General features: G+C 42.5%; 5 protein-coding genes and 1 long non-coding RNA gene across 28 annotated transcripts in view; 4 read left to right on the top strand and 2 right to left on the bottom strand.

Moving 5' to 3' along the window:
* Nucleotides 1-3,263, top strand: part of LOC122179551 — a 24,492-nt gene extending 21,229 nt beyond the window's left edge. The window contains exons 3-4 of one of the 2 annotated variants that reach the window (XR_006178737.1): nucleotides 2,068-2,223; nucleotides 2,320-3,263. This is a non-coding gene — a long non-coding RNA (uncharacterized LOC122179551). Of the gene's footprint in view, nucleotides 1-2,067 lie in introns of both variants that reach the window. The other variant, XR_006178736.1, reaches the window with a different exon arrangement.
* Nucleotides 1-9,625, bottom strand: part of PACSIN3 (protein kinase C and casein kinase substrate in neurons 3) — a 20,216-nt gene extending 10,591 nt beyond the window's left edge. The window contains exon 1 of one of the 3 annotated variants that reach the window (XM_042870399.1): nucleotides 9,516-9,625. The gene's annotated coding sequence lies outside the window, so the exon portion shown is untranslated. Of the gene's footprint in view, nucleotides 1-8,333; nucleotides 8,353-9,515 lie in introns of those variants that run through there. The other 2 variants (XM_042870414.1, XM_042870409.1) reach the window with 2 other exon arrangements.
* Nucleotides 9,408-34,064, top strand: DDB2 (damage specific DNA binding protein 2). Of its 5 annotated transcripts, none has more exons than XM_042870382.1 (12): nucleotides 9,408-9,530; nucleotides 11,808-11,941; nucleotides 13,060-13,237; nucleotides 15,167-15,297; nucleotides 17,123-17,314; nucleotides 20,447-20,613; nucleotides 21,687-21,786; nucleotides 23,157-23,334; nucleotides 24,352-24,497; nucleotides 24,771-24,935; nucleotides 25,245-25,290; nucleotides 25,933-34,064. In XM_042870382.1, the coding sequence occupies exons 3-12, from the start codon at nucleotides 13,072-13,074 to the stop codon at nucleotides 26,157-26,159; spliced, it is 1,518 nt and encodes a 505-aa protein (XP_042726316.1). In that variant the 5' UTR covers nucleotides 9,408-9,530; nucleotides 11,808-11,941; nucleotides 13,060-13,071; the 3' UTR covers nucleotides 26,160-34,064. The 5 variants fall into 5 exon arrangements, with proteins under 5 accessions (XP_042726316.1, XP_042726322.1, XP_042726309.1 ...); XM_042870388.1 differs by lacking the exon at nucleotides 9,408-9,530 and adding an exon at nucleotides 9,657-9,747; XM_042870375.1 differs by lacking the exon at nucleotides 9,408-9,530 and adding an exon at nucleotides 10,203-10,384.
* ACP2 (acid phosphatase 2, lysosomal) lies at nucleotides 27,449-35,680 on the bottom strand. The gene is made up of 11 exons (XM_042870426.1): nucleotides 35,582-35,680; nucleotides 35,403-35,498; nucleotides 35,242-35,328; nucleotides 32,808-32,960; nucleotides 32,342-32,440; nucleotides 32,094-32,183; nucleotides 30,492-30,624; nucleotides 30,328-30,416; nucleotides 29,599-29,705; nucleotides 29,195-29,370; nucleotides 27,449-29,116 (listed from the first exon to the last, which is right to left on the bottom strand). Exons 1-11 carry the CDS (start codon nucleotides 35,678-35,680, stop codon nucleotides 28,980-28,982), a joined length of 1,266 nt encoding a protein of 421 aa, XP_042726360.1. The 3' UTR covers nucleotides 27,449-28,979.
* Nucleotides 35,681-35,830: 150 nt separating this feature from the next.
* Nucleotides 35,831-63,844, top strand: NR1H3 (nuclear receptor subfamily 1 group H member 3). Of its 4 annotated transcripts, none has more exons than XM_042870363.1 (10): nucleotides 35,831-35,911; nucleotides 52,640-52,888; nucleotides 54,696-54,962; nucleotides 57,729-57,937; nucleotides 58,225-58,404; nucleotides 58,794-58,893; nucleotides 60,095-60,208; nucleotides 61,031-61,125; nucleotides 61,532-61,606; nucleotides 62,596-63,844. In XM_042870363.1, the coding sequence occupies exons 2-10, from the start codon at nucleotides 52,771-52,773 to the stop codon at nucleotides 62,995-62,997; spliced, it is 1,560 nt and encodes a 519-aa protein (XP_042726297.1). In that variant the 5' UTR covers nucleotides 35,831-35,911; nucleotides 52,640-52,770; the 3' UTR covers nucleotides 62,998-63,844. The 4 variants fall into 4 exon arrangements, with proteins under 4 accessions (XP_042726297.1, XP_042726289.1, XP_042726307.1 ...); XM_042870355.1 differs by lacking the exon at nucleotides 35,831-35,911 and adding an exon at nucleotides 36,774-36,808; XM_042870371.1 differs by lacking the exon at nucleotides 35,831-35,911 and adding an exon at nucleotides 37,240-37,268.
* Nucleotides 63,845-65,094: 1,250 nt separating this feature from the next.
* MADD (MAP kinase activating death domain) lies at nucleotides 65,095-135,545 on the top strand. 13 transcript variants are annotated; one of them, XM_042871950.1, is made up of 37 exons: nucleotides 65,095-65,135; nucleotides 76,586-76,774; nucleotides 79,795-80,412; nucleotides 82,990-83,293; nucleotides 83,618-83,749; nucleotides 84,944-85,057; nucleotides 85,756-85,836; nucleotides 87,841-87,897; nucleotides 88,633-88,811; nucleotides 89,096-89,331; nucleotides 89,860-90,016; nucleotides 90,993-91,096; nucleotides 91,937-92,130; nucleotides 92,738-93,018; nucleotides 93,552-93,691; nucleotides 95,395-95,496; nucleotides 96,305-96,343; nucleotides 97,371-97,430; nucleotides 97,891-97,993; nucleotides 99,010-99,196; nucleotides 99,371-99,521; nucleotides 101,347-101,553; nucleotides 109,413-109,510; nucleotides 109,857-109,940; nucleotides 112,218-112,376; nucleotides 114,054-114,162; nucleotides 114,706-114,768; nucleotides 115,138-115,258; nucleotides 116,348-116,453; nucleotides 117,790-117,900; nucleotides 118,587-118,694; nucleotides 118,792-118,956; nucleotides 120,341-120,413; nucleotides 122,269-122,375; nucleotides 127,167-127,236; nucleotides 131,952-131,998; nucleotides 134,041-135,545. In XM_042871950.1, exons 2-37 carry the CDS (start codon nucleotides 76,713-76,715, stop codon nucleotides 134,146-134,148), a joined length of 5,037 nt encoding a protein of 1,678 aa, XP_042727884.1. In that variant the 5' UTR covers nucleotides 65,095-65,135; nucleotides 76,586-76,712; the 3' UTR covers nucleotides 134,149-135,545. The 13 variants fall into 13 exon arrangements, with proteins under 13 accessions (XP_042727884.1, XP_042727878.1, XP_042727900.1 ...); XM_042871944.1 differs by having other exon boundaries at nucleotides 90,990-91,096; XM_042871966.1 differs by lacking the exon at nucleotides 87,841-87,897.
* The last annotated feature ends 5,419 nt before the right edge of the window (nucleotides 135,546-140,964 follow it).

Genomic DNA, 140,964 nt, shown 5'->3' with positions numbered 1-140,964 from the left:
TGGCACAATTAAAAAAAAAAAAAAAAAAAGCAGGATAATATTTCTGCAGGTCAGTCTCCATGTGTCAAGTAGCACTCAGTAGAATACACATTTAAAAAACGTTTATGTAGACTTTATAGAAGCCAGGGAAAAAAAAAAAAAAAAAAAAATGATACAGTCCTGAAAGATGGAAAAAGGTCAAAAAAAATAAGGAGGACCCTTTTCTGCCAGGCTTTTTCTGGACTTTACATAGCCCATGAGCCCATGTCAGTCAGCAGATCAAATTGGATCTGCGTGCAGACACAGGGAAGGTACTTAGTAGTGCACACAGAAGCTGAAGAACAGCTGCTGCTGTCACCCTCAGCCCAAGAAGAGCAAATAGATTGCCACTCCACCCCCTCATGCCTCGTTATTCCTGAAACATAGGTGTTGTGTGCTGCCAAGAACCCAAAACCAGGGAAAAATTGAGTTTGCCAGGAAAAACAAATAGAGAAGCATTACACATGCCAAAGCCTGAGGCTTGTTTTATAGCAAGGTATAGAGATGACAGTACTACCCTATGCACAGCCCAATGTAGCAGAAGCCACCATGTAATTCAGAAACGCTAAGAGAGCCTGCACAGGACAAGCAGTATAGCTGGAGTTACATGTGGATCGGCACTGACACATTCTGATGCCACTGCCACCTTTGCTGAGAAGAGGCCAACAACAGATTTGCACACCTAGAGGAATGTTTATCCTTCCCCTTCTGCTTTCCTTGTTCACATCTCACAGATAAAAGGTTGGAGACCTCACTGCAGCTCCTGCAAGACAAGCTCTCTGAAGGAGAGTGACTTCTTCAGTCACTTCGCACCTCTGCAGAGTTACAAATGAGGGCATCACTGGCACTGCTACAAACAGCAGTGTCAAGTAGACAAAATAGATGACATAAATGATGCTTACGCAGAGCTACAGCCTTTGCTGCTGACAGTGTTAAAAAAAAATAAAAGATACTCTCCTACTTCCCTAAAGATCTACTTTCATTTATGAACAGCATAGTAAGTTACCCAAAAGTGGCTCTTAATCTTCAGCTGCAGGAAGGCAGAATGGCTCATGACTGATTCACTGGTGCTGAGCTTCACTCAGAGAAATGCCACTTGTCATGGCAGGGCTGTTTCCACATTTAACCATGCTGATCTCACCCTGCTACAGTCAGTCACACATCCCAGACCATAATTCTCCACCCTCAGACCAAGGTGTCACTAAAACTCTCTGCTTTCAAATGCATGCATCTGGGAAGGCACTACTTGTTTTTGTTTCAAGTTTACACAACACTAATACAACAGGGTCTTGTTCCACAATTATAGTGCCTAGACTGGATAGTAATTACTCTTTTCAACTTCAGAAACTTTTCCCTAAGGCAGGTAAACCACAAAAATCTTCTTCCCTCTAAACCACACTCCAGTATTTCCAGGCTCCAACGCCCAAGGAATCACTTCTGTGCACTGCTTGACTGCCTTCTGAGACTGACTCCCTGTAAGCAATTGTTCTCTCAAGCTTGCCAAGAAGCAGCCTCTGGGCCCTACAAATGCTCACAGGGCTGGTGCGTGCAGCCCTGCAGGAATTTGTCCACAGAAACAGAGTTTGTTCACTTGCCAAGCAAGGCCTTCTGCGCGACTCTTCCCCTTTTCCTGAGTACAAGCTTAAGCACTGGATTCAGGCAGACAGAAATAAGTTTGAATTCTATTTATCCAGTAACCAGGGCTTTGGCAGAAGGAGATTTTTATTATGGACCAATTTCTATGTGTTGCTTAGCTTAGTTTTAACACCTAGTTTTAATTAGGAACAGGCTGTTAATAACTAATTTCTCCCTTGAGAAAACAGTAACACCACAAAGCAGCAGCAACTCATGTATTTGATTCCCAAAGAGTCACCTTTCCTGTATGCAGGCAGTGGTAAAGGTTTCATTCTCTCCAGGGCACTTCCAGTATAGGTTGCCAATAAGCACTTCAATCTCAACAATCCAAATACACAGAAGTACTGACACCACCACTTCCTTCATAGAGCAGCAGGCACAAAAACCCTTCATTTTCTGTTAACTGTTTTTCAGAAAGGAACTAAAAAGCTGAAGCCAGAAGGAACTACATGAAACCATCAGCACAATGAACTGCATTGCTGTTGGTACAGCAGTGCTAGGAAGGTCCTGATGGAAACAATGAAACAAGGCACGGGACAGCATTTCTTTCCAGCTTCCCCATCCCCACAGGTAGGCACCCAATAGTTACAGTCACTGATTCAGAGCTGTGTCCAACAAGGTAAACCACTGGAGAGTGGTATAACACAGGAACACTGATATTTACAGGTGTGCTCACCTCTCTGAAGAGGGGCCAGTTCACCTTTACAGCTAGAGACTGCCAACTAACACAGATCCTCCAAGAAGCCTGTGTACCTGAGATGACTTCTACCCAGCAAAACACCCCTTAGAGATACTTACCCTACTGCTGTGATCACACCCTTGGTAGGGTCACCTGACTGGTAAACAAACAGCAAACCAGCATTTCCCAGCCGCTCCCTAAGGACTGACGCCTACCAGGACTGCCTAATGCAGTTTTGAGAAAGACTCCAGATGATCTCTCCAGGCAGGGAGAGGTCAGAGGGCCATCAGGCAGAACAGTGACTGCACACAAAGGTCACTTCAGCTATGTGCAAGCCTTTAACAGAAGCTTGTCTCCAAAACAGTAATTCTCTAGAGATTGCGTAGCTGACCGTTAGCAAAGTTCTCCTTGACTATATGGAAGTATTAAAATGCAGACAAGATCCTCATCCTCTTAAAGGAGGATGATTCCTTTAAGTCTGCACGATGTTTCACTGCACTGTCTGGTTTCACCTTCTTTATATTGGTCTCCTCCAAATTCAGGCCAAGCTAATATCCTGTAAATAGATACCCTGCTATACCCTTCCTCCCTTTTTTTTTTTTAAAACTCTATTTTTCACATGTTCAGACAGAACAAAGTACCTTCCATATCCATTAGCTACTCCCTGTTCAGTTCTCAGAGGCCAATGCTACAGGACAAGCTTCTGCCAACACATCATTGCTGATCTAAAGGATAAGATTCCTAACCAACATGCTGTACCAGGCAGAAACCACTCCACCAAGAAAAATTTCCTTTTCTACTCCCATAGGATGTAGGAAATCTCTAATATTAAAGGAAACACAGATCTGTCCTGGTTAACATAATAGTATGAGATAATATTAATAAAAGAGTGCGTTGGGCTATCAAGGTCCATGCTATTTTTTTCCTCAAAGTTGTTCTTCCTATGAGAAAGTTTGCTTATAATTGCTGTATGTTTACAACAGTTGCTAGAATAATCGTGACATGCACGCTGCAGCTATATTTAACAGGCAGCTTCTAATAAGAGCAGAGGGAAGTTTGATAAAGAGCTACTAGGAATTGCGCTACAGCAGCCTCATTTCTTAGCTCAGTGAACAGCATAGGACCTGTTTCACACAATCAGCTTGCCTGCTTCCCAGTTCTCCCAGAGCCAGAGAAAGCACTGTCAGAGCAAGGTGTTAACCCATGCAGACAGAGTGCCTCCAAGCTCACTGTCCCACTCTCCAAGCCTCTTCAGCTGCTTGCTTTCACACTGCCTACTTCCTATCCTGTTGCATCAGTCTCTGCAAATAGATGCCAAGCTTGCCAGCAAATTTGTGCATCAGCAACTCACTTTTGTTGCTGTTCTCTTCTGCTTAACTGTTGCAAATAAGCTATTTCTTCCTAAATTGCTTAGACCCCAATAAAAGCTGTTATCTCTTCTCAAGTCTCAATTTGCACTAAATTCAGTTTTTCCCAGTACTTAATCTACTTTCACCTGATCACATTTTTTCTGCACTCTAGACAAGATCAATAGTCCATCCTGTAGAATAGTTGCCTGTAACTTAAGATATCTCTGATCACAACAGCAGGCTGAGGCAGTTCTCCCATTTAGGCTTTAAGTACAGTTGTTTTCTGTTTAGAACTTTATGTGAAAAAACAATGATCCAAACCCCAACCTCATCCAACAGAAATCATCTGTTCTTTACTGCAGAGTAAAGAACAGGGGAAATACTAGGGTAATAGTGTCTTTTCCCAACTAAACAAAACTGTGGCTACTCCATGTCAATAGAGCATTCTCCTCCTGTGATTGAGTCACCTTGTAACCCCAGAGCAAGGATCAAGTTTACTTTGAATGTATTAAGAAATCTTAAGGTAGCAGTCATTTGCAATCAAGCAGCCTTCAGAAGAGGCCAGTTAGCTCTGTTCTAGCACTGAGCTTTCAGTGGTTCCTTGCTTCAGGACTACATAGTAGACCTTAATCTCCAAACAGCTGTGCCTCCTCCTTCCTTCCATTTGAAAGTAGCACTTTTTTTTTTAAGCCCAGCTGCAGTTCCACATACCTCTGTATATAAAGTAAATTCTTGGCTTCACTTTACCAACACTTAGAGTTCTGCATGTCTCTTAGAAGGGGGAAAGGGAGATGAAGTTGGCAAGTATCTTGCCATCTTGATGAAGTATACAGCAATCACGCGCCCAATGATTTCAAAATACATTTCTTCATCTCTGGTTGTATCAAGAAGGCATCTGGGTTTCCTCAGTAAAAGCTAGTTTACTGAAACTGTTTATTAGAAAGAATCTTAAAATCATTTAGGTTGGAAGAAAGTGATCTTGAGATCACTAAGTGCAACCATCAACCTGACACTTCCACGTCCACCACTAAAACATGTCCCCAAGGACCACATCTTTTAAATATCTCCAGGGACATCATTTTCACCCCTTCCCTGAGCAGGCCATTCCAATAGCTGATCACCTGATATTCACAAAGAAGTCTTCCCCAGTATCCAACCTAAATCTTGCCAGCTCAACTTGAGGCTGTCTCCTCACATCATATCACGTCACCTGAGAAGTGTGACTGATACCCTCCTCACTGCAGCCTCCTCTCAAGTAGTTGTAGAGTGATGAGGTTAAACAACCCCAGTTCCACATATCTTCTCTAGTCCCTTAACCAGCTTTATTGCTTTGATGAATATTTCTGTTCCAAATATTCATACAATGCAGGCAAGAACCTAAATGATCATCAAGATATTTCTAAGTTCATTCAGTTCCCTGCTCAGTCCCAAACAGGCTGTGCAGAAAAGAATACTAGCAGCTTCATGAACAGCAAGTGGGAATAAGGTAAGATTCAGTACTACTATATCTCTTACGTTAGAGGAAGAGGTAAAGCATCATATTCAATTTTTTCTAGTTTATGTTCTGGGCAGTTCCTCCACTTTACTGATAGCAAGGCTCTTTGCTCACCTTTTGCCAATAGAGCTAGGTTTACTTAATTTCTTCCTCACGGGAAAGCTTAAGCAACATAAAGATGTAACTGTAAGGCAAGACTCTTATATACAACATAAGGGTAAAGCAGGCTGCAGCACCATATGAAGTGGCAAGAGTATTGGTATGCAGTTACATAAGGTTACTTTGCAGAGTGTTTTGGGGGGGAAAAAAGCATGTTGGGGGAAAAAGAAAATGTTGTTTGCATTGGGGGAGTAGAGAGAATATTCATTACCTTAGATTCCCTTCCGAGCAACTTCAGGTCCTAGAAGCTTATAGCAGATTCAATCACTTCATAGTCCACTCCCAAAAATAACTATATCTCATATATATGAGATATATGACATATTCTCTAGAGATATGCATTGAAAACAAAGCTGAAAAAGGGCAGCCATTAAGAATTGGCCTGCAATGTGAATATTTGTACTTTGCCCATTCTCCCCAGAGATCCTTGCTGCAACTTTTGTCGACTTTCATGTTAACTGCACAGAATCTGGTGTTTGGTTTCAGTCTCTTCAGCCCTTTTCAAATAAATTTTTAGATATCAAGCTGAAGAACAAGTCTATAAATATATTTCATATTTCAGGTGTTATCAACGAAATCCCACGAGAATACAACAGCCAGTGCAAAATGCATATATTACAGAACAGATTTCAATTACTGAGCATCACTGGAATGTCATTTGCTTCCACAGCACAGATAGAATCATATAGATTTCAGCTTCTGATCCTCAGAACCTAAACTGACATGTGAGGAAAGCACACGAGGAATGTTAAAAAAAATAAAAATCAGAGCACAAACAGAGCAATCTCCCCCTCGTGGCTTCCAGAAGCAGCTCCTGTCCCACAGCTCAAAAAACTAGGTTTGTTTTGGTTGCTGTTTGTGCTGGGGTAAAAGCCTGCTGGAATCAACATCCATATTTCACAGATGTTACCAGGCAGTGGTGGAGGCAGCACTGGTACAAGAAAGGGCTGACTGAAAAACATCAAGAAACAAAAAAGTATTTATAATCATTCAAGAAGTGAAATATACTGATCTTCTCCCAGTCCTCAATGAAAGTTTCTTGTCCTTGTCAGAGCCAGGCATCAAGCCTATTTGCTCTGCTCAGCAAATGCAAGAGAGGCTTGTCTCAGCAGCAAGGATGAGGGAGAGGAGGAAGTTAATGCCCACAGATAATCATTTATGGGTGACTGAAAAAGTTGATCATGTTCCCAATAGCCAAGTAGGCAAGTACCACACCTTCCTGAACACAGACGAGACACAGCTTGGGCACACTCATAGCATGGACAGAGCTGAAGAGTTGCTGACAGTTTTGTTGCCTGCAGCAATTCTAAATCTCTTAGCCTAGAAAAATTGTCTGGCAGGTCACAATAAACAACTGTAGTACAGGAGAACATGAAATTCTCACGAGCTTAATGCCTCTGGATACAGGCCCCTGCTACTAGAGAGATCTCCCACATACCCCTTCTGTACTCTGTACAATGCAATGTTGGTGACAACCACTAGATTTAACAAATTCCAACTATCACAAGTCTGAAAGGCTCTTTCTCATTGTGCCATTCTGACAGAAGCAACCACTGACATTGAAATATGATTAGGATGCCAGTCACACGTATTGCCTCACAGCAGTACCCAGCCTCAACCCACATTTCAGCTTGGAGGAACATGAAGCTATTGTACCAGTCATCAAAACAAAGCAGGATGATTACAGCAGGGGACACACCAGACTCTCTGCACTGACTTTACACTGTCTGCTGGAAAAGTTTCTGCAACCATGGCCAGAAAGTATTTGGATGTTAATTAAACTTAATGATCACTATGCCACAAGGTAGCAGGCAAAAAATTGCCACCTAAACAGCTTCTGAACTGCTCTAAAGGATGCAGAGCTCTTCTGCTACTTTTCAAAGAGCTAAAGCCCAAATTCTCTGTGAAAAACTCCAGGTATACTAGTCACATTTTCTCTCATCCACTAAGGCTTTTTCTATTTAATCTCTCTAGCTCCCTGTTATACAGCACCATCTACACCCATCATGCTAAATAAGTGGTGATAAAATAGCTTGCCTGATCAAAAAGTCTGTTCTAGGGTGATAAGAGTCCCTCAAAGGGCTTGAACAGCTCTGCTATTGTTTAGGCATTTCCCCATGAACTCTCATGAGCAGCCTAAATTCCCATATTACTGATCAGCTGATGGAAAAAATAGAGGCAGTTTATTATTGCTCTCTAATCAAGAGCATAGTTTTTTCCACTCAGGCTGTAGGCAGATACTTTTAACTTTTGAGGTCCCCAGTTCAATCCCTGGATGGCAGCCATCACATGAACCAAACAGTTCAAGCCCTCAAAATGACCAGAATAATGCAAATACAGTATATGCCATCCTGAAATACAATAAGAGCTCCTAACAGAAGTTCATCATGCCCACATGTTGTGCCCAATCTGTTCAATTGGGTTTTGTAGTTATCTCCAAGGAACAGTAGTCACATTACAAATATACCTGATGGTACCTTTGAATTTGTTTCTATAGTTTTTTTTGTTTGTTTGGTTGGTTTTTTTTGGAAGCTTGTGCTCATCCATGATCAGAAGTTTCAAGCTAGCTCTCATATAATCCACAACAACCCAGAATGACTAAAATGCATCAGTCACTGTCCTGGGGAGAACTCAGTCTGGGCCCTCAAGATTTTCAGGCTCTTACGACCTGGATGTGCACACAGTTTGCCAAAGACCTGCAGCATATCAGCCCAGCCCAGATACATGGGCATAGATAGGGAAGGCAGGAAACAAGTAGTCCAGCTCATAGCCATTCTGTTCAGAGCTGCAACTGGAAGTACCATCTAGTAAATATGTTAGGTGACTTCTCACAAGGCACTATAATTAACACAAAACTCTGTCAAAGAACAACAAACCACCTTGCGGAGTACAGCGTACACCTCATGGAAAGGTGAATCCTGCCCAAAAAAGGAATGTGCTCAGTTAGGTAATGCACAGGGAGAAGCTCCATTTTGACTCCACCCAGAAAGAAGCTCACCTGCAGCGAGGAGCAGCTGGACCCTGTCATTTTAGCCCACACGCTGCAGAGGTGCATTCTGCTCCCATTACGCACCGAGAAACATTTCAGTTGTCGTAGGGCTCAATGACTTCTCAGTGACATCTGAATTCCAGGGTGGAGCGGGAGGCTCTGCTAGTATTGTGCATCACAATCAATTACCACAGTATCAGAAACTCCTTCGTGCAAATTAGATTAGCAGTGAAGCTGAAAGGAAGAGGTTCACATCTCATTGCTGAAAATTGGGAGCACCCACTGGGAACGGAGCTTACGATGTGAATGAAGAGTCCACAGCACATGTCCAGAGGTGGCCAGCTAACCTCCTCCTCACCCCCCGCCCGGGGACGACGCAGAGCTTTTAGAACTGAGGCAAGCAAAGAACACATAGTTGGCACAGAAAGTTGTGAAACTGGTTAATGCATTTGGGCCACGCTAACTTCATTTATTGATGGTCTTGTGGAGATGGCAGATCCCTCCTCCTGCGAGCAGCAACAAATCACAGACCGAGTGCTGGCTATTCAGGCCCACTAATACCTCCGAGTTTATCAGCTTTCTCCCGCCCAGGGCGGGCAGGACACGGTAACCCCAGCGGCGTGCCATAGCCCGGCACCGCCCGGCTCTGCCCACCGTGACACCGAGACCGCAGCCTCCCGCCGGGCAGGGAGGGAGAGGGCAGCAGGAGCGGGGCTGCCCCATTCCTCACGGCAGGGGCACGGCGAGAACCCCCGCGCCCGGGCCCCAGCGAGGCCCCTTCCCCCGGGGAAGCCGTTCTGCTCCTCAGCCGCGGCGCCGCCGGAGCCCGCGGCTCCAGTTTCAGAGTGGGAAGCAGCCCGCGGCGGAGCCGACACAAAGGGGCCCCTGTCCCCGCTGCGGAGCGGAGGCGTCGGCTGCGGAGAGCGCGGGCGGGGAGCGGGGCGGCCCGCCGAGCCCCCAGTGGTGCGAGCCGCCGGGCACCCGATAAAGGTCAGATCGGTGGCCGGACCGCGCGGGGCTCCTCCGGGAGCCTTCCCCAGCCGCACGGCAGCCCGCAGCCTCGCCCTCAGGCAGCGCCTCGCGCAGCCGTCTCCCCTCCACGAGGAAACTTCTCCCTTGCGACCGCCGCTAAGCAGCCGGGAGCCCCGGCACTCCGCAGAGAGCCGGCCCGACGGAGGACACCTCGCTTACCTCACCGGCAGCACGGTACGGCACAGCCCGGCAGTCAGCAGGCACCTGGGCCGAGCGGGACGGGCCCTCCCCTATTTCAGCCGCGGGACGCGGGGGCTCCCGCCCCGCCCCCAGCAGCTGCCGGCAGGGCGGGCCCGGCGCTGGGGGCAGCCCGCTGGCGGCGGGGCAGCGCCGAAGAGGCTCCGTCCGCTCCGCCCTCTCCCGATCCAATTAACGGGCCCTGCACGGGCAGGTGGGGTCGGGCGGGGGGCAGCGCCTCGGTGCCGGGAGCTGGGTGACCGGGAGCCGTGTGGGACAGCCGGGAGGGGACGGAGCCTCGCTCGTAGGAGGCGGGAGGTGCCGGGCCGAGCGCCCCGTCATGGCGGGCGCCTGAGGGGGTGGAAGGCGGCTCGGTGTGGAGGTCGCAGGTTCCCTGAGCCCCGTTGTCCTCGGAGCCTGTCCCTGTGTTCTGGATGAGGCACTGGTCGCTCTCCTGGAGGTGGGCAGCAGCTTCAGCACGGCGGCCCGCTCCCGCAGAGCTCACTTTCTCATCTGGAAACCTTTCCCTAAGTAATCCAGCCTCATCTTTCAGTGTCCCGGTCGAAGCCAGCTTTTTAGCAGTACCAGGGGCTGCGGGCCAGAGTTTCCATCCCCAGCGCCAGGCCTGGGTGGGGTTTGCCATGACGCCGGGGCAGAGCTCGTAGCGGAGCTGCAGGGCCATGCTGGCCCTTCTCACCACTTCCAAAAGTCCTCAGACCTGGCTCCAGGGACCAGCTGTGCGTTCGTGGTGATGTTTATTCAATCAGCAGAGAAAGGAAAGAGTGAGAGAGGAAAAAGCGCGCTATAAATCTGCACTGCCTCTGGAGTCCCTTCCCAGTGGGACTGGAAAGGTTTGTCTGGTCCTTGGAGTTAATCAGTGTTATGGTTTAAGCATCAACTCTGCATTTTACTTAAAAATAATGTTAAAAAAATAATTTATTTGGCATAGATATTCCCTAATTCAAGTATGAGATATGAACACCACTATCAAATTTATGCAGATTAATGTGGTATAGAAAGAGCAAAAATCTGCTACTCCTTAATACTTTATGCCAGCATTTACCCAGCTTTCTGTTATACCAGTTGTGGTACAGATACCTCATTCACTGAGCATCTGAGATAATGCTTTCCACATGGGGTCTGCTTGCCCCCAGCACTAAGTGGCAACGATACTGTGTAACATTGCTGCTTCGCTCCTTTCCCTCCTTCCCTCTAAGGCTGGAATATTGTAATATGGCTAATACAATAGCAATACTTTTTGTTTTTCTGGTCCAGGACAGCTTAGTAAAGATCATAGGCTAGAAAGAGGCCAGATAGCATGATACTTATTCTCTTTGCTCTCTTTGGGGTTGTATCTTTTTCTTTCTTTTTTTTTTTTTTTTTTCCTTTTCTTTTTAGCAGAATGTAGGCTTGCTTTCTTATGCAGGCCAAACTCAAGTTGTTGTAATGGTGCTCTTTACATCACAGTCAGACTAAAGTAGCCAAAAATGTTCGTGCTTTGGAAAAAGGTCCTGGCAACAAGGAGGCAAAATACTGTCCAGTATTACAAATACCACAGAGATGACAGTCTTAGTCATAATATAGCTTTACCAAAGCTGGCAACAGGATGTCTTAATTCTGTGATAGAGAATTGAGGTCTGTAACTGACTGTATGTTGGACAGAAGGCATTGTGAAAACAAGGCTTGTACTCTGCCCGTGGGTAATCACACTCCTCTACCTTGGCTGCATACAGGAGTTTGAAGAGCGTGAGCCTATGCACACATGTGAGAATATTCTTTTAGAATTACTCTTTCCCTGGCTATCTCAGAGTGCCACACCTGCTCAGTGCTGGCACGCCGATACCAATTGGTGGCACCCTGGGCTGGTGGCGTGTCTTCTGCGCATGGTTTGCGATCTACTGTTCTTGTCCTTAGTGAATAATGATTATGGAAATAATCTGATGACTCTCCAGAGAAAGCAAGCTCAGTGTTAGTAATTGATAGAAAATGCTAACCATGACAGCTCAGTGAGGAAACACAAGGGCTGCTGTGCACATTCGCTGTGTGGGGAAGCAGACGAACACTAGAGGATGAAGGAGCAGGATGGGAAATGCACATCTCTGCTCAGATGAGCTGGGTCACAGCATCACAGCTTGCTTTGGGATTAATGAGTAGATCACTGAAAGCAATGTGAGGATTTCAGTGTTTCTGGCATGGAAATTACCCCTTGTAAAGTACGTAAAAACTAAAGATGTTCATGTTTATGCCATTGGTGATTTCTGGTCAACTCCTCAGATCCCAGCCCTGATGTCGAGACCCTGTGCACACCTGTGGCAGCACTGCTGACTGCCATCAAGACAAGGAGGATATTTTTCTGCAACAGTTTCCTTTCCTGTAAACCAGGCCTTTGTGGTACCCGAGGAAAGCAGGTGAGGACTACTTTCAATTACTGCCATTGCTACTCTTTGGTGGTGGGCATAGCTCTCAGGAGAGCGCTGTGCTGCAGAAGTGCTGTGTAAGAGCTGGCAATGCCGGTCAGGTTGGCGTATGCCTTCAAAACCCGGTTGTGGTGTCTGTCGGTGGGTTTTTGTAGGTCGTTCTGACAGCTGCAGGATGCCAGCAGCTAACACAGCGTTGTTGCGGTTCAGCAGAAAAGCCCGGAGATTGGCTCTTCGTCGTAGTGGCGGCGAGCCCTGCCGAGCGGGGCCGAGGGGCGCAATGACCGCCGCCTCCGGGCTCCGTTCCGCTTGCCGGGGCCGCCGGCCGCTGCTCCCCCCACTTCGCTCCCCGCCCCGGTTATGAAACCTCCGGGGAGGGGCCGGCTGCCGCCCGCCGTCCTCGGCGGCACTGGGGAGCGGAGGTCGGGGGAGCGCAGGTGAGAGCGGGGTGGCCCTGGGGAAGCCCAGCCGTGCGGGGATGGGAATTTGCGTTGCGGTTACCGCGGCCACGTTCGCGGCAGTCGCTCGCGACTCTTTAACCATCGGCATCGAGGAGGAGAGCCTGGCAGGGCCCTCCGCAGTCAGTGGGCCCACGGCGAGGAGCTGCCGGCTGCGAGCGTGTCTGGCGCTCAGAGCAGGAGCCCGAGCCGCGTATCGGGCTGTGAGCGGCCGCTGGGTAGGAAGTGTCGTCTGAACACGTGGTGGAAAAGCAGTCAGCCTTGACCGGCTTGGTAACGGCTCTGATCTCTTCCCTAGCGAAATCTGAAGAGCTTGCTGTGAGCCACCAGAGAAACAGTAGGGCATTATGTGGTTGCACAGATGTACTTTATGCAGATCTGTGGGTTTTAGGCTAAAACGTTCTGTAGAAGCACATCTGTCAAAACATACTCTAGTGTTTTAGGATGCATTCGTTTTCATGTGGGAACAAAGAAGAGCTTATTGAACCTGTTCCTTTCCCCAGCAGTGCACAACAAAAAGCTACTGTCATCCCGATGAAAGGGGCACAAGGTACAGTTGCTACTTCCAGGCCACTGGGGTGTGCTTCACTCCCGTTTTCCTCTGTCTTCTGTGTATGGCAGTCTTACCTTCCGTGCTTTGTTTGCTTTTAGTGGTCAGACAGAATGGCTCCAGTGAACCAGCCCAAGGACAAGAAGCATGAGAAGACATATTGGTCAGAAGAGGCAAAATCAGCTGAGAAAAGGAAACTGGACTACGAAGGACTGGAGAATGTACCACTAGCAAAGAAATTGTTTTTGAGGAAAACATCCAAAGCCCAAGAGAAAATTGGTAACATTTCCTAAGGTTCTTGGTCCCAGCCAGATTTACCTTAAATCCCGGGCATTAACTAGTTGAAGAGAGAGGATGCCAAGAAACATGGTCAGATGCGAGATTTCAGATAGGGCTGTATATTGGAGGTATAACACAGACAGCACTGGGGTAGTACATCCTCCAATTATCTGTCTAGTTGCACTGTGTCTTTGTACACAAGTCTCGTTTTTGAGACTCTGTCCCTTGATAGAAGCCTGCTTACTGATATTACTGTCACAGCCCACTGCAGAGTGGTTAAGTTCCACGGAATTCCCAAGTTAGCAGACATCTGCTTTAGTGCAGGACAGACTGACCTTGGCCACATATCATTCTTTCTTCCATACAGTTCTTAATGCAGTTTCATGGTCGTAAGTTTGGTGTTCTACAGCATGCAGCCTAAACTGGCCTTTCCACCTAATCCTTTGTATTCTAACTTTCTAAAGTGAGAAGGTATACTAAATACTTCCTACCTCTATGTTCAGATTAGACTGGACAGAATTTCCACTAATCACTTTTCATGTTCTTTTTCTTTCCCTCTGATTTGTAACTTAAAGATGTCTTACATTTTTTATTGAAAGAGAGAGAAGTGATTTAAAGATGGTGGGAAAATCTGCAGTAACAAAAAAGTTGTTTAGACTTCAGTTATTGTAAGGATCGATTTTTACATATGTTGAAAAAAAATTCTCCTTGTATTTTTAGGACAGGTCCAGTTTCTTGCAATTGAAATCTGTTTTGAAAGGATTTCTTACAGCAGATGCTAAACAGGCCTAGAATTCGTTCTTAATAACTTATCCTTTGAAATAAAACTGAATCTGAAAAAACTCCCCATCACCTTTGAAGAAGGAACTGTGAATGTTAATTCTTCTGTGGGGAAAAAGAAAGGAATTAAAATATCAATCCTTCTGTTCCCATTTCAGCAGGTGTGGCGTGTTGGCTCTGTGTTGGCATGTGAATGTAGAGGCTTAGTCTTGCATTTCTGCATTTCTTAGCTCCAGGGTTGCATTAAAGGAAGATTTTGTTCAGGTTCTAATTGCACGGAATGATACGTATGATGTTGCTCTTCTGTTTCTTCATTAATGCCTTTACATTAAAGTAGCTTTTTTGTTCTTTAAGAAAGGCATCTTTCCCATTTGACACCTAGATCTGTTGGAGTGTTACAGACAATTGCCATGGGGATGATTAGATCACAGACGTGGGACTGAGCAGATCTTGTTTTTATGTAAAGGTCCCTGAAGATAAAACTTGGAACATGGACAGAACGTAGAAGCATGCTGTGCTTTCAGCAAAAACCACCCTGAACAGAAAGGTTTTCACGCAATGAGGCGTCAGCAAGTCTATTATCAAAAACAAAACTCACAGTGCTCTGGACAGACTGTATGAGCTACAGCACAAGCAGATAGAAAATTCTAATTCACATACAGGCATTTCAGGAACTGCATGGGAAGTCATGTTGCTACGCTTTGGGAGTTTTCAGATGTAACATTTCTGACTGATCTTCCACCGTACACACGAGCTCATCCCCTCCCATCATGTATTTCCAGGTTGTTGGAGCTTTAGATAGATTCCAAGTATGAATCACTCAGGTTCTATACTGTCCCAGAGATGCACCACCAGAAGCTTTGCTTTCATCCTCTCTTTGTCTTTCTGGCAAATCTTTGATGAGGAAAAGGGAGATTTAATGTGCAGAGGCGCACACAAAGCTCTGGCAGCCTATGGGAAGCACTGGACTCCATAGGCTGCAGAGGCTGCTTGCAACTTAGACATGTTTTGAGTCTTTTTTCTTGTGGCTGAAGCTTGTCATGAATTTAACAGAAAATGCAGATGTTTTCCCACGCTGTTTAGTGAATGAATACAATGGGCATTGGGCACTGGCTCTCAGTAACTTTCACTCATTTTCCTCTCTGGCAGGTTGGAATAGAGGTGGGACTGTGATGAAAAATACCAGAGCCTTTTTCCATCAGCCAAAATGGCAGTGCAGCATTGTTCATTATGTCTACCAGAACATGCTGGGAGGCTCCATCCGGGCACAGCTCAGGCAGGTGAGGAGTTCCTCCTTATGACACATTAAACATCTCATCTCTGTACAAAAAAAAAATAAAAATATTTTGAACACAAGTGAGGAGACTTTAAAGAGGTTTAATGCTCACATACACAGTTTGTGGCTCCAGATCTGGCATACTCTTGTGTTTCTTAGTCCTGTAAAATGCCAGTACTGGGATGACTGTCCCTTTCAGTTGAGGTAGCCTTGTTGCAACATTTTACCCTGTGTTCATTCTGTGCTTCTTTTAATTATATTTAAACTGTGCTCACTACCATTTAGGTTATTGCACAGTGCTGCCTTTGCACACTGATGTAACTGTTTTGTCATATTATTTTTGCATCTGCTCTGCTTCGCTAATCATGTATAATTTAATGTTGATTTCTCTTTTTCACAGACAAATTCCCTCAAGTCCATAATCTTTTTCCTGATTTTCAGAGTCACACTCCTTTCATTTGAAAGTTAACTTTTTCTGTGATATCCATAGGTGGGAAGCACCTAGACTAGCTTTATCTTTCAGATGATTTGTCTATTTTAAGTATCAAAATGCTAAAGAAATTGCCATCATCACCCAAGCAGTACCTGTTCCTCAGCTGAATAACAACAGAGTTGTGTTATGGTTCTTCATTCTCTGTTTTGCTCTTGTTCACTCTTATGCTGTATTGTTGTGCTTCAAGCAGTTTGGATGGAAGGCTGTATTATTGTATCTCTAGGTGATGAATAATATTTCAGGATGCTCAGTGCAGGCATAGTCATCAGTTTCTTTTTCTGGTGGGAGATGTGTTCTCCTCCATTGTGTCAGCTGTCACTATCAATACAAGCTGGGGAACAAAAGGAAACAGCATAGCCCTGCTGAAAAGGATTTGGGGTAGTGGTGGATGGCAAGCTGGACACGAGCCTGCAGCGTGCCCTTGCAGCCCAGAAAGCCAGTTGTATTCTGCACTGCATCAACAGAAGCAAGGTCAGCAGGTTGAGGGAGGTGATCTTGCCCCTTTACTCTGTGTTGATGAGACGTCACCTGGAGTACTGCATCCAGATGTGGAGTCCTCAGCACAGGAAAGATGCACATCATGACCAGAAGAGGGCCACAAAAATGGCCCAAGGGATGGACCACCTCCCCTACATGGACAGGCTGAGAGAGCTGGGACTGTTCAGCCTGGAGAACAGAAGGCTCCAGGGGGACATGGGAGTGGCCTTCTTGTGTCTAAAGGAGGGGCTACAAGAACGAAGGGGATAGACTCTTTAGCAGGGTTATTGTGATAGGAAAAGGGAAAATGGTTTCAAACTCAAAGAGAGGAGATCTAGATTGGATATAAAGATGTTGTTTTTTACAGTAATGGTGAGGCACTGGAGCACGTTGCCCAAGGGGGTGGTGGATGCCCCGTCGCTCGAGACGTGCAAGGTCAGGCTGGATGGGGCTCTGAGCAGTGTGATCTACCTCTAGGTGTCCCTGTTCATAGCAGGGGAGTTGATCTAGATGACCTTTTGGGGTCTCTTCCAGCTCAAATGATTCTATGATTCCCCCTTGTTTAATATTAGTTATCATGCTATTTTAACTCAACCTAAAATACTTAGCCCCCTGCACGTCATTTGAAGTATGTATCTCTCATGTCTCTGTTATTTTTGAGAACTATAGCTGATGTGGTTTTATGTGGTCACAGGCTGCTTGCCTGGGGAACAGTGTGTTCTCTTCATTGCACGGAGGGACTTAGCATTTTGTGTGAGTGTGCTAAGGCTGGTGGTGATTAGGAATTGTTAGCACTCTGCATTCAGAGATATTCAGGGATCCCTACAGAAGTTATTATTCTCTTTTATCTTTGTAACAGTGTCTACAGCTGCCCTTTCTGCGTTCTCTGACCTCATACCGCCTTTTTCGAACAGCGAGTCCCTTTGACAGGAGAGTGACTTGCCTGGAGTGGCATCCAACACACCCCAGTACTGTAGCTGTTGGTTCCAAAGGTGGAGACATCATTCTTTGGGACTATGAAGTACTTACTAAAACCTGTTTCATAAAAGGGGTAAGTCTCTGCGTGTGTGGAATGGGAAGGAATGGAAAACTGAAGCACGACCAAATATTTGCAAAAATGACATCTGTTGTGAGATGTGCATAAAGGCCCAAAACTGAAATGGAGATTGAGGAGTAGCGTAACAATTGAAAAACAGATGTATTGATTAAAGTCAAAATGAAACAATACTTGGTGTGTGTTCAGTGAGAAAATAAGTCAGCAATTGGCAAAATAGTAATTTTAAAGGGATGCCAGAAACAAGTACTCAAAGGAAGTCTGTCGTAGGTCTTGATCTTTTTCACCTTTTATTGTGTCAGATGAAGGAAAAAACATCTTTGAGTGGAGAAGTCTCTTGATCTGAAGTGAAAAGTTGAGCTACAATGGGTGGCTTACATAGCTGGCATGCCCATATTACTATATTCAGCCACTGTCATTCCTACCCAGACTTGAAGAGACTCTTAACTTTTGTCCTTTTGTAAATTAACATAGCTGTATGCTGGGGGGGGATATATCTTCCCAGAATTTCAGAGTCATCTTTCTCTTTTTAATACTGTGGTGCCAGCCAGCCAAGGAATACATTACCTGGGGACTGGAGGAGTTACAGTTTTATTCTGTGGAGGGGCGGCTGCCCAGACAGCTGCCATGTGGGAAGACATGGTGGTTGGTATGGTTGTTTTTGCCTCCCGGAGGGCTGTACTGTGTTTCTCTGTTGCTGTTAAGAAATAGCAGTGAATGCAGATTTAGAGAATGCACTTCCCTCCTTCCCCATCACTCAGTGGATTTTTCTCTTGTTCATCCCCTTCCTTGTAGATGGGAGCTGGAGGGGCCATCACAGGAATGAAGTTTAACCCTTTTAACCCTAGTCAGCTGTACACTTCATCAGTTGCCGGCAGTACCATCCTGCAGGATTTTAATGGCAATACTTCCCGGGTCTTCACCATCACCGAGAACTGGGAGTAAGAATTACAGCAATGTTTTGGGCTTCCAGGAGCACTATAAAAAAAAAGAGAGAGAAAGGGAGATGCTTGACTCTATATATGGGAGCGGGGTTTCTTCTCCATATTCATCTCCTTTGTCCTCTGAACTTCAGTGCTGCTCTCTGTAGTCCAGGAAGACTCGCTCTCTTTATTTTTCTCTGAAATGGGGTGGTGGGTAGGAGAGAACTTTTCTTCATTAAGGGGAGGGCTGTAGATGCTTGCTTGCTTACTACTTGTTACACAAGGGAGTGTGGGTTGTGCCAGTGGGTTTCTTCAGCTGTAAGTTCCGTAACTCTGCCCTGGGGACCTTCTAACCTCTTGACCTGGTGCAGTGCTGCTCACTGCCAGATGATTTTTTGCTGAGCAATTTCTTGTGCCCCCAGTACTTCTCCACTAACACCACTGCCTTCAAGTGGTGTCATAAGGATTCTTCTGATTCATTCCACCTAACTTTCAATGCTTATATAAAATGCCAAAACTAAGAGTCAGTGGAATGAGGAGATGAATCTCTAGAGGCAATTCTATCTGCCCGTGCTTAGAATCACCCTCTCAGTCTATTCTGTGGACCCACGAGGAAGCCTGAGCTCTTCAATTAGTTAATTCTGCTCAGTGTTGAAAGCTAAGTGAGGAGAAATTGGGTTAGCCTGCTCTTTACATTTCTCCACCTGCCTATTTCTGGTAGCACCTTTTGTGGTTGGTTTCCAATCTGGCTGTTCCAGCTGCACTCTTGTCTTAAGACAGAAGGTGATCCTTAGTGGTGCTGAGATGACTAGCTAGGTGAACAAGGCAGGATAGACCTTGTTCTGGACGCACCCTGGGACAAGATCTTGTATCCCAATGGAATGCCTATCAGAGTTATGCCTAGATACACCATCCTTCTTCCACTACTGTGAGGGCAGACAGACTCTGTAACTGGGCCTTTTTTTGTCTCCCCTGGCCTCTTAACAGCTAATATTTACAGTGCATCTTTGTTAAATAGCTGCTGTGTGAGCATCAGAGTGACACTTGAGTACCAGAGTTTGGGGACTCCCAGTCAGCATCCTTGTTTTCCGTCTTTGTTTCTGTAGGGTTTCCACATTTCCTCAGAGGACAGGCTGGGAGAAAACAGCTCTGGCATGAGGTTCTTGTGCCTTGTAGTTAGCAGTAGGATTTCTCTTGGCACTACTCTTGTTTTTCCTGGGGAGACCTTGAGTAAGACCAGATAAAGCAATGGAAGTAGCCTGTGGTGAACTGGTAAATGAAGACAGTGTAAGAAAGCTTAATGCAGGGTTGTCATAAGATTTTATGTGGTTTCTGCATGGAATAGCGTTGTATTTTTCTTGTAATCTCCTAAGCTGGTCTGAGTGAGGTGGTTCACTGCACATTTGTCACAGAATCACAGAATCACAGAATTGTAGGGGTTGGAAGGGACCTCCAGAGATCATCGAGTCCAACCCCCCTGCCAAAGCAGGTTCCCTACACCAGGTCGCACAGGTAGGCATCCAGGCAGGTCTTGAACACCTCCAGAGAAGGAGACTCCACCACCTCCCTGGGCAGCCTGTTCCAGTGCTCCGTCACCTCACTGTAAAGAAGTTCTTGCGCACATTTGTGCAGAACTTCCTATGCTGCAGTTTCCAGCCGTTTCCCCTTGTCCTGTCTCCACTCACCACTGAAAAGAGTCTGGCCTCGCCATTCTGCCCCCCACACCTTAGATATTTATAGACCTGGATCAGGTCCCCTCTCAGTCTTCTTTTCTCCAGGCTGAACAGACCCAGTTCACTCAGCCTTTCCTCATAGGAGAGATGCTCCAGGCCCTTCACCATCTTCATGGCCCTCCGCTGGACTCTTTCCAAGAGATCCCTGTCTGTTTTGTAATGGGAGGCCAGAATTTTGTACTGGGGAGCCCAGAACTGGATGCAGTACTCCAGATGAGGGCTTACCAGGGCACCCAGTGCAGAGGAAGAAGTGCTGCTAATGAGGTTTGTAGCCCAAAGCAATGGGGCTGAACCTACAGATACAGTATGTATGTGCTTAGGTGGAAACAGATCAGAAAGTTCTTGTGAGTGTCCCCTGCCAGAAAGCTGTGCATTGCACCTGGAGAATCCTGCAGCGTGTTCCAGAAAGATGGGTTGTATTAAGATTTTTTCCACTCTAACCTTGATACCGTTTGGCTTTGTATGTATTCCAGAAAGGGCCAGGAGATTCTCTTGGAGACATCAAGTTCAGTCCTTATGAGGCAGTGAAGCTTTATGTGGCATCAGGGGATGGCACCCTAAGTCTGCAGGATCTTGAGGGCAGAGCGGTGCAGGTGATCTCCCGTGCCCCGGACTGTGGCCATGAGAACCATAACGTTTGGTGAGGAAGGAGCAGAGTGAGGTTGAATCTCTGCTCTGTAATGCTGTGTTAATGCTGTGGCTCTGGTCATGTGAATGTACGCTTCTTTGAAGGTTTTAGGAGATTCTTGATATGAACTGATCTTGTGAGGGAGCTCACAGGTAGGCTCCTGGGCCCCACTCCAGCACTACAGGGTGGGTGATAAGCCAGACAGCCACAAGGCTTTTAGCTTTTGCGGTAGCTGAGTACGCTGATCCACCTTCTGGTGCTGCTTTCTGGTGACACCATCTCCCATCTTGTAATACTGACAGTGCTTCACTGTATAATGTACAGAAAGTCTTCTTTGTGATCAGTGTTTTGTGTTTTCTGTGTGCAACTCAGGCAGCATAGGAATTCCAAAAAAGCCTTCCTTCAGAATCTGAATTTCATCTTACTGGGTTTACCCTACTGTCCTGTGAAGAGTTCAGGCTCACCATGCTAATTTCTTCCATCTTGAATTCAAGAATAATTTAGCTCTGCAAGTGAAGCTTTTCCAAGTTCCGAAAGGAACACAGCTTTACTCTCGTTGGGCCTACCCCCCAAGCAGAGCTGTGGCTAAGAAGAATGTCTTTATCAGATAAGCCTCTATTCATGTTTTTTTCTAGGAGCATAAAGTTCATATAGTTTAGAAATGCAGTTTTCTAGTCCAGAGCTCTTGTTTTTTTCTTTTCCGTTGCTTCCTGTTTTGTGGAAAACCTTTTTAAAAGCCATTTCTATATATTTGCCAGTGTCACTTGGGTGTGTCCATGTGAAGTTTCTGAATGACTTTTCAGCTTCTATTATATTCCACTGTCCCAACATGCCACACTCCCATCTATTGAGCACTTCATAGATGCCTTAGGAATTATTTCATATTCAGTCACCAGAAGTTAGCATTGCTGATAAGCCACCCTCTTTCCTGCTGTTCAGAGCCATACCATCAGATCAGAGAGAGGATGACAGATGCAATCTGTTGCATTCTCCTTTGTCAGAGACAGGGATAAGGTGTGAACTAGAGCTCTGCTGCCTTCACCTGCCTGTGGGAGGTAGCACTGATTTTGTCTCTTTCCTTCTAGTTGCTGGTACTGCAGTGTTGATGTTTCTGCAAGCTGCCGTACTGTGGTGACAGGTGATAACTTGGGCAATGTGGTCCTGCTCAGCACTTCTGGTGAAGAGGTTAGTATGGCTTCACTAAGTGGTTTTTTGGGGGGGAATCTTCATGGCTTGTGTTCTTTTTTCCAGGCCTCTTAGTGTAGGAAAGTACAAGTGCCTTGCAGTTGAGAAGATGAGTCTGCCACTGTTTAGGTGGTGAGATTGTTTGTGCTTCTGCCAACTGGCACTGTAATAACAATTTTCAGACAGGAGCTGTGTGATGTGCTGCCCCTTCCTTCAGGGTATTTGATGCTGGGCAGAGTAATTACAGGGCAACCTGTAATACATACATAAATGCCCTCTGCCAGCAACCTTCATGCTTCCAAAAACAGTGCACTGGTGGAGGCCGTTTGGTGGATACTGCTGTGACAGATACCCTTCTGCAAGTGCACAACAGCAGTTCAGTGAATGTTGGGATAGAAATTGCACTACTGCTGTTAGGCAGGAGAGGGCAGGCACAGCTAGACTGGAGTTGTGCAGAAACCTATTAGAGAACAGACTTGGAGTTGGTCCTGCTTATAAGAACCTGCTGAACTGTCAGACTGGAATTACCATTTCTCCTGCCTACAGGGGTAGCATCAAGGGTAAGAATTTACTGCCCAGTGTGCTGTGGCCAGAGGCAGTTGTATAAATTAGTGAGCAGAATTATAAATACTCTGTATGAGTTGTGCTCATTCTAAGCTAGTTGTTTCATTTTATTTCTTCTGAAAGAATGTGACAAAAGTCTTTTCTTCACTTGGGAGGTACCCATTAGATAGATGATCTCCCAATAGAGATGATGGACCAACTTCACTCAGTTGATTAGAAATAATCTTTTGGTGTCCAGTATAAATGTATCCATAGCAAGTTTGTGTCTACTTGATAATTGAAATATTTTGCTTCCTTTATGTTTAATTTTCTGATATATTTCTAGAAGCCAATTACATCCTCTGTCATCTTTCATTTTTATTAAAATAAAGAACGCAATTTTTTCGTATCTTCACCAAAGCAGTTCTCTTCCTTCTTGTTGTTGTGTTGGCAGCTCATCTGTGTATCAGTTCCAGTTGTTTTAGTCTTTCTGTCAGTGGAAAACTGGTACTGCATGAAGTGTTCCAGATGAGGTCTTGCTTTGTACCGTGGTACTAATACTTTCCTCAGTGAACCAGGGATTGCATTTTTCTTTCCTGTAGCTGTAATAAATTGATGGATTAGAGATTCTTCCAGAACTGAATAGTTTCAAGGTCACTTTTCTCCATTCTTGCTCCCACAAGGTAAACTCCTACTGTATTGTAGTCGGTTTTATTTTATTCTCTAAATGTCTGGCCTCTTTACTCTGCACTAGTAGATTTTTCTTCAATTTCTCTACTCTAGCTCATGATTTTTTTTTTTCCTGTGTGATTTTCTATTTGCTGCAGATTTGGAGGCTGAAACTGCACAAGAAGAAAGTGACTCATGTGGAGTTTAACTCTCGATGTGAGTGGTTATTGGCCACAGCATCTGTGGATCAGACAGTTAAAATCTGGGACCTCAGAAACATTAAAGACAAAGCAAATTTTCTTCACGTACTTCCTCATGACAAACCTGTCAATGCAGGTGAGTTCCTGAGATAAGGATTTTGTTGCATGTATGTCTGCTGAGTGTCCCATCTGTGTATTTTTATTGCTTTCTTTTTCATCTGAGTCTGTATCCAAATTATTTTGGATTCTGTCTTGCTTTTATTCCACAAAACCATGAGATGCTGTTCTTGTTTTGGAGCAAACCTCAATACAATCAGATGCAAATTGTTCAAGTTCCATGTAATTTTTAAATGCAAACATTGAACATTAACATATCTAAGAGTGCTTTGGGAGAAGGTTAATGTAACTATAAAAAAAGGCTAACCTGTGTTGTTTGTTTGTTTTTTTTTCCACCTTCTGAGTAAATTATTTTTAATTGCTGTTAGTGGTATTAGTGGTAGAAGCATACTTAAATGTTTTGTTCTGTTTATGACAGGCAGCTTACAGCTTAGTACTTCCTAAGGTATTGCCCTTCAGGTTTAGTAGACAGTGTGGTTTCATGGCAGCTTAAACGGATCTGAAGAGGGCTGCCTCGGAGGTTTCCCCCTACACTCAGCCATATGCTGCAATCTGTTCTTGTGCTGGCTTTTGTGTTCAGAGGCTGTGTGTGGCAAGACAGGGTAGAGATCGAACCTGAGAAAAGCAGATCTGAATATACTGGGACAGTCCCTTTGATAAAAGCAGGATATGGGAGTTAGGGAACTGTTCCTTGACTGCAGTTCTACCAGTTTGTATCCATCTGTGCCATGTCTCTTTTGTCATCTTCATATCTCATGTACTTGTGACTTTCTATCTGAGTGAGCAGGTTCCTTGGTTTGCAGTGTTTGTTTACGTGACTCTAAAATGAAAATAGCGATTCTCCCTGTGTAACCCAGTGTGGTAGGTTTCAACTTACTGTAAGAGCTTTGAGTTTGCTTGAGATGGGTGAAGCCTTGTCTCTTGAGATGCACAGCCACATTCATATCATAGTTTATGGTTTTCCAGACAAATATGACTTCTGTGTTTCATGTCAATCACAGCACTGTGATCTTTGGCTTACTGTCCCCCTCTCTAGCTTACTTCAGCCCAACAGATGGTGCCAAGCTGCTGAGCACAGACCAGCGCAATGAAATCAGGGTTTACTCATGTTCAGACTGGACCAAGCCTCAGCATCTGATCCCACACCCACATCGGCAATTCCAGCACCTCACACCTATTAAGGCAAGTTAAGTCGCTATTGTTTGAGAAGAGTATTGCTGCTGGTGCTAGCAGCAGGCTTTAAAATAAATGATCTGGTTTCTGGTCAGGATATAACACTGGTGGGTGGATGTTCATACTTCTGCAACTCTTGCAGAGCACCTTCTGAGGACTCTCCTGTTGCTCAGGCCGTGGGTGGGATGCCCAGGCTGCTGCTCGCACTGCTGGCTGTCTGCTGTGCATCAGCATCAGCTCTGCCCTGCTCTCTAACTCTCCATTGCTCTGTTCTATGACTAGGCAACATGGCATCCTCGCTATGATCTCATTGTAGTGGGTCGCTATCCAGACCCGAAGTTCCCAGGCTACACAGTGAATGAGCTGAGAACTGTTGATATATTTGATGGAAACACCGGGGAGATGGTTTGTCAGCTCTATGATCCGAATGCATCTGGTATAATCTCGGTGAGTTGGGCACTGCAGCTAAAAGTATTTCTGAGTATTGATATGCAGCCAAGAGAGAGGTTTCAGGGATTAGAACAACAGGAATGTCTGCTTTACTTGTGACAGACTCATGCTCTCATGGGGTTATGAGTGCTGGCTAAAGCTGCTGACTCGAACAGGGTTGTTCTGTGGTCATCTGTAGGTTTCCTGTGATGCTCTTTAGGGAACATTCTGCTTTCCAGATTGTTGCCATTATATAAACAGTGGTGCTTTTATGCCTCTGTTATATAACCAATGGTGCTCTTACAGTCTCGTTTTGTCTATTTTCAGCTGAATAAATTTAACCCTATGGGAGACACACTAGCCTCTGGCATGGGTAAGTAAAAAGAATCCGGAACATTAAGCTCCTGGAAAAGGGCAGGCTTGTTTCTCAGAGACTAAACAAGTTGCAAGTATGGGTTTCCTAAATCCCATTCACTAGTAGTCCTTTACAGTTTCCTACATGTGTAAAAGGAAATCAAGAGCTTCTTAGTATTCTTCCACTTCGGCGGTTATGAAACAGGATGTTTCCGGGAGAGTCAGAAGCCATCCCTGGGCCAGAAGCTGCTGCCATCTGCTGGCCATGAAATTGTTCCAGAAAACAGGAAGGGAGAAAAAAGGCTTTTTCCGACTAGGCTGTAGCACTTTCCCTTTATTTGACTCATTTTCCAGGCTTCGGAGCAGAGTGTTTTTTCCTAGGCTGTGTGAGATTATGGGAGCTGACTTTAGGTTTGTGGTTTATAGCTGTGACAGATAAGATTAGAAATTACTCGATTACAGTTCTCAATTAGAGCAGAATTCTGTGGGCCACCTAGAGATTGTCTGCAATACAAATATTTGCATCATCTATACTGTGTAAATGTCTTAGAACAGACAAAATACTTTGAATTTCTGGCATCAAAGTGACATGGCCTTTGGTGCTATATTTTTATAAAAAATTTCTGATATACAAAACACAATGTTTTTGTTTTCCTCTCAGGCTTTAATATTCTGATCTGGAGCCGGGAGGAGATGGTGATGAAGAAGCAAGAACATCTTTTGAAAGCCATGACTGAGCAGGGGATCGGGAGCCGGAGTTTGTCCAGACGTGGAGGGCAGAGACAGGCAAACCCTGGGACAAGCAAACTCAAAGCTAAGTTATTGTCTTGGGAAGTGGAAGAGATGGGAACAAAACCCAAAGATTCTAAATCACGGGGAAGGAAGTGAAAAGGATCTATATAAGTGATAGAGTATTTTGATCCTTTTTTGATCATAGAAGACAAATTCAGTGATGGCAGTGGGCACAATAGGCACTGCAGGGCATTAGCCTTCTACTTTGTCCTTCCTCCCTAGATCTGATCTTGCTTCTGTGATTCTCTGCTTCTCCTTCTAGAGAGTTGCCAGTGGAGTTGCCACTTAATTTCTGAGGCACTTCAGAGTTTCTAAGGAAAATTCAGAGATGTTTTCAGATCCTGCTGAAGTTACTGCTTCCAGCCTGCTTGTTATCATTAACAGTGTGATAACAGGATATTATCTCCTGTAGTCTGCTGTGGAGCAGCTTGTGATGAGGTCTCCAGACTGTTCTAGTCAAATTGAGCTGAGGAAACCTTTGTTAGTAAGATTCATGTCTTGAAAGGTAGAATGTTCACAAGGGTGAGGTGATGGATAGCTTGAGTGAGTTAAGGAAACACCAGCCTTTCCCATCTGCAAGCTTCTTGCAGCATGTGCTATCAAAAACCTCAGGCTAAGTCTATTCTGCACCTGCAGCTATTTAGACCATGAAGAACATTATGATGCCATACCTCTTTATTTGCCTTGTGGGACGCATAGGCAATATAGAGCTAAGAACCTACTGATTCTTTGTCTTCAGAACTCTAGGCATTTTTTTTTGCTATCAGTTAAGTATTTTTTTTTCCACCCATGCCAGCGTGCCTCAGAATGTTGGGTGTGTTGTTAAGCAGAAACGAGGGATTTCTTTCAGATGCCCCTTTTCAGAGTCAGACCTCACAACTGCTGTTAAACTGAAAAACTCTGCTTTTTCTGGTTTGTTTATAAAGCTTTCTGGGAGCCTTGCTCCAGAGGTTGATGAGCAGGCTTTAGACCTGCTGAGATTCCCTGTGTTCACTTAATAGTTTTACAGCTTTGATATAAATAAAAGTTTTGTACTAAACTGAAGTACTTCTCTGATATAAAATGGGTGCTCTGAGTATTCTGCTGAACTGTTTTTATCTGGGAGGTTAGAAGGTATTAATCTTTCTGCTGGAGAACTATGAGAACTAGAACTGATTTTCTGTCTGTCATAATGCCATATCTGCAAATGACCCTTCCCAGTTGGACAGGCTGCATTATAAGCTGTACATATGCATGGTTGCTACCAGCCAAACAACTTTGTTTCAATTCTCACTTTGCTCTAGTAAACAAGGAATTTACCTTGGAAGGGGATATAGTAAGTTATCCCTGTTTTCCAACGGTGAGCTGGGTTTAACCCTGTGAAATCTTAAAGAGGAAGAATAAAGTTCAGTGTGAATTTGATTTTAATGATGAAAAGGAAATGTACTGAAACAATTACAGAAAGTCATTCACAGTCAGAATGTCATTATCATCATGGAAACCTTTTTTCTGCATGTGCAAAATTTGCTGTCTTTAAAAATAACAGGTCTGGTCCCTTAAATGCACTTTCTATTACCTCTTTTTTTTTGTGCCTGTTCACGCAGGCTTTTGCTTTATGACTGCCTCACTGTGCAGCAAACCTAGATTACATCTTCAGAGGACAAAAAGGTGAGGAAGATGCTGAGAACAGCAAGCTGCTACTGCTGATTCAGAGTTCCCATGCTGGCAGATGTCAATTATGGTGTGGGGAAAAGTCCCAAGGAAATGTCGTTAGCCTAAGCACTCGCTTCTGCCGCCAAGAAGGAAAGGGAACTGCAGCAGAAAAGGAACTAAAACTGGGAAGTGAATGTGCAGCATCACCATGTGAAGAGCCTGTGCTGGTGCCTGCCACAGTCTCTCATCTTCTGCCAGAAGCTGTGAGGCAGGTGGTGAGCACTTGGCAGTTGCAGTGTGCAGAGAGGCCCACAGCTTCCATCCAGCTTGCCTGGAGAAATGATCACACTTCAGACAGAAAGCCAAAGCATGGCAGATGAAGGGATCCACAGTTACCTGCAAAGTCTGATCCTTACGATTTGATTTCATTTTTTTTCCTCTGAATGAGGTGGTCCAGTAGGGAATACAGGAAACAAAAACAACAACAAAAAACCAACCAAACAAAAAAAGAACAACAACAAAAAACAATACAGGAGTTGGCATTTATTCTAATCTTGAAGCTCTTTGCTCAAGATCATATGGATGTGGATCATATGTAACTGAACCAAATACCAAAAAAACTACTGCCAGGTTTGCAGTTCTGTCCTGATCCCAGGCCAGTTCTTTTCTCTTGAGCTGCAATGCGAGGAGGGGAAGAACTGACTAGCAACAACCACTTAGCAGCCTCAGGAACCACTTGTCACTATCTGCCATCATCTGCAGCAGCTTCCTCTGTGTGACCAGCTGCCGCCACTGCACATGGTGATCTGGGCCTTCTACTCCAAGCCCAGCTTTCCCACCAGCATCAGTCCAAAGGCTTGAGAGAAAAGCACACAAAGCAGGTTGTGTGGAAAGAGAAGCAATTTTTGATTGTCCTAGATGTGGCACCTTCTGGAGAAACAAGCGCCTCTGCCACAGTCATGATGAGTGGTTACATTTACAATCACTGAAAGGAGGAAAATTCTTCATGAGCTTCAACTGGCCATGGTGGGAATCCCAGACAAGTTGTATGAGGACTGGGGCACCACACAGTAGAGTGGCTTCTCAGAATTAAAATGTCCGCTTCCATTAGATTAGGTTAATCCTCTCTCTGGGCATCTCATTAGAAAGTATCCAAAAATCACAGTCCAGCTTCATTCTGGGAAGCAATGGCCAAAGCAGAATACTCAGTAACTGAAGATGCCCAATCATCCTTAGGGGCAACACTGCTCCCTCCTATTGCCTGGGAAGGAGTTGAAGCAACTGTCAGGCCTGCTCTTCTCCCTCATTGGAAACGTGCCGGTAGCCAGGGGGCTGAGACTGAATGCGAAGGAGTACAGTCAAGAGGAGGATTATAAGGAGAAGGAGAATGGATCCACACACAGCCAGACCCACAAACAGTCCTGCAATGAAGAAAATAAGCAGTCAGTATAATACCAAGCTTTCCCTCTCTGCCACTATCTGGTCCAGCTTAGGCTCACCTGTGTCACGCATACTGCTTGCTACCTGACATTCTTGCTCCCAGTCCTGAGGAACAACAGGATCTGTGAGTTCCAAGAATCTTTGCAATGGACATATTTGCTGACAGCCAGGAATTGTCAACGGGAAAGGTTCCTTTCCGCTCTCATTCCGGAAAAACATTTCCACAGAGAAATTACTGAAAAAAAACCCACAGAAAATAGGTGTTTTCTTTTTTTCCATCCAGCTGAAGTCATCCCTTCCCAAAAAGCTCTTAGTGTGCACACCGTTTCCTTTAGTCTGGTCGTTGTTTTCTTCCTAAGAGTTTGCCACTAGGACCAAGATTGCATCCCCCTAGGTTACACCTAGCCTACGTATCTAACCCTTCAGGTGAAATCACAGCAGACATCTTTACTGCAGCCCTCACCCATCATCCTCTTGGTACAGCTCAAATAAATGACATGAGGCGTATGGTGCTTGAATCTTGTTGTAGACATCTAGAGCCATCTGCAGTGCCACAAGTGTGGTGTCATGCTGAGAAAGAGGGAAAAAAACCAAATCAGTCACCCTCATGAATGTGGCAGGGCAGCTCAGACCATACCAGCAGCGTGCAGGACAGTGCTGAAGGGAAGTCCCCATTGTAACTTCCACAGGGAAGAAGGGAAAGGAGCAGTACTGTTTGAAAAGTGATCTGTGATGGTACCAGAGAAGGAGAGGAAGTGAAACAAAGCCATATGTCCTGCATCATTCTGTTACGAATTATTTTCTACAGGGCAGTTTTGGGAGAGATGCCTGACTTTCCAGTCAGTAGGCTGCTGAAAAGTTAGGGGCATGACTTTAGCTACACTGTGTAACATCACATTTGAGTACCACCAACCCATCCACTAGTGAAGCCTAGCACTATCCCCCAAAGACTACCAGTCTCATCCACAAGTCTAAGCCAAAAGGAGCGAAGTGCCAGTTAAGAATTTTCCTCAAAGGCCCTAGAGGAATGATGCCAGACGTGGCACATCCCACCCAGCCAAAGGCAAAGATAAATCTCCTGCTCACTGCATAGGCTGTGGAGAAGCCAGAAAGGATTAAAGCCATCAGCAAGCCCCAGTTCCCGGTGAGGAAGGGTAAGTGGACCAAAGCTAGTACCCAACCTCTGACTTACCGCTGAATAGACAAGTAGTTTCAGTTGCTGGTGGGCAGAGACGTTTGCTGCTTTGGTTAGGTTTTTCCTAATGTGATCCAGCAGGACCCCTGGCAAACACAAATAACTAGTAAGATTCAAAATCCAGACAAAGCAGCACAAAGCTCCTTCCTTTGTGCACTCACCGCCTTGCAAACGAGCTTTTTCTACCCGACGATGAATTCCGAACAGAAATTCAAAACCAAAGTCTTTTAGCTGCTTCATTTGAGTCATGACATCTGGTGTCACCCATGATGGCAAATCCATTTTGTGTGCTTGCTAGGAAGAGAAAGAGAGTACTCATGTGCAGGTAGCACGGACCACAGATTAATCAGAGCAGGAGTCAAGGTGTCTGGAGTCCTGCCCAAACTGTTGTTGTGTTCCTGCTTTACTTTAAGTATTACCCTCTTCTATTTATGCTTCTATAATCACTGTGAACACTGCATACAGAAAATAGAGGTAGTTTGTGTCCTTCCTTTTTAATGTTGCTTTAGAAACTAATCATGAGAAGCATAAAGATTAGAGTCGAGGAGCTACTTTTCTGTAAATGCACAACTGGAGTGTGGGCTTTTATTCTTACAACAGTACAGTAATCTCAGGGCTTTTGCTTTACATGTGTATGCAGATGGCACACAGTCAAAAACAAAAAAACAAGCTGGAGAGCACAAGAACCCAAGTTTTCTGCTGTGTCTGCAGCACAATTCCCCAGGAGGTTTTGAGAGCCAATGAAGGATACTGGAGAATGTTAGCAAGCACTCTGCAACAGTACTGGGATGCACCTGGGATGAGGCCCAGCAATCAAACCTCAAATACATGTAACTGGGAATCTAGAAAAGAATTTGTTTTGTAGCTAACCATTTACAAGAAATAATTAGTTATGCTGGCAGACAAACAGTTGTGGTTCCCTGGCATTACTCAGATTATTTTCTATGCCACATCCCACTAAAATGCCAGAAGATGAGACTGAATATCCTTAAGGGCTCATTCTGTCTAAGCAGTTCCCATTAGCAACTTATATATTTAGCTAGTTTTTCATTACTATACAGAAATAATAGCTGCTAAGTTCAGGCATTTCTTGGGCTTTTATTTTCATCCAGGTGTTACAGTGAATCTCCTGGTTCCGGTGTGAAAAACAGTACTTCTCTTCAGGGCACTGTTTGTAAAAGTGAGAAAAAAGGAGGAAATTCAAAGTATCTAAAGAGATTAATCAGTATAAGGGTATAGTTTCGAGAGAGGATCTCCTCTTCTTTACAGTGTTCTCTTTCACTTTGGGACAGTGAGCTGTTGCCTGAGATCTTAGGGCTACAGTGGTTCAGTTGGGTTTCTTGACTCAATTTGCAAGCTCTTTAAGTCAGTCTTGAAAGTGAAAGTGAAGTTCTTGATCCCTCTGACCAGATCTAAACCCAGATGTTGGTGAAACCCACTTAACCTAGCAGAGAGAAATAAACATGAACAGAACACAGAAAGAAGTGATTGACCCAAATTAACAGAGGCAGAGGTAGAATCAGGAATGGTCTCAACTTAAAGCCTCTAACTTAAATCTTAAAGTGAACGTGTTTCCAGAAATCTCATTTCTACCTAACTCAGCTGTCTCTGGAGAGCTGAAGATTTCAGACTGCAGTCATTTTCTAGTGACTTTCAAATGAATAATTTACTGCACCTGTGGCATGGTATTTAAGCTACAAAGCAAGAGGTAACAGAGCCCTGAGACCAAAGTCTCATGGCTGTAAGAGGATGACCAAACTTACTTCACAGAACAGTGTGTCATACACACTCCAAACAGACTCGAGAGAGAGATCCCGGATTCCAGTCTCATTTGCCACCATCTGCAGGAATTGCTGTAGGTACGAGCAGAGAGAGACCTTCAATTTTTCAACCTCATACAGCATTACACACACAGAATGAGTCTTCCTACCCTTCTCTCTGATAATGTAGAGGTAACAATATTTCAACTAAAATCCTAAGACCATTTTATTTCATGCAAACGACCACTCACCAAATTGTCTCTGGTCTTATTTATGTATTCTGCTGAGTTCCGTGTTTCATTCTGTAGCTGTTCATATCGTGGACAGGGGGTTAATGGAAATTTCAATAGCTGGAAAGAGACAAGAGCAGCAAGATCACCGAGAATACAAATGTACAGAATTTGTACGTACAGGACTTTCGACATACAGAATTGTACCAAAACTCTGACTGGTGGGATGCATCTATGAACAGCTTCAGGTATTGCCTTCTCACACATTCCAGTTTGTGTGTGGTCTGGTGAGTGGCTGTGGCTAATATTGGCTGTACAAACACAGACCTTCAGTTTTCATCTTGTTCAAAGAACAGAAGAATCTTTGCAAGACAGGTTCCCAGGAGAAGCTCAAGACAGTCTGAACTGAGACTGAAGGAAAAAGCTTATGGAGAAGTCAGCGTAATGTTACTCGTGTAGTCAGTACACATCCTTGGGACTAACTTACCATTTCTCCAGACTCCGGCACTGTGTGCACAGGAATTGGCTGCCAGGAAATGTTAGGGTTGAACATCTGTTGTTTCTCTGGGGGATACAGGCCGGCCAGATTGGCCTCCGCACTCATCAGCGTCCGATCGTAATCCGTGCTGCGGATGAAGATCTGCCAGGATATGGACAATGCACCATTAGCATTGCTACTGTAAGTGATAGTGCTTAGACAAAGGACAACGTGTGTGCTGAAGAACATTGCCAAGTGCCCTGCAGCTGCTCACAGACAACAGAGTAACAGGAACCGAAGTGATTGAGCCTGCTGCTGTCAACCTGGATGGAATAATAAGGATGGGTATGAGAGATGATGTGTCGTGTAGCACTAGAGCACTCTGTTCTGGGAGAGCGGGACAGTAAGATGCGCTGTGTGGGGATTACAGACAGAAGGAAAGGAGTCTGAATATTCTAGTCAGAGAAGGGCAAGACAGGTGCAGATAATGACGGACACAGATAGGAAGTGCACTGTATTTACAAGGCAGAACTGGGGCAAACTGCAGTATTCAGTTCTCCATTTCAGGAGCAGGCTACTGCTCATGCAAAAACCTGGCTTCTCCACACCTCAGCTTTACCACCTGAGGAATGGAAACAAGAGTGGTCTAAGAGAGAAAGAGAAGTGAGGAAGATGAGATTTTATTTGATGAATGTGTACTTTTGGGATTAATGGGTCAAGACTTACCATTCCAGAGCTCAGAGAGAAATCTGAGCCAGAAAAAAGAAAGAAAAATACAAAAGAGTTCAGAAGGTCAAAGTGGTAAAATCTTTGGTATTCTGATATCCATGTACTGAAAACGCTTTGGGGAAACTGAAGGGAAACCAGTGCTAAGACAGGATAAACACATAGAAAAGAACATACTAAAAACCAACACTGGACCTGAAATAAGAAGAAAAGAATGCCAGAAGAGTCAAATATAATGTCAAGAGTGGGGTTTTGTTTTAAATGCTAAATGAAAAGTGAGAAATGTAAAAAACAAACAAACAAATAGGCTCATCATGTATATCTCCCATGTAAACTGTGTATCAAAACTGAAGTCATGGCAAAAAAGTCTTGACTGTTTCTACCTACATTTACTTTCTAACTGTGGCTTAAAAAAACCTGATCCTGTACTTAGACAGGATTGCATTGTCCTAAGTATGCTCTGAAGAAGCAGAAAGGAAATATTTTAAAATATAAGGACCTACTTCTCTAAGTGTCATTAAAAAAACCCCGAACAATTAAGCCCTGAGCATATTTGCTTTCTTCAGCACCTTTTGCCAAGGCTCCAGCCTGTCGCTGAGTCAGGTGACAGATGGTCACACGGTATCATCCAGAGGCAACACTTCTTATAAGAGAACTTGCTTAACTCAAGCCTGCTCAATTCAGGCTTGGTTAGCAGAACAGTTTTTGTTTGCATGTGCTGTGGTTAGTTTTTCTTTCTCAAGCAAGAGGAGAACAGTTTCAGCTGGCAAAAGCTGTATAAGAATGGAATATATTTAGAAAGGAACTACTGAAGAAGGTTAAAAGACCTTTGTTTGAATTGAGACTGGAAGTTTTGTTGGTAAGACAGAGGTCAAAGAGATGTAATCTGAACCACACCAAGCTGTGTACTTACTGGAGAGTCCAAAATGGGTGGGAGTAACAACAGAAAATTTTATGGGGACTGTTCCTTTGCCTCCAAGTAAGCTCAGATAAAACAACTGAATCAATGCAAGGCCAGCAGTAGGACAAGCTTTCCTTTCCATCCACATGATAGTGTACCTCTCAGCATGACGCTTGCTCATGTTCCCATTGACTCACACCCCTGTGGTCAACCACAATGGACGTTTGTGGGGAATTTCAGATGTGCCTCTGTGCACAGCACACAGCTGCACACAGACTCCAGAATATTTTTAATGAAGTTCACTGATGACCGTCAGTTTCTCAGGAACTGGAATGAAGGAGGATGACACCGCAGAGGAAGAGAGCAAAGTCAGCAGATGGGAGAACAAAACCTTTACACTAGAAGGGAACAGAGGGTCACTTTTGGTTGGGGACCGCTGTTTGTACGGGCCGTGAGACAGTGCCTGCAGCATAGCACAGACAGCACGGCAAGCACAGGCGGGGTTCTTCTTTTTGACCGGGATCTGCTGTTGTGACAGAACGATCTCAAGTAAGAAACAACACCAGATACGGCACTGCGTTTGTTGAGCAGATGTTACGGCCGCCGGCACGCCGCTCCCCCGGCCCGCAGGTGCCGCTGCGCCGCGCTCGGTGGCGGAAGCGCAGAACGAGGCGGCGCCGCGTGCCGCTCCCACAGCCACGGCGCGGAGCGAAGATCGACGAGCTTTTCCTCCATCTCGTCGTCATTTTAGTTGTGGTTTCGTTTTTTTCTCCTTTCTCCCGTACCCCCCCTCCCCCCCGCCCCTCGGGCACTCACCTCCTGCCGCCGGTACGAGGCGCTGAGGAAGTCGCGGTACCGCCGCCGCAAGGCCCGGCCCAGCTCCCACTGCTGCCGCATCCCCACCTGCAACAGCACCCACCGTTACCGCCGGCCTCGCCGCTCCCGGCCCGCTGCCCCGGCCCGCCTCCCGCACGCACCTGCGTGAGCTGCCCGAAGCCCTGCGGCCAGGCGCCCTCCTGGAAGGGATCCCGCGGGTAGGCCTTGATGGGCGAGCGGTCTCCGTGCCGGTACACCTGCGGGCGGCACCGCGTCACCTCGGCCCGGCGGGGACCGACCCGGCCCGACCCGCTCCCACCGCCCCCCATCCTTCCCTCACCAGCGTCACGAAACGGAGGCTGCGGGGCCGGACGGGCGGCGGCTGCAGCCACGCCGCCAGGAGGAGCAGCACGGCACCCACCCGTTGCCCCGCCGCCATCGCGCTCCCCGCGGAACCCGACCGCCGGCTGCACGCGCCGCACGGACGCAGTTCTCCGCGCGCTGCCGGCGGGCGCGCGCCTTCTTCCCGTACGGCGCGTGCGCAGCCTGGCCCGGGCCCAGCTGAGGCGGGCGGCGGGGCCGGCGCTGAGGCGGGCAGGGCCCGGCCGGGCCGGGGCGGCCCGAGGCTTTCGCGGGACGCGAGGCGAACGACGGGCGGCTCTTTCCGCTGGTAAACGGGCCCGGGGCGCGCCGGTTGTCTCGCCGAACTCCGCGGGACGGCTCGCGGCGCTGTGCGGTGCTGTGCGCCGCGTCGCGTCCCCGCCTGCCTTCCGGCTCCGGAGTGTCTCAGCCCCGCGGCTCCCCTGCCGCGCCCGGTGACGGCGCTGCTCGGGCAGTCCCCGGGCCGGGCTGCTAAACGCGAGGCGCTGCCCGAGTTACGGCGTGCGGTGGTCGCTGCGTTTCTCGTGAAGCGTTCCCTCGCTCCGCATGCAGGCGGGTCGACCGTCAGCCTTCTCCGCGTCGCCTTCTCGTGAAAACAGAGAAAGTTATCCAGTGTTCTTGCACCCCTCGGGTGTGTTTTACGGGACAGGAGGAGTGCAGACGTGCTCTGGCTCCGTGCCGCCCATCCCCTGGGCCTGCCTTTGCAGGTTGTGCCCGGCTGCGTTCTTCCTTGCGGTCCTCAGGGGATCGCGGACACGGAGGAGGCCCGGTCTTTGCTGCCCGTGGGCCGGCGGGGCCGCTTAAAGAAAGGAGGAGGAAATGATGGGTGGTTGGGGTGTCTGGCGGTGTGTGCTGCCTGTCTCTACCTACCCATGATTGGAGACGCGAGGGTCTCGGCTTTTGCTTTTGTCTGCGTTCCTTAGAAAGCGTGCTTTGCGGCACTGGGAGTCACGCGTCGCTTCTTAAGAAACAAAAGGCTTACGTCTGTGTAACTCAGCCGCGGCTGGACGGAGCCGTTTGTTTGACGTGCTTGAATGTTTAATGAATTAAAGCGACTGTGATTCCGTATCTCTTGGAAAGCACCAGGTCACGTTGATCTTTCCTGTTATCGCTGCTGACGCCGTGCCATAGGGGGCGCGGGGAGAAAAAGTATCAGCAGGCCGGGACTGCGTGCGCTTAACCGGAGGTACCAGTTTGTTTGTGCTATTCTTTATTGGGTTCGGCTCTCTGCTGATTCGACAGAACTGATACCTAGGGGCAATGCACGGCGGCCCCGAGCACGGGCAGGAGCGTGAGCGGAACCGCTGCTAGTAGCGCTAAGGCGGCGCTTGCGTTTGTTTGCTTGCGCTTCGGTGATCGTCGCGTCGGGACAGCGAGCCGAGCCGAGACCGATGCGTAAGGGCCGGCACGGCACGGCGCACCGCTTTGCTTTCGTTCTCCCGAGGGCCCGGCTCTCCGGGGGCGGTCGCTGCCGCCGGGCCGGAATGGGGCGGGCCGGGCCGGGCGTGCGGTGGGCGGCCGGGCCGCGCGTTACATCACGGCAGCTCCGCGGCACGCAGCCGGGTCGCGCCGCCGCCGGGCGCTCGGGCACCTGCCGGGAGCGGTGGCCGCCCGTCGCCGGGGCCGCCGAGGAGCCGCGCCGCCCGGTAACTTTCCTCTGGGGCTGGAGCGGGCCGAGGGGGGAAGGGGGAACGCTCGGCTCCGCCGCCGCCCGACCCGAGGCCTGCGCCGGGCTCCTGCGGCGCGTTGGAAGGTGCCGGAACGGGCCCTGAGGCGGCCGTCGCGGCCTCGCCTTTCCGCGCTCGGGCTCGGGGCGGAGCGGAGAGCGAGGGGACCTGCCCTGGGGACGGCGGGGCTCCGGGGTCGCGGCGCTGGAAGGGGCTCTCTGGGAGGAGTGGACGGGCGGGTGGAGGAGCTGAAGAAGGGTCGAGGCTCGGGGCGTCGCACATCTCCTGTGTCCAGAGAGCCCGGGTCTCTGCTGGAGAGGCTGCCAGGTGCGGTGATGTTTATTCTGTTAGCTTTGTCACGTTTCCTTGTCTGTGCGGCTCAGCTCTGTATTGCTGTTGGTTCACCTGTTACATGCTATCAGCTCTGATCACCTGCCTTCTGGAACACAGACCGGTGACAGGTGTGTGTAGGGCTGTAAGAGGGTAACTGCGAACGTCGGCTTCTTGTTGTGCCGCTTCATTGCAAGTTGTGTTAAGGTCCGCAGACTCTTAACAGCAAGTGTTCCGTTGCAGGATGGCAGCATCCCTCAGATCACTGCTTGAAGAGGAATGCTTTCTCTCATGGATCCCCCCTTTCTTGCCCCTAAAGGCACAGCTGGGCCTTTCACTGTAAGGCTTTTCTAAGGGAGTTTCTGCCACTGACTCACACGCCTGACTAATGCTTTGGATCGCTGCGGCAGCTCCCGGCTGTGGCTGCAGGTCATGTTTGCAGGGAGGGCAGACTGTCCTCTGAGCTCTGCTGCTCATCCCAAGGTACATGGAGTGTGCTGCTTCCCAGGCACCAGGCTCTACTGGGGACAAACAGAAAAAGAAAAATGTTTGCTACTTCTTTCAGTGAGTAGCGGTCTTCTCTTCCAGTTAAAGGAGCAAATCTGGTGTGAAAATTACAGCTGAGTGTTAATAAGCTCGGCCTTACTTTCTTTTGGGTTGTGGAGAGAGGGCATTGGACGTAGTACAGGTTATGCCATGACCAGATGGAGTTTGGCCTTGCTGCATTTCTCCACAACCACACCCATGACACATTCACCAGAGGGTTCTTCCTGCTGCAAGGCCTGCGATGCAGGCTGGATGCTGCCCGCTGTAGTCACTCACTGGAATCTAGCACTTGAGTTCAGTAGGTTTTCTTTCTTATGTGTGCTTACAGAGGTTCATCTATCGCAGAGGGCGGCAAACTTTTGGTAGAGAAAAATGGAGGCTAAAATGATCAGTTCCCCTCCTGTCTCCACCATTCCATAGCTGTCCAAGGAATCCTGCAGCTGCTTGTACTGTAACGGGGTGCAAGGAGAAGCACTGCAGCAGGGACTGTGTATGAATCACCTAACCAAAAAAACGTCAAACAACAGGAAACTTTATCACCGACCTGCTGTGTTCTGGCAGTGTGCCTTTGGTTACCGCTGCTGGCAGTTAGCAGCTGCTGCAACTGCAGCTCTGTACCTTGTCACGGCGTTCCCTTTGCTGGCCGCGGTGCAGCAAGGAGCTGGCGGTGTGCAGGACAGCAGGTGTGCGCTGCAGAGGTATGGGCAGGAGCTCACTGCTTGGTGCTGAGCTCACACCTGTAGGCAGAGCTGTGTTTCCAGCGTGTTAATGCGTGTTGGATTGCTGTTATCTCTGTTCAGACAACTTTTTCAGTTAAGGTACTTTCTCTAGGAATTGCTGTTACAATTCGGGAAGCGCTCGATGTTGGATTAAGGGAAGGATGAAATCTGCTGCTGATTGTTTGATCCAGTCTTTAGAAACGGTGATGGGTGCAGACTACTCATGTTCCATCTTTTGTATCTAGATCTGCTTTGTGACTGTTGGCTATCAAGATGGACTTTTTTTTCTTCAAAAAGAAGTTTTGAATTTAGAGTCTTAAGCTGTTGCTGTTTCTCAGAAGTCCCATCTGCCCAGGGAAGGATACAAAATATAATGTGCTTTGTCTTTGAATGCACTGAAGGATGATCCTATGTTCTGCTCTGGAAGCAGCTGCTGTGGAAGGCTCGTTGTCACTGATCTGTGTATCTTTGCAAGTTGAATAGGAAAGTTTATCAGATTTTGTCATTTTCCTTCCTCCTTCCCCACCAAGCAGTAGGATTTGCACATCTGACAGTCTCAGAGAAAAATGACAATTTCAGCATTAAAGTCAAACCTTACAAAAACGCTGTTTTGTTTGGCTGGGGGAAATTGTTCTGCTGCTCTGCACTGCAGTGTGTTGCCTTGTTTTTCTCACAGCATAATAATTTAGGAGGGCAGGAACACATTCTCTGCTGTGGAAACTGAGTGGGAAGGAGCCTTGGAAAGGAGTTTGGGGGAGTGCTTTCTGTACGGGTACGGTTCTGCATCCAGTCTGCAAACAGGTTGAACTTGGTCTTAGATCATACTTCTGCTAATATGTAAGTGCAGTGTTTGACCTTGCATTTTCATTGTGGTTACTGCAGCTAGAAGCTGTGTTTTAATAATCCTTGGTATGACAAATGCACAGAATGTTGTTAAAGTAAGAGAGGCTTTCTGTGTCGTGGCAGATCTTAAAAATATCTCAGTTAAAAGTGGTGTGATGTGTTACTTTAGCGCTCCGTGTTGCTTTGTTCTGTGACTTCCTGCTTAGGACAAAATACTTTTTTTTTTCCATTTTTGGAACACGGACAAATTCATTTCTTGTGTCCTCGATAAGAAGGAGATAGATATCCCTGGAGCCTATGGGGTTGTTAGTTGAGATCTGGAGATCTCAAAAGCAGATTTCCCGTAATGCAAAATTGCTTGCCTTATTGAGAATCCGAAAGAAAATGTTAGGGTGATATCATTATCATTTAGTAAAGTGAGTTGGAATATGCACTGTCAAGCTTTTAAGCCTCTTGTTTGGGGAGGGCAAAGGCTACTTTGGGTAGCACATGTGGGGAAGAGCAAAATCCTGCTTTTATCTGTTAAGGGGGGAGGGGAAGATTTGTTTTAGTTGATGGTGGGATGAAAAGAACTGCGTTAGAAATTAGGAATGTAATTCTCTGAATTTGGAAGCTACCATAATTGTTCTCTCTAGGGTTAAGTAGGAGGACTCTCATGGGATGGGAGGACTGAAAGGCCATCAAATCCATGCTGCAGAGCCAAGCTGCATTATTTACACGTAGAAACATCTTTGGGATGTAAATAAACAGTATTAGGTGGGTGTCACACCGGTTGCTGCAGCAAGTGACTGACAAGAGTAGGTGTTCCCTGGTGTGTTAGGTTTTCTAGTGTTTTGTAAGATGTTTTTTTTAAAATACTGGTAAATACACTTGTAAAATTCCTTGAAACGAGAGCTGTGCACAGAAGTGAGATCTTCTGCCCTTCTTAGGAAAGGGGAGTCTTGGCTGACTGTGGTCCAGCTGTGAGACAAGCACTGCTGTGTGGCTCAAAGCAAGGCTCCCACCTGCTGATTTTAAGTCACGATTTAAGTTGGTGATCCAAGAATCCACGTAAACCTTGTTTTGCATTTGATGTTTTCCTAAAAGCAAGGTTTGCTCTAATCGGCTAGGCTAATTTATTACTTGCTAAGCAGGATGATAGAGTGTGTCTGCATACATTAGTTTATGCTATTATATCACAGCAAATGTTTACGTTAGAAAATGGCCACTTGAATTTATTAGGTGAATAACATCTTTCCTAGTGACTGCTGCAATACTGTTTGATTAAAAGGTCAAATTAAAAGCATGCAAAATTGAATTTTTATAATTAGACTGTAATCAAGCACTGGACAAACAAGAAAAAAATGAGCTTGCTGGCGTGTGTACTGTTAAAACAGTTTTGCTTTAACAAGGCGCTGTTATCTGTACTTATCAAAATGAACTGCATGTTTTCGGTCATTGTGTCCTTCCAGATCTCAGAATGAGTGTAACTCATCCTCCCTTGTGTTGTTTTGCTTCATAGATTGGAAGAGAAAAACACCTCCCTCCCCAAGCGTGCTTCCCTCCCCCAGCTTTCAGTGGATGATCGCAGTGATGAAACTGCCTCTTGTCCTTTATGGATTGATCCTTCAGTGGATTCTGCTTCCAGGGACTTCAGATCTTTCTCAAATTTAGGAAATGCATTCCTTAAACATTCCACAGTGACCGTGTGCTGCTTGGAGAGGGTTTGCGTGTTTGTGTTAGGCTTTATCATATATTGTCATCGTCGTCAAAAATTCAGTGAATGTAATCTTGAAAAAATGTGCGTGAAGTCCTCTATAAATAGAAACATTTGGAATTTAAGTAGTCTATTTAGGGCCTTTGTGAAACGAGGGCAAAGAGGTGCAGGCTTTTGAACCAGTTCTGTGGTGTGTCTCTGTGGCCAGAGTCACGCATGCGGAAACGTGCCGCTCCCCAGAGGACTCCGCACGCTGCGCCGGTGCCTTTTCCTGGACGTTTATACATGGGCAGCTCTCGGTGAGGTGTGCACAGCGGCTTCTCGAGCACCTCCCAGGGGAAACCCACGTGCGGATGTCTGCGGGTGTGTGAAGGTGTGCTGGGAGAGCCTTTGGGACCGGCTGTGATGGCACTTGCCCTGACTTGCAGGCGGTGCGGGGCCCTCGGCAGCGTGCTGCGGCTCGCACAGGCGCGGCCACCGAGGCAGCTCAGCAGCCGTGCGCTCCCAATGCTGGAGAAGAGGCTGGCATGTGGCCTTCAGGTACAGACTTTGGGAGTGTTTTGGAATACAGAATATGGATGAGCTCAGTGCCTGCCACAGAGCTCCTGTGCATCTTAGAGGAGGGGAGTTAACTTTCATGTTTTTGTGGAACTGAAGAAAACTTTTCCCTTCTCTATAGAAGCTCCCAAATTGCTTTTTGTTTTCCTAGAAGTAGAACTGGAGTGGAGAAAGTGGAATCCTTTTCCTGAAGAAAACATTTTTTTTTTTTTTTCTATTGCCTGCACTTTGAAGATATTTTCCTGTTATTTTAACAGCAGATTGGGGTTGGTAGTGGAAGTTAAAACAAGGAGAGACTGGAGGTTTTGTCCTGCCCCATTCCAGCCTGATCTCCCAATGAAGCTTCCCAGTACTTGCTCTGAGTGGTGCCTTCTGCAGTGTGCCAGGAGCAGCAGCCATCCCCACACTTAACCTTGGTGCAAGGATCAGGATAAGAAGCCCAGCTGCCTGCTGGCAGCCCCATTACCTGCTCCCACACGCTCATGCTTACATTGCTAGGTCTGCAGCTGTTTCTGAGAAGGTGGCTGACAGGAGCTTTCTGACTGGAATAATGTTTGCTTGCTTGCTTCATGTGGCACCTGCCCAAGCTTTCATCTGTGCACAGCTTCTGGCTCATGGTTCTTTGATTGGTGGCCAGTGGGTTCTGCCATTGATTTCTTTCTCCTCTGCCTGACAGGACTGCGCAGGAACTAGGAATGCGGTGGGCTCCTTGTGCTGTATTGCTTAGATGAAACCTGACAGTCTCGTAGTTAGGTTCCTTTGCTTTTCCCTATTAGAGATTTTTTGCAGACTTGCAGTCTGTTCTGCTGAAGGAATTTGGACCATAGAAAAGCATCGATATGCTTAGCACCTCAGCTCCCCTTGCCCTACGCTAGGGCTCTGTTTGGATGAACCACGGTGAAGCTCACAGTGCCTGGAGATTACCTGCAGGAGCAGAGGCTCAGCTCAGCCAACTGGAGGGTGTGCCACTCTGCAGCCATCCCACTGGCTGATGCTGCCGCAGCGGATTCTGCCCTGCTCCGGTCTGTTTTCCAGCTGAGTGTTTGTGGTGATGTCAGGCGGTGTGAGAAGGGAACATGACTTGGCAGGACAAAGTCTGCAGAAAGTTCAGCTCTGCATTTGGCCAGGAACCTCAGAGGGAATGGGATCGACACACACATTCTGCTACACAGTCTGTCACACGCCCTCTCACACGCTCCCTTCCTGTCACACGGATCCTCTTTTCTCATTTTCAGATCTTTAACCCTTCGAGCTTTTATTTGTGTGTTTATTTTAAAAAGAAAAATAATTCCTCCTCCTTATCTTGTTGTTATTGTACTTCTAAGTGTTTAGCTGAATTGACCCCAAAGCAGAATCATATCATATAATCATAGGATAGCCTGAATTGAAAACAACCACAATGATCACCTAGTTTCAACCTGCCTGCTGTGTGCTGGGTTTCCAGTCACTAGACCAGGCTGCCCAGAGCCACATCTAGCCTGGCCTTATATGCATCCAGGAATGGGGAAATAGACCATGAGGGCCAGGGTCTAGGATAGTAAAGTCAAAAGCAGGACAAATTTGCCTTCCAACAGAGCACTTAGAAGTCTTCTGATCTGCACCCCTGCAGCCCTGAATGCCGCTCCTACTGTGTTTCTTGGCAGTTTTTCTGATCACTTCTTGCTGATTTAGGTTTGGATGTATAATGCAAAGCTCTGCCTCTCTTCTGCCCTTCTAAGAGCCACTTTAGTGAAATCTGCCAAAATGTATCCCTAGGTAATGGATGAGTGCTGAATAGGCCAAGATGTGGAATGGTCCAGCTTGCTTTGAAGCAATTTAGACTCAGTTCCTGTATTCACCTGATACGTTCTTCATATGAGTGTTTCAGTAGTACTGTCATTTCTTCTTGACCTCTGTGCTACATCTAGGGATAATATTTCTATGAATGGGACTTGGTACTTTTCCCCTACTGCCCTTAAGGGAGTCTTAATGAGTTTCCTGCCTGCTTTGCAATCCAGTACTGTATTTCTCTGTTGCCTGTGATGAGCAGTAGTATTTGTTTTGATAGATGCTTTTAGGTGGGATGATGCTTGGATACTAAGTGCTATATAGATGCATTATAAAAAGCTGTTTCCCAGAAACAATCCTGTGTTAGTTATGGTGATATGCAGCATGTTGATGAAAGGAAGTGGGTGGAAAGAAGGAAATAGAAAAAATGAACAAACAACTGTACCACTAACAGCCCTCTCTGTCAGTTTTTCTTTCTTCTTTTGCCTTTTGTTCTTCTGTTGCAGAGGTGCTGGAGGGTAGAGACCAGTTTGAGAGAGGGTGATCTGTCAGTGAATCGGACTGTGTCTTCCTCAGAGGAGCCAGCAGCACTTTTGGGCTCTGATACTGAAGAGATGGGCTGAGACCACCTGGTGAGCCGAGCGCATCTCTTCTTGGTGATGCCAACTGCTGGAGATGGTTAGAATAGGCAGGGGGTGTTATTTCCTGAGAGTTTTGTGGAGATTAAATTACTTTAAGGATACAATCAGGTAAGCAGTACGTGATTATTTATCGTTATTTTCCACGTGCAGAGAAAGGCTGGCAGGGCTGCTTTTCTGGTTGTAATGTCTTTGATTCTCTTATTGGCTATGGGCTGCTTTTACCCCTCTTCCCTGATCTCCACTACTCTGGGTAGTCATCATTATTTCTGTGGTTTTTGTTTGTTCTCATCTTCCTTCAGTTTAGATATAGTGTTGAGATGACATCTCACACCTCTTGTGAGTCAAACCTGTGTTCCCTGAAGCAGGGATGTAATATCTGTGGGACTCAAGTTCAAAAAGGGAGAACATAGGCTGCCAGGTAGGGATATCTTCTTTTCTCTGTCATATGGTGCCAAGGTGGTAGTACATAGTGGTTGGAGAAAGAGGTTTCTTTAGATCTTTTTTTTCCCACTAATGCACAACCCCATTTAAAAAGAAAAAAAAAAACCAAAAAAAAACACAACAACAAACAGGCTGTTGAAACATAGCTAGTACTGCCGGTATCTCTGATTCAGGTGACACTGGCTATTTCCCATCTCTTTGGAGTCGTGTTCTCTTGATGAGCCTGGGGATAACTTTAATTCCTGCTGATTAGCAGATAACTTCACAGGAGGAAGTTTTCCAGATTGCTTGAACAGTTCTCACTTTTACCTGTATTTTCTCTGGTGATGTGGTGTATAACCAAGATGTTATAATTGCAATATAATCAAAAGAGTAAGGCAAAAGCAAACAAGGATCGCAAAAGAGAATAAGTAGAAGAGCTTACCCTTGGGTTGAGCTCACTAGAAGATACCAAAAGAGGAGGATCTCCAGAAGAGATCCTTCCCCTCTGGTAGCCAGCTCTTAAATAGGTGTAGGAGGGGTGCAGCCAGGCTCCACCCCTTCCGGCAGCACAGGTGAATTGCCTTCAGCTGTGCTCCTCTGGCTGACTCAAGGCTCACCTCAGGTGATTAATCAGAGGTTCAGGCCGTGACTCAGCAGTTCCCATACATGTGGTCATAAGGACAAGAGAATTAAACTCATAGCCAATACAGGTGCCGTAGGAAGAAAATGAAACGCAAAGCAAAACCACCTTAGTATAGATATATTTAAATGTGCAAGGGAAAAAAATCTAATGTTTGGATACCTTAATTTGCATGGGGAAATTGTGAGTGGCACTGGCAAAAGAACACTGTTGCTGCTACGTGGATTTCCATAGGGAGCCGCTTACAGCTGATGCTGACAAACACTCTGCAGAGCATGCTGCTGGTTGGATCCCCTCCCTTCCCCTTCTTCCAGGGAGCAGCACAGAGCTGCCCTTTGCTCCTTTGATAGGAGGAGGGGGCAGCTGTTTTGCTCTGTGTGCTTCATCCTCCAGGGAGGAGCACAGATGGGATTTTTCCTGTTCGAAGCTTCTGTTGGAGCCTCGGTTGCGCTTCCTGCCGTCTGAAGGTCGGCGCTGATAGCAGAGTCAAACTGCCATTTGACGGTTGGAGCTGGATTTGCAGCCAGGAGCTGGGGATTATTGCAGTTCAGCTGCAAATGGCAAATTCTGCTCGCTTTCTCCCCTGTGGTTGCTGTGGAAGCCGGCATCAATCCACGTGGCTGTGTTCCCTTTGCTCCCCACACTGGAATGCGGGGCCATGGCTTAGCTGGCCAGGCTGGGCTGGGAGATGATGGCTTGTCTTTTGGTAGGATGGTTGGGGGTGCTGTTACTGTAATGTCTTCTTTACTAGAAACCAGTGCACACTCTTGTTTTGGCAGCTCAGGATGGCTATATTCTGGATTAGTCAGAAGCTTGAAAGCTGAGGGAAAGAGGCAGTAGAAAGCCTGGGAAGGATAAGGGGCTGGAGCTTTGCTACCTCAACCTGACTTGTGCTGCTTTGTAGACTTCAAGGGAACCTGGGTCTATGGCCTCCAGAGGCATTTCCTGTCAGCAAGGTGCCACATCAGCCCTGATGGACTTACTATTAATTTTCAGTTAATTAACCAGGGAAGAGTCTATCCTTTCTTACCATTATCTGTTCCCTCGCTCCCTTTCTGCCTTTCTCTCTTCCTTTGTCAGAGGGAACGATGCTTCCATGCAAACAGGAAAAGAGGCAAGAGAGCACCCTGTGTGCAGTGTGAGTGAACGGCAGTAACCCTGTCTCCTTTCTACTCCTCTATGCAGGATCAAGGGCAACTGGGACGGAGGAAGGGAGGGAGGGAGGAAATAGGCTCAGCCCACTTCAGGATCTCACCCACCCTGAGAACAGTATCTGTATCACTGTTTTCCCCTTGTTTCTTGTTTTGACATGGCACCCTCAGGTGAAGAGGTGAAGGCAAGGGCAAGCCCAAAACCTCAGTCTTTGGATATAAGGTGTAATGAGAGAGACAGGTGAGAGGAGAGGGAGCATCTCCTGCTGGATGAGATGCGCATGGGAGAGATGACTTGAAGAACAGTGGCTGTTGGAGTGAGGAGCTCCTCTACAGAGTTTGTAAGTTCCTGGCCGTGATTGGAGCCAGCATGTTACGTCTTCACCTCAGGGATAGTTTGGGAAGCCCTGTTTCCAGCGTGCCCTGTGTAGAAAAGAAGCTAGTCCTGTGCTATGGAGACACAGGCTAGGAGTGAGTTTGGATTTTGATATAAAACAAAGCAGAAGTCCTTTGGCCTGATTCTGCCCTGAATTATGGTGTTGTGTTTGATAGTGCCATTGTGTCATATGGCTGTAATTCAGTTCACTAATGAATTTGCAAATGTTCAGTGGAGAGAAATTTTTCTTTTGCTTCAGTCCTATTTTCAGTTCTTTTTCCCCACTGTTGGGCAGAAATGGTTTGGATTTTCTGTTGCTGCTGCTGCTTGTCGATAATGGCATATTCTGTGTGTCCAGACCATTTAAGTCATGCTGGATACAGACTGACAAATGTGTGTGGAAATATTTGCATTATTACAGTAAAAGATCTGAAAGTTACAGAGACTGCCCTTCAGTCTTCCAAAGCTAAAAACTCTTTTAGGGTGTTTTTCTATAATAGCCCGACTTTCCCTTCCTTGATAAGCTTAAGTGGAAGAGGCAGAAACCATCTCAGAATACCACCTTCCATCCTGGTGCGCACCATCATTATGTCTTCCTGTTCTCTTTCCTGCACTCTTTCAGCCAAGTGACACACACTTGTTTATGTTGATCTGTCTGGTAGTTAGTCACTTTTGGAGCTGTTCTCTGGGAGCTGCCATTGCACTTGTACTTGGAGGTAGGAGACATCGTGCTGTGTTTTAAGAACAGACTGAAGCCAAAGGCAGAGAGCTAGTCCAAAGAAAGCCTTCACCATGAGAGCCAGGTTCCACAGTGAGAACCAGGTGAGATCAGGGATACGTGAGTTTAAAGGAAGAGACAAACACTTAAGCAGAGGCTATTCCAGAAGTCAGCAAAGGGATGGGTAATAAGGAATTTGGTCGGCAACGGGAAGAAGAGCCAAAGTAAGAGGACATGGGCTCTAGGACTCAGAACTAGAGACAGAGATGGGAATAAGACCCTTAACCTGGGGTCAGGAGGCCCGAGCACTGCCCGCCATGGGCAGCTGGCTGCAGTCAGGAATGACTGCTTTCTGTGGTTGTCAGAAGTGACAGCAGCTGCTAGTTCTTGTGGACAAGTGCCATGCGTTTGTGGAACTGGTAGGGTCTGCTGAAGCTTAGCTTGGTAGCCAGTGAAAGCTCTTAATAGGCTGTAGCTTTTCTACCATTGTTGCTGAGATAGGTGGGCTTGTAGGCTAATTTCATTTTGTAGCAGTCTTTATTCTTGAGACATCCAAACAGTTAATGCTGTGCACTTCTCTGTAGAAGGGAATCTGCTGCTAGGACATGGAGCTAGTTGCTGTTTACTCAGAGTTATAGAGCAGTTCTTGCCCTTGTTTGTAAACATTATGTTAAGAACAGCGCTGTCATGTTGTGCTTCTTGGCACACCTTGCATTTTCATGTTTTATCCCTCCCTTTGACAATATGAAGTTGATGCCGCACCAGAGAAGGCATAGGAAGAACATTGGGTAGCAGAATACCTTACTTATGAAAGAATTGAAAGAGCAGTGCCTCATGAGGAGCTTTGTTCTATGCTGATGCTGTAGGTTCTGTGATGTGTCAGTCCAATGGTGTTTTTTCTTTTTTACTCAGACATTTGGATTGGCACCCGAGGTACCATCACCAGTGTGCGCACTGAGAATTTAGCTTTCAGCAGAGATCCTTAAGCCCCTATTTTGACTCAGTTTTCAGAGGTAGTTTAAGATTGAGGATTGTTTTGCCTGTCAGAATGCCTCTAGAAGCCCAAATGCAAAATTATATTCTTGCTGTAAGTTTCCCTGAAAGTTCTTCCCTTCAGGCACACTGGTTCCCCAGCAGCCCATTCGTTAGGCCCATCCACACAGGTGCAGTCCTGTTGACACACACGTATATGACACGTGAGCACAGTCACAGTACTACATGTGTACATGCACAGGGTCTCTTCTGTTGGTGCTGAAGTGCTGCAGTGTGCACTGGTGATTCATTATAGAACCAAAACATAACTGCTTATTTTCTCTTGTCTGAAGGCTGTAGGATTTTGTAACTTACCAGGACTCTGACTAGTAGCTTCTCTTTTGAAAGATCCCAGGGACTTGCATAAACTTCTTAAAAAGCCACCGTTTCCTCTGAGCATCCAGTGCTTGGAGGTGAAAGGCCCACTGTGCTTTTCCTCTCATTATCCCTGCTCTCCACAGCACAATTTCTCCAGGCATGCACTTGCATCTGGTTTGGTTCCTGGTCTGTAAATTCTTCCCACAAAGTACCAGAAAAAGATGCCAGACAAAGATGCTGTGGAGAGAACAGACGTTTTTATCAGAAGTATGACTACAGTAACTACACTGGTTCCTTTGGCTTCTTCATCTGTGTGCTTTGCTGCTCAAAGCCATATCTTTTACTTATCCTCTGAGAGCGTGGGACAGAAAATAGGCATGTTCTGTAGTTTTGTGGCTCTTGAGGACAGGTCTGGTCAGAGATTTCCAAAAGAGTGCATAAATGCTTCAGCTGGGCTCAGAAGGGGTCTTCTAACTGAGGATATGGGTTCAGACAAGGCTGGTGCTGGAGGGAGGAGTGAAGGTGTCTGGTAGTAAGCATGAAGTGCAAGAGCCAGGCCCCTCTAGTCCCTTCTCCAGTATTTTGTTTGAGGAGTGCTGATTTCGAGACCATCAGAGAGGGAAGAAAGGATGTAAGGATGTAAGGAACAACATTTTTCAAAAATGTTTAACGTCTCTTCTGAGACATGAGTGACAAGGAGAGAATCTGAGACATGAGTGACGAGGTGGAGAATTGTTTCTATTTGCCTTTCATCTATGCATGCTTCCCTGTGCAGTGTATGCTCACCAGGTTCCTGCATTGTAGAAGTTGTGTTGGAGAAGTGATTGCCCCATCTCTTGTCACTTGGCCAGTGCTGGTTTCTAAAACTGACAGAGTCGAGACAGAAGGTGGAGGCAGTGCGGAAGATGATGTCAAGAAGTCTGCGTTCGTTTTTGTAGTTCAGGCTTGCATCACCCTTTTTTATTTCAAGTTGAAGGGTTGGTACAAATCGGGAGATATGAACCTCTGTTAACATGAATATTAATACAGAACTCAAGAACATTTGGAGTTATGGAGTTATATGAGTCATATATTTCTGTGAAACTTAACTTCCTGCCTAATCACACAGCCTCTGCCTGTGGGGAAAAGGCTAGTTTAGTTTCATTACCTTGCTCCACCGGAGTGCTGCTGTTTGTAATTAGGTCTATTTTCCACAGCCTGGAACTGTTACTGCATCTACAAAACTAAAAATACTGTGTCTTAGGAGCAGCCTTGGCCTCTTGTCTTTCCTGCTCCTGTCTGGCCCATTCTGTTGGGGAAGTGCCGGAGGATGGTGCATGAGGTAGGAACACATGGGCTGGTTTCACAGCATGAAGGTAGTGACTGATATGCCATACCCCTGCTGTGTGCTGGGTGCCTGCAGGCTAGTCTGACATTGCCAGGAAGTCAGCAGTCTCTTTTTTAAGAAAAAAAAATCCCTCCCCTTTGGGCTCCAGATGTCCTGCTGACAAGAAGTTTCACTCTTGCAATGTCAGTCGTGATTATGTGGATGAAATGATTTTGTAATCCCATCAGGAGGAGCCCTCCTCCTCCCTTACTTCCCGGAATACATTGCAGCTTGTGGCTGGGATGCATCAGGGCTGTGTCACTGCCTGCAGGCAGCAGGGCCTGAGCACCGTCACTCCGTCCATCAGCTGGAGGATTGGACCTTTTCTTCAAGAAGTGCTGCAAGTACTACCAGCAGTGTTTCATTCTTCACAGTAATTAATGCTTGAGTGAATCTTTTGCGTGACTTAAAGGAATGTGGAGATGTACTCAGGCATCTCAGCTTTCTGCTTTGTGTCCAAACATGTCCCTAGAGATCTGAAACTGTGCATCCATGAGAAGCATACATGTAGGAATATAAGGCAGCTCTGGGTTTCTCTCATTGAAGTTCCCATCTCCAGGTGGTGCTCTGTGTCTGTCCATAAGGTTTTCTGTTGCTGCAGGATTTACTGTGGATGATTTTTTTAAAGTTAATTGTGATGTCCACTCTGTTCTTTTGGGAACTGTGTATCTCTTTAGATTATTTGCAAATCAGACCTGTTATGTTGCGGACTTTTACTCTGGGATTTCTTGTTCTTTTGTGGCTTTGTGTTCTACATTTGCTGCAGTTGCACTTATCCTAGTCTATTTTTGCAGTGATTGTGTGGCTGTGTACATCAAAGCAAGGGAGTTTTGATTTCCTTATGCAGTCTGAGTCTGTGTTTACAAAGGTCACATAAATTAATATGTGGTTTTTTAATATATGGTTTTTAACACTTGCTTCTGTTGTTTGCCACAGCATAAAGAGGCATGGCAAGAGCCTAGCAATCTTGACAGTATGACTGGATTTGTACGTGATGACTGTTGCTGTCAGAGTTCTGGGAGGGGGTGGTTTTGTGGCACAACTGCTTTTGTCTTTTGCCTTTGGCACTCTAAGAGAATTTACATGGTCTGGTCCAAATATAGAGGAGGGAAGAAGAGGCCTGGGGCAGTAGTCCTCTGCCTCTCCCAGTCAGCAGTGCACTGTATAAAGCATGTCCCTGTTTACCTGACGTTTTATGTTTGTGCTGCTGCACAGCCTTTTGTCACCTCCCCTCTTCTAGAGAGTGGCACACTTCAGTCCTGAACTCCATGGGCCAAGTTAAACTGGTCCTGGCCTTTAAGGCAGTTGCTTTTTAAATCAGTTAATCCTTTTAGCTTGCATTGGTAAATCACAGAATTAAGATCAAGTGATCTGTATGCATGTTGGAGCAGATAAAGGTGTGTTTATGCTAGCAGTTTACATCAGTTTCACTAAGTCTTTGCAATCTCACTAGTAAGACTTTTTTTCTGTTTGGGTAGTAGAGCTTTTTGGAAAAAGTGGTGGGATTCACTTTCCAGGTTCACATAATGTAGTGTGGAGTTAGTGCTTTATAAAAGGATGGTTTTTAGTATCATTTCCAAGTCCTGGAAAAGGGTGTCCCCAGAAGGTTGGTGGTGAATGTTTCCTGAGAGTGGCATAATGGCCAGGGTTTCCCTTAGATATGATTCTGGTTTTCTGTTTATTTTTATAGGTCAGGGGAGGATTACTAATCCTCATCTTTGATGCATCATTGATCCTTGGCACAGCCTTCAGCTGTTGCTAGTAATAGGGAAATTAGTCGTTGCTATATCAGTGTATCAAAATTGGCTTTTACAGTTTTCTGTGTGCTCTGGAGTTCATGCAATAAAATCCAGCACAGCTGGCAGTAATGAGTAATTGGTTCCTGGAAGCTTCAGCAAAGGCCTCTGGTTGTGGAGTTTGGAATTTCCCTCTCACATGCTTGGAAAGATCAGGGCTGAAGTCCCCTGCTGGTGCTAGCGGTAATGGAGGTTTGTCCTGGTTTGATGTGACAGTAAACAGTTTTGTGTCCAAGTGTGCTGTTACTGTATTTTAACCACAGTTTGTTAAAATATTATTTCAAGGGAATAAATATTGATAAAAAACAAAGTTAATTGTCTCTTAATAAGGAAACAATCTTGCTGCTTGCTTGCTGTTCTGTAAGATTTGGGGAGTTAACAGTCTCAGTAGCTGAAATCTTGCCTCTTTTGTCTCTGTTTTTCTCCACAGGTACTTCCTTTCTGACTTTCAGTAGCAGGGAAAAAACTAAAGACCTTGAAGAAAGTTGCCTGCTGCTCCTTACTCTGCAGTAACAATGCTGCAGAGATGAGATTATAGCAAGCCCTTCCTGTGTGGCCTCCATGGGTCCCACTCAACTCAGCACACAGGACCATGGGAAGAGGGTGGCAAGTGTATTTGAGATGGAGGAGGAAGGCCTTTCAGTCTTCTCTGGCTCAGAGAACCCCCCTAAGCATGCAGGTATGGAAAAACTCTTATTAAATGCTTACTAGCTAAAGGGATTCCATTCTTTAAGCTGTAAATAATACTGATACTTGGAGAAGTTCTAGAGTGAGTACTGCTACATCTGAGACACCAGAGTTGAAGACTAGAATCCATTACTGGTAGTTGAAATTAATGAATGCTTTACAAAAGATGCAGGAAAGTCATGAAATGTAGAGAAAATGGTTAAAGAGTGAATCTACTGAACAAGGAGGACCATAATGAGAGGCAAAGGTACCAAGATGATGGTCAAGCTTGATGCATCTCAAGCTTTGATTTTGCAAAATGACAATGATAAGCAGTATAACTAAAATGCCTAATGTTCAAAATGGAAAATAGTTTCCTTAGATGAAAACTGAAGCCTGTTTGACTCAGTGAAACAGTCATAAGGATGGTTGTCAGATCTTTAGGTAACTCATTAATGACAGTCAAAAGATTTGTGCCGGATGGATTCATCATGTGCAGTTATTGGTTTACTTTGCTGTCACTCAGAAATCTGAACGTGATTCAAAACTTTGTCAAAGTTTTTTTGCCAGTTAATATATGTGTAAAAGGAGACTGAGTAACTTGAAATAAATACAGGCATTGCGTAATTTATTCTTTTGTAAGAGATGGTGTGAAGAGAAGTACAGTAAATCAAGAGAGGAGAATATCAGAGGCTTAACCTTTCTGCTGACATTTTCCTGATCTGCACTGTCTGCAATGAGATGTGCATGCCAAAGTGAATGACCTGCAGACCTTTGCAAAGTCAATGGAATTGAAAATCAACACCAAGATGCTTAAGTCTGAAAACCAATATGAAGTGAAAAACACTAATAATAATTTCTGAGCCTTATCAAGGCCGTTCTGCCTGTATGGTTTATGAAAGCTGCCATAGAAGGATCTATTACATCAAACAGACAAAAAAATACATGCACTGAGCTGCATAGAAGAACATGCGAGATGACGACATGGCTAGAATTAGTGGAATGAAAATGGGGATGGCTAATAAGGAGGGAATGCACAAAGAACATCAGAGAGCATTTGAGTAGAATGCTTTAGTATTGACTGGAGCAGTCCAAAGATGTTTTCAGAACATGCATTTTGTGACAGAAGATCCATGAGAATGAGGTAGGAAAAACTGGGAACTGCTGCACAAGACCATTTAAAATGCAAGGCAATAGTGAAGACTTTTTTTTTTTTTAACAGAGTAACAAGATTCAGCAAATGGAAGAGTGAGAATGTTTTAGTTTAAGGAGAGAGGAGCAATCATCTTGAAAAATAAATGATGGCTTTGGGGTTACAGAAGTTCCTAGAGCTCACATAGTGTGTGTCAGCTGCTTGACCCTGACTGCATGGAGTCGCTGTCTTCTATCTTGAAGGCTTTCCCATGTGTTCAATTTTGAAAAGACTTATTTTCTGTGCAATCTTGAATTTCAGGTCAGTTTTCAGCAGCTATTTGTTAGGTGCTAAGTCATTTCTGCTGATGGAATGTACGGAAGAACATCGGGCTTGAGCACGTTTTTATCACTTTGATCTGCTCCATAGTAGGGTCAAGTGTAAAGCTATGTGTGCTTACATATTTGGCACGGAACTGTTTGGATTATGTCAATACATGGTTTGTTGCAGAAGATATGCTTGCCCCAAAGGAGTGAAAAGGGTGACTTTTCAGCCGCGTGTGTAGGAGATGGTGGGTTTGAGCGAGCGTATTGGTCGTTGTAAGGAATGGGGCCATCAGTTGCAAATGCCATGCTTCCCTCTTGTGTGTATGTGACCGTTTGGTATTTTGCTACTGTTCTTCTCATAGAAAACCCCCCGCTGAAGCGGAAGAAGGGCCCGGCCCCCAAGATGCTGGGAAATGAAGTCTGCAGTGTGTGTGGGGACAAGGCCTCGGGCTTCCACTACAACGTGCTGAGCTGTGAAGGCTGCAAGGGCTTCTTCCGCCGCAGTGTCATCAAGGGCGCCCAGTACGTCTGCAAGAACGGCGGCAAGTGTGAGATGGACATGTATATGCGGCGCAAGTGCCAGGAGTGCCGGCTGCGCAAGTGCCAGGAGGCAGGCATGCGGGAGCAGTGTGAGTGCAGGAAGTGGTGCTGGGGGGCGCCGGGATGAGGGAGCAGGGGTGGGCGGGTGGCCAGTGGGGGTGGATGTAAGGGAGAGGACAGCGTGAACGTTGGGGAACACATGTGAGCCATGCACGCTACAGGCTGGATTGCGTGTGAGAAGGTGCTGGGAGCTCAGCGGGGATTACGTGGGGAGGTGGGGCTGCTGGTGAAACAACGTTGATGTGCTGAGATCCCTGCTGTATTCTTTTGAAAACGCTGTTTGGTGAGAAATCACGGAGTGTGACATCAGAGGAAAGACTCGCAGCTGAAGTTTACACGTTCTTCAGTATGCTGTCTTTTGGTCTGCGTTATGAGGTTTGTCGCCATGCTCTTAAAATGCCAAAAAGCACTTCCTGTATTCACCTCGTGACAGAGGTCAAGGGCAGAGCCACAGTACTGCAGCTGTGTTTGTGCAGACTCAATCTTGTCGCTGCCTTTACAGAACTTAGTTATTTTTCTCACTGGACCATAAGGCTGCTGTTTCTGAATATTCAGCAGCACTCCTGCTTGTGTATCAGAAACAGCACTCCCCTGACAAGGTTCCCAGGTTTCACCCCTCTCCTGACCAAGGCTGACTGAGTAGATGCTCACTTAGAATTAATTTTGTGTGAAGTCTCCTTTTCTGACCTTCAGCAAACAGAACTGTGAAGAACGTAAAGTATTTCAGAAACATCTCTAAAATATACTCCTCAAAAACATTAAGCCCCAATGAGCTGCAGCAAAAAAATGTGCTTTTCACTTTTTGCAAGCTGAAACACAGAATGCTTAACGTATTTAATCTTCCACACTGGTTTGGATCAGCTTTATGTAGGCTGTCTCTGCGCTGTTTCCCCCTGCTTCTGAGAGCTACAAAAAGAGATGCATTTGAAAAATGATTCTGTAAGGCTGCCTGCCTGCCCTGTTAACTCTTCTGTTGTAGGTAGATACTATTAGAGAGCCTGATTATGTTTCAGTGTTTGCTCATTGTATTTTGGTGAAGACAGAGGATACACTTCAGCTCAGGAAAACTATGCTGGAAGGAATAATTGGGTCATTTTATCAACCACTTGTCTTGTCAGCGCTGTAATCCATGCTATAAATTTGCCTTGTTAATCGTGACAAAAAATGAGATTTTTGTTTCCCAGCTGTTTACTTGGAATGTCGTTCGCTCTGCAAATTGTTCGAAACATTCTTCTAATTCCCAGACTGAAGGGAATTACTCATGGCTAGTTTATTTTTCTTAAACCAGCATGTGCCGTGAGCTTTGATAGCTCCTCCGTGGAAAACTGAGTGGCTCAGATTACTTGGAATTTGGTGTGGTGAAGGAAGCATGCACATAGGCAGTTTGCAAGGTTTTCTGATACTTGGTAACGTGTTACTCAGATATAAATTCTTCTGCGAGGGACTGTAATTGCCTGAATCAGTCTCTTCCGTTCTTAAATTCATACTGTGAGTAGCGTTCTCTGATCTTGCAGGTCATGTTTGATGTGGTAATTGTACTGAATGTCTTTGCTGTAAGAATTCTCATTTTGTGTATGTGTGTGCATGCATGCATACCCTCCCTTATTTTGGAAGTCTGGGATAAGGGTTCATCTCAGCTTGAATATATGCTCTTGGGTTTTCCCTCTGATCCTGTGTATTGTCCACCTCAGAACACACTGTCACAGCAATTGCCTAGTTCTCGCCTACATGTTTTATCAGAATTTGTTTTGAGAAGTTTATACTTGTTCAGTTTTGGGGCCTGCCTTCTTGCGTAGCACTCATTTTTCATTGTTATCTCTGCATAGAAAATGACCAAAGCATTTTTCAGCAAGGTCAGGCTTTATTTTTTATTGTTATACTTGTTTTTGAACAAATACAGTTTTATTTCCAGTCTGCTTTCTGCATTTTGTTCATTTATCAGTAGCTCACAGGGTGATTTAGCTATGGCCTGCAGGTAGTTTTTGCAGCTCTGACTTAAAGAAACAGCAGAAATCTACATCAAAAATCTTTTTTTTTTTTTTTTTTTTTTTTTTCCTATTAACTTAGTTGAAGGCATCCAAATAAATTTAATGAGCAAATGGTTTGATAAGACATTCCAGAAGGATACCCCAGATTTGTTTTATTTTCTACTGTGTTGAATCTAAATAGTATCACTCTTTAACTTCATGACTGAAGACTTCCAGCCCTACTCAGAAGGGCTTACATTCCTCCTCAGTGGGATTTATACAAAGCTGTCCTTTCTTTATTCCACTTGCTGTACATTTCTACTGCAGATGGGCTGTGCAGAGGGTTGTCCTTTCATGGTCTAACTCCACCTAGTACTGAATCTGGCTTCTTAAGGAGAAGATTAAATGACGCAAACTGTTAACTTAGCAGTATCAGAAAAAAGACAAAACAACAGGATTATATAAAATATAATGGACTCATCGTGATGTGCAGAGAGCACCTCTTGGACTATGTTATATGATATTTTGGGAAATTGCTCAGAGGCAAAAGCCATTTCTGACGTATGCAGGACAGCATGATGGGAGCTTCATGTGTTCACTGTCCTTTGTGAATGTTTGCACGAAGTACAATTAAAAGAAAGGCAATGGAACAAGTGGAGAAGAGAGCGAGACACAAATAAGTATCACTGTCTGTATCCTGTACATGAGTGTACATAAGCCAGATGCTGGCAGCTGGAACCTCTGCTTCTCCATCCGCAACGTGCTGCCCTGTGTTTAGTGTGGTTTCACTGTTCCTCTATGATTGATCTCTGGCTGTTCCTATTGTAGATGTTCTGTCTGAAGAGCAGATTCGGCTGAAAAAGCTGAAGAAGCAGGAGGACGATCAGGCGCGGACAGTCGTGGTGCGTCCAAACCCTCCACAGCCACCAAGTCCTTCCCACCAGCTGACACCTGAACAGTTAAACATGATTGAAAAGCTTGTGGCTGCTCAACAGCAGTGCAACCAGCGCTCGTTCACTGACAGGATCAAAGTGACGGTAAATACTCTTACCAGTGGAAATTTATAATAGCAAGAATAATAAGGAAGAAGTGGAATTACGAGGAGTCAGGGTTGGGGTGAAGTTTTGGGTAGAATGGAAATGCTTGAGGCATAGTTCTCTATAGAAAAACTTACTAGTTCCAGTGTGTCTCACTTATTCTCTTTGTTCGCTTCCTCTTCTCATCCTTCTATTCTTTTTTCATCTTTCATTTTATGTATACATACATACATATATATATATAACGTGTATATATATATATATGCTGTCTCTTTTCATTTCCACAGCCATGGCCCCAAGTCCCTGACCCTAATAACCGTGAAGCAAGGCAGCAGCGTTTTGCTCACTTTACAGAACTTGCAATTATCTCTGTGCAAGAGATTGTGGACTTTGCCAAGCAACTACCTGGCTTCCGGGAGCTCACGAGGGAAGATCAGATTGCTTTGTTGAAGACATCTACCATAGAGGTGAGAGATTGTCTCCACAATAGTATATAGTAACAGAGACAAAAGAGTCTGGATTACCCACCTGCAGAAATGGTTTTACATCCCTTTTTTTGGGATGGCAGGCTGAAAGAAAGACCTCTACTCTGTAGTGAGAGGCTATCCTGGCAAAGGGCCATGGAGAAGAATGAGGAAAGAGCACCTTGGCACTGGAAAGCATTATAATCTGTTCCCAGGAGGAGACGCTGCAAAGGATGCAGCAGAATTTACATTGGAATTTTGAAGTATTCTGAGAGAATTACACTTGGGGTTTTTCTTTTGTTTTTTTTCTTCTTTTTTCTCTCAACTGATTATTAATACTGTGATGTTCTTTCCTGTATTCAAGTGTATCTAACTGTGATCTCTGGTTTCAGGTGATGTTGTTGGAGACATCTCGGCGCTACAATCCAGAGATTGAGAGCATCACTTTTCTGAAGGACCTGAGCTATAATCGGGATGACTTCGCCAAAGCAGGTGCTGCATTAGACAGGTGTTTCTTCCTTCCCTGTCTTGTGTTCTTTCATCTTTTCATTTTTCATGTGGCTGCTGGAAATAGTGTGTGTGACTTGAAGTTAAATCAAGGATTTAGAACAAGAGCAGCTTTTAACAGAAGGATCATTGCAAAAAAAAAAAACAAACAGGGAATAAGCAAGAGCCGTACAAAGAGACTGGGAGCAAGGGAGGAAACAATCTGGTATCAGGATAAGTGAAAAAGAGTGGTGAGAGTCATGTTGCTTAGGGATGATATAGATATGGTAGAAGGGATTCAAAATCGATACATTCTCGTAAGAAGGAGCTTTAGTGGTCCACAGGACTCAGAAGGTCAGCTGCTGTGATTCTTTGTACCTTCCATGGACAAGTTTAGGGTGTCTAGGCCCTCCAGGCTGCTGATGGCTTTCTAGGAGCTTACTGCCACATCACGCCACTCAACTGCACTTTCAAACTTTAACGCTCAGTTTCTTATGACAAAGGTTCCAAACTTAGGAAACTGAACTTTATTTCTTTTTCAGCTTTTAGTAGACATTTTTCCTCCTTGATGCTCTTCATGGCAGCTTTTTCTTCGGGTTATTAGAAAGACAAAAAGAAGGCAGCCAGGGAGATTCCCTCCATCTTGCTCTTACGTACTACAGGACATGAGATTTGGATGGTATTCTGGGGGGAAAGGCTTAGTTTTCAGCATGCTTTTACATCACATAGCACAAAGGGACACGATATGACAGTCATCTGTATGTTATGACAGAATAAATGTGATTGTACTTCTGCCAGGCCGTTATCAAAGAAGGTGATTCTAAGTCTAGACCAGGATCTTCCCAGCTCTCCCAGGTTTTTAAGGTAAAGGAAATTGACTAGTGCAGAACTCTTGGAACTGCCTTTTCATCTCAAGACTTCAGATGAATCAGCAGCATGGAATTAAAACTTTGTTTGAAAGCAATAGGGCTGCCAGGTTTGAAAGAGATGGTGGTGTGGAATAAAAAGCATAGATTTTAAACTTGTGGGATTTTGTCTTTGGGATAGATTTATCTGGAAACTGATTGTGTGTCTGCCTGCCTGTCTTCCCTGCTCCCTGGCATGCTGAGTGTGTTTCTGACAGTTTATTCTGTGAGATGGAGAGAGAAAGAGAGAGGAAGCAATTGCCACTGCTGACCCTTACACTCTTCTCTTCTGTTTGCTGCAGGTCTGCAGTTTGAGTTCATTAACCCCATCTTTGAGTTCTCAAAGGGAATGAATGAGCTGCAACTCAATGATGCTGAATATGCACTTTTAATCGCCATCAACATTTTCTCTGCAGGTAAAAAGGCAGGGAGATCTGAAAAGCTGCAGCACTGACTTGCAGGGTAAAGGAAGCAGTTAAGGAAGATGATGGAAACAGAGAACTAATAGAAGGTGTAAGGTCTTACGATGAATGACCACATTACTACTTCTGCTTGGAGTATTTGTTATATTCTGAATCTTCCAGTGCTACCTCAACAGTAAAACGGATTCTTCTCTGAAGATGTGTGTAGCAAAATCAGCCAGTATTGATGTACCTCATTTAAAAACTGCTATTTTACTGTCCCCTTAACATGTTTGGTATCTCTGAAGTGCGATGGGTAGCATGGCGTGAGTGACATCTAGTGGACAAGTACAGGTACTCTGAGAGAACAACATTGTTCTCGGCCAGGAAAGGGCTCTGAAAAGAAGCTGTCTCTGCTCCTTGCATGTTTTTTCTGTGTCTTGTGACCTGAAAGATCAAAATTCTTTATTTGTTCTTGTTTTTGGACTGGCTTAGCTGCTGGAGAAACTTTCCCATTCCCTCCTGAATAACTGCAGCTTTTCATCTTCAGTTAGTCACAAATGTGAGACAAAAAAGGTATCTATATAGTGCTTTTTGGTCTCTATAACTTTCTACCCCTGTAGGAATTGGATCTGATTCCCTGTACGCATTAGACGTGATTGAAAAAGAGCAGTTTGAGAAAACTGGCATAGCTGCTGCATTCACAAATGACTGTCCCAGCTGTGCTGGGTGAATGCTAGATGAGTTTCGGGGAGAGACCTTACTGAGGCTAGACCAGGGTCAAGTCTAGTAATGCTGCCTGTAGCAACATGCTTATTTCTAACCTGCTTTTGGTAGATCGACCGAATGTGCAGGACCAGTCCCTGGTGGAGAGACTACAGCACACCTATGTGGAAGCCCTTCATTCGTACATTTGCATCAATAGACCAAATGTAAGTGTCTCACCGGACATCCCCGCGATGGTACAGACTGAATTTGTGTTCATGCAGGCCCAGTTCTGACAGTTAGTGTCAATCAGATCTCTTGTTGCCTGTACTGTCATGCTGTTCTCTTCTGTGGCTATGTGATAGCAGCTGTAAATGGAGGATTTATGAGCTGTCACAGCCTGCAGTTCTGTACTGTGCTCTGTAGTTAGCTAGCATAGAAAGTCTGGAGTTTTGGGTTGTAATGTTGTATTTGTGTTTTTCCACACGGCTGCCTCCAGGATAATGCTGTTCTAGGGAAAATTGGGATTGTGTGTAATGCATCATCCACTGTGCTTTGGTGGGGTTTGTTAGTTTTCAAAAGCCAAAGTTTTAGCATGGATTTACTAACAGCTGTCAATTTCTGACCCTGCAGGATCACCTGATGTTTCCACGGATGTTAATGAAGCTGGTCAGTCTTCGGACACTAAGTAGTGTTCACTCTGAACAGGTGTTTGCCCTTCGGCTGCAGGACAAGAAACTTCCTCCCCTGCTCTCAGAAATCTGGGATGTGCATGAGTGACTGCATGCTCCCAGGGCACTGATGTGCCGACATAACGCCGTGTCCCAGCCTTTGCTAACGAGAAGCCAGCCTCCCCTCTCCAAAGCACTGAACTCTGGGCTAGGCAGTGCAGAGAGTGACGAGCTTGGGGTTTCAATGTTGTAATGAGACTATGCAGGAGGCAGCTGGGGTAGATCAGATGATGGGGGTTGGTTTTGATGTAGTGCCCACACCCCAAGTGAATAATATGAAACATCTGAAAACGGTAGAAATGAAGACTCTCCACACACATACACCTCTTTCTTCAGTCTCTTTCTCTTTTCTAAGCATGTCCTGGGGATTTGCTAATCGATCCTTTCCTCTCTCGTTGATTATGAAAATGAATTTGCAGGAATTTGCCAAACCCTCTCTATTGAGAGTAACCCAGCTCAAACGGCTTATGCAGGGTTCCCAGTGTACCTGGATCTGAGGAGCTCAGGGAAGTCAGTGTGTATGTTCTAGGGGTTTCACTGGGTTTCCTATAAATAAAAATATCTTCTATGTGCTGCCCTTTGCAAGGATTTCAAGAGAAGTAGCTGTTATTTCCTTATAGTGAGACTTCATCTCTAGAGGTGCCCTTTCATTCTGGCCTTCCTTTGGAAAGAGGATTCCTCTGATGTTGGAGCTAAATGATCTTTAAGGTCCCTTCCAACCTAGGCCATTCTGCGATTCTAATGTGTAGTGCCCTTTGTCTAACAGGGAAATCCTCTGGGTAGGGAACATTTGTACACCAGAAAAATGTCAGGCAAAAAGTAGAGAATTTATTTTTTTTTTAATGTAATATATCACAATTCTATCTCATGCTGATTTGCAGCCAGTTCTCTTTACCTTTGTCTTGCTAACAGCTGGAAAACTTTAGTTCAAAACAAATCAGGGCATAGATTTTTTTCTGTCTTTAGGGGTGGAAGAGAAGAGAGAAAGGTGGGAAGGACTGGTACCTAGGCAAGGTAGGTGTGGTGGAAGGATCTCCAAAACTTGCAGGAAGTTGGAGCATATGGCATGTGTTCCAAGGTGAGTGTGAAGATGTATCGGCCAAGGAGAGAGGACACACTGCTCTTAGTGAAATATGTGGGCATTGCACAAGCTGTGGGCTGCACAACTCTCAGATCGTGGGCTGCAGGAATATTGAGTGTTACTTCCTCTGCTTGCATCTTCTTCCTCATGCCAAAGTCTTTCCAAGGTACTTTCTCAAAGTTCCAGTGGTTATGATGGGATATGGAGGTCCCTGCTGTATGAGGAGTGCCAACTGCTTTAGAAGGACACTTGGGTCCTGTATCCTTCCTTCACGTTGGGCGCAGTGAGAGCCACGCTGGATTTACGCCCCGCATTCTTAAGTATCCACATCCATAAGTATTCTGGGACTTAAAGCAATACTTGTCTGACAAGAGAAGCATACTGTTCCAAAATATGTTCCTTATTTACCAAGAAACAGCATCTTTAGGGCTGATCTCAGAGATGTAACCTGAAGTATCCTGGTAGTTTGGTCTCATGAGTCTTCTCTGTCATAGGGGTCTGTTTGCTTGCCTGGTGAGCATCCCAAGAGCCTACATTCACATGGCTCGTGTTGGTTTTTTTGTTGGTTTGTTGTTTATTTTTGGCTGTGTATCTGAGCGCTATGCCCGTGGTGAGGGTATTGTGTCCATTTTGCACTTGAGGTTGGTCCCTTGCCACTGGCCTTCACTCTGCACCTTTGTAAAGCACTTGTAACAATCCGTAAAATAATCTGTTGTTTTTTATAACTCATTGCAATTGAAAAAAAAAAAAAATAAAAAAAAATCTTGTTTAAATCTGTATTTTTAACTAATCTGTTTGAGAAATGTTAATGTTTATATAAAAGAATAAAGCCTAATACAGGATTTCGACATTCTCTGATGCCATCATTAGACTGGAGGAAGGTGGAGTAAGTTCTTAGTGTAACAAACTCCAAGCTAATAAGAAAGTGAGGATATAGGTTGGGGAGAAGCAGGAAGTAGTGAAATAAGCAGTAGTGCAATGCCACGCAGGTCCTTTGATCTTCAGTGTGGGATTTTACACAGGTAGGAGTGTAGGGACATTTTACACAGGTAGGGATTTGACACGCAGGAGGGTGTGGGTTCACCCTCCTATGTGCTGTAGCCAACAAATGTGGATAAAAGTGCATGTTGTGAAGACTGTTTATTACCTATTAGCTATACCCTCACTTCGATTTGTGGGCTGCATTCAGAGTTTAACCATATTATTCCACGTGCTTCACTCTACTTTTTATATAGACCAGCTCAACAAAATTGAAATACAGGTCCAAGCTGATAGCTGCTCACCTGATGCTCACAGGGAGTAAGAGGAGGAGCAGTGAGCAGAGCTGGGAGGCTAGACCAGCCTTGGATGGATGAGAGGACAGCTGGGCCCTGCTGCAGGGTCTGGTGACGAACAAGGCTGCCAGCAGCCAGAAGTGAGGCAGCAGTGAAGTTGCTGCCTGGTGACAGGCACTTGCTTTGAAGCTGCAGCCTGAGCTGCTGCCATCTCATTTTTTATTAATTTGAAGAAAAAAGCTGCATGCAAACGCCGATTTTGAAGTTGCAGCCAATAATGTTGATGGCACTGGAGAAAATAGATTTTGCTTGGCTTTGGCTTCTCCATCCCTCTCCAGTATCCTGGAAGCAAAGTCTTTTGACTGCATTTTTTTTATGTGCAAACGAGTACAGGGTTAATTTCTAGTTTTATAACCGCTTCTCAAATGGGAGCTGTTAGCCTGGGGTAAGTGGGTACGCGGAGATAAATCAGTGGTGCTTTAGTATTTGCAGAGTGCTGCCCACTGCTCCAAGTCTCTAGAGTTGCTCGTTGGGTGCTGGAGAAGCTGGGGCGGTTGAAATGCCTCCTGCAGGGGTGCTGGGGGGCAGCCCTGTGCTTGGATGGGTGACACAGCCGAGCTTGTGCAGTCTGTGCACGTGGGGGGTGGGGCAGGAAGAAAGTCTCAGTTCCTCTGCCAGGTGAGAGCACGGCTATGGGACACCGAAGCCAGGGTTGTGGGTTTTTTAACCAATTTTTTGTTTGTTTTAAACCACTGGAATATCGGTGGTAGTTTTGGTTGGTATAAAGTTCAGAACGCTAAACCTCGAGCTCGTCCCACCACGGCTCCCTCCCAAACCAAGGCCCACCAGGAAGCAGCTCTCACATTTCACTCCTTGCTGGGGCAATTCCTAACGCCTGCCACTCACGCTGGCCTCGTTTGCACGGAGCCAGGCCTCACTCTGATGCCGCACCTCGGGGGGGCCGCACGCCGCGCTACGGCGCGGCGCCCACGGCCGGGAGGTACCTGCCTACCCCCCGCCGCCGGTGTGAGTGGTTCGTTCCGCCCCTCCCTCTCTTCCTCCCTGCGGCCGGCGGTGGTGCGTTCCGCTCCCGGCGCTCGATGCGGAACTGCCCGAGCGGCGCAGAGCGGCTGGGAGCGGCGGCGGGGCAGGTGAGCGGGCTGTGGAGCGTCGGGACCTGCGGGCGCGAAGACGGGCTGGGCGCCTCCTCGGGTGATTCGCCTCGGCTGTCCCCCGGCCGGGCGGGCGTCGCGGTGATGCTCGGCGGGCCGCGAGCCCTTCCGCGGGGCGCCGCGGGGCGGGACCCGGGTGCCGGCTGTGGCTGCGCGAGGAGGGGGCGCGGCCGCCGGTGGCTGTGAGGGGTCGGCGCGCGGGCGGCAGCTCTGGGCCGCGGGCTGCGCTCTGTGGGGCGGTCGGGATGGGGAGGGGAGAGGAGGGGGGTCCGGAGCGGAGGGGTGAGCGAGGAGTGCCCTGCTGCGGCGTGACTCGAACAGCGCTTTCGCTCGTCGGTTTGCAAACGGCGGAGCCTCCCGTTTCCCGAGACAATAGAGTGGGAAATCCGCGTTATGTTAGGTAATCTCTTAAGAAGTTACGTGTAAATCGAGAGCGTTCTCCTCTTGGAAATGGCCGTCACCACTTTGCCGTGTCGTGTTGTCAGACAGAAGGGAGAGGAGCCCTCCGCGGCACTGTTGATGTGGACTCACGATAACGAGGCGCTCAGGGAAATGACAGGCTTGGAAGCGAGCCGCTTCGCTCCCAGGCTTTCTTCTCCCTATTCCCCCTGAGCGTCGCCCGTCCGTCTCGCTGCTGTCGGGCACGCACGGAGCAGCGCGTGCTGCACATCGCATCCCGGGGAGGTGGGACGGAGCTGTGCGTGTCGGCGCGCTGTGCTTCCCCGCCGAGCCAGCCATTTTCTGTGCAGCCCGGCCGGCGCTTCTGCTCACCTGCGCTCCGTGTCCTTGCCGTGCTCTCTGCAGCATCGCTTATCTGCGCAGAGGCAGCTGCTCGAGCGGGAGCGAGGGGAGGGAAAGCGTGTTTCGGTGTGCTGAGGGTCACATAGCCAAAGCGATGTCATTCAAATGCAGGTCGTTTGGGAAGCGTCTCCATTTTCGGCCTTCGTGCTGGTTGAGCCTTGGGGACTATTTTGGGCAGGCATAAGAGGTGCTGGCGGTTTTCAGCACTAATGAAAATCTGCAACCCTGACACATCAGGGAGGGCATCCAAGGCAACCAGCACAGCAAAAATGCAGCTCTCGCAAGATCCCATCTTGCCATCATCTGATGGCTTGTTATGTAATTCTGAACAGATCGATCATTACTGCTATAAATTGTCCTTTTGCTTTATAGTTGGAAAATGTGTAGCTCTCGAATCCAGTTTAATCACTTTACAATTAATTACACGCTCCTCACACATCTTATTGTGTGTGTAACAAAATGCAAAATCATCAACAAGTCTCGAACATGCTTTTTTTTTTTAAACAATATAGTTTTGTCTTCACTAAAAATTGTTGTAGGTACTTCTCCACTATTGCAGAAAGTCAGGGCTTCTGTGCTTTTAGCAAGTTAACGTCCCAAGTTGCACGTTTGTGTTGGCTTTCACACCATTACTTTTAAAAAGAGAAGGAAAATTGTGTCCCCACTGACAGAACCTCATCTTCATAACACACACAACATGGCCCCTTCTGATGGTGAGTTATGTGATGAAGGTTTTGAATGGCAGTGAACAGAAGGCTCTGTAGCAAGCTCTTCTGCTTTCAAGTTTTTATAGAAAAACAGGAGTAAATATTTTGTGAGGCCAACCTCTTCTGCAGCCTTGATCCCGTTCTGCAGTTCCTTTGGAAGGAAGCAGGCTGTGTCTGTGATGAAGTCCAGCCTAAGTCTCCTCAGAAGGATGCTGGAGAAATGCTGAGGAAATAAAGGTTCCAGAGACATTAAATAGTAAGCCTTGCCAAAGTAGCTTTTTGCTTTATTGGATGTTGGGATTGATGGCAGAATGTATTGGTGCATGCCAAGTTTTGCTTAGAACACTGTTTGTATTGCCATTCTAAATTGAATTAAAATTGGCTTTGATTTGATCTCACTTGGGGTTGGGGACATGCAGGCTCCTCATTTGTAGCTCTTTCCCTCTCATCTTGCCTCATCAAATAGGTATAGGTGGGATGTGTTAGGCGATACTTCTGCAGAGGTGCTGTGTGGCCTATTTAATATCCTGTGCAATGAGTCAGTTGAAAAAACAAATATTTATGAAATAAAAAGGGTGTAAATTTGTGTCACTTGGCATTACGGCTGATGTTACCTGTAGATACGTTACCATGGCGTGCTGTAGTGCTTTTACTAGGGGGGTAGTGCCACCTGCCCACAGGATGGAAAGTGATACTTCTCTGTAGGTATGGAGCTGAATGTTTCACTTACTTTCCACTATACGTATGTTACAGCCTGGAGTAATTCCTGGCTGCGTCCTCTGCCTTACTGGTGTGACATTTAGGATACGTTACATTTAGAATGCATTGCATTTCTGAGCAGCCCGTTTGCTGGAAAGCCTTTGACATCGTTACTCAACACAAAGGCAGAAAATGCAGAATGAGTGGGGGTTTGCAGAGGTGAGGAAAGGTTATAGAAACAGGAGGAACTCTTAATATGTAAGAAAGCATTTGAAAGCTAGAATCAAATCTTAATGTGTAAGATTAACTTCCACAGTTAAGCAGTCTCCATCTTTCTCAAAGTGCAAGTTCTCATGAAGGAAAAGCATTGTTGGTGACCTAACAAGAAGTGAAATAAAAGTAAGCAGCACGAGGCTTCAGTCGGAAGAGAATGTTCTTAGTGGGATAATCTGGTAATGTGTGGAATAATTGTGGTGTTTGTTTGATCACAGAAGGGTTTGCAGCTTTTCCTTCAGTGCCTTAAGAGCTATGAAGAGGTGTGTGGTGGTGACCTTCTTGTGTGCTCTCTGTAACTGAGCCTCTGTAATTCTGCTACTCTTTGCTCTGTTGGCTGAGAGAGAAAATAATTTGGGAGATAGGAGGTTCTCTGTCACTTGGGGCCTTTAAATCTGTTGTGAGCGTGTGAAAATTACTCTTGATAATCAAGAAATGTGCTCCGGGTTTGTTTCTTGGAGCTGGACTAGTTGACTAAAACTACATCCCCTGCAAGTAGGAGGGCTCATGCTGCTGTGAGCTCTGGTGTTTCCTCACAGCTAGGGCTCCCAAACTGGGGGCTGTGCCTTTTGAGGCCAGAACTCACAGAGTTGTGAGGTATTGTGTTAATTGCTGCTACGTTTCCTTTTCTCATCTGCTAGCAGCACCGTTGCAGTGATGTAAGAGTAAGAAGAGCCGCTTGCATGCACCCAGAGTTCCTGTTCTGAGGCAGTTCTCTTGCTGTGTTCTTAGGGACTGCAGTCAAGTGAGAGACTGGTGCTTTTCTAGGCCAATATAAGGAAAAGATGCAATCAAAAGATCATTGTGGCAGCAAGGAGCAAAGGTTTATGGTTTTCTTTTCTTTCACAGTCTTCAGTGTTCACAGCTGGGGCAGTCCTCAAAAAAGAACCAGTCATCACCTTGCCTTGGGTCAGTCCTGTGGTGGTTGTTGTGATTTCTCTTTTCTGTGTTGTTTATGACCTAATTTCTGAATACTTTCTCTAAATTGTATTTGGGATTTCAATCTTGTTTTTTTTTTTTACACATGGGGCAGAGATATCCAGATTGTTGGGAAAGCATCTGATGCTCTCCAGAACTGAGTGTTGTCTGATGAGCAGAACAGCCTTTTTTCTTAAACTATGCCTTTTCTTTGTCATATCTGTGAGTTCAGCAGCAGTGTTGCACAGCATTGCAAGCCCTTTATCATTTTTGTCACTGTCTTTGTTGCATTCTGCTTCTGTTTTCATGCTAACTGAATTTCCCACTGCCGGTATCAAATGGTTGTCCTTCACCTTACATGTAACTTTGACATCTGCTTGCCAGGGTTGGTTTGACTTGCTCCAGAGAGGTTCCTGTGGGGTGGGATGGAAAGTTTTGCCTCTTTTGCCTCGTTGTCTCATCAGGTAATGGGAGTGCTTTTGGTGATGAAGACCTTGCATTTCATCAGAATTACTTCATGCAAGGAAGTAATTCAGGACAAGGGCACGGCCACTCTGCTGCAGTGTCTGTATCAGTTTCCTCTCAGTAGTGGTTAAACCATGCTTGGGGCATTCGTGTTCTTCTCACAGACCATCTTGTTTCTCCCTTCTGACTCATAAGATGGACCCAGCAGACATGGTGCTTCCTCTCCCTCTGGCAGGGTGACTCTGGGAGACCCCCTCAGCTTCTTCTGTCCTTTGCTGGCCATGAGGGGTGTTGGAGGCCGTTCTGTCTCTTCTGGGCTTGGATCTCGCTTTGCTCGTGTTTGCGTGTGGGTGAGTGTAAGATGACATCCCACCTAGCACAGCTCTGCAGAGAGTAGGCTTTGCTCTTGGCTCTGCTTGCGGCTTTGACCAGCTGGTACTATCGTTTGTCACAACAAGTAGTAGTAGGATCAGACTGGGAGTAGGAATTTCAGCTCTTGCACAGTGTTTATGGAAAAGAAGAGGAAGGCGTGTAGACAGAAGGAGTAATTAAGGTGGGTGGTATGTGGAGGGAGAGCGAGGTAAGGCAGAAGTGATGGGATCTTGTGGGTACCAGTGCCGAGGCTGAGAACAGCTGAATAATTTATTTCAAAGACTCGTGTTTATTTGCTCATTCTCAGCATTTCAGTGTTTCTATGCTGGCTGAATTTGCCCCGTTTCAGTCCCATAATCAGTCTTTATTGTAGGAACCCCATGATGTGTGCCAGTTGTCCTGCTGTGGCCCACAATCGGCACAGCTTGAAGCCTGCGTGTGGACAGAAGCTGCTGGTTGCTGCCTCCTGGCCGTGTGTCTGCCCCACGTCTCTTCCTCTCTCACAGAAGGCCCTTCTCTGAGCTCCCACAACTGGGAGGAGATGGGCAAGAGCAAAGACACTGAATAATTTAGGAGCTGTGCTTGCATCCAGCAGTTCTCACAATTTAAATACCATGTGCTGTGCTCTGTTGTCTTCTTATTAATTCTTAATAAGGCTATGCAATTGCATTGTTGGGCTTCTAGAAGAAGCTGCTGGTGGTCATGATATGGGCACTCTGGCTCACTTGTCCTGTGCCAAGCTGATGGAAGTGCCTGGGCTGCCTCTGCAGCGGCTGAGGAGGTTTCTCAGCTCAGAACTCAAGTTGGAAGCTGTTCCAGTTTGGAAAAGAGCATAATCCCATAGTGGCTGCGGAAGGTGAAACTAATTTAGTTCAAGGGCTTTCTGTAGGTTTTGATTGGTTGTTGTATTTTTTCTCTCTGCAAAGTGTACAAGCAGATGCTAGTGGAGATCTGAGGAACAATAAAGAGCTGATGAGGTAGAAATAAATGATGTGGCTTTTGTGTTTTGTTATGGCGGTATCGTGCAAGAGTGGGGGAAATGGGCAGATTTGGAAGAAGCAGAAGGCAGAGATCCAAAGCACTTTTGTTGCTGTTCTGTACTGCAAATCTCCAGAGATTAATGGTATCTAAAAGATGAATTTAAGTGTGAGCCGTGCGCTCAAGAGGACTGGCTGGGTTGGCAGAGGGCCCTTTTTGCCAATATTCCTGTTCCCTGAGATCTGCGAGAGGGAAGGAGAGTAGGGGCTGCAGCCTGAACCAAAGGGCTTCCAGTGAAGGTGGGGCTAAGGCTGCAATCTGTTGTTGTTTTTTTTTGTTAATGACAAGTAATGTAAAAGTGTGTGCTTCTGCATTTCTCCAGCATGAGTTTATTGTTGGTGGTTTTCCCCGGGAGTGCACTAGAATAAAATGGATAACAGTATTCGCATGTCATTCTTCCTCACCCTCTTGTCCCTGGAGACCAATTCAAGAGCTCTTGTTTGTTCTTGTTTCTTCTTTTTGGAAACAATTAGCAGATGAATGTCTGGGCCATGCAGTTCACAAACACCTGCTGCTGGATGCAGCCATGCCTATGGGACAAGGGCTGCTACGTGCTTTCTGCCATCTGCAAGTTACCTCTAGGATCGCACATTTCTGCTGGCACACTTTTTGTGCTGCAGTGAGGAACCAGCAGCAGCAGCTGCCTGCAGGAGCACTGTGTGTACCTCGGGCACAGGATCTCATCGGCTGCAGAGGGTCCTTGCTTTCAGTGACCAATAGCAGCTTCTGATCCGCGTAGCATTTGTGCACACAGAAAACCTTGCCGGCGAGGAGCCTCTTAGTGCGTTGTGGACACAGTGGTGCCACCGGGGTCAGTGAGAGCGTACCCCGGCAGTCCTTGTGCTGGGGTGAGGCCTGGCAGCAGTGCTGGGAGCTTGGTGCAAGGGGTGGAGCGCGGCCGCCGTGCCATAAATAGATCCAGCACGCCGAGATCTGGGCACGAAGATTGGGTTGCTATGGAGATTGAGCTGAATCAGATTACCTGCGGCTCTGCTTTTACAGCTTGCGCATATGTGGTGGCTGCGTGGTCGCGCGTGTGCAGCAGGCTGCTGTACCCAGGCTGGAACCGGGGGAAGCGAGGAGCAAAGCAGCTGAAGGGCTGGCATATGCCAAATCTGTTACCATAACAACCAAGAACCTGAGCCAGGCTGGCTTCAGGCTTGCCGTGCTCTAGAAAGGCTCCTGACTCTGCTGTGTGATGCTTCTGCTTGTGAGCTAATTCTGGCTGTGTTAAGTCTGTCTGTGCAAGCTGCCTCCATTTTGCTTGGAATACCGCTGTGCAGGCTAAAGCTGCATCTGTACTGTGTCAGGCGTGTTTTCAGTAGGGCAAAGAGGTAATATCACTGCAGTAGGAAAGGAAGAAATCTGTACAATATTCACATTCTTCCAAAGAGTTTCTGAGGGCGTCATTCTGTATCTCTGCAAACTGTTTTCCCACTTAATTTCCTAAGTTTTTTCAATTCAGTTTAGCATGTCTTTTTCCTCAGCCTTTATGGATACGTGGAAAGTGCAAACAGTTGGGATGCATCTGCTGCTTTATCCATAAGAAACTCTTACTGACTCAAGTGATGCTGTCTCCCATTGAGGATGCTTTTAGAATGTGCCTGTAGTCCTCTGCTGAGCTGTTTCTGAGATGTATGACTACTGCTAAGGCGTTTCACAGAGCCACCCCTGTATTGTAGGCTACTCATGCTGGATAAATATACCATCACCTGTTTTAGGTTGGTTTGCAATACTTTGAAAATGCCTTTTTTTCTCTCTCAGTTGTACCAAGGTGCTACTATCTGTTTAAGAGTCACGCATTGCTATCTTGGCAAGGTGAATGGTAACAAAAAATGAAGCAACTGCACTAGTATAGCAAGTCCATCCAGATCTGACTTCAGAAATTGTTCCACCTTCTGTCAATCTCTTCCATTGGGTTCAGGAGGAGGAGGTATTCTCAGCCCATAACATCTAGAATCAGAGAATCTTGGAGTTGGAAGGAGCCCTGAAAAGTCGTTTAGTCCAACCCACTTTTCTGTAATGAACACGGACACCTACAGCTAGATTAGGTTGCTCAGAGCACCAACCTTGAATGTCTCCAGGGACAGGGCATCCACCACCTCTCTGGGCAGCCTGTTCCATTGCTTCACCATCCTTATTGTTAAAAATTTCTTCTTTATATTTGACCTAAATCCAATATCTAAATCTCCTCTTTTAGTTTGAAACCGTTTCCTCTTGTCCTTTCAGCGATGCATGGCAATGGGGCAAGGGGAAACGGCCACAAACTGAAGCACAGGAAATTCCACATGAATGTGCATAAGAACTGCTTCGCAGTAAGGGTGACAGAGCACTGGAATAGGCTGCCCAGAGAGGCTGTGGAATCTCCTTCTCTGGAGAAATTCAAGACCCACCTGGACACCCACCTGTGCAACCTCATCAAGGGAGCCTGCTTTGGAAGGTTGGGGAGTTGGACTTGATGTTCTCTGGAGGCCCCTTCTAGCCCCCCTAATTCTGTAATTCTGTCACAACAGACTCTGTTAAAAAGTCTGTCCCCTTCTTTCTTATAGACCCCCTTTAGATACAGAAAGGCCGCTTTCTGGTCTTCCCAGAACTCCAGGCTGAACAGCCCCAGCTCACTCAGCCTGTCCTTGAAGGAGAGGTGTTCTGTCCCTTGGATCATTTTTGTGTCCTTCCTCTGGACATGCTTTGACAGGGTCCACGTCTCTCCTGCACTGAGGACTCCACATCAGGACACAATACTCCAGGTGAGGTCTCACCAGAGCAGAGCAGAGGGGTAGGATCATCTCCCTCATCCTGCTGGCCACACTTCTTTTGATGCAGTCAAGGATATAGAGAAAGCTGCAGGGGCACATTGCAGGCTCATGTCCAACTTGCCATCCACCAATACCCCCACGATCTTTTCAGTGGGGCTGTGATGTATTCTCTTGTCTCCCAGATTATATTGATATTGGGGGTTGCCATGACCCAGGTTGCAGCACCTTGCACTTGGGTTTGTTGAACCCCATGAGGTTCATCTGGGCCCACTGCTCCAGCCTGTCCAGATCTCTCTGAATGAAATCCCATCCCTTGGGTGTGTCAGCTGCACCACACAGATAGATGTCATTAGCAATCTTGCTGAGGGTGCACTTGATCCCACTGTCGATGTCATGGATGAAGATGCTGAAGAGTACTGGTTCCAGTACTGATCCCTGAGGGACACCACTTGTCACCGATCTCCATCCAGACACCAAGCCGTTGACCACCACTCTCTGTGTACAGTCTCACAACCGATTCCTCATCCATTGAACAATCCACCCATCAAATTTATATCTTTCCAATTTGGAGAGAAGGATGTAATGAAGGCCCGTGTCAAAAGCCTTAGTGATGTCCAGATCGATGACATTGCTGGCTCTTCCCTTGTCCACTGATGCAATTACACCATCGTAAAAAGTGACAGGGTTGGTCAGGCAGGACCTGCCCTTGGTGAAGTCGTGCTAGTTATCCCATATCACCTCCCTTTCTTCCATATGTCTTAGCATAGCTTCTAGGAGGATCTTCTCCCTGATCTTCCCCATTACCAAGATGAAGCTTCTACCCTTCTTAAGTGAGTACTATATTGCTTTTTTCCCTGTCAGCAGGGACTTCACCTGACCACCATGACTTTTCAAAAACCGTCGAATGTGGTTTGGTGACTGCATCAGCCAATTCCCTTGGAACTCTGGGATGCATCTCCTCAGGATCCACTTGCCTTCTGCCTGTGTTCGTTGTGCTTGTAGGACCTCTGTAGTGTCTGGATAAAGGGCAAACAGCATTATGGGTTTCTTAGGGACACTATATTTTTATGGATGAAGCTGCTAGCAATGTTTAACATAGCTGTTAAGCAATGAAGGTGTAAAATGGCTCATGTGAGATAGAGGCTGTGTGTCTGTTGCTTTAAAAGCTTAGTGCAAGCAAAAAAGAGTATATGCTAGAACAGAAGTAATGGCTGGAAGTACACAGACTGAGAAGAAGAAGTCAAAGCTTCAGCGATAAAGTTCCCTCTAAGATTATTAAAATGTCTAAAAATGGATCAAAACTGTCATGAATAGTTCATACTGTTCTTCAGATTGCGTTGATTTAATTTCTACAATGAGTGAAATGGGGTTTTTGGCCATACAGGTGAGGTTGGCTGGTCCTGAGCTCCATGTTCCTGTTTCTGAGAACCAAGCAGACAGCTCTCTTGGCATGCTCAGGGTGTGTAATGTAGCAAAAGGAAACCTGTCAGCCAAACAGTGGGTGTTGAAACTCCTGGCCGTGTTTATGTCTGCTTCAGTTTCCAGTTTAGTTTGATTGGTATGAAGTATCTTGATTTCACAGTAAACAACATGCTAGGGTTCACTATAGATCTGAACTGGGTACAGATTGTCTTGGCTGGGTATAAATAGAAATCCGAGATGTTCCAGTGATGTTTTAGAACTGAGAATTTTGTTCCTTCTGGGTATGGTTTGAAATCTGGTCTTTTGCAAGATAACATTTCAGTGAACCAAAATTCCTATGGCTTCTATCCTGCAATTTTCGCTTTGTCCTTCGCAAACGTCCTCTTTTTTGGTCTTAGAAATTAATATCCCACTCTGTGCTCTTTACTTATGCAGTCAGTAAATTGTATTGTCTGATGTTGATTTATATTCTAAGATCCATATACTGCTGAATTGTGAGGTGCATACCATTCTGAACTGGGGTACTCAGAAGGCAGGGCTTTGCATCTGCCTGTTGCAAAATGGTCTCCTGCTAGCTTCATATCATTCTTTAGAGCAAATGTATTTAAATTCATGAAAACTTTCATATAGGTGAGTGTAAGACTGGGCTGTCAAATCTGCAGTTCAAATTATTCATTGACAAATTCCTCTATTCCTTGACGTTGTTCCTGTGGCTCTGTGTCTGCAAATAGAAGACACTTATAAGCGCTGCAGCCGCTGAGGTGTAGATGAGACGAGGACACAGCATTTGTGAGGACTAGTGCTGAGTATTGGTCTGACACAGATGTCTCTGATCTGATAAAGAGTTTTTCATGCTATTCTGTCCATCCTGTGGTGTGATGCATTTCCTGCTATGTGTCTTTATATAAACATATCTTTCTGGGAGGAGCTTGCAGAACACCACACGTTTTCTCCTTTGAGAAGTTCTGTCACAATCTAAAATGTGGTGTTCTGGGAATTTTGAAAATTAGCGTAGTGCCAATAAATAGAAGTGTTGTTTTGAGCACTTTTTGTCCCCAGTTACTGGAAGGCCACAGATTAGTGCCTGCTCTGGCCTCTGTCTTTGTGTCTGGCCACCTTTGTCAGCTTGCACCAGTTCCTGAGTGTTGCTGATGCTGCTGCAGTATGTGGGTAGTGCTCATCGTCACTAAACTGTCCTTATAAGTGCTTGGGTAAACAGCGTGATCCCTGCAACATGATGGGTTTCTGCAGTAGCTTTCCGTGGTAGCCTTCATTTTTGTTTCTCCCTTGAGCTGCACCTGCAGGGAGTTTCAAACAGCACTCAACAATTTGGCCTTCCAAGGGCTGGATCCAGTATATTTGTACAGAGGAAAGCACACTGCAGGGGCTCTGCTCAGAAAGAAATAACCTGGAGTTAAAGCAGCTTGAGAATAGGCCATCATGTCAAAGCCTATACCATCTCAGTGTCAAGATATTCTCAGTTCCAGTTCAGATGGTAACGTGAAAGGGGAGAAATAGGATAAACAACCAAAAGATCTTCATCAATCTTTGACCGCTTTCTGTTCTAATATGCTTAGTTTGTAAAATCCAGAGGAAGGATGGTAGCAGATCTGAGGAGGAACTGCAGGTGCAGGGAAGAGCAGGGCTGTAGTGCCTGTTTGTGTTGGCTGCAGTGATTCAGCTGTGGTGTGTGGCTGCAACGAGGAGCAGGAAGGTGAGATCCTGCAAATACTGGTCTAACACTCTTTGGTTGTTGCCGTCACCCTTCTAGATACTAAATCTCTGAAGAAGAAATCCAGAAAAGGGAAGGTGGACGTTTAATGCCAGATTGTGTATTTATACTGATGAAAAGAAAGAGGTCTGTGGATGGCCATGACTGCCTAAAACACAGACTTTTAGGAAATGTAAATCATACGTGTGTCTATGTATTTGGTGTTCTTGATTGTGCCTCTGACACTCTTGCTTTTCTTGATTATAGGTTGAACTTGCTGGACATTTCCAAGTGAATTGCTCCCTGGGGCAGTTGCTCACAGCTGACTGGACAACGGGCTGCTGGGCTGATGAACGGCAATTCACTGAGATGACATAGAAAGGGGTCAAGGACAATGGTGCAGAAAAAGAAAAGCTGCCCTCGGTTACTCGACTACCTTGTTATCATTGGAGCCAGGTAATGTAGAAGATTCTCGGCTGTGCTTTTGTGTAGGCAGTAGAGTGGGAACTTAAGAGGCCACACTTTGTGCGCAGAAAGTGTTGTCTGGAATGAATGCAGACTGGGGGCATGCAGTAGGACTAGGGCATTTTTTGAAAGATACTACTGCACTTAGAGCTTTTTAGCTTGTGGTTTGGATCCTCCTCTTCAAGGATCTACGAAGAGTGACTAAGAATAGCCCGTTTATATATGGCTCTGCTGGCTTGTATGTCTAATTGTCTTTGCTTCTGTTGACATCAGAACAGGGTGATTCACAAACTGAAAATACTGAAAGCTGTGTGTAAGCAGAATGCTAGTGGGGGTTACTTCTCTAACTTTTGAAGAGTAATCTGTAAACTCAGTTTAAAAAAGTCTGAAACTTGCCTTACTTGTCTGATTCTCCTTCTAATACTTTTAGCCTCATAGAAACTACATTAATGCTTTTAATTTTTTTTTTTTAAGTCTTATTAGTTATCAATTAATAAAATGTTACACTTATCTGCTTAAGGAGTGTATAGAATATGGGGTTGGTGTGCTTTTCGTCTAATGTGCAGGTGCACAGCAAATGTTATTTTTCTCCTTTCAAGATTTGTGTGGTAAATTTCTGCCAGTTTATTTAATGGATGTGCTACAAAGTGTACTGTACTTTCATTTCTGAACATAAGTGGTTTTTGTGCATCAGCTTGTTGCTTTACCTATTTTCTTTTTGAAATGCTTTGAGTGCAATATTGAGACTAAGTGGAGGAAATGATGCAAGTAATTTCCTAAGTAGTAACTGTTTTATTATTGTATTTTACTGGCAGAGTAATTTGGTAGTTTAATTATTTTCTCATTGTCTGTGGGGAAAAATAACCCAGTTTTCAGTATATAGGTCAGAAAGTGACTAGGAAAAGAAGGAAAAAATGTTGACTGCCTCTTCCAGTGATGCTCATAGTTTCATCTTTTCTCAATTAAGGATTGACTAGCATCAGTTCTGGACTCCCACACTGCTCTTGCCTTTTGCTAGGCAGTAGATGCTAGATTGCTGCTACTTGGAGACCTGTTGTCTCATGTATCAGGTGCTTCAACAGCTGCTAAGGACAGGAGGTAGCCTTCCTTAGGTAGTCCGTGTGTCTTTTACTATTACAGCTTGTTATCCACAGCACATCAGTAGCAATGTCTTTTGAAAGTATTCTGTTTTATTAGGTGTAATTCTTCTGAATGTCTGAGAAGACTTGTCTTTCTGTCTTTAGTGCATATTACTGCAAAGACAGTGATAGCTTACATGTATATTATACATATATACTGGTACTTCGTTGGTGACTTTTTTTAACCATTTAGTATCATGCCTACTAAATCCTAATTACTGTAAAAATGTCAGAACTTGATAGCAAAGGGGTCAAGCCAGAAAGGGATTGATTGGGAAACATTTTCCGTCCTTCACTTTCTGGATCTCATATTATGCTTCCAGCAGTTATTATTTGCACAACATTCGCAGAAAAACTGTGGTGGGAGGATAGTTAATGCCTTCAAAGAATATGTTCATTTGCTGGAAGAAGCAGAAGTAAACAGTTTTGTCTGTCTTCTTTTGCATTCCATTAGTGATTTGTTGTACAGTGTTCAATGAGGCACAGTAGTAAATAGGTCTGTGTATTACTACCCAGCTTCTGTAATAACTTGCACTTCAAATCCAACTTAATAATCAAGCACAGTCACCTTGCTTGCTTGCCAGAACTTTTTAATGAAAATTTTACAAGGTGATGTTTTGGGTCCATGGAACTTGTTAGGAACTGTGTTGCTAACTTATTGGAAGTCAGTGTAACTTAGAATTACTAAAATAATAATAAAAAGTTTTATTGTGCTTCAACTAATAAATGAAAGCCTTTTTTGTATGCTAGAATCACTTGGTCAATTGACTCTTTGCCTGACTACAGGCAGCTGTATTTTTGCTGTTTTTCTTTCTGTTTGCTTTCATTCTCTTCCTCCATTCCTACTGGAAAAGCATTACCATTCTTCTTTTTTCCTGTACTTTTTAGCTTGTGATTACAGTGTGTTTCTACTGGAATTATTAAAGCTTATTGCATGTTCTATGGGGAGGAAAGTATTTAAAAAGTATTGTGTTGGCTCTGCTACAGTTGTGTTACACCAGCTTTCTTTTGTGAAACCTGGTAAAATTGTAGTGTTGCTTCCATGACTGACATGGAGTTTTACTCCTACCTTGGGGGGCCTCCTTTGTTTGCCTTGGCAGGATATTGTGATAAATTATTCTTAGAAACCTCTCAGGAAACAGTCCAGATGTCTTCATTATGTCCTCCTCGTATGTCAGCATAAATTCCAGGGATGTGGGATAGGTGGAACAAGGGGACACAGGTTTACATGTTACTGGTACTGTAGTGCTGCTTATACGAGCACTGAAACAATATTCTGCAGGGCAATGGTAAGATCTAGAATGTTACCTGTAATAACCTAATGTATCACTCCATCATTTATTTGATTCTTCTCCTAGGAAATCCTTGGTTTTCTCAATTAGATTTTCTTGCATATATATATTTTTTTCTTTCTTGGTCATCCATTGGATTTTCATCTGACTATGTTTGGAGATGGAGATTTTCTACCCAAGTATTCCCTCTCCCATGCAGTTAAACTTGTTTTGGAAATCAAAGTCAGGGAAATGGGACAGTACAATATTCCCCTAGGAACAATGTACTCCCGAAACTCCTTTTTTGACTCAAAGGAGTCAGCAAGCAGAGTGGCTCCTTGTTGGGCCTTGATAATGATGGTGTAGACTTTTTTTATTTAAACATTTTGTGATCGTTGGGCTTATCCTAGATTGAGAACTGTAGCTAGTGACTGAGGTGCTGTATTTTCTCTGGATGTTAGGATTGAGAACAACCAAAGATAAAGCTGACCTTGGAGGCCCCTGACGTGTCTATAGTGAGATAACAAAAATGTTTTGTGATGTTAACTAACTCTGTATGCTTGTCGTTTTTCCTTTTTGTTTTGATTTGTTTCTTTTGCAGGCAGCCAAGCAGTGATAGTGTTGCTCAGACTCCTGAGCTGCTACGACGTTATCCTCTGGAAGACCACGTGGACTTTCCTCTTCCACCTGACGTTGTGTTCTTCTGCCAACCAGAAGGATGCCTGAGTGTGCGGCAGAAACGCATGAGCTTCCGTGATGACACTTCTTTCGTCTTCACACTCACAGACAAGGATACGGGTGTCATTCGCTATGGAATCTGTGTCAACTTCTACCGTTCCTTCCAGAAGCGAGTACCCAAGGAGAAGGGAGAAGGCACAGGAGGACATCGAGCTCCTCGGGAGGGACAGAAAATGGCTAAGTCTGGGGATGCGTCTGCACCCCAAGAGGATGTGGGCACTGAGAGTTCAGAGAGTGGTTCTTCACTGCAGGCCCCAAGTACAGAGCCTACCCCAGATGTGAACCGGTCTCCGCACAGTAAGCGTCTGGCCAAAGGCAGCCATCGTTCTCGAAACAGCACCCTGACTTCTCTGTGCATCCTTAGTCACTATCCTTTCTTCTCCACCTTCCGCGAGTGCCTGTACACCCTCAAGAGACTTGTGGACTGCTGTAGTGAGAGACTGTTGGGCAAGAAGCTGGGGATTCCTCGTGGGGTTCAGAGGTATGTTGAGGGGGAAGAAAGAACTCTATCCTTTCTCTGTTTGTTTCCAAATGCCAAATTGTCATGGCAAATTGCTGTGATAGGTGAGGTTGCAGAAGACGTTGGTCTTCTGCAGTTGGCCTTCTGTTGGTGGTTGACCTTTTTGCTATTTTAATCTGAAATCACAATAGGAAAGGGAAATTTTTGTGCTGATTTGTGTAAGAATTCTTTATTCTGTCACCTGATCTGATTTTAGTTTTTGATATTAATGTGAAGGCACTATGCTGATAGCAACTGACACAGTTTCTTGGAAGCTGAGTGCTATTGCTGTGCTCATTGCTTTGGAGTATAAGCTCTGTAGGTAGTGCACATCTGGACTAGCAATTTTCTGACAGATTAGAAACAGTAAGAAATAACAGGGCGAATTTCAACTTAAAGCCAGAGGGAAGTGTTGAAAGTGTGTTTTATAGGTTTATGAGAAATAATCTGAACTTCAGCGTGAGAGAGAAGAGATAAGGGAAACAGGAATGTTTGAAAGAGATTGAAGTACAAGATTTGAGGAGGAGAGAGAGGAGAGACAGAAAACCAAGGAGTTGTCTGTGAAGCATATAGGAATGGAGGTTTGTAACAGCAAGTTAAACAGTATCTTGGTGTATTATCTGTTACTATAATGCTAGGTATGCAACAAAAGCTGTTGTGCTACATGGTACAGAAGGCATCAATTGTGGATGTATATTTGTATTATTGTGCCTAGCCTCTATGTTCCAGGAAGATATTTTTTCCTTTCTGACTCATGAATTAAACAGAGCAAATATAAAATGAATCTGTGGGGAAGGAGGGAATTATCTTACTGTGAAGGTGAATGGGGGCTGTGAGATAGTTTGTAATCTGAGTTTTATAGCTTTTTACCTTCCAACTTAAACTTGTCAAAAGTAAAATATGCCAGGGCTTCAGACACTTCTGTATTTATAAGTTCCTTTCCCCTTGTATTAAAGAGGAAATCTGCTCCTGTTCACAGTGTAGTAATCTACTTGATGGGTTGCTGCTCTAGAATAGTTCTAGGAGTGTCCTGGGTTTCTGACTGATTCCTGCTTTGACAGATTTATGACCTGAATCCACTGGTTGTTGGGGAAAAAGTGATTCTCTGAGAATGGAAATAATTTTATGACATTGAAGTATGAAGGGAGCTTATTTCATTATTTGGTTTAGTCTGATAATTCCTGAGGCAGAGAAGAGCTAAACTTTATGATTTTCTTCAGCTCTATGAACTCATCTGAATTTTGAAAGGAGTGTTGACATATTCTAGTGTTTGAATGGCATGTGGTATTTTAAAGACTTGCCGTTGTTGGACAAAGTTCATGGAGTTGAGAGAAGAAGAACTGAGTGACAGATGAAGATTGCTAAGCATCCATCAGTAGGAAGAGCAAAGCTGCCAGTTGGAATTACTGTGTGATTTGCGAGCTGTGATCTGGAGAAGTAGAGAGGTTTCAAAGTGATGGCAGAATAAGTGAAACTGAATCCTTAGGGCTTGCACAGAAGGTTTGAGTGTGCCATTAACAGCTTCGTGTCCTTTACATTACAAGTGGCTGAGGGGAAGCTGGTGGATGAGAAGCGTGGTGGTTTCACATTGCTCTTCTTTTGATCCTTCCAAATTTCTGTAATTTTTTAATCCTTTATGAGGCATCCAGTGCCGTTTTTGTGGGGTTTTTTTGTTTTTTTTTGTTTTTTTCTAATTTTTGAAGGTATAAACTGTAAGGTAGAACCTCTAATTTGAGCCATACTCTTCTAACGGATCTATTACAGTGACTGGAGATAATTATTAAGCTATTTCACAGTGGCTAGAACAGATTCATGACCATTGTGAATGCAGTACTGCAACATTAAGGGCTGAAATAGATTATCCAATTCACTTCCCTTGTGAGATCCAGTTTCAAATTTTGAAGCTCTTAAGGCCCTGAGCAACACTGTACACACTTTTTGGCCAGCCTGTCTGTGAGCTACTTGTTTGGAGGTTGATAGTTTAGGGCTTTTGGTAGTTAAATGGTTCCCAGCCAACTTTCAGAACTGTTTATTCTCAGCTGAAATGCAGCCGTTTCTGCCATGGGTTATTCATCTCAATACAAGGCAATTTGAGACTCAGTGTAAAAGTGTTTTATGATGCCAAAGCATCTGAGGCATCTTTATGTGGCTTATTTTTATTATCTCAGCTTATTAGTTCCTGTTCTTGCATAAGTTTGTAGAACTGGTGGAAGGAATCCAGTCATTCAGGCTGCTGTGCTTCTGGGCAAGATATGGGAGTACTCCAGTTACACGCTGAATTTCAAGCACCTGGGTAACCTTTATGAACCATCTAAATGAACGCACAAACTCTTGGGCCAGTGTGGCAAACTCGTGTTGATTTCTGCCTCAGAAAGATCCATAGTTCCCCACAGCTGTTGCAGCTGGTTTAAATCCCTGCCCTTCTCTTCCCTTGTCTGGCCTAGCATGTTAGCAGTGTCTTTTAATTCTTGGTGACTGCCCTTTCCCTTGAAGAGCCAAGCCAAATGGCTGTCAGAGGAAGCCATTGGAGTATTAATCTTCTCATTTCTCCCTCTGTAGGGATACAACGTGGCGGATTTTCACAGGCTCACTCCTGGTGGAGGAGAAGTCCAGTGCACTGCTACATGACTTGCGGGAGATTGAGGCGTGGATATACCGGCTGCTGCGTTCACCAATGCCTGTTGCTGGTCAGAAGCGGGTGGACGTGGAAGTTTTGCCGCATGAGTTGCAGCCAGCTTTGACCTTTGCTCTTCCTGATCCATCCCGCTTCACCTTGGTGGATTTTCCACTACATCTGCCTTTGGAGTTGCTGGGAGTGGATGCCTGTCTTCAGGTGCTGACCTGCATCCTTCTGGAGCACAAGGTAGGAAGGGAAGAGTTATCTTTGAAGCTTTACCCTTTCAAAAGCCAGGATAGATTGGAGAACATCTCTCTACTGGAATCTTTGATATTGATCTGCCTGGAGGGGTGGAAGAAAAATATCTTTCTGAGGAGCCTGTTTTGAAAAGTCTTGATTTTGCTTTAAAAAGCACATGAAGTTTTTTTTCAGATAGATTAATGGAGGGTCATTCCAGTTCACAGCCAACAAAACAGGGTCCTGTAGGCCATGATATTTTTATACCCCAGCGTGGGAGTATGGGAAGCAAATGGTTGCTGCAAAATCTAATGTGACTTTCTGTGTTTGCAGGTTGTACTGCAGTCCCGGGACTATAATGCACTCTCAATGTCTGTGATGGCCTTTGTGGCTATGATCTACCCATTAGAATATATGTTTCCGGTGATCCCTCTGCTCCCCACCTGCATGGCCTCTGCAGAGCAGGTGCATATTTTTCCTTCATTGGTCTTTTGCAAAGGATATTTCTGTTATCTCTGAAAACGTAGTAGTCCATGTTTCCATCCACCATGATTTCTGAGGGACTGTAATAAACACTGCCTTGCAAAGAATGTTCTTTGAGTACCACTGACTATTTTAATTGTATGTAACATTTTTCATTTAGGATATCATTAAAACCTGCTTGGTGAATAGTGCAGTTCAAAGAAGTAGCTTCTTTGAAACACCATGGATCTACAATATTATGACAAGACTTTAACACTTTCAGCCTTGTTGTCCCAACTGAATATTAAGGTTTGTTGGAGAGAGTCCGTAGTAGTACTTAAGGAATCTTAAGAGGTCATGATTCAAAGCTTAGAAACTTCTGCCTGCAGTTTATTTTTCTTGGAAGTAAAAAGTGTCACGTTACTTCAGCTGGGAGCCTGGATTTCACCAGTAGTCAGGAGTTCATTATTTTGTTTGGAAAGGCAGAATTGAGGCCATCTTTTTCCTTCAGTGCTATCCTGCAATTGACTATCTTGCAATTGATGCTGCAGATTTGTTCTTGTCCCTTGGAGATAACCAGGTTTTCTAGATTAAAGGATAAATTAGCCTCCCAAGCAGCTGATCTCAAGCTGTTACGTGTCTTATTGATTTAAGCCCTTTCCCTCTGCTGATCCCCTTGTCAGAAACAACAAGAAATTCCCCTTAGGTTTTCCACATACATTTATATTAAGAAAAAAATATGTTTCTTTTGTTTTTCTGCTTCCTAGACTTGTAATTTTGAAATTATATTACCACTATAAGGTAGGGGCAAGGATAAAGCTTTTGTAAGGGTAGTGCTATATTTACAACAGCATGGATTCAATTTGAGCTGAGGATGTACAAATGCATTTGGTTCATGGTGTTGTAAGCTGTTAGTTTTGCTAATTTTTTTCATTAGAGCTGTTTAGCTCTATAAAAAGTATATCTCTGAAAAAATTGTGATTTTTTCTTCTAGATGAGAATTAAAGCTCTTAGAGCAGGAGGGGTTTTTTATTTTCTATCATATGTCATCAATGACTTCTTTATCAGTGCTTTGTGTGTTGCCTCCTCTGCTGTAAACATACCATAGCTGTTCAGAAAAAAAAAAAAAAAAAGTTGGCAAGATATGGTGATATCAAATGCAGAACTTGTCCTTATTACTATATCTCTGTCTTTCAGTTGCTTCTAGCCCCTACACCTTACATCATTGGTGTTCCAGCGAGTTTCTTCCTTTACAAACTAGATTTCAAAATGCCTGATGATGTATGGCTTATTGACCTGGATACCAATAAGGTAAGCAATGCTCTTAAGGACTTGAGGCTTTGTTTCTGGATGACTGTGCTCTTCAACCAATATACACACTGAGAATTTAAGAATGCTTGTGCTTCTAGATTAGCCTCAGTCTGCCTTTGTCTCTTCTGTCCTAAATTTTATGATTTTGTTGCTTGTCATGTCTCATGTCTCTCCCTGATTCTTTTGTTCTTACAGCATTCTTTTTCAGTTAATCCATCTAGGTATTTCATAGAAGGTACAGCCTCTATAAGTGATTGAGCCATCTCCTTGGGTAACTATGGCCCTGCCTGCTATAGCCCTAGATAGGAATCTAGATCTGATAAGAGCCTTCCAGCAGCATCTTTTGTCATGATTCAAATGAGGCAAAGTATCCCACTTTCTACTGTGGCTACTGGAGCATGGGAAATGTGTATAACATCTTATGTTTAATGGAGATTATACAGGATGAGTATAGAGAAAGTGGAATAAGTCTTAAGTTTAAACAATAATCTTGTGATGTTTATGACATTGTAAATAATGTTAACAGTCATAAGAAAAGGAAAAACAAATTATTGATGCAGGGTTTTTTTTTTTTTGGTTTAAGTTTTATTTTATTCCTTTTATTCCTCAGTTTCAGGAGCAGCGGAGATGTAGGAGATTCTGTTTTGAAATGGATCCAGCTGGGCAGTTTTTCATTTGTTACCTGTGCTTAATTCCAGGTGATCGTTCCCACAAATGCAGAATCTTTGCCAGCGCTTCCAGAACCAGAAGCTTCAGAGCTGAAAAAGCATCTGAAACAGGTAATGAGCACTTTGGGGAACGGACTCAGCCTCAGTAAAATGTAGCAGATGTAGTGTTGCACAGCTCTTCTGCTGTACATGCTAAAAGCAGGCTTGCAACCTAGCACATCAGATGGTTGTGAATGAGGTATCAGACTATTAGAATGCACTTGTTCAAGAGGCTGGCCAATCAATAGAGTGGCTGATTAAAAGTTACAAGATTTCTGAACCCCCTGAGCTTTTCTGTGCTTTTCTACCATTACATTTTCTGACAAATCTAAATCTGAGGTTTTTGTTGTTTCAGGTCTGTGTAGTTTCTTCAAAGAATTTCATGGTCATTTTTGTTACCTGTTCATTTTTTTCTGTCTCTACTGCTTCTCCTTTTGTATAAGAAGCACAGGCCTAGGGATTTTCTGTTAGTGTATTTAAGGTGCCTTATTTATGTAGATGCACACAAAGAGCATCCCCATGTTAGAACACAGCAGCATTTTAAGCTTGAAAAGTGGTATTAAGTAACACAGTTATTAAGTGTTATGTATCCAGCTGCTGGATTTTATGCATACAGCTAATTTGGAAAAGCAAATGATTACTAAGGCCGATGACCACAGTTAATTTATTAGCCAGGTGTACAGTCCATGAATATAAAGATGTTATAATTATGAAATAAACGAGAGTTTGGCAAAGCGGATTACAATAACAAAAAGAGAATAGATAGAAAGCTTACCCTCATCCTGAGCTCACTGCAAAACTCACAGGAGGGATCTCCAGAAGAGATCCTTTTTCACTTGGTAGCCCTTAAACGGGATGTAGGAGAGGTGCAGCCAGGCTCCACGCCTTCTGGCGGCACAGGTGAATTGCTGAATTGCCTTCACCTGTGCTCCCAGGGCTGACTCATTGCTTGCCTCAGGTGATCAATCAGAGGTTCAGGCTGTGATTCAGCAGTTCCCATACCCCAGGTAAAAGATAGTTTGAAATGCTCTTGGGTGCAGTAGATGGTTTCTGTTTGTTACTGTTGTTTGGGGCTAATTTGTTTCTGGTTAGTGCCAGAAATTCCAGATTTCTCCTTTACATTTGCCATGTAGCATTAAACTCTGACTTGATCCATCTAGCTATGATCATCTGTGTTTTCCCTCCATTCACAGATCTGTTCAAGTTCTCAGTCTCTTCTCTCAGGTCCTGCTAAGCCATTAATCAGCTTGGGTCACCCTGGCTGATTGTGTCAAGCAGGTTTTATTTCTTTATTTCTGTTTTCCTTATGCATGCTGCATGCAGTATTTAAAGGTAAAGTTTCTTATGGACCTAATGAGGCCACCCCTTTCTCTCCTTATAGACCAGAAGAGCAAAGTGTGTGACCTCTGTAATAACCCAGTACTTACTGTCAGCTCAGATGGAAGTAATATGTTGCATGGGGTTTTGTTAGATCCACCTTACCCTCACTTCTGCCTCATCCCTTTGCAATTTCAGGTACTATTGAGCAAAATTCTCTCATTAAAGCAAAGTTGAATATCAGAACAAATTGCATTTTCCTTAAACAACTTCTATTTAAAATTATTGGTATTGACCCAAACAGTCTTTGGTCCCTATATATTCCTACATTCATCATCATGGATAGTTGAACATTGGCAAACGTGAATGAGGATTACTGGTTGCAATACAAAGTAGAGAAGACTGAATTGCAGCCCAGGTTGCTAAGGTTAACACCCTTTATATACCTTTGGAACTTAGTGTCAATCACTAATATTCAAAATACCTGATTTTAAGCCGCAGTGGAAAGTTCTTAGCTTCATCAGTAAGGATCCTTTCCGCTTTCCAAAGCAAAAGTAGCCAAATGTGGATATTTTGGGGATGGGGCAGTTAGACCTCTCTCTCCGTGCCTGTCTTGCATCCCTTTTTATTTCCTCTCATTTGTGATATTTGGTAGTAATAGATTTTTTTTTTCCTCCATCTGTTTCTCTGTGGTCATGTGTTCGTCTTGGCTCTGATGGGCTGCTGGTGTTATCATATGATCTTCCATCTTGCCTCCAGTCTCTGGTTAGCATGACTGCAATCACTCAGCAACAGCTGCTCACTCCTGACAACAAGGTTCTTTATTTTATTCTTTCCCCCCGGTTTTCCATTTTACCCTTTTACTTTGGTCTTTTTGTTTTACTTTATTTGTTCGTTTATTTTTGAGATTAAACTGGTGAAGACTCGGTTGGCAAATGAGAGAAATGAGGGAGATTTAGGTTGGATCTGGGTATTAAGGACTGACTTACTAGTCATGCCACTCCTGTGCATTTTCCTGAGGATATTATGAGGGTTGAAGAGGATGACTGCTTTATGGAGAGATGAAGACATTATTCAGAAAAGAAATGTCGTTTGCAGACAGACTGGAAGATAGATACCTGTGTGCTGGCTGTCTGCGTGCTGTCGTGGGTTGTCAAACTCACTGACTGAACTGCCAAGTTGCAAGGCAAGTTTTAAGGGATGTAGATCTCTGTGTGTGTTCTAAATGCACACAGGCATAACCCTCCTATATATTGTATGGATTATCATGCAACTAGAAGTCAGATGTGGATTATTTTTTTCATGTCATGGACGGTCTAGAGAAGCAGACTTCCATGTTAACACTCATGCGTTTTCATTATTGAGGAGATCATTTGGACAGTCCACATAAAGGAGGGCCTGGAGGTATTTCTTGACTCAGTGTAGAAGAGATGATTTAAGGCAAATTATTGGAGCGTGAACAATTGTTGTGATTGCCTAGAGGGTAGCTCTAATCTTTTGTTTCTCAAATAACTTCTTGCTGAATATGTGCCTGATGTTGTCCTTTGCTAGGCACTGGCTAGCATGAGTCTGAATACTCAGCCCATTCTTAATCTAGAGAAGTTCCATGAAGGGCAGGAGGTGCCACTGCTGCTGGGAAGACCACAGAATGATTTGCAGTCTACTCCCTCTACAGAATTCAACCCTCTGATCTATGGAAATGATGTGGACTCTGTGGATGTGGCTACCAGGTGAGACTGAAATGCAAAGTGGTATTGAGTTCATCAAGCTTGCACTTGAAGGCAGCACAGGGCTGAGAGCAATGTCTGTCATGGCTCTTGGTGGCTCTTGGTATTGAGCAGGTAAATGAAAACCGAGTGACTGATTGGTTTATTAAGTTTTTTAAGAAGACAGCTTCTTGCACTACGTTACTTCATAGATTTGAAACTTCGCCTAATACATACCTTTAAAAGGTTCTCTGTCTTCTGTTGAGTTCTGTGTCTTTATCTGACATGTGTCCTTTGCCTCTTTTTAGGGTTGCTATGGTGAGATTTTTCAACTCACCAAATGTTCTGCAAGGATTCCAGATGCATACTCGCACTCTTCGTCTTTTTCCACGACCAGTAGTGGCCTTCCAGGCAAATTCCTTTCTTGCCTCTAGGCCAAAGCAAACACCTTTTGCAGATAAACTTTCCAGGACACAAGCAGTAGAATATTTTGGAGAATGGTCACTCAACCCTACTAACTATGCTTTTCAGAGAATTCATAACAGTAAGTTTTGGTTTTCCCTTTCCCGCACTTCTGATGTTTTTCAGAAACTTGAAATGCAGATAGATTCTGGGGTCAAACTTAGCTTAATACCATATTATTCATGGCATCAGACTATCCTGGGTTGGAAGGGACGTACGAAGATAATCAAGTCCAGTTCCTGATTTCACACAGGACAATATGAAGCTGTGTGTCTGAGAGCACTGTCCCAACGCTTTCTGAACTCCAACAGGTTCCTGGGGAACCTGTTCCAGTGTGGCATTCATTCTGGGTAGAGAAATCCAGTTCAAGAAAAATTTTCTATTTTATGTATTTTAATGCCATTTACTTCTCCAGATAACTTCTTGTCTTGTTTGCTAGCGGAGAAGAACTCTTGTAGTTGTTTTTTGTTGTTGTTGTTTTTTTTAAAGATGACTGTTCTGTTTTGTGCAAGACTTAGTAAGGGATAGCTTCACTACTAATGAAGCCTTTGACACAAATAAATGAGTTCAGTTAACTTTCTCCTTGTTTGTTTATTTGTTTTTGGTGCAGATATGTTTGACCCAGCACTGATTGGTGACAAACCGAAGTGGTATGCTCACCAACTGCAGCCCATCCACTATCGTGTCTATGACAGTAATTCACAACTAGCTGAAGCACTGAATGTCCCAGTAGAAAAAGAAACAGACTCTGATCCCACCGATGACAGGTTAGTGGGGGGGCATAACTCTAGCCACCTGACAGTTACTTCAGATTATTCTGGGCCTTCTCTCCAGTATCTCATTTGTTACCTTTTTCTCTACCCTTCCATGCTTTTGTTTAATTTCTTCTGTCTGGTCAGAATACTGATATTGAAATAAATTGTCTCACTGCTTTGTCATCATTGCAGCAGCTTCTTATCTCTTTGCTAATGTCTTCTCAAGCCTTCATTTTACATGGATCTTTATTTGTACTTTCCTGTTTTGTTTTTTTTTTTTTGCTTCCTATGCCCCTTTTTCATTTGGTATTATTTCTCACTCTGATGTTTTCTTTTTTCTTTTCTTCTGTGCTGTTCTTTCTCTGGTTACTTCTTTTTTCTGTACTTCAAGCAATCCCACTCATCCTACCACTCTTTCATATCTTTAATCGTAGCACATAGTTATGCAAAGCTTGCTAATACTCCCCACTGCCTGAGACCTTGTACATTCAGTAAAGTGAGAATAATTTTTTGTTGATGTGTTTCTGGCCTTGTATCTCAGAGGTTTGCATCAAGTTTTATCATCCTTCCTTCTCTTTTAGCCTGTGAGGTCTTCCAGGCTTGTACTTGTTTTTCTTTTATGTTCTACACAGCACCAGTAGTCCTCATGTTGGAAATTATTGTTAGTATTAAAAAGAAGTGCTTTTCTTTTGATTTCCAGTTGTCTTGAAGCTTCCTCCCCTCCTGACACTCACTGAGAATTTGTATCTACTCCCTGTCCACCTATGCTAGATCTCATTAACCCCTTGCTGAGTGCTTTTAACTGTCTTCCTGTATTGCCTCTTTACCTGTCTCAAATGTTTGTCATTTGCTCTGACTTTTCATGAAGCTGGCACCTTAATCTTGCCAGGGTTTGTTTTTTTTTTAATAGAAGTGGTTATATCATTAGATTTTTAAGATGCTATTGCTGTTCTGCTACCACTCATCTTTTTCTCACCTGTTGTGGCAGTGGCAGTGACAGTGTCGACTATGATGACTCAAGTTCCTCCTACTCTTCACTTGGTGACTTTGTCAGCGAGATGATGAAATGTGACATTAATGGCGATACTCCAAGTGAGTAACTTTGGGCTGCATTTTCACGAGATCCACATAGGTTCCTCTTCCACGTTCACCTGTGCTGTGACGGTGGGGAAATGCCTCCCCAGGTGTCTCAATCGGAGCAAAACATTGTTCTGTTATAATATTGCTCTGAGGTAAGGGAGTCAATTACCAGTAGCAGACTGAAGGAAGACATTTCTTTGGCTTATATGCAATCCCCTCTAAAAGACATGGGAGGAGAAAGATCAGAAGTAGGTGCTGCTGAACAAAACCCACTGACTAGATTTGGAAATGTGCTGCCAGTAGAAAAGGTGCAATATGGGCTGCAGATTACAAGCTTTCTTCTGCCCCCACTTTTTGGTCCTCAGAGCTGACTTTAATGAGTCACTTCATTTTATTGGGGACAGGAAAATGCGTTCTCTTTGGTTTATATGGAGGCGGCAGCAGCAGCGTTTGAGGCTGGGAGATTATTACTTTTATAAACCAAAAACATGAATGCCAGCATGTTTCCTTTGCCCAAGGACAAGAGGTAACAGTCGTATTTTGTAACAAAGGAAATTCTGCCTGACTGTAAGAAAAGGTTCCCATTGTGAACAGATCCCCAGAATCAAAGGGGATTATTCAAGCCTTGGAGACATTGGAAACTCAATAAGAAAAGGCCCTGGGCAGCCTGTTTTAACTTTAAAGTTAGCCCAGCTTTGAGTAGCCAGTTGGATTAGATGTCTTCCTAAAGTGCCTTACAACCTTTCTATGTGCTTCTGTATTCTGCTGAGCAGATCTGTTAGGGATTTTCAGTCAGATGGACAGAAGGCTGAGGAAGGCAGTATTCTTTAATGCAAAATGATGTATTTGCAGATGTTGACCCCCTGACTCACGCAGCCCTTGGTGATGCCAGTGAAGTGGAGTTTGATGATTTTCAAGAATATTCAGGAGATCTGGATGAACAGGCCATGGACAGTGAGAACTCCCAAGAGAACAACCAGCCTCGTTCAAGTTCCAGTACTACAGCCAGTAGCAGCCCCAGTACTGTCATCCACGGAGTGAACCATGTGTGTACTGAGATGAATTCAGCCCCAAGTTGAGAGAATTAGGATATAAAGAGTGGGAGAATAGTTCTTTCTGAGTGGGGCAAAAGCTGATCAGACTGAAAACATTCAGAAATTAAATTGCATGCACTTTCTGGACTCCAAGCAAAGTAGTCTCTTATGCTGAGACAGAACATTCCTGTGTGTAAAAGCTCACATGCATTAAAGTACATTATTAACAGAGAGCAGTGGTCCAGGTTGTGACTGCAGGAGTGACTTCTACACAGTATGGAAAGATCTGTTGTAGGGGAATGGGATGGGGAAAATCTTGAATCTGTGTTCATTTAGGAAGTATGGGAATTGATTCTGTAACCACAAAGCAGAGCAATAGGGAGCTGTTATCCTGGCACTTAACAGTAAGATCTGTTTTGCAGGGAAGAAAGCTTCTAGAACAATGCATAAATGCTGCAACTTTTCTACAGATCTAGATTAGAACAACTGATTTGGGTGGGGGCCCAGAAACTGCTACGACCCTGCAGAATTCCCAGTTTATAACAGTTGCTCTTGTCAGGCCCTTCAGTTTTAAGTAATTCAGATTAGCAAACAGATGAATAATTTGACTGGTCCACAGGAGTCTGCAGATTCAGCAGAGATGGAGGAGAAGCTAGTTGCTGGATTTTCAAACCATCTCCCTTCTTTGCCACTACAACCAAGCTTTCCCAAGATGAGCTTTGATCGTCGTGAGAGTGACAGCCCAGCTGTCTGCATGAGCTCCTCAGAAGGGGTGGTGAGGAAACGAGAGTATGATAATCCGTACTTCGAACCACAGTATGGTTTTCCTACAGAGGATGAAGATGATGAGCAGGAAGAGAGCTACACCCCAAGATTTAACCAGAATCTCAATGGAAGCAGGTGAGTTCTCCCTGTCCTCCTGTTGTTTTGTACAGCTGTCGTGGGGTTCCCATCTGCTTCATGTAGTTTAACATTTTATTGAAGTAGTGGGAGATAACAGAATTATCAGTTCTTCATTGAAACATTCTAGTGCATGATCTACTGATTTCTCGATGTCTTTAAGGGATTTTGGTTGTGAAGCTTGCTATTGCAGGGGTGATGTGTGAGGGGAATTAAACGTTTTTTTATTATATTGGGTTTTTTCCTTTGTTGCTCTCAAAGCAGAAGTATTTTTTCCACCCCTAAGTCCACCAGTGTAGTGTTGCAGACAAATTTGCAGCATGTCCTAAAAGGTAATAAAGGCCTTAATGCAAAGATGCATCTCTACTTTTTTTCCTTTTTTTTTCTTTTTTTCTTTTTCTATTTTTCTTTCCCACAAGGGAAGGACAGTGTGGTAAAAACAGGCTAAAAACAAGACCAGCATCAGCCTCCCACAGTCATATAAGCTTTTAGGAAAAAAAATGCTAATAACACCTATACGTTTTTCTTCAAAGGTCTCAGAAGTTACTTCGTCCGAACAGTTTAAAACTGGCCAATGATTCTGATGCAGATTCAGACTCCAGGGCCAGCTCTCCAAACTCTACTGTTTCCAACAACAGCAGTGAAGGTTTTGGGGGCATCATGTCTTTTGCAAGTATGTACTCAAGCATTCATTAAACCGTTTTGATTTATCAGATCTTACAGAGAGGTGGTTAGCCAAGAGGAAGACTTGGTTGTCGGATTGTTACCAGGTCTCCAGAACTTGTGTTGAGAGTCACAGGACCTGTTTTATTTACACTGCTGATAACTACTGCTTTATGAATTTTTCACTAAGGACTTTGGTTGTGTCGTTAGGCCCTTGAGTTATATGGCACTTTGGACCACAAATCAGAAATTCTGTCCATTTCATTTAAATAAAAACTGTGATTTTTATGAAACTGGTACAAGAGCGTTAACCATTAGTATGCTTCTCATGCTACCACTTCACTTGTTTAGGTCTGACATTAAATTTCTTCACTGTGCTCTCTTACTTTCAATTAAATTATTGAATAATTTTTAAAAATAATATCCACAGTTATGGAAAGCTGATGTAGAGTATTTTAATGTGTGAAAGAAGATATAACCAGATAAATAATCAGCTGTTGTGGGGGATGGGCAAGAAGTTAGTAGCACTGGGAAAATTGTATTTGATGTTTCTACTAAAAAGATTGTTACTAAAATAAAGCTAGATTAGGGGGGAATAAGGATAAGTTGAAATAGTGCACTAACAATTTAGATGAACATGTTGAGGTTTTCTATATGAGGAGGATCTCTATTCAAGTTCCTTTCAGGATGTCTACAGACTTAAACAGATGACAGAGCATCGTTGCACTCTTTATGTTGTTAGAAATCTTCTGGTGCTACAAAAAGCTTTGTTTTCCTCATAAATGGAAACTTCTATTTTAAAGTGTGCTTTTGGGTCAGAGTTGCAGAATTTCAGAAGGCTCTGTGCACTCTTCTGACTTTGGGACTGTGTATTTTAGAGATCTTTTGTCATACTATTTTCTCATGTGACCCTCACCACTTATTTGCTCCTTAAAAGGAGTATCAAACTAGAAGACAGTTGATGTGTAGTTACCTGTATAATGGCAGGAAGACAGATTGACACTGCTGGTACATTTAAGACTCAAAAACACAATGACAATGATTGTAACTTGAGAGCTAAGAATTACCTTTTAAACAATTTAGAATAGTCAGAATACAGATGTGGTTGTGTTGTAAATGAAATTATATTATACTTGTCAGTTCTGTGGACTTAAAATTTTTTTTTTTTTTAAATTTAAAAAAAATGTTCATGCTTTCAATAAGAAGATGAATTACAGGAAATTTAGAAAGTATGGGTATGTGCAGAGAACATTAGGTGTTTGGTAAAGAAAGGCTGAGTAACCTGGGTCTGTTCAGCCTTCGGAAGAGAAGTCTAAGAGAAAATGTAATAACTGTTTATAAATATCTAAAGGGAGGTGGGATGCAAATGGATGAGGTCAGGCTAATCTTGGTGGTGTGTAGTGATGGGAGAAGTATTGGCCTAAAACTCGAATGTATGAAGTTCAGTACTAAAATGAGGAAGAATTTCTTTATGGTACAGGTGACGGAGCACTGGAACAGGCTGCCTAGAGAGATTGTCGAGTCTCCTATGGAGATATTCAAGACCCATCTGGGTGTGAACCTGTGAGAACTATTGTAGGGAACCTGCTTTAGCAGGGACGTTGGACTCAATGATCTCTTGAGGTCCTTTCCAAGCCCTGCAGTTCTGTCATTTGGTGTAATTGTTGTTTTGTTGATTTTTTTGGTTTTTTTTTTTTTTTTCTTTTGTCATAGGCAGCCTGTACAGAAACCACAGCACAAGTTTCAGTCTGTCCAATTTAGCCCTGCCAACCAAAGTTGGGAGAGACAAGAATACCCCCTTTCCCAGCCTGAAAGGTAACCATTTTTCCCTTTGTCTTCTATAGCCCTTACTATTATTGTGACTCTGCAATCCCTAAAAGGAACATTGGTGGTGAAGTATTTTCGTACTTTGGGTTAATACCTGCTTTAATTATCAAGACAAAAATTGTCTTGATATTTCTTAGTCAGACTTCTTCTCAGCAACTGAGCTGTGTTGGGGTGGGAGACTAGCTAGCCTACCTTGTGTTAATAGGTACACTGTGAATGTTGGTTTTGTTTTGTATTTTGTTTTATTTAATTTTTATGTCTTTAGTGTAAAGAATGGGAACAAAGAGGTAGGTTCTACTTTTGTACTGCCACTGCTTTAGGTAACCTGTTAGAGCAGTGACGTTCTGTTTGTAAGAAGGAATAGTCCCTTTCTCCCATGGAGACTGCTGAAGGAATAATGCCTCCCTCCTGTGGAGACTGCAGTTTACAAAGGTTTAAATAGTGCTGGTACTTTCAATTCACTATATGGAAACTTTCCAATCAAACCCAAAATATAAATATATTTCAGCTCATTCAGGGTAAAGACCCATTCCTAACTTAGGTGCACAGTCTTGTAATTGGAACTTCTCTTGTTTGTCTGCTATGTTATGTAATAACACGTGAATAGGGACTAGAGAAATAGGGACTCTTACCCTAAGGAATTGAACAGCCTGGTTGTCATGATAGCAGTTGCTAAACCAAGGAAGATTTTACTTTACCTTTTGAGTTATTCTATCTGATTAGAACTTGCTGCTTTTGTTTTAATATGTTGATTTTATTTATTTATTTTTTCCTCCTCATCATTTCATCGGTAAAGATTACTTTAATCTGGAAGTGGGAAGGGATGTGAATGAAGGTTGGTATGATGTTTTGCTGACCTCTGACCTTGTAGAAACAAAGGCCAAAAGCTGTTTCTGTGTTTCTGCTTTGGACTTTGTTTTTGAGACAAGTAATCATTCCCTGTGTGTAAAATGAGGAGGAACAGCACTGGTATGGTAAAAACACTAGCAGAGATTCTGCACAGCTGTTTTTGACAACCTTTTACCAGTTAGTTACGTTTTCATATCCAATTGTGCAGGATAAGAAACATACTTCATATCAGGGTTTTATTCAGGGGTAAACTTAATGACTGATTCCATGCATTGGAAGAAAACAGTGATGGGGTTTGCCATTTCGTGTTTGTGCTTTGCACCTCATCTTCTGCACTTTGGTGTTCTTTTCTTGATGAATGTAATTGTGCAGGATCTTCAATGTTACTGTGCAGATATGAGGATGGGATATTCGTGGAGTAGCTCAGTCTCTTTTGTGCATGTGCAAGTGTGTGTGTGCATTTGTGTTCATTTGTGTGTGCATGCTGGCTCATTGGGACTTCCACTGAGCACTTCTCTGGGTTTTGAAATGTTCTCGTCTCTGTTGTGCAGGCATAAAGTTACCTTGCTAACTCGTTCTCACCAAGCGTGTGTGTTGCTCTGTGTTTGTAATGGGAAATGATGCTGGGACTCCATCTCATTGCTGCTGGTTGATCACTTTCCATCCTCCTTCTTTAATTTTTATTCCATGCACATCCATCTCCATTGTTTTTCCTCAGTGATGCAGTTGTTTTTGGTAGTGCCCTTGAAATTCAATATGTGCAATAGTGTCCATGAAGATGCAGTACAGCAGTTCGATAATGCTGAATTTCAAGTTAAGCAGTATCTGTTAGAGAAATTACAGCGGCCCTTGTTGTCTTGGGCTTTCAAACATCCTACCTGCTATAGTATCGTTTGGGTTTTGTTTTGAGGGAGGGTTGGGAAGAAGCTGGTAGCTGGATTTATTATTTTTTATGCTGATGGTGGGAAGCGCAGATATGTAGTACACTACTAATTGTATATTTTGTGTCCCAGTATTTGGGTTAAATACTATAATGGAGATTATTACTGAAGCTGGCCCAGTAAGCAATGAAGGTGGGTTCTCTACAGCATGAGCTGTGCATGATGTGACAATTTCCAGCATCCCCTATGCCTGACTTTGGGCTACCTTTCCTCATTGGGTAACCAGTATCATATGATCTATACTAGTCACCCCTGATGCATTATGCTTTTACATACAGTGACTAATTTGAAGATGATTCTTGTTGTCAAACTGCATGCAGAGCAGCCAGAATTTTCCTGCCTTTCACCTTCTGCCCCCATTACCATCTTCTCTTTTTCTCTCTGCATTACTCCCATTACTGTTTTCTGCCGATGTGTGATGCTAGAATATGATATATGCTGCTGCTTTTTTGGAGTTTCCATTTTGTTTGAAGTTTGTTACCTGTAATCTGAATAAGTGTGTTAGCTAACCTTAGTATTGCTTGTTGCTGTCCTGGCAGCAGACTATTTTCCTCCACCCATTTCTTCTCATGCTGTTTCCTCTCCTGTTTAGGAAACAGGCGAGCCCTGGTGGATCAAAAGTCTTCAGTCATTAAGCATAGCCCAACAGTGAAGAGAGAATCTCCATCCCCGCAGGGGCGAAGTAGTAATTCCAGGTAATATTTTTGGTTGCTTTTATTTTATTTATTTATTTATTTATTTTTTTTTCTTTCCATGAAGTGGTGGTGTTGGAGTGGCCATCATATCCCTAGATCTGTGGCTATTGAGAACAACACTATTTTTCTATAGCCCTAAGCCTGTATGCATTGTCTGAGAAGATTTTGTACAAATGACCTTTGAGTTACTAGCACATATGTGTATTTTTCTGCCCTTTAAAAAGTTTCCTCTTTCTGTCTGAGATCTAAAATAGTCTACATCGTGAAAGATCCTGCTTTAAGTCAGTAATCTTTTAATTGAGTTTAGTCTCAACATTCTAGCCAGCAAAAGTTTAGTGAATCACTTTAGAGGATCAGCTGAATAGGTAAAGCAGTTTGATTTTGTGAGTTCACAAGAAAACCATTTTTCAACATTGGAAAGGGACTTGAAGAGGTAATTAAATATTACCTCACCTGTGTTTCTGCTTTCTCGTCCCTTCTTCCCTGGCAGCCATATGTAGAGTGAAATTTACTTTGAGCTAATGGGGATGGGAGATAAAAAACCGTGATTCAGACTGGGATGCAGCAGACTGCAGAGGAGTTGTCTTCTTTTTAGCTTTCCTTCCCCCAAGGTAAAAAAAAGCTGAAGCAGTATGTACACCAAGGCTGCTGCACTAGTGCTGTGAGTACAAGGAAAATCTACAGATCTAAAGTAGCCGTGGGAGAAGGTTGCAGTTTATAGACTTCATATGGATCTGAGCTGTGCTGTGAATGGGGATAGTACAGCAGTAGCTACGTGGACTCGAGAAAGACCTGATTATGGCTTGTGACAGAAAATAAGGGACAGACAAACAAAAATGTTTGATGCTACAGCTATAGAACAGTGCTCGTTCCATGAGCAGTTGTTAGTAGAAAATCTAGCAAGATTTGAGGTTTTTGTAAACTTAGGTTTGTTTGGAAATGAATTTATGTGTGTCCTGGTCAAGATAAAAAGCAGACTAACTCTTGCCACCTCGTTTCCTTTCTAAATCCATCAGTGAGAACCAGCAATTCCTGAAGGAGGTGGTACACAATGTTCTCGATGGGCAAGGTGTTGGCTGGCTGAACATGAAGAGAGTCCGACGCCTCCTGGAGAGTGAGCAGCTCCGTGTCTTTGTATTAAGCAAGCTAAATCGCACGATCCAGTCGGAAGAAGATGCTCAGCAGGATATCATACAGGATGTGGTCAGTGCTAAATTCAGCAGGGTTCTCATACCTAGTTTATGCTTAGGTTCAGTTCATGGAAGATTTTTGTGAAATTGCGTCTTACAGGCTGATATTACAGCAGTTTTGGAGTTTGTGCTCCTGAATGACTTTCTTACTTGAGAAATATTGACACTAATTGGATTTTTGTTGCAGGAGATCAGCCGCAAAGTTTATAAAGGCATGCTGGACTTGCTCAAGTGTACTGTGTTGAGCCTGGAGCAGTCATATGCAAATGCTGGCCTGGGAGGCATGGCCAGTGTTTTTGGCCTTCTAGAAATAGCACATACTCACTATTACAACAAAGGTAAGATAAATGTTTCCTGTGTGTTACCAGTGGTTCTTGTATTGCTAGGTGATCTTGGAAGACAAAGCCTATTTTAGGTAATACCTCCTTAATTTTTCACTTTTTCTTAAAATCTGGTTCTTAATGCAAAGTAAGAAAATTCATGCGTAAGGGAAATGAGCAAAAGATGACAAAATGCCACCTCTCTGCTTTATATCCGACCCAGCTTTTCACTGTCTGAGATTATAGCTATTTCACTGTAGCAGAGAAGTAACTACTTAACACTACAGTTGGCTTCTCGATTGCTTGCATCAGGGATTTTGTGAGTTGGCTTTGATGTCCTGTGGACTCAAAATGTTCTTTGCCAATCACTGTTAGACTGCTGAAGAAGGTAAGAAAGGAAAGTTGAGCTGGCATACCAGTTCAAAATGTGGGGATCTTGGTAATTATTAAACCTGACACCAGTTCTAAACAAAATTATGAAATTGTTGACATAAAACTCAGTGGTTCATATGTGAAGTCATGCTTATAAAATGCAGGCACCATGTTTTGATGGTAAGTAGAGTTTATCTGTTTATTTAACTGTGATCACAAATGACAAAATTTATGGATACAAACTTTTGAAGCCTTGATAAATCTTTAAAGGGCTTCTCTTGTTTTTGCACGACATCTTGATTTATAATCAGATTTTAGCTACTCAGTATTTACTGTCTGATTTCAATGGGTTTATCTAGATATATTGCTAGATACGATCTGTAGAGGAGAGGGCTCATCTTAATGTCATTTAATATATAGTGATAATTGATGAATTCTAAGATTGTTCAATTTTGGCATATGGTATAGACTGTTGGAACAGTACATGATGGATATAGATTATTTATCTAGAGGAATCTGAATGTTAGTAAAGCAGAGTTGTGATTAATTTATTTTAATCTGATCAAACTAAGGCCTTGTATGTAGAAAGCAGAAAATCTGGCAATGAGAAAAGGATAGGAAACTGTGTCTTAAGAAGCAGTGTCTCTGAAGGTAGCAAGTTAAGTATGAACTTTCCAGTGTTTATCTATGAAAACTGGGAGAGGCGTGGAGAAGGAGGCATGTACACCTTGGAATATGTGTTTAGGTTGCAGAGGTAAGTCAGTAACAAAGAGTGGGCGATGTGGTGCTTCCAGTTGTGATCAGCACACCTGGAAAATTTAAGAGGTTTCTGAAAAGACCTATGTAGAAGTGGAGGAACACCTTTTCTCTCAAACAAGTGTCGTCTGTTGCATGTTAGATGTTGATCATTTTCTGTAATTATTTGTATAGAAAAGTATTGCTATAAGCAGAATCTTTAATGTACTGGTCAACTGGTGTATGTGCAGTTATTTGGACCTGGTCTGGTTTGGGTCAGTACCGTAGGAGGCAATGCAACAGTCAATGGTATTATGAAGCCTGTGGTATGATAGATTTAGACATCTGGATATGAAATTTTTATTCTAAGCTTCATCAGCTATTGGAACAGTTTGTGCAAGAGTTCACAGGGTTATTCACTGGAAGCCTAATTTTAATTATCCTGTTGTGAAAGTTTTGCTGCAGTTTGCTACAGAGAAATAATCCAAACCGCCTTTGGCGACAAATGATTGTTCAAAGTCTTAAACAACGATAGATGAGGCCTGCTCTCATTTCCTTTTTCCTTTTACTTTGTTTTTTGGTCCTTTTTTCTTTTTTAGTTGTTTGTTTGTTTGCTTGGGGGCGTTTGTTTTTTTTTTTTAACGTTGGTTTTTTTGTTTGTTTTATTTTTTTTGTGTAGGTACTTTTTGTTTGTTTGTTTTTTTTTTTGGCAACACTTTGTTCTTTCTCTTTAAAGAACCAGAAAAGAGAAAACGAAGCCCAACAGATGGTTCTGTCACTCCCGTTGGCAAAGATCCTGCATCATCTCCAAGAGTGGAGCCGAAACCTGCCATGCAGCTGCCAGTACCACAGCTGATGCCAAAGGCACCAAGCCCTGCAGCGAAAGGGCTAAGAGAATTTGATACAAGGAGTCTAAAGGAAGAAAATTTTATTGCTTCCATTGGTGTGTATTAAAATGCATGTGAAGTGCAAGAGGGGCTTCTATTTTGGCATTAGGTTCTATTTGCATTGTCTCCATTTTAACACAATACATTTGCTGCTGTAACATGCCTCATTTACACCATGGATACCAAGGAATAATCATAAGTATTTTCACTCGCTCTTGGATAAATTATCCAGGACAGTTTCCTCCAGGAGCTTTCTGACCTTAATTGTTTCTGAATATCATTGCACTTCAGACAACCTTCACTTTTGCTGTGATTTATGTTTTTAAGTAGCAGAAAATGGCAAAAAGGGAAATGAGCAGGGGACTTTGGAAAGGGCTACAGTGGAAGAGACCACATGAAATAGAAGTTTTGTAATCATTGCTGACCTAATCTATATTATTTAGATGGCATCTTGATAGAATTGGGACTGAGGATCTCCTATCTGTTGAATAATTAAAACTGCCAAAAAGTTTAAATTGTAGTGTTACAGTTTCAGTGAGCAGGACTGATGGATCTTCCTTCTATGCAACATCAAATAGAATGCCTGTCCTTCTAAACAGCATCTGCTAGGCTGTTCAGTAGAAATTTTCCTACTATCCCACCTATGGCATAAGAGTTTTTGCCTATATCCGGGAAAAAAAGGTGAACTTTAGATTGTTTTAGCTAAAAGGGATTTTTATACATTAAAAGAAAAAAAGGAAAGAAAAAAAAAAAGAACAAAAGATTTAGGTTGGATCCAACCTTCTGCAGATTGAAAGCGAGATAGGTAGGTGTACCATCAACATGTGAGGAAAATCCTTCACTGACTCAAAAAATGTCATGTTACACTTTAGCCTTGCTTATAGCCTGTTTAAAATAACTTCTGAATTTTCATTTAAGATTTCATTTCATTTCTCATTCTATGAAAGATTAATTTTCTGAAAGCAGTGTTCTGGGAGGTTGTACTTCCAGTAAATGACACAAAATAAGGGAATGTGTGTATTGAATAGTTATTTGGCAGAAAGGGTGCAGACATTTTCTTAACTTTATGTATACCTACAATTGCAGACTATCTGCTGTTAAATCGTCCCGAACTGATACTGATCGCCTCTGATTTGGTTTGTCTTCTTGTTTCCAGAGGTAATCTAAGGAGGCAAAAGCTCAGAAACCAGTCTTAGGCTGTATTTGGAAATCTATTATGAAGCTATAAGATTAAAATTTCCAGCATTTCAATTTGGTTTACTCTGGGGAACTTAACTGAATTTCTTTTCAGTAGAATAGTTAAAAGGAAGAATGCTTCTTATTTCGTTGAGAATAAAACAGTCTGTAGGCCACCATTCTTCTCAAGAAAGAAGAGATTTTAGATTGGCTTGCTCAGACTTCTGCTTTCTTTCAGATGAGGTTAAAACTTCATAGAAGCAGAAATCGGAGGGACCAGACAGTTCATGTTTATGAAGCATTATAGGAATTCCTTAGCAAAAGAAGTATTACTTAGTATGTTCTGATAGTGCTGTTGCTAGAGTATTCGCCTTAAGCAATTTAGTGTTCTAGAACAGGTGACTTATAATTCCTTATGGTGTTTCTGATGCTCTGATGATTTCCACTTTTCTTCTATGAAATTAGGCTACAAGAAAAATACAGTTTCACCAAATCTGATCAGAGTTTCTCATTTTTTTTTTTCTGATGCCTTCTTATCTAACTGGTTTTATCTGTCACTGAGGACCGTGAAAGAGTATGCAAATCAATCTTAATTTCTATAAAAACAAGGTAACATCTATGTTCATTTGCCTCTTGGGATCTGGAAGTAAAAGAAATTCCTCTTGTGTTCCAGTAAATCATTTAAAGCTGTTTGGCTTTTTGTTTGAGAAAGCTCTGTGTGAGCTAACACTTTGGATGTTCAGAACCAGAGTTGGTCATGGCTAGACTGAATTATTTCTGGAATGAAATGCAGGCTTTCTTCAGTCAAACTAACCTGTTTAGGGAGGAAACATTTGGTAAACATTTACACGTTGCTGAGATAGCAGTAGTCCTGAGCATCCTGCTGTTGTTTTGGTCTTGCTTTGAGTAGGAACGTTCTACTAGATGATCTCCAAGTGTTCCTTCCAACCTTGGCAGTTCCTTGATACAGGAAGCCTTTATTTATTCATTTACAGTCTCAGGTTGTAAATACAGAGCTGAAGTTCTCAATGAATCTGTTGGTATTGTATGGACAAAATGCAAGTTAGGGTTGTTGCTCTTTCGACCTAGTCTGAAGGAGGAAATAACAGAACGAGAAGTATGTGATCAGCTTGATAGAATAAACTTATGCATAACACTAGCTGCAGTAACTGTGCGTACAGTAAGTGTTAATGTGGCAGTTAAGCTGGATCTCAGGGATCTAGGGTTACAGTAGCTGAATCTGTGTAGATTTTTTGTACTAAGGAAACCATGGTCAGGAGGTTTGCTGTGTTTTCAGAAGTTCAGGGTGAAAATCTGTTCCTACTCAAGCCCCTTTTCTTATTTATTTTTCAGCAAGGTGCTGGCCAGTTGTACACAATGGAAGTGTATAGGATGCTCCATTATAAATGGTAAAGGCTATTGGTATTCAATATTCCTATTTTTGAGGGAAACAGTGACAGATTTTGTCAGTTGAAGACCAGTTCTTTGCTTTTCTTCAGTGTCTAATTGCTTAGTTAAGAAATTTGTTGTGAATGTGATGTTTCTGATCCTTTCCAAAGAGATCACCAGTTATTTGCTTGCTTCCAGGGTTCTTTGGTCATCACCATAGTGTTGAACTTTTTATTTGGACACTGGTGGCCTTAAGTTTGAGAGCCAGTAGTTCCCCCCTTTATGTTAGTGGTAGGTTTGGTTTTACTGCATGCTTGTTTTAAACATTGAAAGTTTCAATATTTACTGAAGTTTCCATTACTGCTTTTAAATAATTATTTGATACTTTCACATCACTTGATATTGACAATTTTTTGAAACAGAAAATGTTGTTGTCAGCATTGAATTCTTCTGCTGTCCTGTTCTGTTTGGACTTGTTTAACAGCCATAGACGTAGTATTCTATATCCTATAAGTTTGTGGTGTTTTTCTCCTCTTTTACAGAGCAGATGAGAGGAAAATGCTGTCTTTAATACGCTAAGATTCAGTATAGACTTTCAAACGTTCCTATGACGTAGATTAAACTTTGAAACAGAGTAATTCTAATGATGGATTAACAGGCAAATCAGCTAAATTATTTATTGCTAAGTTTCATAGCTATCAGCCTGGTGATTTTTAGCATAAAACCGTATAGTCTGAGAATTCAAAAAGCCAGATCTCACTGTATATTCAGCTAGGTATGCCTATAGGATGCTGTTTGGATCTCTAATTTTCTCATTCATCTGTGTGATTATGAAAGTTGAAGGAATATCCATCAATCATGAAGCAGATGTAGATATCAATCAGCTAGCAGGCAGCTTTCTATTTCTTCTCCCTTGCTGGAGTTACCATACTCCTGACAACATTTAATGATAGTCTGAAGCCTTCCTCCACACCTATAAAACCATGGGCTTTTTAAATTATTTTCAGTAGATATTTTTCTAAATAGACTTTTTTAGAGGCTGAATAGACTTTTTTAGAGGCTCTGCAGAGTGGAATGGATTCCTGACGTGCCTTCAGCGGCTTCTTAGGCTCAGGAAGTTTCCTTGAAGAGCAGCTGAAGAACATTATGCTGCTTTTTCCTTCCCTTTGTGACTTTTCTGGGAGTTATCTGCCCCTGTAGCAGTTCTAGCTTTAACCCTGCTTGCATTCAGGCTTAGTTCAACATGCCAGCTTGTAGTGTTTCTTTTGCCAGTGGGCGAGCACCTGAAATTATGTGATTTCTCTGAGCAGATGAGTGCATTTCAGAGAGCTGGAGAGTGCAAGTGCTGGAAGGGTGCAAGTGTTTCATTACTAATTTTTCTTAGGGTTAAGCTTCAAATGAAAGAAGTGCATGCAGACTCCAGATTTTTTTCCTTTATCTTTGTATTTTGTCTTCTTATGGAATCTTTTGGCTTGGACTGCTGTGACCTCAGTAGAATTTTGAAAGCTGATGTTAAGCTTGATTTTTATCGTGCTAATTCTTCTTCTCTGTTTTCCTTTCTTCATAACGTAATGTGAAGAAATGGATGAAGAGAAGTTCTGCATTTTAATGTAGGACTTTTTTATAGGCAGAGCCAAGAATTTATTGAGAATACTGTCAGATCAGAAGTAACTTGTACTTGTGAACTTTGTGATAATTTTCAATATATAATTTTGGTTAAATACTGTGTTAACCTGCAGTTTAGGTTTTCTTGGGATTGCTGCTGCTGTTTTTGTGCCTTTTCCTTTCAATGAAACAAGCTAGAAACGTAAAAACATTGCTGTTAATTAGAACTATTGTGATACCTACGTTTTGGAAGATGAAATATCTGATAGTCTTAAAGGCCTTTCTCAGGAAATTGCATTGTATGTGTTCATAATAGCTGTTTTTGCTCAGTTGATTCACTGTATGAAATCATCTCTAACTTTTGAATTCTGTAAATGAGAGATGATACAGTTCTCAAATACCCTAATGTTGATTTCTTGTAAATTGGTGTTAACTAACCCTGCACCCAGTAGTTATCATAAATTTCTATTTTTTTTTTTCTGAGATGAAGAGGGTGGGATTTTTGTTTCAAGTTTTGTCCCCATTTTCTCCTGTCTGACTAGCTGCTGACTATTTCTCTTTCTCTCCTGCTTTCAATGCATCTTGGGTAGAATTGTGGAACAAGCACCAGGAAGTGAAAGAGCAAAAATCTTTGGAAAAAACGAGTAAGGAAACAATAAAACATAGAAAACTGACTCCCACAGCCTCCCCCATAACTGCCAACTCCCCAGATGCGGGGTGAGCTTAGCTTGCATCTATGGCACACAATTTTTATACCCACAAAACAAAATTAGGTAAAAGACTAAGTCCATCAGGAAAGCTTGCTTTATAGAGGAGTCCAAACAGATCAGTTTGCTCTGGGGAAATTTTGTTCAAATGTCTCGTCTTTTTTTAATTTATTTCTTTTCTTTCCCTGAATGTTTCCTTCCAAAAAAAAAAAAAAAAAAAAAAAAAAGAGGAAGCAGATATTCTGTGTCCTCACTGTATCAGATATATACTGAAGGATTTCAAGGCATTCCAACTCGTTGCTTAAAGACCAGTCTTGCTAAACAGGTCTTTGCCATGAATGTATAGTTTGATCGAACATTACTACAATGAAAAATTCTTTGACCTTTCAAATCCTGGGATGGCCAGTGTTGTTACCTGACTTCAACCAAGAACAGTTTCTGACTACAATCAGTCTGTGACAAAGAAGTAATTTAGAGGGGGAGAGAGAAGGTGTATGTGAAGAATTGTATTTAGTGATGGCTCTAAGAGAAAATCCTCTTAAATTCCTTAATAATAAGGAATCAACAAGAATTTTTTTTTTTCAATACACCACATTAAAGGAGGAGTAAAGTGATCTAAGGCTGTTTACAGAATCTAAATAGCAAGTCTAAATCTACAATAATGCTAACGTCTATTGAAATATGCGTATGTGTTATCTGCAGTTACAGTACCAGGTTTTGCTGGTTTGGTTATCACTGTTACAAATAGGGACATAGGGCATAAGGACAAACATAATTTATAATAACCATGATGTGATAGGTGTTTTTTAACTATGAGTGTAATATCTGCCTTGCAGAGCTAATGCCCCTTTTTGCAGACTGAAGTTTGGAGCAGATTAATAGCTAATATGCATGGGTGGTAGGGCTGGATTTCCTATGTTTCAGGTGCTCCAGTTAAATACCTCAGTTAAGTGCTTGCAGCATCTGGGGTTTGTTTAGAGTGAAAAGGGGAAGTGGAGGCACGTCTGCAACATACTACATTGGAGACTTGAATTGCTTTCTGCTGTGCAGGGAGTGTGTGTGCAGCAGGTGTGTGTGCAGCAGGCACAGCACGTGCACACATGTACTCTCCCAGATTGGGCCCTTCAGTTAGGTTTCGATGTTGGAGGATATAAATTGTTTGGTTGTGGTTTTTTTTTTTTTTGTTATTTAAATGTGAAATAGGTACACAGTTCTGTGAACAAGGGAAGGGGAAGTTCCTAAGTGCTTGTAAAGTGGCAGTGATAACAGCATGATTGTGGTTATTGTGCTCCTTAAACTCAGGTACTGTTACTGCCCATAGCTGGCAAACACCTGACCTGCATTAGTCAGTTTCACCTGCTTTAAAGATCAAATTGCCAGAAGTACATCTGAAATACATGTTGGGACAGGGAACTGTTTGCATTGCTTAGAGCATACAACTGAAGTTTAGTATTCCTACTGTACTAATGAGATACAAAACTTTTCCTGCGCCATTATTCAGGATGGGAAACATTGGCTGTTTGAATGACTGGACATAGACTTCTAGAAGTGAATAATATATATTTCAATAGAAAATAAAATTCCAAATTCAGTAAATGATGTTTTTAGTTTATTTTTCAGCTTTGAATTTTTCCTTGATCTTAGTCTTTCACAATTCAATTTGCAGTAACTAGGGCATAAGGTTTTATAGACAGACTACTATAATAAATGAGGAACAATTATCTAAAATATTTCACATGGACAGTTTGTTTTTGAGTAGGAAGCTACTATGGTCTGCATAGCCCCCTTATGGCTTTGCTGTTCATGAGTTTACATACCATCTCAAGCTCACTCCCACAAATCTTTGTATATTATCCTTCTCTCTCACTCTCTCCTCCCTTGCCTTTTTCTTTCCTTTTCACTGTCTTGCCCTTTCTAATGTTACATATGATACAGACATGTTCATGATTCCCAGGTTGTTGTGATTAGTGATTATAAGAGATTGTGGCATTGCTTGGTTAGAGATAGTGGATATATTCATGGATATGTAATATAACTATTCCAGCTGCTGATCATGTCTTCCTTTTATTGAATAGTTGGCAGATATGGATATGGCAGAGGTGTTGCAGTCTCTTCCCTTTTCTGAGACTAGTGATAATTTGTGTACAGTCTATAACACATTCTTTTCCTGCCTCATTACTTACTTCATGCAGTGCTTATCCAAATTTCTTTTCAGGCTCTACCTGTCCATCATTCTTTTCCTTCTGCCATCTCATCAAAGGACAATAGATGATGTGATTCCAGAACTGCATGGGAAATAGAACACAAAGTTCTCTCTGTCTTTTTATTTTGTATTGTTATAGTTTTATTTTGTTTATTCAGTTGGGTGGGTTTATGAATGCATGACTTAAGGCTTGTTGTTTCTCTCTCTCACTACTGACCTATGTGATTGCCAACTCTGGAGAGCCATTTGTTACATAATTGGCACATGTTATGAAGTTCAGCATCATACGAGCTTCTTCCTTGATATTCTTACTGATGTAACACCAATTATCACTAATGATGTTCTTGTGATGTGTTGCCTCTTATTGCCTTAATAGTCGGTCTGTCCAACAAACTGAATTGCAGACACTCAGCAAATTAGCTGTTCTAAAAGGGATAGTGACTTCAAGCAATTAAGTATCCTTTATTTTTCCAAGAATTAAGGAAGTGGCTTCCTAGAGTTGAATGGCAACTGCTCTGCATGTGTTACTGTAACTGGGAGCTATTTAACCTTTGTATGTTGTCTTTTCTCTCTTGAGTGACTAACAAAGGTACTGTTAAATAACAGTCACATTGTGCTATGCCTTTGGAATATTTGAAATTCAAAGAATGGCAGATGTGTTCTGCTGGCCTTCTTGTTAACAGTACCAAGAAATAATAATAAAAAACAAAAAACATGCAAGAATGAGAATGTAAATTTGTTTTCTTGATACTGTTCCTGCTTTCAGTCTGTCACCTGCCTTCTGCTGTACTGTTTTTTCTTGATAAAATAATGATTTACTTTTTCCTTTGCACAGGGCCAGAAGGTGTGAAGCATTTTGATTTGGGAGAAACAGATGAGAAAAAATCCCAAATCAGTGCAGACAGTGGCCTCAGTTTGGCCTCAGGTTCTCAGGTCAGTGGCTCCTTTGCTTGGTTTTTTTATGTGTTAAGATAGAAGATTTTTCTATTTGTTGCTTACCTGTGGGAAACCTGTACAGTTTGAGACTTCTTGCAAGGCTCATCTTGAAAAATTTTTTCTTCTCTTCCCTTAGGGTACTAGTCTTTGCTAACTCTTCAATTGTAAAATCCCATTACTTTTTTGACTTGCAATCAGTAGTCTCTGTTTATCTGTCTTAATCAGTCAAGGAAGCATATCACATGTGGTTTAAGATCCCAATGGAGTGGGAGATGGTGGTTTTTCTGTGATGATCAAAACTAAACTGATATGACCTTTCTTTCCTCTGTGTCTTTGCTTGCAGAAGAGTGATTTTGACTCTGTTCCCAGTGGAGGACCATCAGTTATGGTCCGAAGTACCAGCCAGGATTCTGAAGTTAGCACAGTGGTAGGGTATACCCAAAGTGAAATCTTGATGTGATTCATTTCTTGGTAAAGTGAAGAGCATTTCATGCTTATGTTTTGTGTACAGTATGACTGCATACTATCACAGACACCACATACTGTGCCTATGATGTCTCTGTCCAGAGCCTCTGAGTGGGTGGCGAATGTCTATCTGACATTGTTTTACTAGCAGATTGCATCTGTCATATATGATACTTGTTGCGTTTATGTATTCCTGCACATTGGCGTATTTATGGAACTGGCAATCCTTTTATAAATATGACTTAGTTGTATACAAATTATCTCAAAAGACTGTAGCCAGAGGAAAAAAATAGATTGTTTGATGCATTAAAAGCAAGAAATAATTTTCTGATACATTACCTTACGCCATTTGAACCATGTGCAAATATGTCTGCTTCTTCTGATCAGCTGTAGGGCCTGGAGAAAAAGGAATACAAATGCATTCAACAAAAAAGACTTCTCCCTGCTGCATGTTATCTGATACAGCATTTTTCAAGGAATTTCCTTCTTGTTTTTGGTTTCTCTTCTCTCTAAACTGCTGCATACCTGTGAATATTTAGTTTTCCATAATCTCTTCCCAGCCTGTAACAAGAATAATACTTTGCCCTTCTCTGTTGGATGTAGAAATTATTCTCTGTGGTATGTAGCTCTGGAGAGAAAAGGAGTCTAGGAGAGCTGTTTGGTATTCAATGATCTAATCTTCCAAGCTCAAGAAGGTTCCATCCCAGCAAATAGGAAATCAAGCAAAGGCAACACATGACATGTATGGATAAGCAGGGAACTCCTAATTAAATTGAAGCGTAAAACAGAAATGCATAGCAGGTAGAAGCAGGGGCAGGTGACCCAGGAGGAATATACACTTGCTGTACCATCTTGCAGGGGTGGAGTCTGAAGGTAAATCTGGAAAGGAATGTGAATGCCCACAAGAAAGGATTCTCCAAGTCCGTAAACAACAAGAGGAAGATTAGGGAAAACTTGGGCCCATTACTTAATTGGGCAGGGGAACTGGTGACAAATGGAAAAGGTTGGTGTACTCAGTTCCTATTTTGCCTTAGTCTTTACCAGTAAAACTAGCCATTAGGAATTCCAGGCCTATGAGATCTGAAGAAGCCTGGAGCTGGAGCAAGGAAGACTTACTACTGATGGAGATGACTAGGCTAGGGAACACTTCAATAAACTGGATATGCATTAGTCCATGGGGCCTAATAGTTGCCAGCCATGAACATTGAGGGAATTGGCTGATGCTATTGTCTCTGAGCAATCATGGTGATTAAGGGATATTTCTGAGGAAGAAGTTAGAGCAAGCATCACTCCTGCCTTCAAAAAGGGCAAGAAAAAAGGTAGGGGAGCTACAGCCTGGTCACCATCATTTCAGACCCTGGAAAGAAGGTGGAGAAAAATCTCCTGTAAAGCATTTCCAAACGCATGAAAGATGAGAATACAAATGAGAGTAGTCAGCATGGATTTACAAAGGGGCAATTATGCTTAACTGAGCTGTTAACTCAGACAGTGGGATGACTAACCTAGTGTGTGAGAGGAGAGTAATGGATGATGTTGCTTACCTCCGCTTTAGCAGGATGTCCAGTCCTGGGTTCCCCATACAAGGGCAGCTTCACTGAAGGCAGTCTAGCATAGAGCAGCAAAGACAATTAAGAACTGAGCATCTTTCATATAAGGAGAGGCTGAGAGAGTTGGGACTCTGAAGAAAGCAAGGCACAGGGAGGTTTTTATCAATGTGTATAAATACTAAACAGGAAGGAGTGCAGACAGTGGAGTCAGACTCTTCTCAAAAGCAACCACTGTTAGGACAAGAGGTGATCAACACAAAAAGTAAAGCACAGGAAATTCCATCTGAACAGAATATACTTTAAAAAAAAAAAAAAAATCATTGTCAGAGTGGTAAAACAGTGGAATAGCTTGCCCAGAAAGGTTATAGAATAGTTATGCATGGAAATTTTCAAAACCTCTCTGGACATGGTTCTCAGCAACATCCTCTAGCTGACCTTGCTCGATCCAGGGGGATGTAACATAACATCCTAACAGATCTGTTCCAAACTAAACACTTCTGGGATTTTTTTGAAGGACTCTTTGTCTTTTACTGGACTTTGTGTGAGAACAGTATCACTGAAAAAGGAAAGGCAGAGGTGGCCTTCAGTTGTACTGTTCATTATTTTATGCTGTAAGAGAAAAAAAAATTACAACTTTTTCTGTCTGCACTGTCTTGACTACTGAGGAATAATGGCTTTATCTTTCTCCACAGGTTAGTAACAGCTCTGGGGAGACACTAGGAGCAGACAGTGACTTGAGTAGCAATGCTGGTGATGGCCCAAGTGTGGAAAATGGAGGCAATCTGGCAGGATCCAGGGGCACTGTGTCAGACAGTGAAATTGAGACGAACTCTGCTACTAGCTCTATTTTTGTAAGAATGCTGCATACCTTTATTTATTTTAAAATTCCTGCCCAGTAATCATTTTAATTTTAGTGTGTATTTGAAAAAGGGCATTTGATTCTCTTTGGAGGATTAATCAACAATTATTTACAATATCAAAATATTAAGGATTAAATTTTTGCTAGATCTGTGTGCCTTTCTTCATATGCTGTGCAATATGTGGTTCTTTGAGTACAGTAGATTTGTGTTCCACATCATGTTGTAGGCTCTAGCAGTCTTTAATTTCACCCTTGCTTGATGTTACTCTCAACCAAATTGACATTTAATTCCCCTTCAGAAAGAAACAAACAAAAAAGTCAAAGAGCACTGTCTGACTCTAATTAACTAAAAGGAACTGATAGCCTGTTTGCTAGGAGCAGCTCTTTGATACAGAAAAGTGATGAGCCTATGATGATGGAGGTTAGCAGTTCTTCTGTTTTTTAAAAACATTAATGTTACCTGCAGCTTAATCATAACTTTTAACTATCTTTTCCTAACTGGAAGATATGTATGCAGTAAAATTCAAATGCTCTTAGAGCATATTTTGTTTTTCAAGTTCTTGACTATTGGTATAGCCTCTTAATATACATCTTACAAAGAAAGTAATCATATACTTGACTTAGTTAAGTCAAGATGTAAACCGTATGTGACAACAACTTGCAGTATCTGTACGTTGGTGTGATTGCATTCATTATGTTATAATCTTCACTGAACTGTAAAAGCCTTTACCAGGTAGGTATTCAGATTTTAAACAACAACCAAAATCATGGTACTTCACTGCAGTTTTTTCTTAAGAGCATGAAAATAATGTAACATCAGCTTCTTTAGTTGAGAGAAAGTCTTCTCAGTTACTGAGGAGTTAGACTTTGTGGGTTGGTAACCAGCATAAAAACACCACACACACACACAAAAAAAAAGAAAAATCAATTTTTCTGCATTTTTGACATTTTTATACTTGATTAATGAAACTAAATAAAGTTTAAGACACCTCTGCAACATGTTCAGAACAAAGAAGTCAGATTATGTGACATGTGATGAATGTCAGGTATTATAAAGTAGTTTACTTGGTGATAGAGAAATAGATGGGCATCTTTGTCATTGTGGTTCCTGCTGACAGTCCCAGCATACAGTTCTTAGACCAAATGATACATAATGATTTGCTAAACATCAGTAAGTTTACTGAGCCTTTATGAATGGTAAATGAAAGATGTGAAGTCTGATTTGGAGATAAAACTCAGGTAAACTTATTCTGTTTGTGAATATTCATTTTCTATTTTCATCCTGAGAAGATGTCATGCATTTTTTTCCTGTGTTCCTCAACATCTGTATAACGATAGTGATATTCACCTGTTTCCTGAGTGTGGGAAATATTTGTTGTTAGAACACAGATAAACTTCTGCTTAAGAGTGAAATATAGAGGATAATGGAAGAGGTTTAACAGTTCTTTCCTTTGGTCTGGGATTTGCATTTTTTGTTTTGTCTGTCTGGATTCTGGATTTCTGAGTGTATTAACTTAATTTTTTAACAAAGTAACTTCATTTTTTTGGAGACATTTGTGGGAGAAGTGTACACGAAATATAACTTGCAAGTTGTTAAGTGCAGCAGTATATTGCAAGAAACAGCCCTGCAGGTTGCAGAGATGTCTGACACCTCGTATATTATTTTCAGGCAAAGTCTCATAACTTGAAGCAGAATGTAAAGGAGAACAAAGGCAGTACTCCAGGGAAAGGTCCCGAGGATGGGAACCAGCGAGTCTATCTCTATGAAGGACTTTTGGGTAAGCTATTTTTGAGGGAGCAAGGGGATCTTTTAGACTGAAACTGGAGTCATGTCTGGGGCAGACTGGAATTTATGCATTCCCAGAGAATTGTTTTTTTTAAACTACTCCCTGTTGTGTGTGCTGGTAGAATAGGAGAGTCCATTAGGACATACAGAGTAGAGTGAAGGATTTGCTGGGGAGATTGAATAAGTGAAGAAGGGAGGGTGGTGTACTTTGCATTACGTGCAGCTTTTACAAGGCTCTTGTTCTTGAGTAAGAATACTTCATACTGTTGGAAGGAAGATAGAAGGAACTTAGCTATGCACGGAAAACTAAAATCTAATGCTGATCTTTTAAGAAAAGTTCCTTAAGTTTAAGTCTTTAAATAAAAGGCTACTAAACTCAAAAGTTTAATGGTTTTAGAGTGTGCATCCCTTAATTAGCAGTATATTGTTTTGTTTGTAATGTATTTTACTTGGACTTGCTGTTAATCAAGAGCTCTTTCTTCCTCTGTTTTTCATCCTTTCTATTCATTCTTCCTACCCACTTCAAATGATACAGGTAGGGATAAAGGATCTGTCTGGGACCAGTTAGAGGATGCTGCAATGGAAACCTTCTCTATGAGTAATAATCTCGTCTTTCCACTTCTCTGTGTGTTTGCCATGATTTGTGTTTGTGTGAAATATTCCTGTCACTTTCGAAAGTGTTTAACAATATATGGAAGAAAGTATATCTCTTACAGAATAGGGATGAGAGATTCTTTTGTATAAATTTTTCAAAAGATTGTGTCATGAATTAGAGCAGTCTGTTTTGTCTTTAATTTTACACTTTTCCTCTGTTGTGATTTTGTTTGCGATTTAAAAGTTGCTCTTTTTGTTTTTGCTTTTTTAATATAGATTGTTTGTTGGCTTGTCGTATTTTCAAAATATGAAAAAAAAAAAAAAAAGGGAAATTGCCTGGAATAAACACTCAAATTTTGTATGTATTTCCTAGGCAAAGAACGTTCAACATTGTGGGACCAGATGCAGTTTTGGGAAGATGCCTTTTTGGATGCTGTGATGTTAGAGAGAGAAGGAATGGGGATGGATCAAGGACCACAGGAGATGATTGACAGGTAAAGTTCTTAGCGGCCCTCTTTTCTTTCTCATTTCATCCGGGGCTGACAAAGTAGAAAGAATATTATTTTACTTCTGTAGCATGTGTTATTTTGTCACTTTGTAAACTTTGGTGCTGTTACTGACTATCCCAAAATGAGCCTTTTGTCTCTGTGCTGGTCAGCATCTCCTGCTACTGAAATACTATCTTCAACTGTCACATGTCTCTCTTACCACTCGTGATATTTTTTGGGAAAGAAGTAATGGTAAATCTGATCACACTACGGAATAGGCTCAATTGGTAATAAAGCAAAGGATTTCTTTGTTCAGACAAGTGTATTCTGGAAAAAAGGGATATACCAGTGTTTTGGAAGAAGTTAAATATCTTCAGAAAGTGCATTTTCAACTTTCCCATAAGACAAAATTGTAAATAGGTGTTTTTACAGTTTGTACTACAAATAAACAAAAATCTGGAAAACACCACAGTGAGAAAACAACTCTTTAGAAACATGTGTGACTACTTAGTGCTACTTCTAAGCTGTCTTTATTGCCTACTGTTATTTTTCTCAGCCATGCTAAAGTCTGATCGTTCTCTTTTCTTTGTACCACCTGTGTCTGTGCCATCTATAGCCATGCTATCATGTAGAATTAGCTCTCTTAGCTGAAGTAGCCAGAAGTAGTCAGTGGGTTTCTAGTTACTGGAAAAATAAGCAGTTTGAAATCTGTCTACTCAACTGGAATAAGAGATGACCTGCACACTTCTATCTTGAGTTAAATGGAGCTGCATAGCAGAAGCAAAGCTCTAAAGAGGACAACTCTTGTACTGATTTATATGTTCCTCTTCTAGCAATTGTCGTGAAGCTGCAACTGTGGAAGACCAGTGGGCTGCTGAGAACTTTCCCACTGAGCATAGTCTAGTTGCTTGAACTAAGTAATTAATGAATGCTTAATAGATGAATGCATCATTGTACTGGAAAACGTCCATTCGGCTTAGTGTTTTTGAAGATTTTATTTGCCATACACTTTTTATAAGTAGCATTCTGTCCCCTGCCAGTGCTGTAGTGAATTGGATGAAAAATGCTCTACTTCACAACTAACTATTCTTGCAGGTATCTTTCCCTGGGAGAACATGATCGAAAGCGTTTGGAGGATGATGAGGACCGCTTGTTGGCTACGCTGCTGCATAATATGATCGCTTATATGCTTATGATAAAGGTGAGTGGTTGTTTTTTTTAATAGATCACTGCTCATATCAAACCAATGTATTCTGGTGGTGGTGTCTTGAAACCAATATACTAACATAATGTATTGAAATATCTGATCTTAATGAGGAAATTGTTTTAGAACCTGGAGATCTTTTGAGGTTTGTTGTCTTAGTTTAAGCAGTTCTATGCTATAGGTATGCATATACATTGCAATATAAGCTATGAAATTTTTAGCTGTACCAGCACCTCTAGAGGACATTCTGACTCTCGGGAATATGGGTTACAAGTTAGGTAGAGAGCATCTCTAGTCTGATTTCCTAACAGCTGCAAATTCCAGTTCATTCTGGGGAAGACAGAGTTGAAAGGAAAATATGGGCAGATTATGAATATGCATATCAATAGCTTGATGTGAAACTTGCAGTTACTTTACGGAATCCTTTTTTTCATTCAGTGGGCTGTCTTATATGTTCTTAAGACTGTAGGTGGCTACTAATAGCTTTCTTTTAATCTAAATTATTTCTGAAATAATGCAAATTTTCCATTGAAAGTTACTGGAAAATCAATCTTATAAAACTTCTGTCTAGATGTAGACTTGCTTTTCCAGGACAATCCTGTAACAGTTTTGGTGCACTATTCTGCTAGTGCAACACCTTGAGAATCAGACTGGATATACATAAGTGGTAGTTTGATAACTTTTTATGTTGTATATGAGGAAGTAAAGTATCACTCCATAGTAGTGAAAAGATTAAGAAGGTCTGATATCCAACCAGTGGAGAAGTTGCTTCATGTAATTTTTTGGAGGGGAAAGCAGGGAAAGAAACAAGGATTGATTATTTTTTTTTTTTCTGATAGAATACAAAGATAAGCTTTAAGGTGGAATTTGAGTATACTTGGAATGATTTTATTTCAGAAGAAGGCTGAGATTTGGCTATTAGGACATGCATCCTTGTGATACTTTCAGTAGCAGTAATAATAACCAGTTACTTTGATCAGTGGATGCAGAAGGGGAGAGCGAATAAAGTTGATAAGTGGCAATGTGGAGAAATTGGAAATTTTGATCTCAGTAGTGGGAAGTGGGGTGTAATAAAATTGCTGCTTTGCTGTGCAAGAGTAGGCAGGAAATCTGTTGTATGTAGTGTCTCTTGTCCTATAGTTGGGAAAAGTGAAGTATGAGCAATTTTTTGCTGGTACTGCCGGGCTAAGGAGGACCTAGCATGGTTGAACTGCAGATGGGTTGTTTTGCAGTGTTAGCAATGAAAACAAAAATATGTTGAATTCAGGAGGCAGAGGGAGTTGCCTGTGATTAGAGAAGAGTAACTAACTGTCTTTTTATATGTTCTTTCTAGGTGAATAAGAATGATATTAGGAAAAAGGTGCGTCGTCTGATGGGAAAATCACATATTGGATTGTTGCATAGCCAGCAGTTAAATGACATTCTAGACAAGCTTGCTAACCTGGTAGGTGAAACCATGATGAATGATGCATCTGTTGGAGCTTCAGTAGAGGGAAGGAAAAAACAATTCAAAATCCTATAAATGCTCAGCTGCAACACTATGAAAATAATATTAAAAATCATTATATCAGATTATTAAATACTGCCTTCATATGAATGGTATAAAGACCATGGTTAGCTGTATGACCCTGCTTATAATATTATGCAGTCATCCATCGGAACTGCAGTACAAATAGGTATAAATGTGAGATTTTGGCACTAGAGTTCTGTGCAACTTTGATGTTTTCCTAATATTACTACTGTTGGGAACCTTTGTTCTTGCTAAGACTGTAGCTTGGTTTTATGCACTGAAAGGGCATTAAATTCTCCTATTGTTAACTGGGAAAAAAGCAGACCTTTTCACTACAATATTAATAGTTATAGGAAATAGACACCTCACTATCACATACTGAACATGATACCAGCTTGAGTCTTGAATGTTGTTTTGTGCTGCAGTGACTTTCATAGCTGCTCTTTTTGAGGCTAAACTTACTGGAGTATCATGCCTAAGGCTTTGTCCAAAATTGCCTCTGCTCATTTATGTTAAAAATACATTTCTCTTGTTGAAAATGCTTCTAGTGTCACCTACTGGACACCTCTCAAGAAAGTTGGTTTCAAAGTTCATTAATGGTGCTATGTTATCTTACCTAGAATGGACGGGAGCTCCCTGTGAGGCCCAGCGGCAGCCGCCACATCAAGAAGCAGACTTTTGTAGTCCATGCTGGAACAGACACTACAGGAGACATATTTTTCATGGAGGTAGGGAAAGGAACATACATATATTAATGCAAATAGTAGCATTCAGTAAATAGTATTAGAAATCTCATCTAACTCATCTAACACTTTGTGCACTGAGGTGTGTGATGACTGCATTGTGCTGAGAAGCAACATTGGAACTGTGTATGAACGTTGGTGGTATGAGAAACTCATCAACATGACTTACTGCCCCAAAACAAAAGTTCTGTGTCTGTGGCGGAGGAATGGCCAGGAAACACAACTGAACAAGTTCTACACAAAGAAGGTACACATTTTATTTAATGCAGACAAGACAGTGCAAAACAAATATGTTGTATTGGTGTGTCATGTATTTTAATGAAATAATAGCATTCTCTATTCAGTACTCTTTACTGAACTGCAATGGCTGCTTAACGCTGACTGAAGGTAACATTTTGCCTTGTCATCTACCTGGAGGCAGTAGTACAGCAGGATGTAATTAAAAATTATGTGCAGCTTTTACTTGTTTTTTTATTTGAAGAACTAAGAGTAATATGCGATTGGACTGTGCTATGTGAAGGAAGGGATTTCAGTTACTAAGTGTTGAATGGTCGTGGAGACTTAGTAATATGTCAAAAACAGTGTGTGGGATTCATGGGTAAGAGCTAAATAAAGTTGTATCTTCCAATTGAGTTAATTGTGCTATTTTAAATCTAAAACTTGATCAAATAGATTGGTTTTTTTTTTTCATTGGCCCATGTTTGGTTTTGCTGATTTCATATATGTCTTTCTCCACTATTTGGAAAGCCCTTTTCTTCTCCTTATGATTAATTACATGTATAAAGAAATAGCTTAAACCTACTAGGAAAACTCCAATAACTCTTAAACTCCATTAACTCTTACACAATGATCAGCAAACAAAAGGTAAAGATTTGTAACTGCAAATGACATATTGAAAGGCTACTATTTTTGAAGTGTGAAGTGTTTAGATTTCTGCTTCAAACAATTAATTTTGCATAGACCAAGTCCTTGTAACTCAGGTGTGAGTACTGAGGGAAGGAGTACAAAGGAGTGTGCTAAAGAAGTTACTTAGAAAGTCAACTGTATGTAGTTGGGGCCCTGGGTAGAAACCCAGGCAATTTATGATTCTGTGAAATTTCTCTTAAAATTTACTCTGAGATTACAATTTACCTATTATGTTATATTAGAGAATTGGAGGAAGATTGTTTGAGGAATATGGCATAAGGAAATGAAGATAATTAACAAAAAGATAAACTATATGAGCATGACCAGCAACATTGTTTTCTGAATGTTGGGAAGGAGGGAGAGGGATTGTAATGTTGTTTTGAAACTTATTCTACGCTAGGAAACTGAGTAAACATCATTCTCATGAGTAATCTAATGCACCCAGTGGGAGACCTGTTCCTTAGCTCATGCTGTTTAGATGCAAAATATTTATTTTTCAAGTTGATAGAGAAATTACAAAATTATAAATACCATATAGTAAGTAATCTTTGGTTTGGTAAGTAATCTGTGGTTAATCTTTAATAGCCTTTTGCTATTGTGCGCCACATTGCCACGCGGGGCTTGCTTATGTTTTTGTTTGTTTTGTTTTTTTTTTTAATAATCTTGCTATTCACTTCCCCTGTAATATGAGAAAATAACATTATTTTACTCTTCTTATATGGTAGTGTCGGGAATTATACTACTGTGTAAAAGACAGCATGGAACGAGCAGCAGCAAGACAGCAAAGCATTAAACCAGGTACAAGATTTGCTTGTTGGGAATATTTATTGTTTCATCTGTAATCATCTAGGCTTTTTTATTAGTTTATTTAAGCATCATGTCCTGTAAGTTGGAAACCAGAAGGTAACTTTGCACAACCATGTGTACACAGCAGATTTAATATTATTCTTAGCCATCTATTATTCTTGCCCCCATATACCTCATTCTAGACCCAAGCAAAAGCAAAACACCTGTATGAAGAAGAGTCCACATGTAAGGAGGACTAACTACCAGTAAAATTGTAACTTGAAAATACTATGAAGCTGCAACTTTGTTTTCTCTTCACGGCTATCTAACTTTTATTTCTGATTGGGGTGTACAACTGTATCCACTTTGTGTTGAGAATTGAGTCTAACAGTATGTTCAGATGTCTCTGTGAATCTACAGTGGTGAATTTGTTGCTTTCTGCAGGCTTCCAAAGCACAAGTCTTTACTTTTATTGGAAAGTATTGTTGTGCAAATCAAATAGTGGTTAGTCCAGTGTCCTTACTAATGTAACTTATCCCCTGTAGACATTGTTCTTGTTTAGTATCACTGTGTGAGACAGAATAATATAATTATAATCGGCGTAAATTCCTTTCCTTTTCCTGTTGAGTCAAAAAGTCTAGAAAAGGAGATTTGTAATTTTGGGGAATTGAGTTCTGAGATGGGCAACTTTTTGTTTTTCTTACCTCCCAGAGAGGCGTAAGTGCTGTGTCTGTATGGGTAACAATCATGGAGGTGAATTAATTTTTACATTCTTAAGACCCTTGCATCTCTTGTGCTGGAGTCACTTTGCAGATTCAGGCAAAGTGGGTTGCTATGGGTTTTCAAGTATGATTTTTTTTTTGTTGCGAGTGTTCCTTTTTTGCAAGCAGATGCTAGATCTAGAAGCTGTGCTTTGAGGTACGAGCAAATATCTTAATGCCATATCTCAGGGATCTATGCTTTATATTCATAACTGACATCAGCATGACTGAGAAAGTTACTTGCATTTAAATTCAGCATCCTAAGGATTCAACATTCAGCTTAGCTGTTGTAGCTTGTAAAAAACACGAATTTCCTCCTAATATTAGTCCAGTTTAATCTGAGGAGGAAGAGGATGGGCTGGATTTTCACTGAGGGTGGAGGAGGTAAAAGTATATTTGAAAGCTATTCTAAGAATGGGGCAACAATGCAGTATTAAAAAATGTATTGAAAGCCTTTCCCCATTTTGGTGGTTCTGCATTAGTGATGTTTAAAGAAAAAAAAAAAAAAAAGAGAGAAATTTTCTAGCTGAAGTGAATGATGCAAAAGAAACTAGAAATGCCTAAAAATGCCTAGATGAAAATAGATGAAAGTCTGTTTATGTCTTCTGTTGATTTGTCAATGCAACCACAATTTTTTGATTGCTTAAAATACAAGGTAATGCCATCAAAAACCACCAAGGTCAAAACTTTGAAGCCTAGTTTGTGCTTGCTTATGTTTTTGTACTGAAGAGTTATACTGTCTTCGGTATTATGTGATTGCATTGTTCTCCTATCCCTTTTTTTTTTTTTTTTTTTAACCATGCCATGGTTTACCAGGCATTTAATAAAAAATGATCAGAAAACCCCCAACAATATGAAACACAAGAAATATAGGCTGAGCTGACCACAGGTGTCCTTTGCATGTAAGAAGGCTGAAATTTTTTGGTACTCAAAGATCCACTGGTGTTCTGATGTCTGTTGTTTGTGGATTCTACTGAAATGCTGTGTGCATCAAATTAAAATTTATTTTTACTGTTATGCATTTTCCATATGTCTCAATTGACTGCTTTTGTTTCTGTTTATTCTCTTCACCCTCCCGTTTTTTTTTTTCCTTTAACATATCACAGGCCCTGAGTTGGGTGGTGAGTTTCCTGTGCAGGATATGAAAACTGGCGAAGGAGGTCTTCTGCAGGTGACACTGGAAGGAATTAACCTGAAATTTATGCACAGTCAGGTATGGGGGAAATCTATAAGATGACAGTATGAGCATGAAGCTTTTTGCAGCTTACCTGCATCATCTGTGTTTCCTCTTCCCAAAGGTATTGCCAACAAAGGGGTAGTGCAAGGGGGGATGCATATAAATACATCTATTTATATAATATAAAAATACACTGAAACGAGATCCTCATGACACCTGTAATGAGCTGAAGGAAAAAAGCTAAAAGTTTAATGGAGGTTTCAGTTTCTGGTTGTTTGTGGACAAAATTGTCTAAATGCAAAGCAAACGGTAGACAGGATCTTAAAGGATGGAAAAAATTGATCATTTGGAATCTGCCATAAAGCATCACATTGTGATAATGTCCAGGTGGCATAAACTGTCAGGTTTATAGATAGTGTTTGAATATTGCAAGTGCAAAGGGCAACTTTCTGCATCGTATGTATTCTGTCTTGTTTTAAAAAATGAAGAATTGTTTGTAGAATTCAGTATGAAAATAGAATGATAAAGTAACTCTTGCTGTAATTCACAAAAATGAGAATAAATTACCGACGCTTTTCCATCTAAATTTTGTGGGAATGGAGGAAACACAACTAGAATTGCCATTTCTCCCTTTCTGTGGATGTTGTTTCTGTTGCTTCCTTTGATTTTTGTTTTTTATTTTGCTTTGTGTTTTTTGTTTTGCATATGACATTAACTGCATGCTGTGCTAGACAGTAGAATCAACCTTCAGGAGAAGTGAGAGAGAGAGAGAGAGAGAGAGAGAGAGAGAGAGAGAGAGAGAGAGAGAGAGAGAGAGAAAGAGAGTGTGTATGTGTGTAAAAAAAACAAAACCAAAAACCAAAAGCTTCTGTCAGTCCTCCATGGAGTTATTTTTCCTCTCCTCCTGATTAGATATTTCTCCTCACATAAGCTTTATTTTTTGAATGAACATCAGTGTAGATCCCACTGGAAGTTCATGTGGATCTCAGACACACATGCTCAGAGTCTTTATTTAATACTTCTCCTGAAGTTGCAGCAGCACCACGTGACTCTTTGAGTTCATACGGGCCAGGGTGAGGATTAGAGTATTGTGAACCACCTTGGGTTTTCTTTGTGTTTACCAGGTTAGAATGACTATAGCTGACTTGCTGTTAGTATTTCAAATGTGTTCTATATGACTTCTTTTTTTTCCTGCAAGGCTGGAATGACATTTTGAAGGAAACCTTAGAGAAACCTAGTGCTGATTCTTACTGTAGGACTATGAGTCCAACATTGCTTGTTGAATTTGGAATCACAGACACTGGGTCCTGTGTTACCCCCAGCACTCCTAGTGTAGTACATTTATCATGTCCTTCCTGATGGAGAATGGTGTTCTAATTTCCTGTCAGAGATGAAAGCTAGTACATCTTTTCTGTAGGACAGTCTGTGCAAATGCAGGTCAGACCTTTGAAATATACCAACTGTTTTCCCCACCCTTAAAGTTATTCTTCCTCTTCCTCCTCTTTCTTATGAAGCTGCAATCAGATGAGTTCCTATTATTTGAAGTAGATTGATGCACAGTTCTGGAAAATACACTTGTTAATTCAATATGTTGAACTCCTGAGTCTATTAGATTTACAGTGTTAACTAGCAAGGGAATTGAGTACCTAAGTAGACCTAGGACCTATCCTAGTTTTCTTCAGTCTCGAAAAAATGTGTCTGGGCAGACATCAGAAGTCTTCCATTTGTGGGCCTGTAAAGAACAAGTAACTAGCAGTCATGTGAAACACTCCTCCTAGTGGCACCATGCAAAAATAGCCTGTCCGAATTTCATCATCAAGGATGTTTGCATTCTTATTCCAGCACTCATCAAACAGACTGCTTTCTTAATAAAAGGTCTACTGTTTCAGATAAATTGTTCTTTTCATTTTTCATGTAAATAGTACGAATTCCTCCCTAAGGCAGTTGATTTCAGAATACATACATACATATATATATATATATATATATATATATATGTATATAAAAGTGTAAGCAAACCCAGGACTCTACAGATGTTTCACTTTGTTGACAACTGCCTTTTTCTATTTCTTAATCAGTTTGGATGGCAATACCAACTAACTAATCCTTGTAGGACCTCATCAGACAGCTTCTTTTTCATCTTCCTTTTCTTATCCCACATCCAGGCTTCGTATTTGCCTCTCTTTTCAACAAGGCAACTTGGATAAAAGATTTCTGTTGCTGTGATTGAAGTCATAAAAATAGCCAGTCTTCCTATGTTTTAATTGATTTCTACTCAGTTTTTTAAAAAAATAAAAATTAAAAGGTCTCTGTTCTGACCTACCTGATAAGACTGAACACACTGCTTCAGTGTCAGAATGGTGCTGCGTTTCCTGAAGCTGTTTTTGAAGACTCAACTTGTAGCACGTGTACTTTGGCGCTGCCCCATTGCACAGGAGATATCTAAGATACATGGTGGACCAACCTGTTTCTGATGTGTGATAGTTCACAAATTGTCTTCCCGTGCTGGCAGTGCACATAAGGTTAGGAAGAAAAACTGTTCAAGTTTGTCCATGCCTAGAGGATCAGAGGAAATCCTGCTGTAATAGGGAGGAGTTAAAATGTTCCTGTGATTTTGGATGGCTATTCACAAAATTCTACGTTGAAATCTACAAATTTTGTCTAATATTGGGTCCCAGTAACTGTCCCAGTTAAGAATTCATCTGCATGATAAATAAATAGAAGTTTAATACAGTGCAGCAGGCACGTGCCCACTTACATTAGGATCCACAGTGAATGCCCTATCTTGAAGAAGGTGTTTGCCTAGGGTGAGTAGCTCATATTTCCTTTAAACGCTTGTGTGTTTGCTGACTGAGAGGAGAACATCTCTATCCCTTAATCAGTGTAGTGAGAGGATGTCTTTCAACTCTTGTGTTATGAAAATGGGTAACTTACTATAACTTTGACAAATTCTCATATAGTTCCTGACTTGTGGAAACACAGCATTCTGTGTTATACACAGAATATGAAGATCAGAAATAGTCAAGTCTACTGGACAAAACATCAGGCCTTTCTATTCAATTTTTAAGTGTTGTGCTTTAGACTACAAGCAAAAACGTTTTAGAGGGGATATTACAGAAAGAGGAAACTGAGTACAGTAGAGGGTTCTGATGTTGCCTGGTTTTGTCTGTTGCTATTCCTCAAAAAATAAAATATTTTAATCATCGAAATGTGGGTGAAAACGTACAAAGAAAGATGTGATTAATTTTCCTTTCCTGAGTGCCTGAATGTAAGCAGATGCAAGCTTCGGATTTTCTGTTTAGGTAACTGGAAGTTTAGTTTTTGATGCTGATCAAAAAATCTCTTGTGACTATTAGTTAGTTCTCTGGTTAAAACAACAACAGCAATTTAAAAAACACAGTCTAGAAGATCAACCTGACTTGTGGTCACATTTACTGAACTCTGTTGATACATATAAGCTTGTTTCTTGAAGAAAAGGGTGGTTGTGATTCTCTTTGCTTTTTTGGGGGTAGCATAACATCTAGGGCTGTGTAACTTTTTCTAGTACTGAATTCAGAAGGGTTGCACATATTTCCTTTCCCTTCTCTCCAAGGCAATGCAGTTTCTCTAGTATAAGATCCTAAGGTCATACTGCCAAAAGTACATAGGAACCCAAAGTATGGATCCAGACTATTGTAATACAGTACTGCAAGTGCATCTCTAAGGTACTGGAAATAGACTTACTGTGACTGTTAGGGTAATGGTGTTTCTCCTGCCTAGAAATGGAAGCATATTAGACGCTGCTGTGTGGAATTTATTTATGGTACTTTCTATAGTTCTTTCATATGTTTGTGTCTTGACTGATCATTGTGGAGCTGTGCATATGCAAAGGGACTGTTTTATATCTTGAAATATATTGGCTATTGAACAAACTTAATATGCTCAGAGAACTTGTATATTTATGCAATCTTGTCATTTAGGCTCTAGACTGAAAAACCTCATTGTGTAGTTCAATTATTTTGTCTTTTGGGGTTTATGTTTGTAAAAATGAGTTAAAAGGTTTGTCTTCTAAGCAACTGCCCAGCTGACAGTGGCCATGTGTGAAATGAGCAAACAATAGAGAAGGGTCCCAAATGCTCCCATGCTGCTTAAAGCAGAAAACTGGTACTGAGAGGAGACAGTTTGAAGTGTAAGTATGCAGGTTATGTATCATAAGCAGTAATGCAAAGTTAAATGGTGCAAGAATATCAGAGAGGAAGATGGCTAGTAGTTTGTCATTGGATTAAAAGTGACTGCCGGGTCGGTCAGAAGAGTCAGTGTCACGATGGGGGAAGTGTAGTGTCCCTTACCTGCCCTCTGTGCTGGAGGAGGATGCATGGAGGGGCAGAAACTGGGATGGATCAGAGGCTACAAATCGTGGCAAATTTGGGAGTCAGCTTTTTTTTGTCCCCCTCTTCCCTTGTATTTCAGGTGTGTTGATATTCTTTTTGCAATAACTCATTTGAGTGCCTGAAGGGGTAGCAATGTTGGATATGTCAGAGTTACTAACTCCTTCGTTTCTCTTCCATGCTTTCTCCTCCTGCAAGGAGCGGAAGGTACTTCATCTTCTGCTGTCTTCGCTTCTTAGCACTTTTAAGTTATTTGTTGATTTCTAGCATTGTGGCCAGTTTGTCTTCTGAATATTTATTTCACCCTTTATTTATATATTAAATTGTAAATGAACTGGTAGTGTATGCTTAAACACTTCAGGTTGTATCTGCTGTGGTGATGTTTTTGTTTTATTTTGGTTTTTGGATTTTAAGAGGAAAACTTACTAATTTTGTGTTATTTTTGCTCCTGTTTTTGTAGGTTTTCATAGAGCTGAATCACATTAAAAAGTGCAATACAGTGCGAGGAGTCTTTGTCCTGGAGGAATTTGGTAATTACATTATTTTGATATTAGGTCTGTATTCACATGGCAGTAACTCAAATTTCCAGACTCTAGATTCAGAATTGCACTGTAGTTTCAAAGATGGAAGGGAAATGTAGATTCCACTGAAAAGTTACCTAACAGAGAGATGAGAACTTCACATAAAAATTTGCACGTGCACTTCCATCATAGTGAGACTTGTGGCCTAGATGCTTCTCCTGTAGCAAACAAATCAGGTGTTCTGAGTTTCATGAAGCAGACAAAACACCAGGTAATCTTGAATATGCATAGGAATCTTCTTTGGTATGTTCCTTTTTCTTCTGACTTTTTTTTTTTTTTTTTTAAAAAGCAGGACTTGCAATTTATTTTTCTCAACATGCTGTGCTTTCACTGCTGAAAAGTTCTGCTAAATGTTTATTCTCCACTGTACATGGAGTTTAATTTTTTTTCTGTGCAGCAGAAGGTCTTTTGTAAGATCGAGCATTATACTGTGGTTTTGGCTTCAGAGTATGACTGGTAAACTGTAGTAAAGCAACAGTTAAAGAAAATAGAGAATTTGTGCCGTTTAGGTTATTAATTGCTATTATATGTAATCTGCCTGTAGTCTAATTTGGAAAAGTTCTGGGTTTCTATTCAATGTTAGTCAGATTATACTGATAAATGAAAAAAAAAGAATGGCTTTAGATGTGGCTCAATAGTGATACATATACTTCTCTTGACATAGTCCCCATACCTGTATTGTTTTATTCTTCCACCCATCTGCATGAGTCTTAAGTGTAGGTCTCAAAGTTTTACTAAAAGGATAAAATTTACAACATTGTTCTCTTGCTAAATCAGCATACTTTAGCCGCTAAACAATATTGAAATAAACAGCTCCCTTCACTGCTCTCTAGTGCTGTGAATAGAAGATTCTGACTGATGGATTCTCTCTAATAATTTAAAAGAAATTTAAGGAGAGTGCTAATATTAATGTCTTCATCATTATTAATGCATTCTCTCCTCCTGATGATAGAAAATTATAAGGTATTGAAGTGGTATAACCTTTCTGGCACTTGGTTGCACATTGTTCACTGTAAGTGAATCTCTCAGAAATCTGGGATGGCAAGTCATGGAAAATTTTTCTCCTTTCCTGAAAATGTTGTATGTAGCTCAAGTGATCAGATCATTGTATTTAACCCCTATTTAAAACAAAAATAGTGTAAGTGATCAAAAGATGTCTGCATTGTATGGTTACATATTCTTTTTATATGTTTTCACCCTGATGGGCGTGATTCATTTTACTTCTGATAGAAATTGCTTGAAGTTGTGAAACATTGATAGGCTTTACAAATATTAGAGTTCAGAAGCCATAAAATTAGCTCAAGCCATGGCTGCAGTTTTCTGAGAAAAATAATTGGATCAGAAATTATATTTGGGTCATTTTTTGAAGACTCTCAACTCAAAGTGTTTTCTTAATAGCTGATTTACATTGCACAAGATGACAGACAACATTTGACTTAATTATTCCAGTCAACTTCTGCTAATGATTCTGTAGTACAGCTTTTTGTCCCCAACTAATAACTATTAGGAAATATTTTGTTCTTGTTTCACAGAAAATATTTATAATCAAGGAAAATCTAGAACTGTGATAAGAAACTTAAGGAAATGTAATTTTTGAAAGTAAGAGAAAATAAATTGTGAGTTGGATGCTGAAAGAAAAACTGAGAAATCATTTATAAAGTGAAAGCTACCCTCTTCCCAAAGTAGAGGTTGTTAACAACAGTCAGTTTAAATGGACCAAATGAGGTTTATAGTTTATCCATTCAGCTAATTAAGAAAAAAAAGGAAAGACAAAAGGTGTTGCAGAGAAGCTAACCTCTCATGGATAAATGAGTGACTTCCTCATATGCACTCTTTTACTTGTTAAAATATGACAAGATGTGTGAATCTGCCCTGTGGAGGAAAAATTAAATTTATTAAGAGTGAATCGGCAGTATTGGCCATCAAGTTGCATGGGCTTCTTAAGAACGAAGCTGCAGAGCTATGTTAAACATTTTGAGCCTTGCAATGAGATTCATGGTACAAGGAGTGTCTTGAAGTAGTGCCTCCTCTTAGGAAGTTTGAGTGCAGTAGATGTGTACACTAGTCTGATGAGAAGCAGCTCAGTGCAGAGTTTGTTTATTTTATTCTGCCAAGTGTGATTGCTCTAACTGTAGCTATAACACAGCAGGAAATTAAAGGTCTGTTTGGTAACACCAGGTTTAAATATCAGCATGAAAGTTGCAATTGTAGAGCAGGGTACAAGCAGAAGCTCAGGAATTGTTGCCCAAAAATGGAAACTGAGATTTGAAGTAGGTGAAAAAATGTAAGGCTCTTCCCCCTGGAATTTGAGTTACTGCTGTGTACTTGTGCTTTACTTGTGGCCCCTTCACCATGGCTGCTATGAAAACCTTCATTCTCCAGCAGGTAAAGTGATGTCCCCTGAACTTGTTCTATGGTAGTACCGTATTTTCATTCACAGAACCAAAGGCTGCAGAGTGGTGCTTAATAATTCTTCATCCGCTTAGCTTAACAGCATCAGGAATAAGTCTTAATGTTAGAAGAAACGTGCTTGTTCTAATCTCTTAATTTGAGGCTTGGGTGGGTGGTTTTTGTTGTGTTTTTTTTTTGTTGTTGTTTTTTTTTTGTTTTTTTTTTTGTGTGTGTGTGTGTTGTTCTTTTGTTTGCTTTCTGTATTTTACACTGATAGCGCTTTGACTTCTGTGGGTATAAATCTAGACCTGCTTTTTTTGTTCTTCCTAACTCAGTCCTCTCAGGAGAATTTTCCCTACTAATAGGACTGCAAAGGAGTACTGTACTTAAAGAAAAAGCAACTTACTGACTACAAAGTGAGGAGAGAGCACCTAAGCACTGTGCTGTTCCCTCTCTTATGATACAAGACTTTACACCTTCCCTTCTCTCCTTGTCTCATGGCACAAGGTCCTTACAGCTTTCCCTTCCTGCTTTTTGAAGAGTATATGAGCTGTTGTATGTTATCCAATGGGCAGTGAGACTTACACAACTGTATAAATCCTACCCTATTTGGCTGTGCAACAGCCTCACTCCCACCTTTACTCCCTGGTGACAAGGAGTTAATTTGGAACATCTGGTGCCAACGGGTAAGGTAGCTTGGATGCGCACCTCCTTCTCTTCCCAACTCTGATATTGCTGGGGCAGTGTAGCCTGGGTGTGCACATCCCTCATTTTTCAGTTGCTAATATAACAGCCATCTCTTCAAAAAAACAGAATTGAAATATCAACCAGAAATATTGCGTTAATTTTTAAAATCCAATTCTGAACTTTTCAGTATTTTTTTTTTTCCAGGAATGACAGTACCATGACATACTAGAATTGGTGGGCACTGGTTTGTTTCTGGAGAGTTTTCTCAAACCCAGTCTGCACTGCCTACTTTTGGCTCCTTAGAGCGTGATCTGTCTCCCTCTCCAATGTTTAGATGTGTCATATCATAAGTTGAAAAGATGACATCTGCATGGATAGATTTTGTTGTGGACTTTTCCTAATTACTCATACTGAATTCATCTGCCTCTTTCTTTTTTGTCACTAGTATTATGTGTAATAAAATACTTACCCTTCCCCTATGAATCTGGTATGGTTTGGTTTTGAATAATTTCTATACTGCTGCTAAATATTTTTTTTTTGTTGTGATACAGAAATTTCATGGCAAATTTCAGCTTTTCTGGAAGGGAAGTATCCGAAGTTGGTTTTGTTATTACACATTTTAAAATTACCATTTGTATGTTCTTAGTGTTGGTTTTGTTCTCTCCTGGTGATTTCCGATGGTATCTGTTCACAACAATATCTGTAGACCAAGTGTGAGGTCAGATGCACAGTTTGGATGCAGCACATACTGATGGTGATAGTTACAGCCTGCTTTTTTGTGCATTCTATAATGAAAGCAAAAGACAAATTACCATAGCTATCTTATCTTCTTTCTTTCTGTTAGTTTGAGACAGTGCAAAGGAGCAACGTGATATTTTCTGGGTGATTTTTAGTCAGTGCACTAATCTTCTTTTTGTGTAAAATCTTCAGGAAATCAAATCAAGCCTGATATTCTAAGAATACAAGGAATTGAAATCTATGTTCTATTTAAAGACTATGTGTTCAAAAGCAAAGAACGTTTTCATTGACAATATCAAGTTAAAAATGAGCGTGCGTGTCCTCAACAGAAGAAAGGAGAATTTTTAGAATTTCTCAAAATCTGGCTGTGAAATAATCTTCCAGCTTAGAAAAATTTTCTCTATAATATCCTATTTGTTTTTTTCCTGTATTTCACTGGCTTACTGACAGAGTGTCCAACAGTTCTTATGAGATCCGTTACTCAGCAGAGAAGGATTCAAACATTAAGTGCATTTGGTCATTAATTTTGCTGCCTAGCAGGAATAACTACTAGTAGAAAAGCCAGGGTCTCTTAAGAACCATCCAATATCTATTATGGTTTTCCAAACGTAAACAATAAAATATTTTTGCCAACCTGAGGAATTCATTATCAATATTGTCAAGGACATGTATAATGTAAACAGAGAAGAAAGAGTACCTAGAAGTGAGAGATAGTGAGGAGCCCTGGTCCTGCACCTGCTGTCTGTGTGCATCCCTTTCCTTTCCTATGGGAACATTGTGCTGTTTCTTTCCCTTTTTCCTCTCGTTTTTTGAACTTTTTGTTTTGTCTCTTGCCCGTCCGGTTTTAGTTCCTGAAACTAAAGAAGTGGTGAGCCACAAGTACAAGACGCCAATGGTGAGTCAACTGTGATGCCTTCTGGTAGTTTTCTAGAGAACATACCTTTACATTTCCATGTGGTGAAGAGAATTGCATTGAAATTGCAGGATTTGCAGTGCTAACATTGCAGTGAAACACAAGCTGCTCTTTTGTTGTCTTCCCTTAGTTAAAACTCTTATAAAATTTGGTGATTTTTGTTTCTGTGTAACTAGAGGAACTTACGGATAATGCAGAATGTGTGGTCTCTTTCATTAAATAGATCAAACCAATCCAGCTAGCTTGTATCTATATCTTCAGCATGATATGCTATTGAAAGCATTAAACTGAAGACAGTGCAGGACACAATCCCTAATTCACAAAGCAGATGGAAAGGGAAACAAATTCCTGGTCTTGTTAGCCGAGTTTATGAAAAGTTCCCACCTCCTCACAAAAGTGAGCAGTGAGATGTAAGAGAATGGTCTAAGTATTGATTCTTTCTATACAGTTGAGTTATTGCTGTGTTTTCAAGTTCAGTTTTGTATAAAGTTTTGAAATTCAGACAGCTGATAATTTTGCTTAGCACTTTTACGTGTATTTCAGTAATCAGGCTTATGTATCTTACACGCAGGAAATAGCTGCCAGTGATAATCATCATAAATGAATTGTTTTCAGCTCTTTTCTCTGAAGTACAGTTGCATACATGTGGTAATTGCATGGAAGCTGACCATACTTCATAAAAAGGGAGAAGAATAACTTGATCTGAGAAATGTACTCTAAGAATGTTGTTTCTCAAACATGCAGTCGAAGAAGCAGAAAGCTGTATCTTTTAACAGGACAGCTTAATGGAAGTGAATGATAATTTACAGAAGCATTGTAGCTTGTCCTATAATATAAGAAAACTTGTCATATTTGGACAGCACTATCAGAAGAGTGGTTGGAATTTTGGGTTGTCCTGTATGGAGCCAGGAGTTGGACTCTGTGGTCAGAGAATCACAGAATCATTTAGGTTGGAAGGAGCATTTAAAGGTCATCTAGTCCAGCTCCCCTGCAGTGAACATCTAAAGGGACATCTAAAGCTAGATCAGGTTGTTCTAGTTCACAATGAATTTACTGCTCCAAAGTGCTGAGGATCCTCAACTTACTATGACCAAAGTGGTCAACAGCTATTCAGAGACATTTTATGTTTTAGTCCCTTCCAACTCAGGATATTCTCTATGATTATGCATGCCACCTTCACAAGGACAGTAAGTATAAACCTCACCATACAGGACAAGAACTCTGAAGAATAGCCAGTATTAGAACTAGGTTATAAACTGAATTTGTATTACCTTCACTGAGCTGTGCTGCCAGTCACATGCTAGGCAAAGATTTTCCACTAAGTAATAGGAGACGTAATCATTCAAAAGTATTGTTTGTAAATCTGCTAATGGCACGTGAAAGTCTCTGCACTAAGGTAGTGACAAAACTGCTTTGTTGCGTATATATACATATGAAATGTGTAGTGTTGTTTATAGACATGTTAAATTATATCCATCTATATATATTACAATATTTAGTTATTATTCACATATATTAAAACAAACAAACAAACAAAACAAAACACCAAAATCCAAAAAACTTTTGTTAGCCAGGAATAAGGATTACCAGTCTTGACCATAAAATGATCACAGTTGTGATAAGGGAGAATCCTACTATCTTGTTAGTCAAGGAGTAGTATTGGATGTTTGGTTTTACCATCATTTTAGCTATCTTTATCAATTCCTCGCTAAAGCAAATATATGGAATATTTTTTTTCTAAAGCATTGGCTAACTTATTCTTAGTGTACTGTTCTTAAAAAAATATAAGAAATTATACTATCAAGCAACTAATGGTTTTATCTCAAAGGTTTTTTATTTGTTATATGGTTCATCCTCTCTATTTCAGTGAGAAAATAGCATGGGACACTTCTTCCAGATTTTGTTTATAGCCAGAGCAGTCATTTCACAAAGAAAGGCATGCAACAAAATACAAAACATGCAGTGGATTTTGTAAAATGCTAAATCATCTGAATTTTCTTATCTCCCTTTCAAACTTCTTGTAGGCTCACGAGATCTGCTACTCCGTGCTGTGTCTCTTCTCTTATGTGGCTGCCATTCGTGGGAAAGAGGCAGAAAACAAAAGCAAACCACCTCGACCAGTTTCCAGTTGATCATGATATTGGGAAATACCTACCCTATGGCACACTGACGTGCAGTATTTCCATTTTTACTGCAGTTACTGGAGCTCACTTTCCTGTCTTCTCTGAGAACTTCGTTATTTATGTATGACCCTGCAAGTCTTTCCCCATAGAAAAATCTAAGACTTCATTGCTCAGTCTCCTTCTGAATTCATCTTTAGTGGAGTTTTTATATGGGCTGTTCATCAGACAGTTTTGAGCATCAGCATCCAGCTGTGAATGGCCTACTCTGGCCATTCCTTGGAATCTTTTCTTTTTTTTTTCTTAAGATGACTAATATGGCTTAAGTTCAGTTGGTTTTTGTTTCTAGTGGTACTTGTTCCAGACTTACCACTTTACAGCTGCAGACTTCTGCTTTCCAATTCTCTCGTGCAGTGAAAGCAGTCTGGTTCTGCACGTTGTTTAAATGTAATATTTTCTATTGTTTTCCTTCTGTGTTGTTCACTTTAACTCACCGTCATGGAGTTCTTGATACATGCTTCTTCAAGCCCTTTTGGTAAAGATGATCAATTAAGCTACTATAGTCTTAAAATATCACATGTGAAAATTATAGTTTGGTTATTAAGTTGGTCCATCTGTGGAGATGACTGCTTCTAAAGTGGAAAAAAGAAAGGAAATTTGAAAGTGACATATCATGAAAACCCCTGACATCCCTTCAATTGCATGGATTTTAGATTGGATGGGAGTTTTAATAATGTTTGTAGGCATTCCAGCAGTGTAGTTGATAGCAGTTAATTGCAGGGTCCAGAAAATGAGAAAGGAGATGTATAACTTGGAATTGTTATTGGCAGAAGCTCTTGTAATGTACCAATGTAATTCTGGATTTGTAACTGTACAAGACGTTTCTGTAGTAACATGCAGAATATGCTTAGAAGCTCAAAGGATTACTGTCTCCAAAACTTTTAATCTATTGCTTTTTTTCAGTCTGTACTTTTGTATATCGAGGAATCTCTCAAATACTGTGTTAATGTGTAATGAAACTCCCTCAGTTAATACTATCCATCGCATTCCTTATTTTAAGTAGACTGAGTATGAATGTTTTTTGCATCCTGTTTTTGTTACTGAACTGTACTTCACTTGTCTGGAAAGCTCTCAGGATGCTGGAAGGTGAGACTGTCTGGAGAAAAATAATACTTGTGAAATACCTGGAAAAATGCTCTTGATGCAAACTGATGTATTGTATGTTTTAACGTAGGATTCTGAGTAAATGAACCTGGAAATAATGCTGTTTTGGCTTGGTCAGGGATCTACTATTTTGAATGGAATATACTAGTATTGAGTGAGGAAAATATGTAAATATTATAGTACAACATCTATTTATAGAAACTGTACAGCTGTCTGAATGTGAAAATAAAAGTCATTCAACCAGTGAGTTGTTTTCATCCTGTGCTTTACCTTTTCTATTCGTGCATCTAACTGCTATTAGTCATGATGTACAAAGTACAATGTACACATACATGAAATAATGAGAAAGAGCAAAGTACAAATGGATAATTGCATTTCTTTCCATGTGAGAAATTGGGCTGTAAATGCCCTTATGATAAAAATGCTCCCCTGTTCCCTTCCGTAGAATGTTTGTTAAAGAGTGTTAGCAGAGGTTGCTCTTCAGGGACGAGTAAGAATCAGTAACAGTCTGCAAGTGGACTAGCACAGGGGTTCTGCTCCAAATGTGGTTTCAAAACTGAAGAAATTCTTGAAATGTACAAATTCGTTCTTATACTTGACGATGTGTACTTGTACTTGGCAGGTGTTCTGGTAACTGAGAATATAGCATGCTCATCTGAAAGGCCATATTTCTGCTACTAAATACTCAGTGCCGTTCTCTGAAGACCAAATACAGATCTGGAGGTCAGATTTAACATTTTCTAAGAGAAAGAGTCTTTGAGAACAAGGTAAGGAAAAATCCCTTCCACCTTAGCTTCGTCACTCCTAAGCGTTGAAAGGTATGTAAACTTTTCTTTGGAGGAAAAAAAGAATTACAGCAATTTGTGTGTGTTTTGACATGTCCTACTCCTTTTGATCTTTAGGTAAGAATTCCCTAAGCAGCAACAAGAACCTTCCAAAACCAAAGGGAAGACTAATTGAGAATAACTGGTAATGATAGTGTTAGAATACTTCAAAATAGCTAATCCTACCGGTCTTACCACTAGGAGGAGCCTCTGACTTACTGTTAAATTATGTTAAGATAACTTTTTTTATTATTATTTATTTTTTAAAATTTTTTTTAAATAAATGTTATTTAATTGAATGTGATATTTCCACGGCACTTAGACGAATAGTGAATACAGTGACAGAGATTCATGAACTTGCCTTAAAACTTAACGTATTTGCTTTTCATGAACAAGTTTCTTTCTCTGCTATAATTCCTTATTTCTGGAAGTTGGTTTTCTAAGTGACCATTAAATGTTCTTTGCAAACACTGGCATTCATAACTGATTTTCCTGGCAGTTTTTCCCACTATCTGTGGGATTGCAGACCTTTATTGTGTTGTTCCAAAAAAGGTTTCTGTTTGTTTGTTACTGCCGTTTTTGTGCCTAACATGAGAGGATGCACATCTTAAAGGTTAAAATATTCAATATCAGTGAGTATCAAAACTGTGGCATTTGCTAAGTTAAAATTAAAAATATTTTTTGAAAACTTTTGATGTTGGATGTGGAGGAAATGATTCATTACTTTACGAAAACGTTTATAAAAACTTCTTTACATTGTTTACTAGCTTCAGGTAAACTCTTCCCTCTTAATTTGATGCTTTCAGGGCAGAAAGGATGGTAAGGTGAAATGTTCTTTGAAAGCTGAATTGCTAGTAGATGTAAATTAAGAATTTAAATTCCAAGTAAGATTCTTAGTAATCAAAGTGTGAGGAAATGATTGATTCCATGCTGTCATAGGAACCTTTATGGTACAACAATACTAAAGATAAAAATATTTCTAGAGTTGTGAAAATAATGTACTGGGTTCCCACCAAGTGTACTGCTAAGAAGGAAGCAGTAGCTAATATTGCTGATCAAGAGCAGGAACAAACCAGCCATCTGCCCCAGTGTCAGGCACAGGCTCCTGCATTCACTGAATTGAGAACTAAATAGAAAATAGAAGCTAAATTTCTCATGTAGAGAGTAATATTTAGATCTCAGTTCCCCTTGATTGTCAAATGGATTAAAGTTAGAAAAGATTGCCTCTGAAATGAGATCCTGCTTCTGTGAGAAAAGAGGGCCTCTGCACCAGTGGTATTTAGGAACTCAGTCACTGCTCTTAGACAAGCAAAGTTTTGGTGAAATACAGCATCTCCTAGCTCCTATAGATGTGAGAATTAGGAGTAAGAAGCAGCACCTTTGTGCAAAGTATCTTGTCAGTGTGAAGCCAAAGAGCTTTTGCTCTTCCAGAGTTCACAGGTCAGACAGTTTTGCTTTTCACAACAGTACATTTCCGAACAACTGAGTGGTGTTTCTTTGCTTCTGCTACCTGCCATGGCTTTTTGTGCAGTACTACCTTGTAACACTCTTTAAGATCTTCAGTCAGCTGGAGCTCTGAGTTCCTACAGCTGTTTGCAGTGTGGCTCTTCCGTAAAACAGTAGAAAAAACATGCTGATTCTTTAAACAGTAGTGATATATGACCCCTCTTTCCAGCACTGTGTCTGAAGGTTTAAAGCTTCGTGTTGGTGATTGGAGTTTGAGTGCAGGTGAGTACACCAGAGGACTTCTTTAAGGCAGATTCTGAGCTCAGATACAGTGGCTGTGCTTAGTATAACCATAACTTCAAAGTTAATGTTCTGTTTACACATGTACAAAGCATCTGGGACATAGCAGTTCCAGCATAGTCTAATTTTGTTTTAAAACATCAATCCTACAAAGAAAGAACCATACATGCAGCAACCAAGGGCAAACAGTGCTGCTTCTATTTACAACAGTTACTATAGTGATAAACATGGTTTAGGAACCTACATAGAAATAGAAATCCCCTTCTCCCAAAATAGCTATACACAAAAAGGAACAAACGGTGGCAGGAAAAATATCAAGTAAAGCTCTAAACAGTTGTTTCCTTCAAGTAGATGAAACCTCTTGTATTTCCATTGCTCTTCTTTCACTCTTTTTTGCCTTTTCAGTTTCCCTCAGTAACGCCATTGAAAGTGCCTCTCTTCTCAACATCCTGGATGGCAAGCAGTGTCTCTCCCTTTTCTTCCAGTTTCCCTGCTTGGATTCCTCACAGTTTCCCCACACTTAATTTCTTGGCCTAGACTCAGCCAGCCAGTCTCAGTTCTGAACCTCAGTTTCTCATCAGATGTTTCTCGCCATTTCCCTTAGCATTATTGATAGTACTTATCTCTCCCACCATCAATGTGTAAATCATACTTCAGCTTCTGTCCAAGCAGTCCAGGCTGCACTCTTAGCCAATCTCTTGCTCAGCTGGCTTCTACCCAACTTCCAGTCAGTCTTCCTCCTCTCTCCAGCTCTTAGCAAGCTCTCTGTCACCCTCTTTCATCTTCTTTCATCCCTCGGCCTCTTATTTCTTTTGCACTTAAACTATGTCGGATGGAGTGCGAAAGAGGGCCATTGAACAGGAAAAATACCTAGTATCAGTTCTGCTGGTCCATGCTGGCTCCTAGCAACATCTCTTCCCTGCATTCCTTATTAGAAACAGTTACATTTCATCTATTATTAGAAAATTTGTCTAAAACAGGCTCATAACCTAAAAATCATATATAAATCGTTAACATTTTTCTGTGCTGGAGGGGAGAGAGGAAAATATAATGCATTATAAACATGTAGTACTTAACCCTGCTTACACCAGTAAGGAGTTAACAAGTAGAAATGATCAAAATCTACTATACTTGCAACCTTACTGGAGGCTAAATAACTTTCATCCACATCCTCAGTTCATGTATTTGAGTCCCACAATCTATATTTATAAGCAAACAGTGAAAATTGTGTGATATTTCTGATACTTGTTTTACAAATGGTAATGAATACAAACTCAAAGTCAGGTGATTTTCCATGGTGAAGAAAATAAAGGGCACACCACTTATATTTTTTTCCAAATTTTATTCCATAGCTTTCCTATCCACGGATATTTTGTATGCACTGAAGTAGGTATCCTAGAACTGCGTTCGTAGCTAGTTGGATAGTTACCTGTGGTGTTAGGGCTGCTTGTTGCCAGCACTTCTGCCTGGGACAGACAGCAGATGTTTTTGTTCCATATCAGGACCACACAAATGAAGCTATTCTTATCTGTTTCTTTCAAACTTTCACCAGCTCAACCTGTTCTAAGACGCATCGCTTACGCAGGCTGCTACATGGACCCTCTCAAAGACAGATGAAGGATATCTCAGTGGCAGCTTTTGTTGCCCTAATATAGAGGTCTGTGGTTGGGAGGCTCTTGAAAGGTATCAGTGGGCTATTTTTAATCTCTGTGGACTGTTCTTAAAAAAAATCACTTGTAAGGAGACAGGAATGGCTTTATTTCTAAACATGCTCCGGGACACAATAGTGCCAAACGTTTCTCCTAAACACACAAAGGGATTTTAATTTAAAGACATTCTGCGATAAAGGCAACATAAATGACTTCTGTACCTCACCAAAACACCTTTTTCTTTATTGATTGCATTTGAGCGACCATTGACACATTAAGTAAAAGAGGAATTGCCATTGATTTGCTATTTTCTCCTGTTTGTATCCATTCTACTCAATTGCAGACCACAGAACAGAGGTCTAGAACTAGCACAAGAATACCTTCTTAGAAGGGATGATTCCTGCAGGTGAGGTGTACAGAGGCTCTGTTAGATATCTACCTTAACTGAAATGGAAAAGCTTTGTTACGATAATGTAGGAACCTTCTGACTTCTCCCTGTAACTTTCAGTGAGCCAAATTCAATTTTTATATATTGTTGGATATAATAAGCTTTGACAAATTCAAAAAAGTCACTAAAAATTATCGTTGCCTTTTGTAGAAGAGCAATATCAAATACCAAGCTGTCTTGTGGCTTTTCTTTTTAATTGACTGAAAGCAAAGGTGCTGAGGCACCCAATAGGCTGACTGCTGCTCTTCCCCCTGCCAGGTGGTTCCAATGAACGCGTATCTCCTTTGGGAGCAGGATGAACTCGTGCTGGTAGGGTGCTTTATACCATTTAAACGTTCTGATGGGATGGGCTCAATTCCATCAACCTTAATGCTCTACGTTCAACTTGCAGCGATTCTGTTTGGCTTGCAAGCCTCGCAGCGGGTTCTTGCAAAGGGGCCTCCTAGAAACTTACTTTTAAATTTATTTAAAACAGTAGCGCGAAGGGAAGATATGAAACGCGAGGTGTGTGTGAGCGGCGGTTTGTAACAGGAGCGCGCTGCGCGCTCGGTGCTCACCGGCACGGCCAGCCCCGCGCTGCCTCCTGTCGCAAAGCAACGGCGGGCCGATGCTCCCGCGGCGCGAGGCGGCCGGCACGAGAGCCTCGATGACTGCGGGCGGCACGCGGCGCTGCTGGGCGGGAAGCGCTGAGGTGGTGCTTCGGTGTTCCCCCTCCGCTACCTATAAGTCAGGCGTTGGTATTGAAGGAGAGCGGATAAATAAATACATAAAACACACGTGTCACCGCCGTGAAGAGAAGCCTGCGAGTGACCTGGAGAGGAGCTCAGTGTTGTACCGTCTAAGTGCGATTCGGGTAGTGCGGTGTAACACCGGCGTAATTCGTAAGACAGTAGTTGGTGTTTGCACAAAAGAGCCAGTCCTTCGTCCCTGACGAGCTCACTGCAGTTTAGCATTGCACCTGAAGGAGAAGTTTTCTTTTAGGTGTGGTACGCTTTGG

The sequence above is a fragment of the Lagopus leucura genome, unplaced genomic scaffold (genome assembly GCF_019238085.1).
Source record: "Lagopus leucura isolate 7727_CA_CO unplaced genomic scaffold, USGS_WTPT01 Super-Scaffold_1, whole genome shotgun sequence".
Lineage (NCBI taxonomy): Eukaryota > Metazoa > Chordata > Aves > Galliformes > Phasianidae > Lagopus > Lagopus leucura.
The sequence above is the reverse complement of the archived record's forward strand: the minus strand, read 5'-3'. Positions and strand labels throughout refer to the sequence as shown.

Coding starts and splice junctions, on each gene's coding strand:
- DDB2 (XM_042870382.1), top strand. CDS start 13,072: ATGGCTCCAGTGAACCAGCCCAAGGACAAGAAGCATGAGAAGACATAT. Junction 13,238..15,166: donor CAAAGCCCAAGAGAAAATTG/GTAACATTTCCT, acceptor CCTCTCTGGCAG/GTTGGAATAGAGGTGGGACT. Junction 23,335..24,351: donor TGACAAACCTGTCAATGCAG/GTGAGTTCCTGA, acceptor CCCCCTCTCTAG/CTTACTTCAGCCCAACAGAT.
- ACP2 (XM_042870426.1), bottom strand. CDS start 35,680: ATGGCGGCGGGGCAACGGGTGGGTGCCGTGCTGCTCCTCCTGGCGGCG. Junction 32,441..32,807: donor TGCCGGAGTCTGGAGAAATG/GTAAGTTAGTCC, acceptor GTCTCTTTCCAG/CTATTGAAATTTCCATTAAC. Junction 30,417..30,491: donor AAAAGCTCGTTTGCAAGGCG/GTGAGTGCACAA, acceptor TGTGTTTGCCAG/GGGTCCTGCTGGATCACATT.
- NR1H3 (XM_042870363.1), top strand. CDS start 52,771: ATGGGTCCCACTCAACTCAGCACACAGGACCATGGGAAGAGGGTGGCA. Junction 57,938..58,224: donor CTGACAGGATCAAAGTGACG/GTAAATACTCTT, acceptor TCATTTCCACAG/CCATGGCCCCAAGTCCCTGA. Junction 58,405..58,793: donor TGAAGACATCTACCATAGAG/GTGAGAGATTGT, acceptor CTCTGGTTTCAG/GTGATGTTGTTGGAGACATC.
- MADD (XM_042871944.1), top strand. CDS start 76,713: ATGGTGCAGAAAAAGAAAAGCTGCCCTCGGTTACTCGACTACCTTGTT. Junction 118,957..120,340: donor ACAAGTTCTACACAAAGAAG/GTACACATTTTA, acceptor CTTATATGGTAG/TGTCGGGAATTATACTACTG. Junction 131,999..134,040: donor ACAAGTACAAGACGCCAATG/GTGAGTCAACTG, acceptor AACTTCTTGTAG/GCTCACGAGATCTGCTACTC.